The 142,591-nt window shown below is 37.4% G+C and overlaps 1 protein-coding gene across 3 annotated transcripts; it reads left to right on the forward strand.

Annotated features, from left to right (window-relative positions):
- Positions 1-24,313: 24,313 nt before the first annotated feature.
- On the forward strand, positions 24,314-118,408 carry gapvd1 (GTPase activating protein and VPS9 domains 1). 3 transcript variants are annotated; one of them, XM_039764440.1, is made up of 28 exons: positions 24,314-24,504; positions 42,214-42,435; positions 47,326-48,166; positions 50,110-50,196; positions 56,538-56,672; positions 57,196-57,385; positions 59,641-59,721; positions 65,375-65,538; positions 71,972-72,101; positions 74,011-74,136; positions 79,969-80,142; positions 87,546-87,686; positions 89,835-89,969; positions 90,500-90,619; positions 95,050-95,127; positions 96,596-96,954; positions 98,030-98,117; positions 99,529-99,561; positions 100,657-100,716; positions 100,801-100,932; positions 102,047-102,173; positions 102,448-102,560; positions 103,583-103,742; positions 104,133-104,320; positions 107,146-107,359; positions 107,716-107,788; positions 112,482-112,679; positions 116,040-118,408. In XM_039764440.1, the coding sequence occupies exons 2-28, from the start codon at positions 42,251-42,253 to the stop codon at positions 116,178-116,180; spliced, it is 4,473 nt and encodes a 1,490-aa protein (XP_039620374.1). In that variant the 5' UTR covers positions 24,314-24,504; positions 42,214-42,250; the 3' UTR covers positions 116,181-118,408. The 3 variants fall into 3 exon arrangements, with proteins under 3 accessions (XP_039620374.1, XP_039620373.1, XP_039620375.1); XM_039764439.1 differs by having other exon boundaries at positions 24,315-24,504; positions 102,044-102,173; XM_039764441.1 differs by lacking the exon at positions 99,529-99,561 and having other exon boundaries at positions 24,316-24,504; positions 102,044-102,173.
- Positions 118,409-142,591: the final 24,183 nt, after the last annotated feature.

Raw genomic sequence — 142,591 nt, forward strand, 5'->3', positions numbered from 1 at the left:
CTGCCGGCAGTGCGGCACATGAGTACGGGCGCCGTTCTCATCCCTACCACCTTTGCCATCACTTCTTCTACCTCTTCATATCTTAAATCATTCTTGAGGCAGATTGAGTGAAAAATAAGGAAAACATACTAAGTAATTGCAACACAAACACTGACTTCATCAGTTTGAACGTAAAAAGATGTCGACGGAAGTAGAGACGAAGCGGGCCGCTTGGGTGGAGAAAAGAAGATCTGCTCAGGAAGCAGCAAGCGCATCAACCTCTGAGCAAACGGATGATAAACGTACAGAGAAAGAGGATGAAAACTAGGAATACTCAAGTCTAGTGGATTCACTGCATGTTATCGTGCAGTACGCAGTTACCAGTAATTCATAATCCTGTATACATACATATTCAGGCCGGAGATAAGAAAATGGACATTCCAGCCGAGTGGGAGAACGCTGACACACAGATGTCTCCCATCCAGTAGCGAGGAGTGTCGGCGGTATAGTGAGACGCTTGTGATGTCGCGTTGGATCCTCGTCATGATAAACACTCACATAATTACGTATTCATAGAATTCAAGTCAGATATGGGTGACTACCTGAAGACCTGGCTGGTTATTAATACCTTCACAGACGCTCGGTTTTGTTAACCATACTGGCCAAGCAGACATCAGCATCTTTTCAAATAACCTGCAGTGTTCTTCACGTGTTCTCTGCCTAACCTGACTAATAGCTGTCATTTGTCACTCTCCCTGGCAGTCACTCTCTCTCTCTCTCTCTCTCTTAGCTGAATTGCATGGCTTACATTTGGCACAAATAACCTTCTTGCTACACAAACCAAACTGGACCATTCTAGCAGCGTGTGTTCTCCTAATGCTCGGGACACACCAATTGGCCACACTCAAACCTGTCTCTCTGTTATAGTAAAAAAAAAATCCAGGGACGAGATGAGATTTTTTTCAGAGCGACACCTTTATGTCCCGCCAGATGAGACTTTGTGCCAAGAGATTTAGCCACGGCCAGGGCTGGAAATAAAAGACAAAGAGTAGATGACAAAGTAGAACGTCGTAAAGAATTCAAAAACGTTGGCACACATGCAGAGCAGGTTAGAGATAATGGAAGTACGAAAATTTGAAAGTCTCAAAAAAAGGATAGTAAAGATCGCATTAGCACAAACAAATGGAAATTATTACTTTGTGAAATAACGGAACAGAGAAAAGAGATTGAATATATTGTTTGGATTTAAACTTTAAGTCGGAGACGTGTAGATCGTCTAAATCGTGTTGCCATCAGGGAAAAGTAGTGTTGCCTCCCAATGAGGAGGCCTATCCGCGAGAATTATAAGATTTGGTGAAAGTGAAATCCACACACGTGAGCGGCAGAGACACGAAGTTGCTGGTGCATAGCACAGGATGGGTGTAGTTGGCGAGCGAAGCCCCCTAGTAATGGATAAAGAAGGTCCTGAAAACATGGATGGATTTGTTCATTTAGGACAACACCGTGACGTGGCTGCGTAGATATGAGGTCTGGGTTCAGATGCTAGTGCCATTGCGCTCATTCTTCTCATGTCAATGGGGTTTGTTCCTACAACCTGGACCAGTGTGGGTGAACGTGGTGGTTCGTGAGGTTGATTGTCAGGATCGGTCACAGTATGGACATTGTGTGTGTTCTCCTAATCCTCGGTCTCTCCAAAAAAAAAAAACAAACAATTGGGGTACTGTGATTGCCCCACTAAGTTGGTCCAGTCTGTTGCACCTTCTGGTCTCCTGTCATCCTGTAATGGACAAAGAAGGTCCTAAAACCCAATGTATAGATTTGTTACTTTAGGACCACACCATGGCATGGTCATGATGGCTGCTGTCTTGCAGATCTGCGTTCACGCGTCAAATCCCAGTGTGATTACTAGGAGTGTGAAGGCTGCATGTTCTCCTCGTGTCTACAGGGTTGGACCATCGTGGTTGGATTAGCAGCATCCCATCCACATTTGTTCCTGCTTTGTCCCCAAAACAATTGGGACACATTCAGGCCTTTCTATAATATTGTAATGGCTTAAGAAGTTTCCAATATTAACATATTATTAATTTAGGGCTACACTGTGACATGGTCATTAGGCTGCTGCCTCCTTGTCTTCATGCCCCCAGAGGTGGACCATTGTGGCTGAGCCCACTGTGTGGCTGAGCAGCAGGACTGGCCATGGTGCAGACATTGCACGTTCTCCCTAACCTCGCCCAATAAACGGGGGTATATTTATTGGCTGTATGGTGACTCATTAATGGGCAGCGCCAGGAGAGAAAGAATGGTCAATTCTGCTGCCTGACCACTTGTGAGACCCCCACACTGGATTAGCAGCATCCCACCCCGTTAGGTCCCACATTTGCACCAAATACAACTGGGGCACATTCAGGCTTTTCTATAATCCTGTAATGGATAAGGAAGTTTACAGAAATGTGTGGATAGACTTGTTAATTTAGGGCAACACTGTGACGTGGCCATTAGGGCTGCTGCCTCCGAAGTATGAGGTCTGGGTGCAAATTCCATTGTGATCACTCTTAGGGTGGAGGTGGCACCTTGCCCTCATATCCACGAGGCTGGACCAGTTTGGATGTGTCAGCCATGTGGTTGATCAGCAGGGCCAGGCACTGTGGGGATGTTGCATGCCTGGGATTGGTAACGCTGAATTGGCCTGGTCTGGGACATATTCTGACCTCCTGTGATGCTGAAATGGATGAAGAAGGTTCTGAATTTGTTCATTTAGGACAATACCATAGTCTGGTCTACTTCGTATGTACGTGGTCAGGGTTAAAAATCCCAGCGTGATCCTCATCCATGTGCATATTCTCCTCATGTCCATGGCGCTGGCTGGAAAAAGTGAGGAAGACGTCGGCTTACTATGTGAAACATTTAACAACATTTTATATTTAGTAAACAGGCATCAAGTGTGTGTTTCTCTGCAGAAACTAGCTAAAGAGCACCATCTGCCTCTGTCTTGGCAGACATTTATCTGTTCTATATAGCGCCTTTCATGGTCAGTTTTATTTCAGATGGATTGCAATTTCCGTACTTGCTGCATGTGTGAAACATCAAGTCCACTACAAGCTAAATGGCCAACACCACTGTGAAGCCATGACTTGAAATTTTAGCAGCAGTTTTGGCAAATAGATGGGAAAGAACTGGGGGGGACGTGGACAGGCGGGCACCTCACAGAACACACTGACCGACCATCGGCTGGTAATGTCCCCAGAGCCATTTAATCCGCGGCACCAAGCACTGGGCTGCCCGGCCTGACTTAACAATAAAATAGGTCTTTTACAAGGTCATGTCATTCATCTAACCCACTTAATCCTGACTAGGGGCTGAACACAAGGCAGGAACAAACCCTGGACAGGATGCCCGTCTATCCCAGGACTAACACACACTCGGGGCCAATGCTGTGTTGCTGCATGTCTTTGGACTGTGGGAAGAAACCCACACAGACACGGGGAGAACATGCAAATGTGAACCCTGGTCTCCTCACTGTGAGCGCCAGCCATACCACAGTGATGCCCACCTTTTTAAAGGTGCTATGTATACAATTAGATATATAAATTCAGCATGCATATGGAAGTGAGCAGCGTTCAGTAACGGGTCCCTTGCCAAGGGAGAAAGTGGGACTAGAAAGTGAAGGACTTGTGTAACTGTGCCAGTCACCTGACGAGCAGCTGAGATCAGAAGGACCTGGCAGTAAAAACACCGTCTATATTTCATTTGGGATCCTGAGAGGCATACAGCCGGCGCTGAAAACGCTTTGGTTTTAAAATTGATGTGAGATATTGGAGACTGTGAAAGGCACTATATAGAAACGCTGACACATTTGGGAAGAAGCTGGTGTTAGTAGTTTAGCAAAAGAGCAGTAAACTGGCATTGTGAGTGGTGCCTTATACTGTATTCTACAGATTCACAGAAACCACAGTCCGGCAAATGGTGCTGACACATTTTAGAAAATACTATTGTACGAGTATATGTCACAGGCAATGAATAGAATGCAGGCAATGAATAGAATGCCGAAAATTGGATGTCAAAGTATGAAACGATTAATATGTCACGCATTTCCTAGGCATTCTATGCAATGTGTGTGTGAATTTAGCCTTGGGATTAATTATCTATCTATCTATCTATCTATCTATCTATCTATCTATCTATCTATCTATCTATCTATCTATCTATCTATCTATCTATCTATCTATCTATCTATCTATCTATCTATCTATCTATCTATCTATCTATCTATCTATCTATCTATCTATCTAGACAATACTTTGCCTAAATAGCATTTGTCATTCTATATAATGCCAAGGTATTACATGCAATGCCTAGGGAAAGTATATATAATATTAAAATAATTTGGATATTTCATACTTCCCCTAAACACGGCTGGCATTCTATACAATGCCCACATTTCATGCATTGCTGGTTACATATATACAACTATTTGCATATAATATATATTGTATATACAGAATACATGAGTATATACTTATATTTACTGTGGATTAGCAAAAGCACCTTAAGTGAGTACCCACTGTGAATAGTGCTTTAAAAATTATAGATTGGCAGAAGGCACTACATAAAAAAACAGATTGGTACGTGTGCTAATACACTTTAGAAACTAATTTAATACATGTTTAAATTCCAATACTGTGATGTTAGTTATTTAGCAAAATATTTTATGCTTTCCCTATGAAAGGCACTCTAAAAGATATAGATTGGCAGAAGGCCCTTATAAAATAAAGACTGGTAAACTGTGCCAACACATTTCCATAGCTGATGTTATATACAGTGTGTGTGTGTGAGAGATATACAGTATATCTATCCATTATCCAACCCGCTATATCTTAACTACAGGGTCACGAGGATCTGCTGGAGCCAATCCCAGCCAACACAGGGCACAAGGCAGGAAACAAACCCCGGGCAGTGTATATATATATATATATATATATATATATATATATATATATATATATATACAGTATATATATATTCAAACTGAATACTGTGTTTTACTGTGAATGGTGACATATAAAAGAATGACTGGCAGAAGGCACTACATAACCAAACACATCAATACTGTACATGTGCCAGCGCATTTTAGAAACGTGTATCATATAGATATAAAATCTAATAAGGTGAGTTTAGTTGTTCAGTAAAATGCCTTATGCTTTCCCTTTGAAAGGTGCGCCGTAATTTATAGATTGGCAGAAGACCCTCATGAAATAACTGACTTATAAACTGTGGCAGCTCATCTCACAGGCAGATATTTTATAAAGTTTTTACAGTGTTTGTGTACGTGAGTGTGTATACAGTATATAAAATATGAAACAGAGTACTATATTTTCAGTTGTTTAGAAAAAGCACTTTATCTGGCTGTTATTGAGAAAGGTGCTGTATAAAATATAGATTGGCAGAAGGCTGTTCTAAACTACAGATTGCTATATATTTAAATTCTAATACTGTGATATTAATTATTTAGCAAGACGGCTTAGGCTTCCCTTATGAATGGCACTGAATAATACAGGGGTGTGCAGCCCTGGTCCTGGTGGGCCGCAGTGGCTTCAGGTTTCCATACTAACTGTCTTCTTAATTAGTGAGCCATTTTTGCTGCTGATTAACATAACCAGCTCATCCTGAAAATAAAGATGGGTGAAGGTCTCAGTCATGTCGGTCTCCTCAGGTCACCAGAACATCTTGACGGTGGTCTTAGAAAAAAAAAAATCAACAGTCTGCTGTGGCAGAACGAGAGCAGCAATAAGTCCTGATATTCAATAACAGCTTTAATTAACAGCAAGAACTGGCTTATCATTAAGAAACTGGTTGGAATGAAATTGACTGGAGTTTGACGTTCCAGTTTAGCTGGTCATCTGTCGGCTTGTTTCACATCTCATTTAATGAAGAAACAAATCAATTCAGAGGACTGAATCCTCAACAGCAGGGCTATTGAAATGAAGGGAAAAGGAGTTAATTAGCAGTAAAAACAGACCACTGATTAAGAAAAGGGTTAGAATGAAAACCCTGCAGCCACTGTGGCCCTCCAGGACAGGATTTGGACATCCCTGGTTTTATATATATATATATATATATATATATATATATATATATATAACACACACACACACGGGGTGAGTCAAAATTATGTTAACTCATGGATTATTTTTATCTTGACCACAACTTTCCAGGTTGATGGACCATTGCCATGGCCTCCACACTCCCCTGATTTGACACCCTGTGATTTCTAGTTATGAGGTATGGTGAAAGAGCGCGTGTATAGCAGGAAAGTTCATGATATCAATGACCTGAAGGACAGAATATGGACTGTGGTATCATCTATTCTCCGTGAAATATGTGTCCGAGCTTTACTGTTGCTCGTTGGTTTTTGTGTGTTGAACATGATAGCGAACAAGTTGAGACATTCCTGTAAATCATCTTGCACATATCAAGTATGTTTTGTGAATAAATCGTTTCTGCCATTCAAATGTTAACAATTCTGAGTCACCGTGTATATATATTTATATATTTATATTTATACAGTTGTGCTTGAAAGTTTGTGAACCCTTTAGAATTTTCAATATTTCTGCATAAATACGACCTAAAACATCATCAGATTTTCACTCAAGTCCTAAAAGTAGATAAAGAAAAACTAGTTAAACAAAATGACACAAAAATATTATACTTGGTCATTTATTTATTGAGGAAAATGATTGAATATTACATATTTGTGAGCGGCAAAAGTATGTGAACCTTACGGATTAGCAGTTAGTTTGAAGGTGAAATTCGAGTCAATGGGATGCCAATCAGGTGTGAGTGGGCACCCTGTGTTATTTCAAGAACAGGATCTATCAAAGTCTGTTCTTCACAACACATGTGTGTGGAAGTGTATCATGGCACCAACAAAGGAGATTTCTGAGGACCTCACAAAAAGAGTTGTTGATGCTCATTAGGCTAGAGATGGTTTTGTAACCTTTTCCAAAGAGTTTGGACTCCACCAATCCACAGTCAGACAGATTGTGTACAAATGGAGGAAATTCAAGATCATTGTTACCCTCCCCAGGAGTGGTCGACCAACAAAGATCACTCCAAGAGCAAGGCACACGCGTAATAGTCGGTGAGGTCACAAAGGACCCCAGGGGAACTTCTAAACAACTGAAGGCCTCTCTCACATTGGCTAATGTTCATGTTCATGAGTCCACCATCAGGAGAACATTGAACAGCAATGGTGTGCACGGCAGGGTTGCAAGGAGAAAGCCACTGCTCTCCAAAAAAAACATTGCTGCCCGTCTGCAGTTTGCTAAAGATCACGTGGACAAACCAGAAGGCTACTGGAAGAATGTTTTGTGGACGGATGAGACCAAAATAGAACTTTTTGGTTTAAATGAAAAGCGTTATGTGTGGAGAAAGGAAAACACTGCATTCCAGTATAAGAACCTTATCCCATCTGTGAAACATGGTGGTGGTGGTATCATGGTTTGGGCCTGTTGTGCTGCATCTGGGCCAGGAGGATTTGCCTTCATTGATGGAACAATGAATTCTGAATTATATCAGAGAATTCTAAAGGAAAATGTCAGGACATCTGTCCATGAACTGAATCTCAAGAGAAGGAGGGTCATGCAGCAAGACAACGTCCCTAAACACACAAGTCGTTCTACCAAAGAATGGTTAAAGAAGAATAAAGTGAATGTTGTGGAATGGCCAAGTCAAAGTCCTGACCTTAATCCAATCGAAATGTTGTGAAGGACCTGAAGCGAGCAGTTCATGTGAGGAAACCCACCAACATCCCGGAGTTGAAGCTGTTCTGTATGGAGGAATGGTCTACACTTCCTCCAAGCCAGTGTGCAGGAATGATCAGAAGTTACCAGAAACTTTTAGTAAGGGGGGTCAGAGCAGATACTGAAAGCAAAGGTTCACATACTTTGCCACTCACAAATATGTAATATTCGATCATTTTCCTTAATAAATAAATGACCAAGTATAAAATTTTGTCTCATTTGTTTAACTGGTTTCTCTTTATCTACTTTTAGGACTTCTGATCTGATGATCAAAAAAAAAAATCTGATGATATTTTACATCATACACGTATTCATGCAGAAATATAGAAAATTCTAAAGGGTTCACAAACTTTCAAGCACAACAGTATATATTGTTATATTACATAGTTTACTGTGAAATAATGCAAAGAGTACGCAACATGTGTTTCGCCCTTACTTGGACTCCACTGTGTGTATGCCTGATGAGCCCAAATAAAACACGTGCTGCGCACTCTTTGTATTATTTGACAGTAAACTATGTAACATTCTATGATCTGTTTCTCGCAACTGAGAGGGCCCGTGGCGGATGTTTGCCAACTGGCAGACCAACCACATGCGTTACCTGGTAGGTAACCACCCATACAATCAGATCGAGACTCAGACTAAGGATGCTATATATATATATATATATATATATATATATATATATATATATATATATATATATACAGTATACAGTTTATAGTATATATCATGATACAATGTTTTCCGTTGTTTAACAAAAGCACCTTAATCCAACACTGGATGGCGCTATATAATATACAGACAGACAGATTCTCTGATAAAATAGATTAACAAGATGTGCCAACACATGTCCGATGCAGATATTATTTTTAAAATCAGAATACTTTGCTTTCAGTCTTTTAGCCAAAGCCCTTAATCTAACACTATGAGTGGTCATATATCATTGTACTATATAGACTGACCGAAGACCTGTATACTGTAAAACATGGATTGTTAAGATGTGCCAATGTATTTTAGATGTATTTATTTTCCATACTGTGTGTTCAGTTGTTTTAGTGTAAGGGCCTTTAAGCTAACCCTGTGAAGGGCGCTATATAACAATAAAAGCAGAATGGTGGCTCTGTGGCTAAGGGTCTGCGCTGGTGTCGGGAATGCTGCTTTTTCAAATCCCGTTACTGCCAGAGGGGATTCCACTCCGTTGGTCCATTCAATAAGGCCCTAAACCTGAAAATCCTCCAGGGGGCACTTGCTGACCCCATACTCAGACCGTCAAAGGTTATGCGAAAAGATGACATCCCCTTGGGGATTACTAAAGTGTATTCAATCAAAATCAAATAACACGAGGACTGCCACAAGGCCCTGATAAATGACACGTGCCACCACATTCTAGAAGCAGATACCTTAACTCTTCCCACTGAAATCCTGACACCCCGTTTTCAGTGGTTTCGCTTTGAGTGACACGTGCTGTGTAGACAGACATCAGAATTCTCTGATCAGCTGCAGATTAAGAAGAGGTTCCCACATATTTTTAGAAGTTGTAATGCTGTGTTTTCTGCTGTTCAACAGGAGCACCTTAAGCAAACCCTAACGTTTCTGGGCAGGGGGACTACACGGAGAAAGCAGACATGGCCACAGCGAGAGCGGACTGGGACTGGGATTGGAGTTGAATCGAGACCCCTAAAGCGTTGAGGCTGCATCCCTAACCACTGTACAGTCGTATTTGCGTTTACATTTGTTCCCTTAGCAGATGCTTTTATCCAAAGCGACTTACAAATGAGATCCAAGTAAGCATCAGCCCAGGGACTGGGCGACAGTCAACTCGGTAATAGACAAGTCGGCGAAAGACAATTCAGTGAAGAAATAGCTTGGCGAAATACAACTTGGCGACATCCTTTACCAGTTAGGTAATACTTAGGTTCAAAGAGATTTTTTTTAATTATATTTAAATGATAATGCGATTTAAAATGTTGAAAATAAATTTATATAATTGATGAACGAACTTTATTCTGCAGATGGAACAAGCTCTATCTTACATTTTCTTCTGCAACCAAAATTGCTAATCCTTTATATAACTTGTATTGATTGTAATCGTATGATAACGTTATTTAGAATACAAAAGGTGACCTGCGAGTACAGCTTAAGGAATATCTTTACTCTCAACGTATTGGGACTCTCATAAAGCAGGTGATTCTGGGGATTTTCCGGCACCCTACATTTGTCATTTAAATATACAGGGTGGGCCACAGAAAAGTAGCCCATAGTGAGACAAGATGAACGAGCAAGTGGATTGTTTAAATTCAGTTACCCACAAAGTTACAACACATGCTGAAAGTGGTCCCCGTTCACGTCTATCCACCTTTAGGCACGTCGGCTCGTCCACCGTGATGCTGCAGATTGGGTTCGGGAATTTTTTCCTTGAGTTCATCCCGGGTATGTGGATTGTTGGCATACACGTTCTGCTTTAAATTTCCCCACATGTGGACAAATCCGGCGAACGTGGTGGCCATGGACCCCTTTGCTTACAGTCCTCTGTAAACAGTTCATGAACCCGTGCCAGTGAGTCGCGTGAGGTGTTGCATGTTGTCCCATCTTGTTGGAAAAAGCAGTACATTATTTTTCTTCTGGTGTTAGTTGGTCGTAAAATTGTTCGAAGATGTCCAGGTGAACCGCAGTATTCACAGTTAATTTGAAGAAAATTGGGCCCCGCTGACACCACGCAACAAACTCCAATTTTTCTGGTCGTGAAGTGACTACGGCCTCCTCCAAAGAGAGTGGCACTGGTATTGGCGGCGGGCTACTTTTCCGTGGCCCACCCTGTACAACCACGAAAATTGTGGTTAAAGAAAAAAATAATTTTTGCTTCTTAGTGCGTTTATAACTAAAGTAAATTGCTTGATGCCCTGCGGCAGGCTAACACCCTGCCCGGGGACTTGTTCCTGCCTTGCGCCCTGTGTTGGCTGGGATTGGCTCCAGCAGACCCTGTGACCCTATGTTAGGATATAGTAGGCTAGAAGATGACTGACTGACTAAATCGCTTTACTTTAAAAAAAAAAAAAAATTATATATATTTTTGTATTTATTGTGACAATGGGGCTGTGTGCAGCTAAACAGCAGGCAGTGTGGCATAGCAGTTAAGGCATTGGATCCCACTACTGACACCTGTGTGGCCCTAAGCGAGTCACGTCACCTGCCTGTGCTCCAACTGGAAAACCAAACAATAAACGAAACCCATTGTTATGATAAATGGTGCAAGTCGCCTTGGATAAAGGCTGAGTGGGGGCTCTGAGGCTAGGGATCTGCGCTGGCAATCGAAAGGTTGCCGGTTTGAATCCCATAAAATGCCAAAAGGGACTCTGCTCTGTTGGGCGCTTGAGCGAGGCCCTTAACCTGCAATTGCTGAGCGCTTTGAGTAATGAGAAAAGCGCTATATAAATGCAAAGAATTATTATTATTATTATAAAGGTGTCAGCCAAAAAAGTACATGTGATCAAAGACTGAGTGTGTTACTATTTTAACATTTAAAACCCCAGATAAGGTTGAGGACACCCTACATTTTTTTTTTTATTTCCTGTGTGATTGTATGCTTTCTAATGGAATGTGCATTGGAAGGACATTCAGTGTGAAAGGCACTATATAAATTAAGATGGTCTGAATTTTGTTAATGTGCCGCCCACCCACCCCCTTGTCCACCATGCTTGCTGCCACCTCCCTCGACCCGCTCCTCACCCCGGCCTGCACTGGCGGAATGGAAGGGCTGTGGTAATCAGTTGCATGCGGTTTCTGTTTGATGTCATATCATTTTATGGTTCATTTGGGGGTCCGTTTAATTTCTGAGGGTCCACTCTGGGCAGCAGATTCACATGAAGGCTTTTGGTTGTACTGAGCGGAATGAGAAGAAAAGCCGGGGACCGAGACGGCCGAGATGAGTGTGAGAGAATTATAACGTGGTGATTGCTCACATCTCTTTAAATCTATACATATACAGTATATATTTATTTATTTTTGTTTGTTTGTTGGAGCCTGTGCTATTTATATCAAAAATGTTGAATAAACACGCTGATTTCAAACAAAGAGGCAATCCTGGTTTGTCTTGTCTTGAGTCGCACGTTGGGGAGGTCAGGTCAGGTTGGGGAGCCTGCACAGGTACAGCGCCTTGCTGCGGCTCTATTCAATAAGGGCGCGCACAAAAGGGCAACCTCAATTGAGTGCGGCGAATTAAGGCGTTCGTAGATAATTGAGTTCAAATGGCTCTGGAATATGTGAAGAGCAACAAAGGTGCAGATCTACTCGTAGTCGAAGGCTACACATTCAGAAAGGAGAAAACTATCAACTGGAAATGCACTGAATATAGGATTGGAAAATGTTTGTCTCGCTGTCATACCAAAAATGGATTACAGTATTCGTCAAGAGACCATCTACGCATTTATCGAAGGCCTTAAGAAAGAGCAGAGCCTTACTGAGCTGCGTCTTGAACAGCTCGTTGCAGGTCGGCCTATTCCAAAGCCAAGGAAGACCTACAGAGACACTTCGGAGCGAATTAAATCAATTGTCCTTGATTATGCTGATAGACCGCATCTCGAATATCTACGTGGCATTGCACACAATCTACAGCTTCAAGTGTAACACAACAATGAGTAAGAGCAGAAAACAACGAAATATAGAGAGCTTTAGAAATAGTTTGTTAGAAGTTCATGCATTAATTAACTGGATGTTTTAATATTCTTGCTTTCGCCTTTTTATACGTTCAATCATTGCCTTTATCTAATAAATTTTCTGTAATAATTTTGTTGCGTTTGCCTTTATTCGCTGCACCCAATTGAGATCGTCTTTATTTATGCACCCTTATTGAAGGATACCCCTTGCTGCATCCACCAGATGATGAAATACCTCAGGATCCTGGCAGGCGACCCCCCAGGCAGATACGTGGGTCCAGTGCCACCCTCCAGAAATTACCCTCTATCTGCCGCAGCCAGGGTGTCCTCTTGGCCTGGTCCAGCAACTCGGGTCCTCACCAATGAGGGTCCTGTGAGCCGGATCACCCTCGAGTGATCATGCCACATGGCCGTAGTGCCTCATTCGGGACTGAATGAACAACACAAGGTCAAACAAGTGGGACCCAAGGATTATCTGAAGAGATACACATGAAGGAGTCCAGTCTTCATCTCAGGTCATAGCAAACAGGGAGCACCAGGACTCTACTGCACCGCTACACGCCCCTTTGTGACCCCCCATGCTCTCCCAATCCGTCTACTGACTTCATAGGAAGCGGCACCAGAGATATGAATGTCACTGCCGAGGTAAGTAAACCTCTCGACAAGGTCCAACACTCTCTCCGCAGACAGACACACTGCTGATGGCCGTGCCCAAGAGGTCATTAAAGGCCCGGCTGTTGGTTTTTATCAGGACCCTCGCAAGCCCAGACACTCAGACCCCTCACTCAGTCTCTCGACAGCCCCCAATAGAGCCTCCATTGACTCTGTGAAGATCACAGCATCGACAGCAAAGTTGAGATCAGTGTTGCTTCCAAAGTAAATAATCCTCTCGACAGTGTTGGAGAGGAAATAGAAAAACCCTGAGATCAACCTGTGGAACGACACGGCAGACCCCCTCTAGGTCTTCATATCAGGTGATGAGGCCAAATGCAGACTTCAGGAGAATTCTATATAGCACCTTTCACACTTGACTATTATAAATTGCTGCAGCATTGCAAAGACCCAGGAATAAATGACGATACATGAACATGATGGCATAAAATAGGGCACATGGTGGTCTACTTTTATATGGAGTCCGTCACCAAGAGCGCAACTTAAAAAGGGGACGGCTCAAATTAGAAGTGCCAAGGAATAACACCCAAGTTTGGTAGGCTGGCCTCTCTCATCAAAGGCTGGTCCCTGCCTCGTGCTCAATGCTTACTTAAGTTTAGGGCAGATTTCAAAATCCTCCTTTTAACATATAAAGCCTTAAATGGCCGAGGTCCGGCTTACTTGTCTGAACTTATCAAGACTTACAAACCCAAGTGCACATTAAGATCTCGAGATGCCGGTCTGCTTATGATTGCAAGGGTTAATAAAATAACAGTGGGAGGTCGAGCTTTTAGTCACAGGACCCCCTAAAGTGTGGAGTGGTCTGCCTGCTACTGTAAGAGATGCCCCTTTGGTCTCAGCTTTCAAATCCCGGCTGAAGACTCACAACTTCAGTTTAGCACACCCTGACTAGAGCTGCTGATTAACTATGCAGACTACATCTCTGTTGTTAGTCATTAGCACTAAAACATAAGTAACATGAGAGTTATAACTTGTTACTAACCCTCTCCTGTTCTGTTTCTCTTCTCTGTACTCAAATGTGGCACTTGGTGCCACGTCCCACCTGCCAAGTTGTTTTGCCTGCCTAAGATAAAGTCATCTCTGATGGAGGATCGCAGGAATCGTGAGAAAGAGGGGTCTTTTCATCGGATTGGCTGGCCCAGTGCTGACTCAGCTGTGGACACACCCAACCTACCTGGAAAGGGGTCTCTCTTTGAGCTGCCTTTCCCGAGGTTTCGACTTTTTTCTTGTCTTCTTAGAGAGTCGAGGCTGGGGGGCTGTCAAGAGGCAGGGCCTGTTAAAGCCCATTGCGGCATTTCTCGTGTGATTTTGGGCTATACAAAAATAAATTGTATTGTATTGTACCCGGTTCGCTCCCTGGGTCCTCCCTGCATGGGGTTTGCATGTTCTCCCCGTGTCTGCGTGGCTTTCCTCCCACAGTCCAAAGACATGCAGGTCAGGTTCATTGACGATCCTAAATTGTCCCTAGTGTGTGCTTGGTGTGTGTGTGTGCGCCCTGCGGTGGGCTGACGCCCTGCCCGGGGATTTGTTCCTGCCCTGTGTTGGCTGGGATTGGCTCCAGCAGACCCCCATGACCCTGTAGTTAGGATATAGCGGGTTGAATAATGGATGGATGGATGTATTTTACCCCAAAGATGCAAAGATTAGGTGGATTGGCATCTCTAAAGCTCATTCTGTGGGTGGGTGTGTGTGTGTGTGCCCTGTGAGTGCCTGGTATCCCACCCAGGGTTGACTCCTGCCATTCACCGAATGCTCAGTCTAAACACAGGGTAGTTTACATTTACTCACCTAGCAGATGCTTTTATCCAAATTGACTTACATTGGATTACTGGCAATTGAAGTGGCTCCCCACTCACTGAAGTGCTTTGAGTAGTGAGAAAAGTGCTATGTAAATGTAAAGAATTATTATTAGTTTTATTATTATTATCTTTATAAGCTCCGCATCCATTCCTAATGCTGTAACCAGGACGGCAATGGAGTTAATTCAAATGTAAGAGGTGCTCAGAGCCAATCCTATCTGTTTACTCAGAATTTCCATCCATTCAGGGGAGAGGAATGAAAGCAGAAAACGATTTTTTGTTTTCATTAAAGGTTATCCTACCCGGTAGCCTACCATACATTCAAGATTTTTTCCCTACATATTAGAAATATTTTCAAAGCACAAAGAACCAAATTCTTATGCAAGGAACCCTTCAGAATGAAATGGTGTTTTGTCAAGCAATGAGGAACCACACAGCCAAATAAAGACCCATAAAATGCCAGGATTTTTTAAGAGTGTAGGCGGCGGAGCGTCCGTCGCGGGTGAAGACCTTCAACTCCGCCTGTTCCTGAAGAACAACACATGTGACGTGAGCGACATCTGCTGGACGCTATGCAGAAGTGCAGCCTCCGCCGTGACCTCCTCAAGCTCGCTGACAATTTCCATTCAAGACGCGGTGCGGTTTCCGTAGCTCAGGGTTTTTAAACTTTTTAAATTTTTTTTCGAGACCCATTCCTTGACGACAATAAGACTGGACTCAGCATAAAAACCCTACGAGATTCAAGGACGATCGTCACATCGTTCCCCTGTTTGAAGATTCGTTGCCCGATCTTAGATGAGCACAGTCGATTACATAATGAATCCCAAGGATGACCTTTTTTGCAAGCCGCAACGGTGACTCGCGACCCTATTCGACCCAACGCCTGCAAAACCCCCCAATCGTAAACCCCGCCGTAGCTAAATGTGAATTTCAGCGCCGCACTTAACGCTTATTCTTAATCCGATAAGAAAAGACGGAGGAGGACGGTGGTTGAAAAACTGTCCAAAATACCTCGTTGTTATGAATAAAGTAGTCCAAAAATGCAATTCGCGAAAGCCAATTTCTTCCCATGGGCACAGAGATTGTATAAGGACTAGGAAGGACACCCTTAAAAATCAAAGGTACCAGAGTCAGTACGAGGCAATAGGGGAAACATGTTTGGTCCCCAAAAGATCCATGAAAGTTCCAGAAGTTTTATTTACTTAGATCAGTAACTGGCTCCATGACTAGATGGTAACGGATATGTGAAATACCAACTGGTTTTGAAAGGACTTCTGTTGCAGACAATAGCACAGGCCACATCCAGATTCTCTTAACCTGATGGGGGGCTAACAAACATACAAAATGTGTTGGGGTTTTTTTATACACGTTAGGAAGTTTTTCTAGGCACAAAGATCCAACTTCACATGCAAAGAACTCTTTCCAGAAATAAATTTGTCAAGCAATGGCTCTCTAAAGAACCACACAACCCTTTAAATCAGCGTTTCTCAACCGTTAAGTATTTGCGACCCGATTTTTCATAACAGTTTTAATCGTGCCCCCTAACGTTTTTTTTGAAACCCAAATAAAATGTATTCCTATATTTTTTGTTGCCGATACACCGCTACAAGTTTTATTATACCTACTTAACTTTTATCGACATTTATCTAAGTCTATATTTATTTTTCTAGTATCAGAATGTAGTTTAAGTTAATTTGTTTTGGTTTCAATAGATGTATTTTTCATATTTTCGCTTCTTGTTTTCTTTTTTTCACATCTTTGCGCCCCCTTTTTTGTTACTTCGCGCCCCTCTAGGTGGGCACGACCCCACAGGTTGAGAACCGCCGCTCTAAAGAACCATAAAGTGCCATTAAAGAAGCAGCATTTTTAAGAGTGTCGGATGAGAGTGATGCGCCCGGTAAGATTTCTAGCAAAGAAAAACCAAAAGGAGAAAACCAGTAATGAGGTCAGGGAAAAAAAACGACCTGGAAACCCAAATAAACTGGAGAAAAAAAAAAAACATCAAATAAAGTCTTGGGTACCCAGCAAGATGACCAGTGGCAAGTTCAAAATGGCAAGCGTTGCTGTTGTCACGTGGATGAGGACACAAGCCGTGACCTCCAGGGGAGGATCTACTGTGAAACTGAAGAAAGTCAGACCGGGACCCCTAATCCGGGTGGGGCCCCACAAGCGACTTTACTTAAAATTGTTGACAAAATGTGGGTGTCTACTGCATGAGAAGCTCATCAAATCATATTAATAATATAGTGTGATTCAATTTAAATAAATGTAAAGGTTATTAAAGTATCATGTAGGCTAGCTGTATATGAAAAAATGCTCAAATTAAGGATGTTTCATTGTAAATATCCATCCATCTATTATTCAACATGCTATATCCTAATTACAGGGTCAGGGGTCCTGCTGGAGCCAATCCCAGCCAACACAGGGTGCAAGGCAGGAAACAAACCCCAGGCAGGGCACACACACACACACACTAGGGACAATTTAGGATCGCCAGTGCACCTAACTGGCATGTCTTTGGACTGTGGGAGGAAACCCACTCAGACACAGGGAGAACATGGAGGACCCAGGAAGCGAACATGGGTCTCCTAACTGTGAGGCAGCAGCGCTACCCACTGCGCCACCATGTAACCCATTGTAAATATCTGTAATATAAAACAGTTATAAATAATTAAAAATACTATTAACATGAAAAAATAAATACTCATTATTTATTTGGAATTCAATGCAAAATAATAATTAAAATAAAAATTTAAAGGTTATTAAAGTATCATGTAGGCTAGCCATACATGAAAAAAATGCTCAAGTTAAGGATGTTTCATTGTATATATCTGTAATATAAAATGATTATAAATAATTAAAAATACTATTAACATCCATTATCCAACCAATTATATCCTAAGTACAGGATCACGGGGGTCTGCTGGAGCCAATCCCAGCCAACACAGGGCACAAGGCAGGAACCAATCCTGGGCAGGGTGCCAACCCACCGCAGGACACACACAAACACACCCACCACACACTAGGGACAATTTAGGATCGCCAATCCACCTAACCTGCATGTCTTTGGATTGTGGGAGGAAACCGGAGCGCCCGGAGGAAACCCATGCAGACACGGGAAGAACATGCAAACTCCATGCAGGGAGGACCCGGGAAGCAAACCTGGGTCTCCTAACTGCGAGGCAGCAGCGATACCCACTGCACCACCATGCCGCCCCACCCATACTATTAACATGAAAAAATAAATATTTACTATTATTTATTTGTAATTCAATGCAAAATAATAATTAAAATAAAAACATAAAGGTTATTAAAGTATCATGTTTATAAATATAAATTGATATACTATTAACTCAGTCAGTCAGTCATTATCCAACCCGCTATATCCTAACTACACGGCCACGGGGTCTGCTGGAGCCAATCCCAGCCAGCACAGGGCGCAAGGCAGGAAACAAACCCCAGGCAGGGTGCCAGCTCACCGCCGGGCACACACACACACCAAGCACACACACACACATGGGACAATTTAGAATCGCCAGTCCACCTAATCTGCATGTCTTTGGACTGTGGGAGGAAACCCACGCAGACACGGGGAGAACATGCAAACTCCATGCAGGGAGGACCCGGGAAGCAAACCCAGCTACCCACTGCGCCACCGTGCCACATACTATTAACTTTTATGAAAAAATTATTCAAATTATTAATCTGTTATTTAATTGTAATTCGATGCAAAATAATAGAATAAAATTAAAAGGTTATTGAAGCATCATGTTCAAATTAAGGATGCTTTATTCTAAATATATTTAACCTAAAATAATTATAAATGATATAAAACTCTTAACATTTTTATTTAAATTATTTATCTTGGGCTAGCTGTAATTAAAGAAAACGAACCCATATTTCCTTGCTTGCGACCACTGTAAAGGACTTTTTCTTTACATGAATAATCTAATTAACATAATATGATTACAATAATTAATAATTTTTGCTATGTAGAAATACAATACAGTAAAATACAGTAAAAATGTGCTCAGCTGTGGTCCTTCCACAGCTTTCCTAATCACGTCCATGTCGTTGAGTTGACTACAGGTGGACTCCAAACAAGGTGCTGAAACATCTCAACAATGAGGAACAGAACAGGGCCCACCTGACCCAAGTTTCAAGTGTCATAGCAAAGGATCTGAATACTTCTGCCAACGTGATATTTCATTTTTTGCAAAAATTCCCTGCTTTAGCTAGGTCATTCTAGGGTATTATTTGATGAGGAAGAAAATAAATATGAATGATTTTATCACAAGGCTGCAACAGAACAAAATGTGGAGACACTGAAGGGGTCTGAAGACTTTCTGAGGGCACTACAGTATAGAGCCGGCAGTGTGGCTCCCTCTGGTGGCTAAAGCTGTAAAATGCAGGATCCCATAATCTGCCCACATTCCCGTTGTTAAGAATTCCACAAATTATAGATGTGGCTGGAAGGGACTTACTTTGAAAACAGCTGATGATTAGGGTGTGTGACTGTAAACGAGCAGCCTAATGTAATTTCCCTTTGGGCTCAGTGAAATGCCAGGGAGGCAAGAAGGGACAACTTTGGAATGGCAACCTTGTTAAAATGTAAACTTGTTGTTCAACATGAGCACTGGACTCGCCCAATGCACCATCTTGCCTGCAATTCTGTTTAGAATGTTTAAAGACAATATATTTAGCAACAGCTGAGGTTTGGAGGATGTCTAATTTGAGGACTTTAGGGTGGCATGTCTGCTGCTGCATGTTTTCCTTTAAGCATCATCTCAAAGCTCCTGGTTGATTTGCAAATAAGTATGACAAATAAACTTTATTTTATATAATGCCTTTCTGTGGTGAATGCTATCCTACAGCACTTTACAAGTATGGAGACACAGCAGATAAATACATTATGACTTCTAGGGGGTCAAGGGGATCCCCCAAATCCCAGACATAACTACTCAGACTCTTTTCTCTTCTATCCTCCAGTGTTCCCTGCGGCAAACTCTGTCTTCCTCCTCTCCGGACTCCGTCACCCTGTGTGAGGAGAGCTGACTACTTTTTTTCCTGTTTCATGACATTGCATGAACGAAGCACTTCTGAGTCAGGAGGAGCCCCCTCAAAACAGGAGCATCTATCCTGAAGAGATCTCTCAGGTGGCACCCATAGTACTCAAAAGGGCTGTCCAATGGGGCTACAGCTCCCAGGTTGCCTGATAGGTGTGCAAATGGGTTTATTTCATTAAAGGACGCTGCTACCTAGAGCACTGAGGGAGTATGTAGGAGGTCTCCCCGTATCTTTCCTCTTCATTGCCCTGCCCAGTAGAGGGGACACTAACCATCCTGGTGGACATATCCATCCTTATATAGTCACCCTCCGTTAAACAGCAAAGGTCATTCCATCCCATTCAGAAAGCCAGTCCATCCCTGTCTTCTATTACAACATATACAATATACAGGTATATAGATATGCAGTAAAAATATCTCTATATATAATCTTCATTTGGATCTTGATCTTTGTTTGTCCGTGAATGAATTAGAAGAAGAAGCACTAGATGGCAGTAGAGAGACAGCTAAAACATAGGCATTGCATTAAGAATCTCCTCCAGGCTTATACTACTGAAGACTGTAGTACGCCAGTCACACCTCAAAACACAGACATTCAAACTAAACAAATTGTTGTGCTTTAAATGAACTAAAGAGATCTTCATTTAGATCTTGATCTTTGTTTGTCCGTGAATTCCACGCATGCATAGACCACCTTCCAGTTTAGTACATTGTTATTACTCATGGATGTCAACAATGTGCCGGAATAACGAAAGGGGTGGTGGACAGTGTTACGCTGGTTAGCTCCTGAGGCCTGGTTAGAGAATGAGATTGCCGAAGATAAAAGGTACGTGCCTACGTAACCTATGAATGAAAGAAAGACACTGGGGTAAAATGAATGACAACGTGACAGCACGTTCTGGAAATTATTATTGTTACGTTGTAGCCGGCGAGTGCTGCACGTCTCACAGTTGTACCGTAGCTTGCTCACATGTCAGTGAAGTGATCCCTATTTATGCTTTAAAGAGCCTGGATACCTATGTGTCCCCCTTTTATAACAATTGCTCCGTGTATTATTGCCTTGAGAAGACATCGTGAGAGGAAATGACAGCGTCGTGAAAACGAGACGGACTGTGAAGGGACAGAAGCAGAAATGCTGCTACACCATCACATAATTACTATTCGGACAGTGATTCCGAGTAGGCCGTTCCTATCAAATCAATGTCCAAGGGTTTTCTTTTGTAATTTTGTTTCCCTTAAAAGAAATCATAATGCTGTGCAACGAAGGGCCCAGTTCATGACTGGCAGCCGCCTTTAAACAGGGAGCCCTTCACTGACAACTTTAACACGTGCAACATAGTTGGGCGCACTTGGCTAGTATATATATATAATGCATATGGAAATGAAGGTCTGTGATACGGTTTGCATATTTGTAGTTGGAGATCCACAAAGGGAGAAAATGAATCACGTATCATAAAATAGTTTTTATTCCTGAGCTTTCACCTCCTGCCAGGAGCCGTCATCAGAGGACAATGATTAGACATACAAGAATCAAAGGTAATATATAGCAAAAGTAGGTAGGTGGGGGGAGAGGGGGATAATGAGGTGGAGTTAGGCAGCAGCTGAAAGCTCAGGAATAAAAAGTACTTTATGATACGTGATTCAATCTCTTCCTTTGTGGATCTCCAACTACATATATATATATATATATATATATATATATATATATATATATATATATATATTTATTTATACAGTATATATTCAAGACATTCGTAGTCTGAGTCACAATCTGATTGTATGGGTGGTTACCTACCAGGTAACGCTTGGGATTGGTCAGCAAGTCGGCTAACATCCGCCACGGTGCCCTCTTTCAGTTGTGAGAAGCAGATCATAGAATGGTTGAAATAGTTTTACTATCAAATAATGCAAAGAGTATGCGACACATGTTTCGGCTTCTCGCAACTGAAAGAGGTCACTGTGGCGGATGTTAGCCGACTTGCTGACCAACCACAACCGTTACCTGGTAGGTAACCACCCATACAGTCAGATTGTGATTCAGACTACGAATGCCTTGAATATAATTACCCCAATCTACATACTGTCAAATAAATGAACCACATGCCATGGCGCAATGCAAGGGGCTTCACCTCCAGTGCTGATGTCCGAGGTTCGATTCCCGAGAGGGGGTGCAGTGAGTGTGTATGCCTGATGAGCCCAGAATTAGGGCAAAACACGTGTTGCATACTCTTTGCATTATTTGACAGTAAAACTATTTCAACCATATATATATATATATAATCTGCAGGGGTTCAGGGGGCAAAAGACTACCCAGCCCGCACTGGACATTGTACCTCTGGGGTACTCCATCAATATAGGGACTGCATGGTGTCTTGATCAGGTGGTGATGGTGCAGATCGCCACCACAGAAAACCAGAAAAAGAAGAGCAGATTAGTACAGATTGAGGAGCCATGATGAAAATGATAATTCAATGCACCTATAGCTTAACAGGGATACAGTAAAATGTAGCTATGAGAAAGCCATGTTACACTAATGGGGTTTTAGCGTTTTTTTTAAATGCTCCACCGTATTAGCCTGGCAAATTTCTATCGGTAAACTCGTATTCCGGATTTTAGGTGCATAACAGCAGAAGGCCGCCTCACCACTTCTTTTTAGTTTAGCTATTGGAATTATAAGCAGACACTCATCTAAAGATCTAAGGTTACGATTTAGAGTGTAAGGCGAGAGGCTTTCCAAAATACAGGATAGAGTGAGATTACTGTATTTAAGGCTTTGTGAACCATTAGCAGTATCTTAAAGTCAATTCTGAATGGCATGGGTAACCAGTGCAGTGGCATCAAAACTGGTGTGATGTGCTCAGATTTTTTTTTTTTTTCCTAGTTAAGATTCTGGCAGCCACATTCTGCACTTGTTGCAACCGACTGATGTCTTTTTTGGGTGGTCCTGAGAGGAGTACATTGCAGTAATCAAGTCGACTTAAAACAAAAGTGTGAACTCATTTTTCAGCATCTTGCAGAGTTACAAGGGATCTAACTTTTGCTATATTCCTTAAGTAAAAATTATTGTCCTGCTAATCTAATTAATATGTGATTTAAAATTTAGGTCAGAGTCAATAATTACCCCTAAATTCTTGACTTTAAAGCCTAATGGATTAGGTTTATTTCTAATATCCTCAACTACAAGTATATCCATTTTTGCCAATTACTAAGATTTCTGTTTTCTCCTTATTTAGTTTGAGAAAATGACTGCTCATCGGTTCAGAAATGCAAGTAAGACATTGGGGGTCAGTAAACCAAGAGAGCCGGGGTCATTAGGCGCTATTGGTATATACAGTTGTGTGTCGTCAGTATAGCTGTGGTAGCTCACATTATGTCTTGAGATAGATAATCTGACCTAATGGAAGCATGGAGATCGAAAAGAGCAACGGACCCAGGATAGATCCTTATGAAACAGCATATAGAATATCATGTGTCTTCGATGTATAATTACCACAACTAAGCAAGAATTTTTTACCTGTTAAGTAAGACTCAAACCAATTTAAGACACTGCCAGAGAAGCCCACCCATTGACTAAGGCGATTTCTAAGAATATTGTGATCAATGGTATCAAATGTTGCACTCACTTCTAAGACGATGAGAATAGATAAACGGCCCCTGTCCGCATTAACCTGCAAGTCACACACAGACACGTTTTCTTTTATTAATAGGGGCAGATTTACGCACTGTTTGATCCCTCGTTTTCCACATGTCACCATCAACAGGGCAGAGAATTCAAACTCGCATCCCATCAGCAGTTTTTATATAATCACATCCATTTTCTTGCTAGATTCTCGTGCAGACGTGATTACCTTTCTTTCAGATTTAAAAACACGGTCAGCCTCCGGGTGATAAGAAAACTGATTTCTTTACACACCCATTCCAGGTGAACAGGTCTTCTGACAAAGTCGCCTGCGCATTGGACAGCTTCCTTATCAAAACACGCATGCACCACGACACCACATCGGCGTCTAACTGTCGCCACTTGTCCGAACACGCCAATGACATACTTACGAAATCACTGCATTTATTTTGTGCAATCGGGTTAACCTATTCTAAGTTTTCTTTCTGTGGATTAAGGAAGTCAGAACTTTCAGATTTGCGATTCGTTTGGTGTCCTTGGCTGCATTTTATACGAGATCCCATTTGGAGCTTTGCCTGGCACATTTCTCGGAAGAGTGCGCTTAGACAACACAGCCCCAGCGGAATGAGATTGAGCGAGTGGAAACTGCTGCGGGTAACCAGAAGTCGATTCGTACCGCGTGACCATAAAAACTACATTTCCCGGCTGTCTTCGCGCTCGCCTGCGTGTGTGTCAGTGTGGTGTGTCCGCGCCCGCGCGCCACGGCTCGACTGTATTCGAGAGGTGGAGAGGCAGCGGCGAGCGACAACCCTCGTGAAACGGGGAGGGCAGTAGACTGAAGTAGACGTCACTTCGTAGCAGCACGCCGGGCGACCTGGTTCAGGCCTGTTATAGCTATCGAGCGAGGCCATTTCTGTAAGTACAGTATATTTGGGCGGGCGTACAAAAGTGCCGCGGGGGTCTGAAGATGTGGCAGGTTTTGGGGAGCCGTTCCTCTTGTGTGTATGCTGGGACAGAGGCTTTCTCTTTAGGCTGCTTGTTATGTGTCCAGGCCGCGGCACGGAGCACTTCTGGCCGTGAAGCGTTTAAACGGCTTATGTGTTTGAACAGAATAAAAAAAAGAAAAACTTTGCGGGTCGGTTGCACAGTTCTCGAGGTTTTGCATATATATAATTGTTAATTGGAAGACTCGAGCGGTTTGAAGTTCAATACGAGAAGTGACATTGACGCACAAGAAGCCACATCTGCCTGCTCTGCTGTCCTACGGGGGTGTAGCTGGTCACAATGCCAGTTAGTATCTTCATCTGTTTATTAATACAGCCATGCAGGCTCTCCGTCCCCCACCCCGGTTACTGAGGGAGCCAACTGCTACATGTGTCTTGGTGAAATTCACACCCACCAGTAATGGCTTACTCTAGTCTGGAGTGAGGAGCCGCCAGTTTCTGGGCACATACCTAAAATAACCTACCACATCCCAGACACTGTCCCGAGATCTGTACATGAGGAAAGGTTGGCAGTTTTTTTTTTTTTTAAGAAGTTGGCTGGATCCTGCCTCCAGATATATGTCAATTTTTAAAGTAGAATATAGCAAGTCTTCTTAATTTTTTTTTCTTTTTTTCTGCAAAATTAAACACAGTTGCCTTAATTGCATACTAAAACTTGTTGTTATGCTGGCCCAGGTTCACCCTATTTCCCCCTCGTGTAATTTTAAGTTGATATTTTTTCTGTGCAGGTGAGCATACTTTATAGTTACAAGAGAACTGTATGTAAATATGGAGCAGGATGAGTTCCTCTGCTTCAGAAATGTAAGCATGTTTGGACTTGGCTGTTGTACGAGAAGGTAAAATGCGTGCTCGGTCAACAACCTGGCAATGAAGTGTAAGCTTGTGGATATGCAGTCTCGTGGCTGGAGTTTTGGGCATGGTTATTGGGGGCCAGAGCTGTGATACTCGTAGGTTATTATCTTGTTGCGCATACCATGGAATTAAAAAATCTGTGTGGACTATGGATTGGATTGGTCATCACAGTACTTACTTGTAAGTTATGTTCATAATAATTACTTATGAAGGCTTTGAAATAAGTTCTTTTTGTTTGGTCTGATGATCCTGATACAATAAAAACCCCAACATATGATATACCATTTGATGCTTCTTGATGTATAGTTATGCAAGGCTTTGAGAGTTTTTGGGTTTCCTCCCATTTTTGTCCCACTAGACCTGGAAAAAAACACCTTTTTAGGCCATTTTTGGACCATATTGTGTGCAGGAAATTTCACCCTTATGATAAAGGATAAACGAATAAATGTCTTCAGCAAAAATGATCAGAAGGACTTGAAGTTGTGCGTGATGCATCAAATGTCTCCAGTTGTTCACACCCTAATGGGCTTCGAGGGGTCAAAGTTGCTCCCTTTTTACAAAACTTGGAAAAAATAATAGAGGCACATGGTGTGTTGTTTCATGCCATTTCAAGGTTCACGAACATGAACATATTTTTTATATGTGATTCTTTACCAGTGGCCCTAGCCCTCTAAAAGTAACGCCCAGAAGGTTACACATTTCAAACAGAAGTATGTGGGGAATCATTTTAGACTATTTCAGGGTCAGTGATTATAACTATTTTGTTATTTTTGTTCCCTTACTAGAGATGCAGCCCTCTGTGAAACTGTAGCAGAGGATGCAAAATGACGGATTTACTCTGCAATCTTTAACTTTAAACATCTAAACTAAACCACACATTTTAATAATTCAACTATTTGACATAACTGTTCTTATTGATTATAATGCACTTCACTTCTTGAAGTAAATTGCATTTTTTATGAACACCCTGCGTTAGATCAGCTTGTGCTTTTTTCACTGTAGTAATATTGTAAGAAACCACTCCGCAGAAGATATTATAGTACAATACAACCATTTGCATTGTACAAAAATATATAATCAAGTAAATTAACATATAATTTTATGTACACAGATAAGTATAGAGTAAAATGAACAGGAAACTGAATGAAGTGTACTGCTTGAAACCAAATACATTGGATCAAATAAAGTAAACCAGGTGCATAGACGGGCAGATTGGTACAGGTTTGGCTTAAAGCCTCTGTCTGCTGACATTTGCATATCTTAGGTGTGTGTGTGTGTTTCACCATCCTCCTGTCTTCACTTATGTATTTTTTTGAGTGTGAGTGCGAGCGTTTGTGTGCACGTGCATGAATATTTAAATAATTAGTTATCTCAAAAGGTCTGGTCCATAACAAAACAGAGCAGACAGCAAAAATTCTGGTTATATTAAGCAATTTCTATGGCAGTTATCTTTGGACATAGGTCAAATAGTTTTTGAAGGATTCTGAGATAAATACTGTACCAACCTAGAGCAGAAACAACAGACCAGGAGTCTGTAACAGAACAAATATGATGCAACTTGTTTGAAAAAGATAGGTCAGTTTTTTTCAGACGTTTGTACATGGGGTTTCACCTACACCCACACATATTCGTTGACACTAGGCTAAAAATAATCTTTTTCTGCATTTTGAACATCATAAAATCAGAATCTGAACTTTACTGCGAATTTTGGACTCCATCACCAAACATCCATTTACACAGAAGTAAAACCAGTTTGAGATTTTGATTGTTCAGTCTTTCATGTGAAGACAACCAGGCAAGGAAATGTACATGTGTATAATATAATGTAATACTTTCAAACGTGCTTAATGCAATTTGGGATTGCAGAGTTTGTAGCCTTTTCCGGAAGCACTTGGGTCAAGGCAGGAAACAACCTTGATCAGGATGTCAGTGTTAGTCTTTACTTTTATAGCACCTTTCAAAGGTTTCTGCACACGTGAAAGATCAGAATTTAATGGTATAGCCCTCAAAGAAAGCTTAAGAATGTCCTATTAAACCTCATTCAATAAAACGAACACGGGAGGGGATACTGAGATTAGGTTTATTTCAAAAAAATATATTCTGATGTAGTCAAATTGAAAAAAGCCAGAATATTCATAGGAGTACATAAAGGACAGAGTCTTTTTTATAAAGCTATAGCATTAAATGAATGAGAGAAAAGTTAGTTGTAGGTGAAATATGAATTATTCACCTAATTATAGTACCACAGAATAGAAGCCTAAAAGCTATTCACATCATTGGTTCTTTAGTAGTGTGAAGGTTGGTATGGCAGGATCTTCTGTTTCAGATATAGAATCGGTGCAAATACCATTCTTGAGATTTTGGAAACTCCACAATTTAAACAATGATTGAATATTGTACAGGCAGCTAGTGTTCTAGAGCAGCTGTGTAGCAGAACTTTTAAAACCACATTTGGACTCTTAAATCTGTAAACACTGCCAAAGAAAATTTGAAAGAAAAAATGCAAAAGTCATATCCTTCTATGCATTAAAAATGGAAGCAGAGAGTAGTGTGGTACAAGGGCTTGGCTAACCAGGGCAGGAGTAATTTGAGAGGAGTGGAGTTATCCATTATTTGCTTCGGGACCATTTTGGTACTGAGGTCCGAAAGCTGTTATCAATACTGAAGTCAGATTTTTCATAGAGATCCAACACTACAGTAAATGATGACTTCTGAAATTTCTTGTAATATGAGTTTGTCGTTATTTCCTTTTTGTACCTCCTAGGTATAAGTTTCAATGCATTTCTTAGAGTAATTAGAATTCAATTTGATCAAAATGTAGAAATCTTTTAACTAGAAATTGTAACGGCAGCTTTTCAAGTTGCTTCATTTGCAGATGTCAGTTTTGATTAAGGCAATGTTTTTCTGTCAATACTTTTGTCTGTGAAAGCAATGATTTATTAAACTAAATTACTCTATTTTAAATTTTGTTTTATTAAATTCATAATTTTTTCAGACAACTTTTTAAAAATTAGTTAATCACATTTGTCTGCATTTGAGTTGATGATAACCATAAGCATAAGTCAGCACAGTGTCTCCTGGATTTAAGTAAAATGTGGCAGTATAGTATAAGAGACCTGCATTTTATATGTGAAATATATTATAAAAAAGGATATAAATAGGACATTCAGTCTCTTGTTAATTTTAATCTTTTATTTTAGACTTAACTACCTAATTTCTTAAAATCTTGTAAGGTTTTATAAATGTATTTGAATGTTAGCTAACACCATGAAATTATCTGTTTTTTAGCATACGTTGTCACTATGAAACTCTTTAAAATAAGAATAGCAGTGTGCTTGCTTGTCAGGTAAAAATGGTAGATGTTTTCCATGTGCTACACATTCTTTGTATTGTCACATAAGATACAATCATGGCCGAAATTATCGGCACCCCTGGAATTTTCCCAGAAAATGCACCATTTCTCCCAGAAATTGCAGTTGCAATTCCGGATGTTTTGGTATACACGTTTATTTCCTTTATGTGCATTGGAACAACACAAAAAAACAGAGAAAAAAAAGCCAAATCTGACGTCATGTCGCACAGATCTCCAAAAATGGGCTGGACAAAATTATTGGCACCTTTTCAAAATTGTGAGTAAATCGTTTTGTTTCAAGCATATGATGCTCGTTTGAACTCACCTGTGGCAAGAAACAGGTGCTGGCAATATAGCAATCACACCTGAAGCCAGTTAAAATGGAGAAAAGTTGACTCAACCTTTCTGTTGTGTGGCACACTAAGCATGGAGATCAGAAAGAAGAGCAGAGACTTGTCTGAGGACTTGAGAACAAAAATTGTGCAAAAACATCAACAATCTCAAGGCTACAAGTCCATCTCCAGAGATCTTCATGTTCTTTTGTCCACTGTGCGCAACATAATCAAGAAGTTCACAACACATGGCACTGTAGCTAATCTCCCTGGACGTGGACGAAAGAGAAAAATTGATAAAAGACTGCAACGAAGGATAGCCCGAATGGTGGATAAACATCCCCAATCAACTTCAAAACATATTCAAGTTGTTCTGCAGACACAGGGTGCAACAGTGTCAGCTCAAACTATCCATCGACATCTGAACAAAATGAAACGCTATGGCAGGAGAGCCAGGAGGACCCCACTGCTGACACAGAAACATAAAAAAGCCAGACTGGAGTTTGCCAAAATGTACTTCAGGAAGCCAAAATCCTTCTGGGTGAACGTCTTGTGGACAGATGAGACCAAGGTAGAGCTTTCTGGTAAAGCTCATCATTCTACTGTTTACAGAAAGCGGAATGAGGCCTACAAAGAAAAGAACACAGTACCTACAGTCAAACATGGTGGAGGTTCTAAGATGTTTTGGAGATGTTTTGCTGCCTCTGGCACCATGTGGCTTGACTGTGTGCAAGGCATCATGAAATCTGAAGACTACCAAAAGATATTGGGGCGCAATGTAGGGCCCAGTGTCAGAAAGCTGGGTCTGCGTCAGAGGTCATGGGTGTTCCAGCAGGACAATGACCCCAAACATACCTCTAAAAGCATCTAGAAATGGTTGAAAACAGAGTGCTGGAGAGTTCTGAAGTGGCCAGCAATGAGTCCGGTTCGAAATTGAACACTTATGCAGAGATCTCAAAATTGCTGTTGGGAGAAGGCGCCCTTCAAATCTGAGAGACCTCGAGCAGTTTGCAAAAGAAGAGTGGTCGGAAATTCCAGTTGAGAGGTGTAACAAGCTTGTTGATGGTTATAGGAAGCGCTTGATTTCAGTTATTTTTTCCAAAGGGCATGCAACCAAATAATAAGTTGAGGGTGCCAGTCATTTTGTCCAGCCCAGTTTTTGAGTTTTGTGTGAAATGATGTCAGATTTGGCTTTTTTCTCTGTTTTTTGTGTTGTTCCAATGCACATAAAGAAAATAAACGTGTATACCAAAACATTTGTAATTGCAACAATTTTCTGGGAGAAATGGTGCATTTTCTGGGAAAATTCCAGGGGTGCCGATAATTTCGACCATCACTGTATTACTAAGGTTTCTGCAGGTTTCCTACAACATCCCCAAAAATGTTAGGTGATTAGGTAAGCTGTCATCACTAAATTTAGCCTATGATGTGTGTGCGATCGTGCCCTGGGATGGAGTAACTTCCTGTTTAATGTTGCGGTCTGCTTAGAGCTCAGTGTTGCCCAGTTCATCACTTACACCACACATAACAGAAATGAATAGACTGATTAGAAAATGGATGGATGGATAAGTAAACAGCAAAAAGGATACAACAGACTTGTTTTCTTTTCAGCCAGTGTAAGGTATTTCCAAAAATGTGTGCTGGTTGCTTTTAACTCGGCTCTCACCTTTATTAGGTTGTTATTAAAATGTTGAGAAGTGTGTTATAACCCATGTTTGAGTACTAATGTGAACACATCTTTATATCTTGTGGTGTGAATGTCATTTGACTTCATCTTCTTATTACATGGTTGTTCTTAGAGGTGTGTACACCTAACTGCTGTCAGATGTCTGTTTTATTCATGTCTAGGCAAGGCCAGGCCATAAAGCCGTCCTCCCAGCTGCCTTTTTTCATAATAAAATGCAAGTATTTGTTCTCCACTTGTTTTCCCTGGAGATCAATTAGTTCTTGCACCATTAGAGATTTTGTACCATTTGCATGCTGCCATACCTTGGAAACCTGCCACCCAGACAGCAGTCTGTTCCATGGAAAGTGAATCTGGGTTGAATATATTCAAATAAATAAATAAATATATATAATTTTGACAGTTTGTATTTTTTTTTTTTTAATTTTGCTTTTATTACATTTCATTTTTATAGGCCTATATCAACTAGCACTTGCTGAAGAAACATGCCAAATTGTGCTTTTATTTTGTTTTGATTACATGTCATACATTATTTCATTAATGCTGTTCTTTCTTTCCCCTATAAATGAAACCTAGGTTGTGTTCCACTTCACTTTTGTTTTGGACCATTACTATTATTTATTCAAGCACAGGCTATGTGTTAGCTTTTTAAAGATAAAACCAATAGTGATAATCTTTTTCTGAGCTGTGCTGGTATTGCCTACTGCTCAAGAAGCTAAAATCTTTCACATTCCAAAGAGCAACTAATTCTCTCTGTCACTGACTCAGAGTTGGTTCTTTAATTTTAATTAATATTGTGACCTGGCCTTCAGTTGGATTTATACTCTGGTTTTATACCGTTAATTCGGTACTGCCTTTCAGTAGCCGTATATGGAGAAAGCGAGTTACAGCTGCTTTGTGTGGCTCAATGATATTCTTGTTTCTGGTGTAATTTGCTACAGTTTTCATTTTATTTTATTTTGTATTTTAATTTACACACTTCATTCAAAAAGTCCTTTGTTGCTATTATTTTAGCTATGCAGTTCTACAGGTATTTTTAAGTGAAGTTCTTACTAAAGTCTCCCATTACAATGGAAAACCTAGATGTTTTTAAGAGGAGAAAAAAAAATAGACAATACAATAGAAATACAAAAATGAATCAAACAGGTCTGAATGCTTATAAAGTTAATGTCATTAATTACACAACAGGATATCTTTTCCATGATACTGCATATCCGCATCCCATCCTGAGGAAATTACAGCTCTCAGGACAATGTGGTGCAGTTTGAAAACCCATAGATTGTTCTTCATTTTTCTGGAAGTATAATTATAGTCTAAGATGTTAGGCTACATTATAAGATTAAAATGCACTTATTGTACCACTGTATAATTGAATTTGGATCTTGTTGTTTAATGTTTTTTCTTCCCCCAGTACTGTCCTGCAGTCTTTGCTATGGCATCTTGCTGATGCTACTGATGTAGGTTGTGAATTTTACTGGTTACATATAACAAGAAGGTTAAAAAATGAGACAGGACCTAAATAATATTTCACATTGTTCAGTACTGTTTTTTATATTCTTAAAAGTGTTTGCTTAATTTGCTTAAGACTACTGTAATTGCTTTGTTTCCTAAAGTAAAAGTACCTTAAATGAACAATAAACCCGTAAAGAGGAGCAGCTGACTTGAAACCATTTGTTCCATTAAGTATCTGAATGCAGTATTTACAAAGAGAGAGTTGGAAGTAGGGTTGAGAGATTGAAGGGTACTTATTCATTTATTTTGTAGAACACTTGATTGATTTTTCTCAGTGTAAATTGTACACAGCTCAATTTTTCATTTTATGGCAAATCTGTCGTACAAAGTCAATGTTACTGATTCCAACTTATGTGATATAGCCATATCTAAAAAAAAATATTGTGACAGTTTATATTTTGTTTGCATGTCCAACTCTGGCATATTTTAACTTATAAGGTATACATGTGCAATGGTCAAAAATCTGCCATTTCTTTAAAATGTACATACACTGTACTTAACTAGGAGGTGGTAGTGTCATAGTTGATGAATCATTCCTTTAGTGAGTGAAGAAGTGCTCATGTATCTTTTAAAGTAACTGCCATCAAAGTTTGGATCCATTATAGAAACCTCGCAGAGTAATACTTAATGAAGTTGGTTGCATTGCAGCACTTTGGTTTATTATAAGAAACGTTTTTATTGGAAGACTGAGGGATGTAGATTATAATGACCCCTAGGCTGTGGCAGCATTGTGTATTCCGCAGTCATCCCGAAACTGTCTCTTTGGCTTCCCTCCAGTAATACCACCACCTTCCTGATCTTACACAGCTCTTTCCATGTGCTGTCATCTGCTTCTTAAGCTGCATATTCATGCTTGCAGGTTATATTCATGCATAGTTATTCCTTGCTCTGCTTACCTGAGATCAGAAACATTACCTAACTATAGATGTTTTGCTACTAATTCAGTACCAGAGTTCTGAAAATGTCACATTACCACCTTTTTTGCAGTATCAAAAAAGTTGATACCCAGCACATATGCATCTGCAAGTTGAATTTTGCAAGGCACAAGAATACATGAGAAAAACATGAAATAATATATAAAAGGCAAGTGCATGTCAATGCCAATTTCACCATATTCTGGAATTACTTTAGGAACAGATTTGTATGTGCTTTGAAAATTAAATAACGTTGCCAATCAAATGAGTTATAATTGTTTAACTTTATATTTGTTATGCATTTTTAAGATGACATGAAAAGATGAAATTTATTGGTTTTAATAGTGTCCTACATTCATACATCTGTGTGTGTGTGTATATATGTATGTACTTTTCTTGAGAGAACTACTTAACAGATTTAGATCAGGTCTTTTTCTATAATTTGCATGAACATTCCGTGTTGGAGTGTACCTTGCCTCTGCTTAGCTAGCGATACCTGTTTGTTCAACAGACATTATCTACAGATTGTTAAGGAATAAAGTTTGACGTTTTTGAGAGAGAGATCAGAGCTACATGTGCTTTAATGGGTAGCTGTTGATTGCCAGAAATAGAACAACCATATGCTTTTCTCCAACCATGGGGGACGCTCTCCCGTCACAGCTGAACATGATCAGATATGGTGCCAACGTTTGACATTGGAGCGTACCTACCTTCTGCTTGGTCAGAATTACATTTTTGACAAGTTGTGCAAGTTGTATTTATTAAAAATAAATACAGTAAACATGAAATAATCAGGTCCTCAAGTAAGGCAAGGTTGTGTGCTAGAATATGCAAATTATCAATGATAGACAACAATTATTCCATGTAGTACAGATGTTGCTTATTGGCTTCCACAGTGGTCTGGCCGACAGGTGCTTCAACTTGCACATTTGCCATCATGTGTTTAGTGCTGACTTCATTTAAAAAAATTTAAAAAGGTAGCTTTGCTCTCAGAAGATTAGCTACCAGAGGTATTACTGTATTTATATTAAAGTGATCAGAATACTACACTAATCTGACAAAGGATATATTCAAAGAAGATAAATAGCCAGAGGATCAAGTATGAGGATTCTGCCTTTAGCTAATCTCGGGGGTGTTGTCTTCTACGACCTCATTAAGTCACTGCTATCTCACTTTAACACTCAAATCTAGCACACCTGATTATGAAATGGGTTTTCTCATAACTAAAGTAGAGTGTTGCTATAGAGTCTTTTTAGTTGTTTTAAGTATGTAAAGTTATATTAATGAAAAGCTATAAAAAGTGCATTTTTAGACATGCAAATTTGAAGCATAGTTTTGTATTCGATGTGTATTAATTGTTTACATATATTTTTAGCACTAAGAAAATTCTGCTTGATTTCTTTTCAGATGGCATACTTGAACTAACCACAGGGTTTCTTTTGCAGCTCAAAACAGGCTGTTCAGTAAATAGGCAAGTCAAAACTTGATTTATGTGGACATGTATATGAGTGTGCTCTCTGGTGGGCTGATGTCCATTCTAGAATATTAGAATATCTGGAATTATGGACAAAGTATTGTGATTTATACCAAATTATGAAATTAGCATATTTTTCCATCCCTACATTGGTGAAGAATTCTGTATGTATTGTAAGTACAATTACATCATAGAAATTTGTGACACCTCCTCTTGCCAATAAATTCTAAACATCCACAACCAGATTTCAGGTCTAAATTGAGAGTTTCATTTACCGTTTTTTTTTTTCTTTCTCAGAATTCAGACCATTTGTACAAAAATGAAGAACTAAGGGACATCCTTTTCATTTTTTTTAAATGTTTTTTCAGAATGAAACAGGAAACATGTTCATATTCTAGTTGTTTGAAAGTACATAAAATTTAAAGATTAGTGTTAATAAAGCTATTTAATGACTGGTGGATAAAAGTATAGTAGACTGCCATGGCCTTGCTTTATAGGCAAATACCACTTAAGTATTTTCTTATTGGTTTCATCTTGTTAGAGTTTATGAAAGTCTTCAGTGATATGTAAGGTATAAACATATGATCTTTACTGTCTGAGATGTTAATTGTTTAATAAAAACAATGTGTCTTTTATGATCCAACCGTGTCTAAATGGATTTTCAATACTGTACACCATTTTTGACGACTGTTTTTGTAATGGTGGTTTTACAGGTTGCACATAGGCAGTAATTTGTAATTTTGCCCAAGCATAGGTTGTCACCTTTGAAGAATGTCAGTATGCCTGTATTTAATCTGCAAAGTGTGCTTTGCTATAGTAGGTTTAAATTTTTCTTGAAGGCTACACAAATAGGTGTCCAGCACACTGGTGCCTCAGTATTTGGATTATAGACCAATTGCTGGTTTGGGTGCTTTCTGTATGGAGTTTGTGTGTTCTCCATTTGTGAAGTTGACTCTTAGTAACTTTTTTGACAAGTGTTGTACCTGTTGTCCCCCTTATGTGTTCTAAAAAGTTACTAAAGAAGGGCACACAGACAATAACCCAACCTGAGTGAGCCCAGAAAATGGCAGTTAAACCAGTAGGGATATAAGAGAATGAGAGAGAATGGTATCCAGATATAAAATTATTCACTGTAATTTATGTAGTATTCTTTAAAATGTTTCCCTGTCCATTAGAATAGCTTGTTTGTTATGTTTGTTGTCATCTTTTTACTGTGGTAGAATCAAAAGTAACATCAGCAGAGGCACTGAATTGTCAGTTCTTAGTAGCCAAAAAAAAATCTTATGGCTGGATATATCATCATGCAGGTCACAAAGATCTCTGCTCATAGACAGAAGTAGTAAGAAGTGTAGATGTGTGACTTTGTTGTCTGCACTTCCCTTGAGCTTAAATTTGACTCCAAAAAGGCACCTCTGAAAGGGCATTAAATGTGAATGTAAGGCTATATTGAAGGGACACCTTATGTAAACAGTAAGTCATTTTTCTGTACTTGAGATTTGTAAAGAATGAATACAAATATAATAATGTTTTTTCTTCACATCAGTTTTTGTCCAAAAAGTCATAAATGCTTTAAGTATTTTACATTTTTTTTTCCTATTCTATCTGCTTTTGTGTCACTGTTACCATTTAATTACCTTTCAGATACTGATGGATAGTATTCAGATTTGAGAACTGGTGTTTGGATATTTAATTACTTACTTAAATAACTTTCACTTTAGTTTTTGTGTTTAATGATAATCACATAAAACTATGCATTATGATCCTTGTTTATAGTATTTAACCAGTGATCCTAATATAATTTTCCAGCGTGGTGCAAAAAAATTGCAAATGGCTTGAAGTATCATGCAAGTTTCTACCATTTCTTTAAATTAACACTTTAATTTAACCCAGAAATATTTTTCCTGCTATGCTAATAATTACTCTGTATTTGAGATTAATAGACATTCCTAAACACATTTTTTTATTTCATTTAATACATTTGCAAGCCATGGGGTCCACTCCTGCTCCATCTCCTACTTTCTGCAACTCCACTTGCAGCTGCATGCGATGCTGCACTGCCATTAGAGTGATCTGCCTATGAAGTGATCCGGTGTGAAGGTTTTGAAACAGTGACTTGTACATTTTATTTTGGAGTGATTATGATGCATAGAATTTGTCGTGTACAAATCTAGCAGATTAGTTTGCAGTGTGTTTAGATTTTTACTTTCCACAAGTTCAGAAACTATTTTCTAAGAGTAAATGTGAAGTTTATTTTGTTGTAGGGCCTTTTTGTCGTGGATATTAACTAGTGAGCCACCTAATTTCTAAGTTCATTATTATTTGTCAGGTTTGCTAAGCAGAAAATGCTTTAATTTGAAAGAGATATCTGTACGTGGCATCTGTTTGGCACTGTAGTTGGATAGAACTGACAATAATGACAGTCTTTTAGTTGAACTATGGATTTTTTTTTAAATAAAATACGTGATTCTCACAAACACTAGGCTCAGGGTAACAGCCCTGAACCGAATGGCATTCCATCTCAGGACTTATTCTTGCACAAGCCTACCTGCACTCACAGTGGGCTAGTAGTAACATGGATAAGTTATTGCATGCTCTCAAACATTTAAACCTGTGTGTATTTCTTAACTGTAAGAGTGCTCTAAAGGTCTTTCACATAGAGAAGTTCATTAAGTAAATATTGTTTTCTCTCTGATTTAGCAGAATGTGAGAATGAACTGTACAACATAAAATCATCACCGTGCAGGGTTACTCATTTGATTTTAAAAATGCTGAACATAGCAATTAATGTAGAGGTTGCTATCACATGGGTGCATAGCTGTTAATGAAATAGACTAAAGTTTTTTAATCATTTAGTCATACTTGCAAAGGCAAGTCTTATTCATTTTTGTGTTGTTGGGGGGGAAAAAAGAGGTAATTTTTTTTTTTACTTGATATTACATACATAAAAGTATTCACTAAAGAAAGGAACAAATTTAGTCCATCAAACTCGTTTCATAAGGACATTATACTGTAAAATGTGGCTAAACTTTCTTTGTCTTTTCCCCATGTCAGTTCTGTTGTGACTATAATAATTTCTAAGGGAAGATACTCAGTTGTTGCTTGATATTTTCTTGTGATGCTGTTTATCACTTTAAACCAATTACATGATTGATTTCATAAGGGGTTTTGGGAGCAACACAGAGGTGTTTTCACTGCGTATCCCAGCCTGATTTTAAAATGCTTTCTTACATCTTCCAAGATAAGAACTAGTACTGTATGTTCACTGTTCTGACATGGCTAATTTGTAAAACATTAGCTATAGTTTATTCTTAAAAGTAAGCCATTTTACTCAAATTTAGTAATACACAAGGTAGATGATATTGATAATAAACAGCACAGGGGAAAGTTCCTTAAATGCTCTATTGTTTACTAAGTAGCATTTGCCGTCAAAATGAGACTAAGCTGTTAGTGTTCAAATATATTTTGAATAATCTTTTACATTTTAGTTAATGAACCCTGAAAGGTATAATTGAGTTAGTCAGTTTTAAGAATCCTCTGTGCTAATGAAAAAACCTCAAGGCCATTTTTGTTACTTGTTTAAACAGAATAGGATGTTTCATTCCTCCACCTTTTTTTTTTCTCTTTCTGCGTCACAGAGAGAATGTTGGTTTGCATTTGGTGTACCTTTTGTTGTGCATGGCTGGACTTCTGTTACAGCACACCACTTGGCCATCTCTTCTGCTTTCAAGTTTCAGTTCAGTTAAACTTGCCTGTTTTGAGCAAGCAGCATTTGTCATATTTTCCACTTAGAAAAAAATGAAATACTTTCAAGCATGACCCCAACAAGACTGCTCTGTGTTTTGTCCAATGCAGCAATTTGGCATTTTGAAATGTGATGTAAACTTCGTTCTAAGCACATGATCAGGTAAAGCTTACAAGGTATTGTTTTTTGACTGCAACTTGATAATCCTCTTTAGCAGGGTAAATTCTGATTTGAAGTTTATCTGCTTGTTTGCTGCCTTTTCCTAGATGAAAACACTTGCTTTGCTGACTGGAAAATTTTAAAGGAAGATTTTTGTGATGTTTCTAGTGACATTTGTTGTATGTTTCCAATATTGTGCAAACCATGTACCTTTATATAAAATAGTAAACTTATTTCAATTAAATTTAATTCAGTTTCTTAGCATTCTATACAAACTGTTGCCACAACACTGAAGAAAGACATATTTGTATACAAATAACCCAGTAAAGATAAGGTGTCAAGAATTAGGTTTATCACTGAGTTTTACTGGAGTCATCCTTTACTGAGAAACTGAGGAGAGCAACCAAGTGCACTCCAGAACTTAAGGACATGTACTCTGACAAACTCAGAACATTAAACTTATTTACTCTCAAGCAGAGGAGATTGTGTGAGGATGTAATCCACATCTTCATAATTCTCAAAGGCATTGACAAATTAGATCCAGCGGAATTCTTTTAGCGTAACAGGGAATCATGTACTTGAGGACCCCTGTGGAAATTAAGGAGAAGTGTATTTAGGACTGGAGCCAGGAATCTGAAACCAACTACTGAGACATGGAGTTGAAGCAAAAACCTTGACAACCTTTAAAAAGTGTCTGGGTGAGATACGGGAACAGTTTAGCTATTAACTAAACAAACAGGCTTGATGAACTGAATTGTCTACTTTCCTTAAATTTCTTATGTTCGTATATCATATTCAAGTAACTAACCAATGGAGAACTTAGATACTTTATTAATCCCCCAGGGGAAATTCACATACTCCAGCAGCAATATTAATTAAAAGAGTGATAAAAATGCAGTGCAAGTTAAAAAATGCAAGGTGGAGAGTGGTAGGCAGGTGTAACAGACAATAATCTTGTATAATGTTAATGTTTAACCCCACAGGTGGAATTGAAGAGTCGCATAGTGTGTTGGGGGGCTTGGGGGGAACGATTTCCTCTGCTAGTGGAGCAGGATGGTGACAGCAGTCTGTCGCTGAAGCTGCTCCTCTGTCTGGAGATGATCCTGTTCAGTGGATGCAGTGGATTCTCCATTATTGACAGGAGCCTGCTCAGCGCCCGTCACTCTGCCACGGATGTCAAACTGTCCAGCTCTGTGCCTACAATAGAGCCTGCCTTCCTCACCAGTATTTCCAGGCGTGAGGCGTCCCTCTTTTTGCTGCCTCCCCAGCACACCATCACGTAGAAGAGGGCAATCGACACAACCGTCTGATAGAACATCTGTAGCATCTTACTGCAGATGTTGAAGGACGCCAGCCTTCTAAGGAAGTAAAATTTGGTCAGTCCTCTCTTGCACAGAGCATCAGTATTGGCAGTCCAGTCCAGTTTATCATCCAGCTGCACTCCCAGGTACAGTATTTATAGGTCTGTACCCTCTGCACACGGCCACCTCTGATAATCACAGGGTCCGGGAGAGGCCTGGGCCTCCTAAAATCCACCACCAGCTTCTTGGTTTTGCTGGTGTTCAGGTGTAGGTGGTTTGAGTTGCACTTATGCAAATTTTCAGGATTTGGATAACCATGAGCTGCCAGAACAGCTCTAGTGTAAGGTGCTGTTTTCCGGAATAGTTTCTAGACCTTTGTTGACTCTGTGCCCTCAGTGTTTTTAAGTTTGTCAAATGATTAGTGCTAGATACTCTAATCATTAAAACTTGTCTTGCAATTTTGTGTATGTAATTTGTTTTTTTTTTTGGTATTATGTTTTTTTCTAAATGTATTAGAAATTAGATAATGCTTTTATGGTGTTGCAGCTTACACTTTCTTTTGGATAATATTAATAAAAACATTTTACTACTTCTTGGAAGATGATGGTACAAAAGCTAGCTTTTGTAATACCTCGGTCCTCTGTGAGGCAGAGAAAACAAACCACTCTGACAAGTGATTTTCTTTTTTTTTGTGGTGTGCAAGATTTTTGAAGGCTATTTATAGACATGAACTTGATATAATTTTATCAGTCTGTTTTCAGAGTTTCTGATTGCAACAGAAGTAGCAAGCCTCTTGAAGGCAGCCTTTGTCTGTATCAGCTGACACGTGGCCTTCAAGGAATCAGAGTGGCTTGCCAGGGATTTTTTCTTTTTCTGAAACAACATGCATCTTGCCTCAGCAGCTGTTCATTTAATGAAAAATTAATGCTGCTGTCTGTGTCAAGTGTAGCTGTGCTTAATGTTTGCCTGCTGATCTGATGCTCCTTTATTTGTAATTACAGTGCTTTAGACATATCAAATAAAATGAAAATCTTGTTTGTACCTTATAATATTCCTGGCAAATGCCACTCATTTTGATACATTTAAGGGTGTCACTTAAAAGTATTTATTAAATAAATCTTATTTTATTAAACTCTTCACAATAGTTTAGAGTGTGTGCACAAAAGCTGTTTTACCTTTTTAGTTGCTTAGGACATCTCACTGCGTCCATGAATTTGGCAGGAATTTTCACTTAGGCCCAGTGTGCAACGTTATTCCTTTAACATCTCTTCGTAAGTCTTCTCTTTTTTTAAAACAAACGTTTCTCTCAAAAATATCTTGTGTGTATTATTGCTGCAGTTGTATAAAACAAAATAAATATAGAGTTGAATGCGTTTATTATCCCAGAAGTAAAAGCAGCATCTTAAATTGTTTGTCCACACTATTTTTGACTGCTTAATTTTAATGTTGAGGCTGCCATGCCCGGAAATCACTTGCTTCATGAGCCATTCATATTTTTTTGCTTGTAAGTACTTTTAGGACAAATTTTCACTGTTCATCACTGAAATGTGTTACTAAATATGTATTTTTTCTTAACCTGCTTTTGGAAATAGTGCAGACTTTTGTCCATCTGATAAACTTGTGATTTTGATTAAATTGATGGAAGGGGAACATGATAGGTCACACAGTTTTCATGGCTATTTTCTGAATTTTTGTCATTTAAGTGAATTCTGAAACTATATAAGCTACATCATCTCTCAGGTGTGTGTAGGTGAAGGCTCAGTGTATTTTCTGGTAGGTTGTTTCACTGTTGAGGAATCCACTCAGGCAACACCCCTCTTTCAGCTGCTCCCAGTCCTTCCTGACATACTGTTGGCAGCAGGAATTGAACACAGGTCATTGGAATCACAGCTGCCAGTTTGCTACTCAGCAATTAGAGATTCACATTAGTCAACTACAGGGCTGGCTTGTGATGTGACCAACCCTGGAAGACAGTGTTTGCAACCTTGCTGCATGTGCTCCCTCTTACAGATTGTTATATCAGTTCGGTTAGAGTATGCAGGTTGTTTTTTGAAAATGCGGTTTTGCAGAAAAAATTATACAATAAACATTAAGCTCGACGACGAATAATTTTGATTTCGTATTAAATATTTATTTTTCTGTTTCATTTTTAAAAGGATAGGTAATTATGGTTACAGCCCTGTCTACTTCATTTATGGATTATTGTTTACAATTCTTTTTTCCTTGCCATTGCTCATTTATTTAATTGTGCACATTTTCTGTTATACCGTATGACTTTTTTTTTTTTGTCTTTTATAGCTGGCATCTGCTCAGTCCAGAGTTTTAGCTTTTGAAGATGGTGAAGTCAGACATTTACACTCTGGCCCATCACCTTAAGCAGGAGCGCCTGTATGTGAACTCTGAGAAACAGCTGCTGCAGCGTCTCAATACAGATGTTTTGAAAACTGCTGAAAAGCTTTACCGAACTGCATGGATTGCTAAGCAGCAGAGAATCAACCTTGACAGGCTTATCTTGACCAGGTGAGGTGAAAGCACGAAGTTTGAAATTGGGTATGATTGTTTTTTGATAGGTGCATTTTACTGCATGATCACATCTCCTCGAATGATTATACTGACACCCATACCACGAGCATATACCAAAGACAGGAACTATCCCGCAGTGTGAGGCCGGTTGATTGCTGGGCATACATGCCTAAACACTGTCATACTCTCACACCCTGTAATAAACATGAAAAGAGCAACTGACATCTTTGCCCTGTTTTGTTAGATCACATAATTATTGTATTGTGTAGGTTCTGACTTTGGAATTCACTGTTTATCAAAGAGTCTTCAAAACATTTAGCCAAATAAACAAACGGAACATAACTTATTTTATATAGAGCATCCTCCCTCAGCACTCTATAAGTAAGATTACTTATTACTGTTAATATACATTTTTACATTTGGAGCAGAAATTGAGGGAACTGCTCAGGGTAGCATAGTGGAATAGAGGCATGGTTTGGACCAGTAACCTTGTGGTTTGCTTATCCACTATGTGGTACTGACTAATAATGTTAATATTATTATATATCAATTAAAATGACTGCAGTATCCTTATTTTAATACTTCACCAAATTTATGTTATTGCATTTAATTTATATTTATGATTTTACTGTTGTGCTTTAAAAAATAGTTTGTCATACAAGACAAACTAATGTATGTCACCCCAAAAAATAATGGAGGTGTCAAAATTAGGAAAAAGACAGGTTACTTTACCAAGCCATAATATTAGTGAATAAAGTCATCTCAGTAGCGACAAGCACTAAAATCTTTAGTATTTATAAACTGACAGAAAACCAAGTAGAACTGAATGTTTAATCTTTTTTTATACTACAAGTATAGCCTATGTGATTTTACATAAGTTAAGATGTGTATTTCTTGTTGTTTGGGCAGTATCTATAAAATCAATGACAGAAGAGCAGTTTGCAGTGCCGCCTCACAGCTTCAGATGACAGAGTATGAATCATGAAATGCAGTTTCTAAGGGCTTCCCATTCTTCTGAGGAGTTTTCTCTGGCTTTTTATTTTTCTTTGTGCATCCCACATTTATATAGGTTAAGTCAATTAATGACTTCAAATTGTTAAATTATTGGTATGAATGTATGTCTAACTGATCTTTCCATATTGCTTTCTTTTTTATTTCTAAAGCTACTGGGATAAAACCTGGTTGTCTGAGACATTAAAATTAGATCACAAAAGTCCAATTAATGATAACTTGGTGATGGAGCACTGGTAATTTATTAATTTGACAAAAACTGTAAGCAAGTAAATGTTGAAGTAATCAAGCAATGCTTGCTCCAATGGTTGACATATTTGTGATTGCCTGGATAGAATTCTAATTTTTGTAAACTTTTTAGACTGGTAATGTTTAGTACCTCAAGTTTATAGTGTGTTGCTATTTATTAACTGTGTAATTAGTTTACAAAATGTACCATATTTTCTACCCAGTATTTTTTTTAATATTAAGACTAAAATAAAATTGTTTTTCTACCTATTTATATAGCACATTTCCTGTCCATAAAGTACTTTACTAGTTTACTATTAAACTTTTTTTAGTGAGTTATGATTTTTGCTCTGTTTACTGCTTCAAATTGGATTAAAAACTTAGTGTAAAATTATTTTTTTTAATCTTTGCATACATTTGCCCCACAACTTTTAATTATTAAGGGAAATATTTATATAAAAAAAAAAGGCTGCGGCTTACTGTGGCAGTCAGTTAATCATGAGAAGAGATGTGGGGGGAAAAAAGCTTTTTAAACCTAATACGTCCAATTCAAAGCTAAAAATGTTCCTGAAAACCGATTAACATTTTGAGATACATTTCCCAAAAAGCATTGTTTTTGCAAAAATGTTCTTTCTTTGTGTGTGAGACTGTTCATTTGACCCCTTCTATCCCCTACACATAAGGGATAGATGGCCTTTTACTCCAGGGGAGTGGTTACACGAAATTAACTTAATGAACACTGTAATCAGGCTGTGCTTTTTTATGGTAAATGTTTAATTCATCATATATTTTACATCAAGAAGTTATCAGTTTATTCCATCATTATGTCCAGTTAGGGTTGCTATGAGTCAGAATCAACTTGATGGCACTTAACAACAACAACAACAACAACATGTCCAGTTACAAAGATGAAGTGTTTACCTTGTTACTGCACTGTATCTCTATGAGCCAGACTGTGCTGATAAAGAGTGTTAACAGGTTGTAGACTAAGCTAGTGAGTGGCAACTTTTTTGCAAGTAAGTCAGACATGCAATAATTTCTCTGAATTCTGTGCACAAAACAAGTGTACTTCTACTATGGAATGCAAAAAAATTAAATAGAAGTAGTGGAAAATTGACATACTGTAGTTATATAGTTAGTCTCAAGTGCACATGTGGAAAATGTAAATTAATGCCTTTTGAATGCCTTTGCTGCAAAAGTTGGCACCTAGCACTACCACTGTTGGAAAACATATTTCACATGAGCCTGCTTTGGCTTGCAGTGGTTTCATTTGTATTACTGATTGAGACAATTTTCCACTCCTGTTCATTAGTAATGTTCTGGAAGCACTTCTTCATTATTTTAAACTAAAATAGAAGAAGCAATTGAAGCCAGAAGGGCTAAACAGACCTTTAATTATGTAGGTTTGTGTTTTGAATTTGCAGTGCATTGCTTAAGACTGATGCCCCACAGCTCCCATCTAAGTGCTCTAAGCTATGGTTGTAAGATTAGTAGAATATTATTGCTTCATTTTATTTTCACATCCCAGGTATACACATTTTCATATTATTTTAGCTGAAAGGAAGCGTACTACTAAATTGCTAGCCTTGTGTTTTGCTTCATGGTGTTCTACATTACTGCATACAGTGTGCTATGTGCACATTGGATGCTGTTTATGTGGAAATCTCCATCTACACCAGTCACTGTGAAAAGAGAACACACATCCTTCCTTTGCAAAGGTAGTGCCAAGAATCTGTAATACAAAATGAATGACTTCCAACTTCAGTTTGTTGACATAAACTTATCTTAGAGATATAGAAGGCATATTTTCTGAAATAGCGATCTTTGCTGGTTTAGAAATATATGTATTTGGTTAAGCTTTAAGGCTTCTGTTTCTTCTGGTACTCCACTGGCTTCCATTGTAAGCTGCAGGGAAAGGTTTTATTTTCTTAGTAGTTTTTATTAGGCTTCAGTTAATAACAACGTTCTGGGGCAAGTAAATATATGCTACAATTGTGAAAAACTGACTTAGAACTCATTCTTTAATGTTTAGATGTAAATAAAATTGAAAATCTAGAAAGTGACACTTTTAGCAGTATGAAGAACTGGGACAAGTCTGGATTTTAATATAACACAAGTTTAAAAAAAGAACTGCTATTAAAACAATTCTCTGTCTTTAAAAGAATATACGACCAAATCAAGATGTTATGCAACATAATGCATCTTTAAATGCCGCTGTTCAATTTCAAAATGCTTGATTATTGTGATACAGTATATATTGCTGTCTGTCAGAATATAACCTTTAAATGTCCAGGTGACAGTTTGTTCATTTAAAATGCTGGATTTGTTTTTTTTGGTTGGCATTGTCGTAGAGTGGTTAGTAAAGAAGCTTCCTCATGATTTCAGATTTCACAACCATTTATTACTGGTTTACTAACGGATTTTTCCTCATACATCTCAAATATGCACATGTTAAGTGTACTGACGATGCTTTACTGGCCGTGTGCGAGTGTGCCCAGTGAGGCACTTATAGTCCGTTCTGGGATGATCACTACCCTCTGCGAGTTGAAGCCTGGATAGGTTTTGGCCCCTACAACCCTCAACCAGTTTAAACATTTTGAGAATGTTTCATATAATTAAGTTTTACAGAGTAAAATAATTGGTTGATCTCTTAAAACTAGCTAACAGCTCATGGCCATCACATTATTTTGCCGTATTTACGTATCACTGTACTTCCCAGAGACTAGAGATACTGAGGCTTTAGCAGCTTATAGTATAAATTATAAAATGCTGAAAAGGGGAACTCCTACTAACAAAATACAGGACATGTTTGCAGATGACACTCAACACTTGATACAGGCCACCTTTAAAGTTAAAGTTGTGATATCAACATGGTGATTTCAGGCTTGCATTATTTTCTGCTATATTGTTGATGACTTCTGAATAAACAAAAGAGGGAAATTATTTAAGAAAAAGGTGTTCTTTGATTGGCATATATGTATGTGCACATAACATTTATTGCACCATTTGAGATGGTATGTTCAGCAACTGAACAAAAGTAAGCTATATCATACTATCTTTACCCCACCTCAGCTATGGCAAGTTTGCTTCTTTCTGATATGTCCGTACCTGGATTAATTTTTTCCAGGAAGCTTTGTCATCACCAGGGACAATCCTCATAGCACAAACCCGTTTTTGATTCTGTTGACGGTGATATTGCAGAAAAGTATTTTTACAATAATACCACAGCCTCTTCCAATATGCTGTAGAAATGTAAATAATAAAAGGGAAAATACATTGCAGTCAGCACTTTAAATTATGGAGGAAAAAAAGCACAAGATTACCTACCACCCATTTTCCTTTTGTGTTAAATTTCAGAGTTCATTCATTTTTTTCTGCACTTTAACTAAAGGGCCTTCTCATACCCCATGACTGAACACAGTAAGCAGAAACCTTACCAGAGTGTTTTTTTAACATGTGCTTTAAAAAAAATGAGAGAGAAACCATACTTCTTTCTAAGAAGGTCTGTTTATTTGTTTACTCCACACAAGAATATTTGCAAAAGTGTTACTATGTAAATTAAAATGTGTTTTATCCATCCGACTGTGTAAGTGATAATAAAGGCATGAAAAGACTCACTAAATGCCTACCTTTTATTTTTGCCTACAGCACTGATGCTTCCCCTGCAGAATGTTGCCAGCATGCTAAACTCTTGGAGGATACTCAGTTTGTCGATGGCTATAAAACACTTGGCTTCCAGGAGACAGTTTATGGGGAGTTCCTCCACAGGGTGAGGGAAAATCCTCGCTTGGTGGCTTCCTGTTTGGTGGCGGGTGAGAAGCTCAACCAGGAGCATATGCATAGTGTAATTCACACTGTCTTTACTTCACTGTATGGGAACTGTATCATGCAAGAAGATGAGAACTATCTCCTACAGGTACTGCGCTACCTGATTGAATTTGGGCTGAAAGAGAGTGAAGATCCACGACGGCGCTTGAGGAGTGGTACTTGTGCTTTCAGCATCCTATTTAGGCTGTTTTCTGAAGGTGTATACTCTGCAAAGCTCTTCTTAACAGCCACCTTGCATGAGCCTATAATGCAGCTGCTTGTGGAAGATGAAGATTACTTGGAGAGAGACCCCAACAAAGTGGCAGAGCGTATCTCTGGTCCTCAAATAGAGAAGCTTGGTGGGAAAGGATCTGACATTTATAAGGCCAAAGTCCAAGAGATGATTGAGTCAAATGAGGCAAAGCTTGTGGCACTTGTAAACAAGTTTATTGGCTACTTGAAACAAAACACGTATTGCTTTCCTCACAGCCTACGATGGATTGTGTCTCAAATGTACAAAACTCTGTCCTGTGTAGAAAGGTTGGATATTACAGAAGTGCGTGCAATGTGTACTGATCTCCTGCTGGTTTTCTTTATCTGTCCTGCTATTGTCAACCCAGAGCAGTATGGAATCATTTCAGATGCCCCAATTAACGAGGTGGCCAGGTTTAATCTGATGCAGGTAGGAGGAATTTAAATTCTTTAAATGTAAGTTTCTCTTTGAGAAGCTTTTCGGAATGTTCTTTCCATTCTCTATCCCTTTAAATAATTACCATGTTGTATCTTTCTGGTGTTTTAATCTTAAATTTTATTTTAAGGACACATTTCATTTTATTCAATTTTATTTTAAGATTGCACCTTTCATTATTATAAGTTTTTCTTTTATAATGTTTCCTAAATTAATTATCTCTAAGTCCAAGAATAGAAACATTGTGGTCAATAGGAGTAGTATTGTTGTGTAAAACTAAATAAATCCATATTTGGATGTAATTAATGAGGATGGGCATATTAATAAAATTAAGACCGGGTATATATGTAGGTGTGAAAGGTTTATGAATCTTATTTGAAAATAAAAATATAATGGCTTGCTGGTTAGCATTCAGTATTCAATCAGTGTTACTAACTTTTTTTTTCCTTCTCTCAATTGACTGAGTGTGGGGAGTGTCCTATTTTTAGTGAATATGTTGCTTTTTGTTATTACTGAACATATTGTTTAAACATTCATGTCCACTATGTGAACCTCTTGGTTGATGACTTCTCCAAAAACTAAAGGAGCTGGGCATTCAATCAGTGACGTAAGTTGGAGGTGCCATACCCTCTAAAAACACACAATTAGGTTACAGACAGAGTCTGCTCTTCTCAAGAAAGATCTTTTAATGTTAATATGAAATACAAGCGGACCGTAGAAGAACAATTATAGAGAAACATAAAACTGGAAAAACTGTTTTGGTTTGCAGTAAGACAAATTTTCTACAAATAGAGGAGAACGTAATACTTTTGCTACTGTCCATTGGTGTGTGTTTCCTGAACTAATCACAGCAAGAGCGTGTCATTCAATACCAAAGAAAGTGTAAAAAAAACCTTAGAATAACCAGGGGAAACAAGAGACCTACAGAAATCTTTTGAACTCGTCAGATTCCCTGATTGTGTGTCCAAAATAAGAAAAATGCTGACAAAAGTGTTGTTTTGACAGATAAAACAAAAGTTGAACTCTTTCAGTGAATCAGCAACAAAATTGGTGTTACTGAGTGGCCAAGTCAGAGTCCATGATTCAGGCTAACTGATATGCCACAGACTGACCTGAAGAAAGCTGTTGATGCAAGGATTATCTGAAATATCAGTGAACTAAAACAGTTTTATAAAGAGGAATGATCTGTATTTCTCATTATTACGTAAGCCTAAATAGCAGCTGCCGGAAATATTTGGTAGAGGTTATTTCTGCTAAAGGAAGTTCTTCAAGTTACTAGATACAAGGGGTCACAGTCTATACTGTGAATATTTAAACAATGTGTTGAGTATTAACAAGAAGTTGTCCAGTTGTTTGTTTGTTCAGTTTAAGCAGATAGTGTTTTTTGTCTATCATTATGACTTAACAATGAGTGAGATCTACAGCAATGAGTAATAAATGCAGAAATTCAAGTAATTTAAAATAATTCACAACCTTTTTTTGCAAATGTACTTCCATTAAAGGGTCAACAGAGTTTCTTATGTTTTATGTCATATTTGGTTTCTTAATGTCTGTGTTTAGTCATAAACTCTACAAACTACTCTTCCTTTTAACACTGCTGTTATTCCTGATTTAGCAAATGTGCTCAAGTATTGGAACTTGACCTTTCCTTTTGTTTTATTAAGTAAAAAGGAATTCTTTAAGATATAAGATTAAGGTCAAGGGGCAAAAATATGATTATGTAAGTGAATCTTTCAGCTGAATGGCGTTTTTAGCAATGTAAGTGGAATATTTAGAAATGAATAAAAGAATTTTTTATAACTTGGTATTTTTGTGTAATAGCTTCACCATGAAACTGTTTAAAAAGTGTGTTTTTATCACTTTGTACTTCCTTTCTCTGCCTTAAAAGTAAATGTATCAGTTAGTTATAATGCTAAATGTTATTTTTTATATTTAAGGTGGGCCAGCTGTTGCAGCAGTTAGCTATGGGCAGCACAGATGAAGGAGACCCACGCATGAAAGGAAGCCTTTCCAAGTTTGATAAAGTAAAAATGAATGTGTTGTAAATAATAATGTGTAATGATATATAATAATAATAAATAATATAACTGTCCTCTGTTTAATAAAGCACTGAGTACGTGAGCAGCTTTGAGAGCTTTCACAAAAATACTGAGGTACTCAATTGAAACAAAACAACTTTTGTTAAAAAAATTAGTAAAGGGGAGAAGTAAAATGTGTTCTTAAGACATTGAATATATTTTAAAACAACACGTAGTAATCAGCCAGCTTACTGCATCACAGTGTAAATGACCATTGTTCCCCTTTAATTTTTTATTAAATTTATTATGTACTTTTTATTTCTATAGTATAGCTACAATTCAGTGTGTGCATCAAATCCACTTTCTAATATCCCAATGATATTTCAGTTATTAAAAAAAAATTAAATATACTTAATTATTCAAAATCTCCGTTTTACCACAAATTCTCAAGTCAGATTTTAATATATTGATGTATTTTTCCCCTTTTCAAAAGATGCAGATGGCAATCCCTTTATAATTTTTCCTTTGAAATAATCTTCAACCACAGTCGCTTTTTTAAAATGTTTGTTTAAAAGCACTTTGACTGATTATATTAGACTCATCTTGATTTTTTTTTAAAATACAACTTCAAAATTTTAAACACTTTCTTTTGTACTAATAAACATTAGTGTTGCATCTTCTATTTGCTTTGGTATTTTTCCCAATTGTGATGTGGAAAACCCAAATCTAATAAGTAACTTTGCACCACTATTGTTTGCATGGCATAGCAATAAAAAGAAAAAAGAAAGAAAACTGTCTCATTCTGAATAATAAAGACTGATGAGCCTCTGTAGGACTATGGCATAGAGTCTAATATTTATCAGCATGCTTTGAACTTGAAAAGTCTAAATTGTTTTGAAGAAATATCTCCCTTTATTAAATATGAATACAGTGTACAAATGAATCTCGAAGCTTTATGGTCAGCATAAAGCTTGGTTTTACTTTCAGCTTTATTTAGAAATCTTCCTAAGAGGATCTCACATTTTATTTTTATTTTTTTTAAACAAGTCTGTAAAATAGCCAACTAACTGACAGTTTTAAATGTTATTCTAGAACAAGTGGCTTGTCATGGTTTTGCCTTTTGACACGATGCATTGGATAATTGTAACTAACATGATTGTTTTCATGGTAGATCTTTTTGGAAATAACTTGTTTAGAAAATTATTCTGAAAAGCAGCCAAGACACCAACCTGTACGTTCATTTACATTACTAATGGCCTTAGTAGATATCTGTTTGTGTTTCTTTAGCTAATCAAATAACTAAAAGCAGGTCTCAATTCTCTAACTTCTAATATCATTTCACTCAGTTTTGGTATTATCACAGATCTCTTGAAAGTTGTGGATGCCTTGGATCAGACAGTTATAAGATTACTTGGAGTAATCTAAAAATTTAACTAAATATGGTTTGTTTTAATACTCCAATATGGTTATTCTGCTTGGAAAATTATTTAAGGGGGAAGGGTCACGAGGGGGATGCCATCATTATTATCTTGATTTGCCTATTGTGCCAATCCTTTGAGTGATGCTGTAGCACTATGTATTTTGGATTTCATCCCTCTCCAGTTGTATTGATAAGTGAAATCCATCAGAGCATTTTTCATAGCGTAATTGCTGGGTTTGCTGATGACCTTCCTGGCCAAATTTTTTCCAAGAAAAGTTGCTCTATGGTCAGCATTCATTAACCTTATTTCCCAGCACCCCATGAATTTTTGTGAAGCCAGCATGGTATTACAGAGTTGTACCAGCACTTGGATGGGGCTGTCACTACCTGATCTGCGCTACCTGTCTGATTTGTGTTATGCATGCGCAGAATGTTTGTGCATGTGTACCGTAAGCCTACTCCACCTCACACTTTGCGTTGCTGTACGATCTGATTTGTGCAAGCATGAATTATATACTGCGTGTGATGTAACACATACACATGTGATGTAACTATCTGATTGGTGCTACAGCCGGATTTGCACCCTGTAAGCATTTTTTTTTTTTTTATTTTAATTTTAATCATGTACTGTTTTCATTTGAAGGCTACATTAGCTGACCATAATAGGGAATATTATGAAAATACATTGTTGTTTTACATAATTTATTGTACATTATGTCTTTACAGCTGGATTAAGCATGTTATGTTCCTCACTATATAGTGCAGATCAGGTACTGACAGAGACGGCTCACTGAGTGGCATCCTAGGTTCTGTTAGTGTTAGTTATTTGTAGTGATATGACCTCAGGGGAGATAGAGCAAGATAAGGAACATGGAGTATTGTGGACGCAAAGTGTAATTTTATTTTGGAGGCTTAGTGGATCAGCAGTGGTGCTGCCTTGTGCTGCCTCACAACTCGGGTCACATTTTTGGCCACAATCATCGGCCAAGCACAGTTGGCACATTATTGAAAATTAGTCCAGTTTCTCCTTCTCTGACTTAAAAGCGTTTTGACAAATTCAGCAAAATTCCTGACCATTTTCCATGTTTTCAGCAAACTTAAGTCCAAGCTAATTCAGTGGAGTTTCACTCATCACAATTTCCACTAGGTTAATTTATTTGAGCTTCTTAAACATCTTGTCAGTCTTTATTTCATATATAGAGCCTGTAGTAATTTTTACTAACTTTAATCTTGTTTCAGATAAACGTAACAAAGTTTACTGTTTAAAGGACAAATGTGAGAATTTTTTGCCTGCTAAAACTTCTGCTTTCATTTTAGTATTTTGAACCATTGTCTTTATTAAATTACTAAATTCTCCATTCTTTATTGTGAATAATATTAAAGCTGCTAAGCTATGTGTGCAATAAATTTTCATGCAAGTGATTTTGATACAATGTCACTAACTAACTTATGCTGATGTTATCATAAATTGAAGTCTTAGTTTCAGTGTAGAAATCAAATCGCTGCTATAAGACAGTTTTGTAAACCACAGGCTTGTGAAACAACTTATACTATCTTCTTGCTTGAATATTTGAATTTCTTGAGTCAGTAGCAGGATGTAGAAGAAAACCATGACTTGGCTTTTTAGAACTTCTGTTTAGCTTTGTCTTTCTGTGCTATTTTAAGCCTTAATCTATTTTCAAGCTATTATATATGGTTGCTTTTCTCAGTTATGGTTGGGCTTTTCAAGTTGTACCTTTTGGCCTCTCTTTTTTTTTTTTTTTTTTTTTTTGCCCCCAACTTTGGAAGTTAAACATCATGTTAATTAAATATACAGTCCTTATGAAAGCAACAAAGTGAGTGTTATCCTACTGTATCCAGAGAATAAGGGAAATGCCACCCATTGGTATACATGTGTGATTACATGGCGAGCATTTCTTGGCTTGGCCTCCTCAGAAATAACGTACTTGGCTTAGCATTAATTTGTCAGGGTGTAAATGCAGAAAAAAATGGAAAACTGACCTGTATCTCTGCAGCTACAGTTCAATATAGTAGACTTTAAATGTAAATCTATTCAATTGTGGAATGTGACCAATATTAACAAATGTAATTTATGTTGTATTTGCCCCAGCGAGCCCATCTCATTTATCAACTCAAAATAAACTGTAGTTAAGAAGATTCTGTAAAAATAGGTGTTACAGACTAGTTTATTTTATGCTGCATATACTATAATAGTAAAGGTTTCCCTCCAGTTATTTGGCAATATGCTTTCTGTAGAAAATCAATGAGGTGTAAGAAACATGTTTCCTTTTGAGTGGGTTTATACCCAACCCGCTACAACATTCCTTACTAATTCAGTTAGAGGTGCACCTGACCTAACCAAGGCTGATCCAGGCCTCTGCTCTTTGATTAAGGACTGAAAGTTTTTTTTTACAGCAAATTCAGGGCAGTGTGCTATCCATCACTCTGACATGTTTCATTTAAATCATAACGTGAGAATGGTAAAATTCAGCATTTTACAGTAAGTACAGTAAGTAAATGTTCATTTAAAAATATTTTTAAAGTCCTTTATTGTGCCTTAATTAAGTCAATGACAGTTTTTATACATCTATTTTCCCCGTTTAGTCCTATTCAGATTCTAAGCCTACAGTACACTAGCAGCATCAGCCACAAGACAGAAACATTTCCACATCACTAATATTAAACTGTTGTTCAATATAATGCTCCTTTCATTTATGTTCACAGAATTCTATAAATACAGCTATTCATTACTGCAAACTACCTTACTTTAAAACTAAGTTGCAGTGATTCCATTACTGAAATCACATCCGGCCTTTGGTTATCTTTCTTTTTTTCCTCTTTTTATAGCAATTGAAAGGACCAAAGTTTTAGTATGCTTGCTGTATTTGTACTTTTTCATTATTTTTTATTTTTTTTTCTTTGTTAAACTTAAGTGAGTAAAAGACATTACAAAATTATTATCGCAGCATTCCGTTTAATGTGCTGGGTCTGTACTTGAGCAGACAAACTTGGCATAAACTTTTATTTCTGTTATTTGTGACACAATAAAATTAGCTCTAGTTATTTCTCAACTTGTCTGGTATCATCCTCAGTTAGTCTTTGTGGGTAGATTAGGAGGTAACACACGTCATTAAGCTATAGCCACAAATTAAGTTTCCAGTTTTTTGAGAGGTATTATTTAGGGATAGTTTTACAGAATATTATTTTTTTTCAGAAAATTGTTTTGGACAATTGACAACTGTCTAAAGTTTTTGAACAGGATTCCATATTTAGGGTACCCACTTACCAAGAAATAAGGTTTTCAAGACATTCCTCTGAATCCAGCAATCTCAGAGCTTTCATAGATGAGGTTTTGGCAGGTTTTAGGTGGTTTTTGCCTTTAAACATTGGGTCTTTTAAGTTTGATCTCTCTCCCTCAGTTACTGTTTGGTCTTATCTGTTAACACTCTGTTAATTAGTTCAGTTTTATTGAGCAATATGTACTGTATGTCATGATTTTTTTTTCTTCATTTTCTTGCGATGGTCTGGGTTTCATAAATATTATGCCTGCATAGTACCAAAGCTATATTTACAGGATGCATTGTTTTAAAACTTGAAGGCCACAGTGTGATAACTGAGAGTCCATTCTAGATTTTCTATATTTTTATATAATAAGTCTTAATATGGAATTAAGACAGTTTCATGGTCCCACCATGCTGCAGATTTTTGAAATCCTAAGGATGGCAGTGTAACTGCTTTGACGGACTTTATCATCATCATTTCTTGTCAGTGCTGAGGTACTTGTTTAGGTCTTGGTTGTGCATGCTTGTTTCTGTTCAGTCAGATAATACCTTTTTAAGTATAGTTCATCCAAACTTTACAGGTTAGAACCCTTTTCCTATAGACTGCCTATATAAAATATATGGTGCAACCTTTTTATTACTATGTATTTAGTTTTATGCATTTCTCTTTCTAGGGTTTTTATTCCTCTAAATATTAATTTAGACCATAAACTTTAGTGCGTAGACTAGGGTTTCAAGCTCCACTCTTGAAGGGTGGCAGATTTTCATTACATCCACTGTCTTAATTAGTACTCAATTACTGCTACTAGTGAAACATATCTTTGCACTGCCTTATTAATAAAAAAAAGTTAGCATATACCATTAAGAGCAAAAATTGTCTTCTGATTGTAAAATTGGTCATAGCAAAAAAACTAAAGTCATTGCAACTCATTGAGTCCTGTGTTAGAGCTTGTCAGTGTACTTCTTCTGACATATTGAACATTTTTTATTTTTTCCTCCTGAGATCTTGCACATGGAGCAGCATGTTACATGTTTTAACTTTCAGCTGTTTAAAGAAATAGTAAACACTGTCTTGGTTTAATGCAAGTCCATTAGAACAACAAAGTTAGTTACTAGTTAAGAAAGACACCAGAGTGAAAATATGCAGTCAGAACTGTGTTTAAAACCCCTTCAAAGACTATAATCAGCCAAAAAAAAATCTTTAATTTCCTATAATGGCAATGTGCCCAAATGGCTGTCATTGCTTCAATTTCATAATGTATCTAGAGCATGGAGTGAGAAATGCGCAAGTACAGCATCTACAAAATATTAAATCCATTATTGGAGGATCAAAAGGTACCCATAGTATTTAAAGCTTATTGCATCAAGGAATATATTGACAAAAGAATTAGCAGAAGGATCACATTTCATTGCCTGTCTATGAACAAAATAAAGGTCACACTGGTAATGGCAACATTGTTCATGCTGAAGTACATAACAAAACTACATAGAATTGAGAAATGGGGCTGTAGAATAATGCATCATACAAAGCAATAAAATTGAATTGCTGTATGTAGTACCAGGTTTTAGCATGTTACTGAGCATTGTAATATTTAGGTACATGGAATAATGGCAACAACTAACTTATACATTTTACTGTTTTACAGGGTTGTGTGGCAGCTTTTCTGGATGTGATCATTGGTGGTCGTGCAGTAGACACTCCTCCAATGTCCTCTATGAACCTCCTTGATGGGTTGACAAGGACTGTGGTTTACATCACTCACAATCAACTCCTCACATTGGTATAAATGTACTAATTTGCTTGTTTTTGTCGGCTTTAAAATTATATGTTGGAAGGGATCTTGATTAGTTGAGACCCAGTGAGGAAGTATCTTTCTTGCTTTTTTTTTTTGCATTTTTTTCTTTTTTCGATTTATTTTGTTAGTTATGTTTATAGTTATCTTTTGAAATATAAAAATGTATCTTATGTATTGAATTGATTTAATTATTCAGTAACAGCATTACATTTTATTGCGTATGAGCCTTGTATTTTTTTTTTTTTTTTTGATCAGTTCTAGGCCATTTTCTAAACTGTTACCATAGTATTGTTTAATTCCTTCTGATTTTTTTTAATTAACGCGATTGCATTTGAGTTCACTTTTACAGTGTTAAAGTTAACCATATTATTTGATGTGCTTGTTGAAATAGGAAAAACAGTCAGTCAGGTTTGCTGTCTATTTGCGTACGTTTGCAAAAGAAAGAACAAAGCGCATGTCTAGCATGAAACATCATACTTAATTTGTGACTTTCATTGTATTCACATAGGTGGATTTTGCTAGAAATGTGATGTCTGGTGATCAGCTGCGTGATGAAGATCGAATTGCTCTAGAGAACTTGATGACAAATGTACCTCATGTCCGAGGTGGGAAAAGCAACAGCCTGGAAATGACACCGTCCAACACTCCACAACTATCTCCAGCCACCACACCTGCCAACAAGAAAAGATTGCCCATAGGTATCTTCAGAATAAACTCTGATTTTTAACAATAGATGTGGGATCTTACAGAGAAATAGATTTATTCAAGTAAATTAGAGACTTGGTGCAGAATAGAGTGGTTTTTTTTTTGTGGTAGCATAAAGGCTAAAATATAATCACTCCAAAGCTGCTATAATAATATACTAATATACTATACTAATATTCATGCTATTAGTCTTAATATCTTACGTCAGTATGGTAAAAATATATGTTGCTACAATTCAGTGAAATTCCAAAAATGACAGTTCTAAACAAATTACCCATAAAATCTTCCTTAGCTTTTAGAGCTACAGCTTGAGAAAGTTTGTCTGTTTTGTAGTATCCACAATACATCATCTTCATTTAAAATTGATTTGTAATGGTGTTGGTAATGTTACTGAAAAGTATCAAGGCCAATTTATAGCAGTGCTGCATAAATAATTGTTTAAAAGGGTAGATTTCTTTTTGGATATATTTTTCAACAATTTTCAGTTGTAGACTTCATTTACATAATGTTAGCAACTTGGGAACAGTTGCTGCTCGCTCCTGTGACTGCCAGCCATATAGTGCGACACATGCAGAAACTTAATCCAGATAGTACACGATTCACCCAAAGAAAATTAAGCAGGTTTGATTTTGTTTTATGATGGTGGGGTTGGTGCTGTTTGTGCACAAGACCTGACAATCAGTGAGCACCCACCAGGAAGTACAAATGCCTAGGCATCACATTATTAGTTGTCAGAAAAAAAGGTTGAGCACGCTATTCTTTGAAAGTACAAAAGTATGCTGGAAACTCGTCATGCAGTCGGGCCATTTGACATCCCTAGAGATTTCTACTTGTTTGAATAGACATAATCAGGTGACAGTATCAGGAACAGCGATCATGTCTTGTGACACTGACAAAACATGACCTGTCTGTTCTATAAATCAATTAAAGTTTTGCTAGATTAATGGAACAAGCACAGCTAGCCAAAAGCAAGAATAGTGTTTTTGTAGGTTTCAGAAAGGCTAATAGGCATGTGTTCATAACAGTGTTGGTTGAAGTCTTTCAGGATCAGATCTCTTATAAATGTGAAATAGCTTCTACAAAGCTTTGTCATATTGTTAGCAGTGCTGTCTTTACCTTAACAGCAAAAAAACAAAAAATTATTCCTGTTACAAGCAACTACAAAGAACAGATTGCATATTTATTGATACAAGTATATAAGTAAGGGGGTTTGTGTGTGTGTTTGTATTTGGACTCTACGTATATGTGTAGTATATACATTAGCATTCAAAACTTTTTTTTTTTTTTTATAAATCAAAGTACAATTAAATTGATTTAAAATTATAGGCAAGATATTACTAATGTTGCCAAATTGATTACTGCTGATTTCTAATTTATCATTCATATGACTTCAAAGCTCCATCTTCAGCAGCCTTTACTCTAGTGTCCTAATGTTTAAACTAATCCTAATGGAGCAAGTCAGAGATGTGAACAGTTAAAGATCAATGCGGGATTGATGTTTACAGTTTCTTAATGTACATTGGTAATGTAATCAGTTTAAACTACAAATTACAGAAGGCAAACTTGGAAAATGAAAAAAAAAAATCAAATGATCCTATACTTCCAGACAATAACATAATATAAATGAACATTTTAATACACAAGAAAATGGCATTTTTATTTTTTAAGAAAATGATAATGCTTTAAAAATAGTAATATTCTAAATGGTTACACAAATTTCAACACACTTTATCTAAGAAGATATTAATAAGGGAAAGGTTTTGTTTGAGATTGGATTTTTGTAGTTATTAAAGCAATGAGATTTATCCTTCAGCAAAACTGCTCTTACCTTAGTACTCAATCTGGGATGTAAAAAAAATATTTGTATTATAAAGTATTGTATTTGCTGAAAGGTCGATAATCTATTGTCTGTTATTAAATATATTATGTGATTTCTTTAGTAACTTTTTTTTTTTCTTCTGCCATGCTTTAAAAAGATTTAAAATATGAGGTGTACTGTTCAGAATTCATTTTAATCACTAACTAGCTCCAGCTAATCAATGTGTATCATTAGTTTGTTTTGTCTTTATTATTCTGAAGATGACTGAATTAATATGATCTTTTCTATTAATCATTGTTTTATGTACGTTAGATGCTTTTTTAGTGTAAGAAATTATGTAATTATTAACTTTAAACAGAAGTTATTTTGTACATTTTTAATATTTTTGAATGATAATGTCACCTTTTTTCAATGCCTACTGATATTCAGGACAACAGTTAGCTGCAATTACCAGCTGGGAACCTTCTGCCAACACTCTGACTGCACATATACCCTTAGTAACACCATTTGGTGGGTAATCCATGCTTTATTGTGTACATTTATAGCTTTGGCACTCGCAGTCACGCAAATGCTTGCAGTCACTGTTTGCTTTGATACTGAAATGAGATGTTGACTTTTTGGATTTAATAGCACACCACTATTCTATCATGCTTTTGTTCTGTATTAGTGGCTGCTTTAATTTTTGTTTTTTCACAGAATACCCATTCAAAAATATCCTCTGCAATCAGCAGGTCCCAGTCCTCAGTTGTAACTGTGTGTTGCCATTTGTTCCTGATCTTTCTCTGATTGCATTTGTCATAGACTGCTTTTGTAAAAATCTGATCAAAGTGTGCTGCATAGATGAATCTTTTAAGACCTACATCTGTGTGATATATATAGTATATAAACACAAGGCACCCAAACCTCTAAGGACTGGGAACAGCTTGGCTTTTTATTATTTGTGTTCAAAATAGCATCAGACAAATGCTTTCCAAAATGCTAACAGATCTGTTGTTTTTACAGTGCTTTTGAAAAGTATTTGTCAAATTTTCTTCATTAATTCTTATACTTTACCGTATGCTTTATCAGACCATCAGCCAGAAACAGCATAATGAGATGAAAGGAACTTGGATAAATAAAGTTAACTTTCATAATTAAAGTTATAATAATTAAAGTTCTGCCCATTGATGCTTCTGAAAATGCAATCTCTCTCCCACCCCAACAAAATATATATTGAAGTTATCTGTCTCTCATGCTAATGACAAATTTTGTCCCACATTTCTTTGCAGATGTGCTTCAGTTGGTTTTCTGAAGTCAAACCTATATGGACTTGCTTATGTTTCATGGCTCATTGTGTTAGTTCCTGTTCTAGCAGCTCTTCAGCTTTAGCACGGCATTATAGCCACCATGCTTAAATGTTAATCTAAGTCTCTTACTGTTAAATGTAATAGTGACTGTTCTTCAGACTTAATTGGGTACATTTTGGATGAAAACTTGAGTATTTGACGCATTTGTAAAAGGAACATTTCTCAGAACACTTGGGGATTACCTATGTGTAAATTGGCAAATGTTTACCAAACACTCATTTTTATTGACCACCAGTTGTTTCTTCCTTGCTACTGTACCATGGACCCTTTCTAGTAATTTAAGACTACCCAAACTTCCTTTGCCAATCCCTCATTGTTTTTGAAAAGATGTTCTAGAATGATGTGCTACAAGAACATGTACGCCAATATTTCTGTTAGACTGGACAGATTTACTGTAAATCAGGCCTCAATGTCGTTTGCTTTGGTGATCAAAAACATTTTCACACTTAATGGTTGCTTCTTTAATCTTACATACAGTATAATTAAATAAAAACTAAGATCCAGTACACAAAGTTGGGTTCCATTTGCAACAATGCACAGAAGCATGGGATAAGCTTCAGAATGATACAATAATGCAGAAAATTGTATGGCACAAATACTTTCTCATGCCTTTTTATTTTTTTTTGGGTGCTTTTATTAAAAAAAAAAAAAAAAAGTATTGCTGCAGATGTAAGCCAAAGTAAGGGAAATATATAAAAATATCATATCATCTAATTGTTATAAAGATTTCAGTAAACAAGCATTTTGATTACTTTACATATTATTCGGAGATTACTGCAAAATGAATAAAATATAAGGAATCTGGACAAATATGGTGTTCTGTTGAAAAGGATATGTGCCCAGCTACAGAAGGTTATTTTAACTTGTGGTGTTTGTGACTTATAGAAATAAATTAAAGGGGTGTTAATAGATAATAGAGGAAGAATGTGTTTAATATATACTACATTATGAGAAGTAATGAAAAGAAAATTGATAGCAATAGTTGCCCTAATTAAATGAAGAGCTCACTTATCAAGAAAATTGACATTAATCTAAGAAGCTGGTTATAGCAAATGCTTTCCACACCCCATAACCAGAATCTGCCACAGCCTTTTTATAGTGCAGTGACATTTTCCTGAGTTAGTAGAATGTAGGAATTGGGGCTACTTGGTGAATGAAGTTGTGGCTGCCCTTTTTCAAAGTGAATGAACTTATGAAGTAGTAGTATGATCTGGCTAAAAATTGTAGGTGACACATAATTGGATAGACTAACATATGCCTGAAATATATGTGGCAAACCCTCTTTAATGTACATTGGGTGGAGTATGAGTATGGACCATCCTCCTTGAAAAAATATAAATGTGTTGTTGTTATTAATAAAAGAATGTAAGGGTGGCATAGGACTAGAAGTGTAATATATCAAGTTTCCTGTACTCAAAACCCACATCAGGTATTGTCATCCTTGTGACTGCTTGTCTTTTCCTTTGGTTTTCCTTCCACATCTCCAAAGACTAGTAGGTTAGGTGAATTAATGACTTGACCTCCGTATGAGTGAGTGTGGATTTGTACATATGTACAGTACTCCCTGTATCAGATTATTTCATGTGTTGTGCCCACCACTGCCAGATAGGCTTTGGACACTCAAGCCCAGAATTGCATTAAATGTGTTTATAAATTACAACACAGTGTACAAGGGTTAAGTACATTCTATGCCTTGTAATTCAAGCATGAAAAGTTTAATATATGATTTGTAAGGAAATCCTATTTACAGACACCACAGAGCTATGAAGATTATCTGATTTTTAAAGTATTTTGACTGTTGTAAACTTTAACATGTTTATCTGTAAAGTCATTCAAAATTTTGTTTCTTAAATGTTTAAATTTTAAGGGTGTGGGAAAAGGTGACTGTAGTGTTAAAGATGAATCGCCCATTTTGGAGCCTTAAGTATTATTTGCATTTGTTTCTTGTACAGTAGTGCTGTGAAAATTGATGGTCCTATAAAATTTATCACCAGTAGTAAAGTTGCTATCATTAATGCTGTTGTATTTACTATGGAGTGCAAAAGAAGAACCTTTTTTTTTTTTTTTCCTCTCTTCTCTTCTAATGCTTTATTGCATGATTAGTTATCTTGAGTGTCACAGCAAACACATTGCTGGAGAAGACAGCAATGTCTGTTACACACCTGCTAATAACGGGAGAACTAGGACTAATACCAGTTAATTTTGGGGGGTGTTCAGATTAAATAGTGACTTCTGTGTTCCCCTTTTTAATACTGCTTGGCAGTAATAGAAATAAATGATTTATTATACACTATTTGTGGTAGTAGGGGTTATATCCGAAGTGAGTTTATACATAATAATCTGGATACATTCATTTGTGTATGATATAAAGGAAAAGGAGTGGTGCTTTCTCATTAAATCTAATATCGCTTTGAAATAGGGAAACATAGTGCATGCCTTGATAATAGAGACCTTTGCAAATGTATTCCAGTTTTTAAATGAGTTGAAAAACAACTCATTCTGAAATGAGAGAAACGGCAAAATATTAGGTGTAGTTTTTCAGCATTATCACTTTTCCTCTAAGTTTTTTGCCAGACAATCCACACCTTATTATCATAGCACTTGTCCACCCTCCTCAGTCTTTTTGTGGTATTTGGGCGCTTTATCCCTTTCATTATCTAAAGGTACACTTATTAAACCAAGATGAAATGTAGTAGTTTTTTCATGGGCCATTGTGGAAAGCTCTTGACCTTCATACACATCTTACAGAAGAGCCATTTCCTTTTTTTTTTTTTACGTATTGCTTTTGACTAACTAAAGCTCAGCGCTCTCTGAAAACAAGTGTACCTCCCGCCGCAACTTAGAATGGCAGTATATGCAGCTAATTAGTTACAGTAATTAGAAAGTAAACTGAAGAGCCGAGATTTGTAAAGCAGAAAAAAATTTTGGTCTAGTTTAGTCTTTAACATACAGGTTAGATGCCCTGTTACAAAGCAGAAGAACTTTTTCCATAGACCATATAAATCTTGAATATCTTGTTAACTCACTTATATTAAGTTATTTGCAATACATTGCAGATGGTATATGGCACACAGAGTGATTACCATGGCAGAAAGCCTTATGTAGCAATGAGTCCAAATCTGTGGTCCTTAAAGACAATATGTAAGTAAAAGAGATGGAGAGAAATACACTGATGTTTGTCTTCAGCTTCGTGTAAGGTACAGTAGCAGTCAAGTTATTGGCCGACATGCATCCTCAGGCAGTTGCATAGGGGATCTAGTCAAATTTCATGTGGCCTGTTCTTAAATATCAACATGTTGTTCTGTACCTTTTGGAAAATTCATTTACTGGTATGAAATTTAATCTTTCAGTATGAAAACATCCCCAAAATATACTGTAAACACAATTAAGACCTACTTGTAGCAGAAGTTTGGAGATTATTAGACTGGCTACTTCAGATCTCTGAGCTCAAATTAAATTAAGGAACAGTATGTGGGGCAATAACAAAAGAATATTATGGTGAATCCAAAGGATTCTTAAATAATTTACCACAGGACTACTACTAGGTTTTGCATTCTAAGGGAGGCCTTGCTTTATAAACAACATATATTCTTGTTGTTTTTTATTGTATCAATGTTTATTTAAATTGTTTATATTTTTTTTTACGTGAAATAACATTCTTACTGCCCAGGTAACTAGCTTTTAAAAATAATTCTTGGTTGGACTGAGATTTTTTCCGTGTAAGGATTGATAAATATATGTACGTACTGCTGCTTATTTAGCGTGGCAGAATGAGTTTGCTCCTAGGATAGGTGGTTCTTGTGTTGTTTCATAGAGACCCTGCTGAGAGTGAAAGCTATTTAATAAAGTATATTCTGTTTTATTTTAAGTAGCATATGTAACAGAATGTGCATGGTTCTCTAAGGTAGCTCAAAGACCATACAGTTTTTTTAAAATCCTAGTTTACTACTTACTAGTACGAGCGTTTATGGTGGAGTTTGCCAGTAGGCCCCCTTGAAGTATATTCATCAGTTAATACATATAGAACTTTACAAAATGATTTACTCCCTTGACCAATTATCCAGTTTTACTGAATAATGCTATTGCACTTTATGACATTTTTATTTTAAATGACTAAAATCCAATATTATTATTTTTAGTTTGATATGTTGTCTGTGTTCTATTGTGAATAAAATCTGGGTTTATGAGATTTGCACATCATTGCATTCAGTTTTTACTTACAATTTACACAGCGTCCAAACTTTCTTGGAATTGGGATTGTATTAGTAGAAGAGTAAAACTCATTTTATAAGAAGTGTCATTATCCTATCCTGCAAAATCCACTAATGATGATATATTAAGAGTAGGAAAACATTTACTTATGCACTTGAAAACCATTTTTGCATGAGCATCTACTGCTTGCTAAAGTATGTCAAAATATTTTTCCTCCAAATAGACAGTATAGTGTTGGGAAATTAATAAAAAGTTACCCCTTAGAAATAAATCACAGTTACAGTTTAGGTTAGTCAACTTGGTTGATTTTTTTTTTATGTAGCCTTTCTGACTAAACAAAGTGATATAATTTTCTACACACACACCAATATCCTTGCTCTGCTCTTACTGACTTATCTTGCATTGTTGTCATGTGGCCTGTACCGGATTTTGCTTCATGGTCACATATGGCTGACCACCGTATTGCAATATCTTGTCTAGTTTTCTCCATGTTTTAATTTAGTGGCACTTTACAACTTTACAAAATGCTGTACTGCTATTATACCATATAATTTGATGAAATTAATGTTGATAGTCTTTCTCTACTCGACCCTTTCTGTCTTTAGCAGCCTCACGGAGCAGAAGCAAATCCAACATTGCCTTGGAGCAGCAACCAGACCAAGAGGCTAGCTCTCAGGAATCAATCCAAGACCTTTTGCCAGAGGAAGTCCTTGTTATCTCTTTGGGCACAGCACCACAAATTTCTCCTGGAATGATGTCAGAAAATGAGGTACTGCTCAGTCAGACCTACATTATACTCGTCTTGAAGTATGTTTAAAGTAGTTTCCAAAAAGTAAAAATAATAGACACACCCTTTGTTTGTTGACAAAATAATTGCAAATGCTTCCATTAGAGCCGTTTATATGTGAGTTCAAAATCTTATTTCTTGGAGGTTTTACATTTTTCATTATAGAGAGGCAAACATAAACCAATAAAAGATCTTCTAAATTATCCTTCACCTTAAAGTCGTAATTATTAATTAGAAGTATTTGGGGAAATTGACTGAAGTGGCAACAGATTGTTTTTGAGTAAATATACTACATTTGTGTAAAATTTATTTTTACTATTGTACAAAGTATATTACGATATTAACATTACTAATTAGGTGCACTGTCACGTTAAATTAATTTTTATTGGTACCCGATATTGGTTACTGGCAGTTCAAGCATAACACACTTCACATGAGTTTCTCTCTGAATATTACAGAAATTTAGACTGGCAGCATAGTGGAGCACCATTTAGATTTGTGTGAAATTTGAATGTGTTATTTCTATGGCCCGATGTCCAAATGAATTTACTCTTGGTATTCCAGACTCTTCTCTTTAGCTTGGGGCTTGCATGTTGATTTAAGGTCAAGTTTATTGTTACATGTATGGAATACAGTGACATTCTTGTCTGCATGTTTGACCAGGATGCAGCTAGGGGTTTGCCTATAGGTAATTCCATTTATTCAAAGAACTATTTAAAAAATACTTGTAGTAAATTATCCGGGTAAGGATTTTATGAATATGAGGGAAAATTAAGATGATGATATGGTAAATTGTAAAATTTTAAATAAATTAAGTTTTGTTTAAAAATAGCCTTTTTTTTTTTTTTAAAACACAGCAATTTTTTATTGTACCAACAGTAGCCTATGGAATATACAGAAGAATAGGGTACTTTTTTTCTAATTAAATGAATGGTGTGATTTATTTATTTATTTTACTTAACTACAAATGTCTGCCTTTAAATAACACACAAAAGGCTACAAGTTGTAACTGCTTATTATAATGAATCGTAACATATATACAATGAGCCACTTTAAAAAGCCTAAGGTATGTGAGTGTGAATCAAGAGGCTGACGAAAAAGTAATGGGGGCATCAACAAAGTAACGCATTGGGGGTGATTTAGCTTTAAGTGTGTTCACAAATTTCTCTTATTTGACAGTTGAAATACGTTTTTGAAGTAATGCTAGGAGTTGGCCTCTTTCAGGTTTTCTTTCCCCCCAATCATTGTTTGGTTTAAAATCAAAATGTATCCAATTTATGGGATTTACTTTTGACTTCAAAATAATAATCACCTTCAGTGTCACATCTTGCATACAGTCATTAATAGGGCAGCATGTCTTTTTTTTTGTTTGTTTTTGTTTTTTTTTTTGTTTTTTTTTCTCAGTTGTGCCAAAACACTAACTACACCCAATGGGCAGAAACTGTATAGTTATTTCTCTGAATATTGTTATCCAATGAAGTTTATTTTTGGAAATTTGGAAAGCTTGTGGAGTGTGGGCACAACTTTATTGATTCATCCAGGTGGCATCAGTGATGTTTATGTGATTTTAGTGTGGTAGTGTTTGTGTATTCTTTACATTATTGTGTTCACCTTATTTGCATAAAATCTGTATACGTCATATTGGCGAGTCTGTTAATTCTCATGCAGTATACTGACTGTATACTGTATGAAGATTCCTTTGAACATTAAATGTGCTGTGCCACTTGCCATAATAAGTTATTGAATGCTTGATAAATAGAAGTAACATAGAATCTTGTCACCAGTAAAGTATTTTTTTTGTCATCTCTCCAAAGTAAATCTGGCTTGCCTAGAACAATCCCAATATAGTCTGTAAGAGCCTATGCTGTTTCTCCTTTTCAATATTTCATGTGTCCCTTAATACATAAACACACATAATCATGGGGTGTTAACTTTTTTTATACCAGATTAATCCAATTAAGAGTCAAGAGGACTTTGAGTTTATATTGAATCAAACTTTCATTAATGTGCAACTTGTGCAGTGCACCACACATGGTAATGCACAACTTAACACCTCAGATCTGTAAGACACTGAACACCTAGACAGTTTTGCAAGCGTTGATTAATTCCTTTTGTTACAGAACAAACAATTAAATCCTCAGTTCCTTAAATTAAACACAGGGAGACAATGAGTTTCGGTGCTGCAAAGGAAATGCTGAAATACACAGTTGGAAAAAAGATTATTCAGTCAATTGTAAACTATTATTTTTTAATATATACTGCTCAAAAGAATTAAAGGAACACTTTTTAATCAGAGTATAGCATAAAGTCAATGAAACTTATGGGATATTAATCTGGTCAGTTAAGTAGCAGAGGGGGTTGTTAATCAGTTTCAGCTGCTGTGGTGTTAATGAAATTAACAACAGATGCACTAGAGGGGCAACAATGAGATGACCCCCAAAACAGGAATGGTTTAACAGGTGGAGGACACTGACATTTTTCCCTCCTCATCTTTTCTGACTGTTTCCTCACTAGTTTTGCATTTGGCTACAGTCAGTGTCACTACTGGTAGCATGAGGCGATACCTGGACCCTACAGAGGTTGCACAGGTAGTCCAACTTCTCCAGGATGGCACATCAATACGTGTCATTGCCAGAAGGTTTGCTGTGTCTCCCTGCACAGTCTCAAGGGCATGGAGGAGATTCTAGGAGACAAGCAGTTACTCTAGGAGAGCTGGAGAGGGCCATAGAAGGTCCATAACCCATCAGCAGGACCAGTATCTGCTCCTTTGGGCAAGGAGGAACAGGATGAGCACTGCCAAAGCCCTACAAAATGACCTCCAGCAGGCCACTGTTGTGAATGTCTCTGACCAAACAACCAGAAAGACTTCATGAGGGTGACCCAAGGGCCCCATGTCCTCTAATGGGCCCTGAGCTCACTGCCCAGCAGCATGCAGCTCGATTGGCATTCGCCATAGAATACCAGAATTGGCAGATGCACCACTGGTGCCCTGTGCTTTTTACAGATGAGAGCAGGTTCACCCTGAGCACGTGACAGAAGTGAACGGGTCTGGAGAAGCCATGGAGAACATTATGCTGCCTGTAACATCATTCAGCATGAGCAGTTTTGTGGTGGGTTAATGATTGTCTGGGGATGCATATCCATGGAGGGTCACACAGACCGCTACAGGCTTGACAAAGGCACCTTGGCTGCCATTAGGTATCAGGATGAAATCCTTGGACCCATTGTCAGACCCTATGCTGGTACAGTGGCTCCTGTTGCACCACAATTCCTGGCCTCATGTGGTGAGAGTATGCAGGCAGTTCCTGAAGAATGAAGGAATTAATACCACTGACTGGCCACCACACTTTCCTGACCTAAATCCAATAGAACACCTCTGGGACATTGTTTTGGTCCATCCAATGCCACCAGGTTGCATCTCAGACTGTCCAGGAGCTCAGTGATGCCCTGGTCCAGATCTGGGAGGAGATCCCCCACAACACCATCTGTCATCTCATTAGAAGCATGCACCGATGTTGTCAGGCATGTATACAAGAACACAGGGGCCATACAAAGTGCTGCGGACAATTTGGAGTTGCTGCAATTAAATTTTGGCAAAATGGACTAGCCTGCCACATAATTTTTTCACTCTGATTTTTGGGGCGTCTTTGAATTCAGGGCTCTGTAGGTTGATCATTTTCATTTCCATCAAATGATGTGGCATCCTTTCGTTCTTAACACATTACCCAGTCTATATCAGTATAGATATCCAGGAGGATTTCTTTTTCCCATTGAGATCTGATGTGTTTTCAAAGTGTTCCTTTAGTTTTTTTGAGCAGTTTATTTAGATCACATTATTACTCATACCAGATGGTTAGCAATGGACAAAGGTAATACTGGAATGGTTACAACTAGATAAAAAGCACCTCCTAATGTGAGAAAATCCATTCTTTACTGACAAAGTAGTCAAAATTGCTTATAGAAATTAAATGTCAAAAGCACATGACAGATGATGGAGACAAATGGAAAAATATCCTCATTGGGCACTGAATGAACATGGGCTAAAATTAAGTGTGATTACTAGTGCTGTTGTGCGATTTTATTAAAAAAAAATAATAATAATATTGGATTTAAAGAAAAAAAAAAGTGAAATTTAAATAGAACAATATTTCATAGAATTGTTTCAACTAATGACAAAATAAATGGTAAATATCTGCAAACAAGATTTGCAGTGGATTGTTGGTAACATCTTTTGCTCATGTAGTCTTTTCCATAAATTTACTGCTAATTTCATGGTACAAAAATCAGTGGTTAGGAATTTTTGAAGATCGAACCTGCAGCTTTCAAGATTATGACCAAATGTGGTTTCTGAATAATTCCTTATTAACAATATTTATTTATATAGCACACTTTCATACAAACAATGTGCTTTACATGATGAAGAAAGCGAAAAAACACAAAATAAATAATTAAAATTAGGGAACACTAGTTACCCTAGAATAAAAGCAAGGTCCAATGGCCAGGGAGGACAGAAAAAAAACAAAAAAACTCCAGATGGCTGGAGGAAAAAAATTAAATCTGCAGGGGTTCCAGGCCATGAGACCACCCAGCCCCCTGTAGGCATTCTTCCTAACATAAATGACCTCAATCAGTCCTCATTGTATTGGCCTTTAATCCATCAGTGTAGGGACATCACGGAGTTTTGATTAGGTGGTGGCGGCGCAGATCGCCACCCAGAAGAGAAATGTTTTAAAATGAATTGAAATTTAAAAAACAATTGAAACTTGATGGCTTTTCAAGTACATTGGTTCTCTCCATCCAAAGAAAGACTGCTTATAAATTTTTATAAAAAACCTAAGCTTTATTTCCCTCACGCATTTTTCTGCCTTTTTCAAAGTGTTTGTGATTAGTTAATTTGTAGTTAAATTTATCTTACAGTGTATAAAATATGTTTTGTTTAAGGAGGAAGCATAAGAGTAAAATATTTTATCACAATTTCCCCCTTCTGGTGGTGTGTTTTTCCTTGTCTTCTTAGAGGACTGAGGGCTTTCAAATGACAGGGCCTGTTAAAGACCATTGTGACACTTCTTGTATGATTTTGGGCTATACAAAAATAAATTGTATTGTGTGCCTACAAAAACACTTGCACATCTATGAAATGCACTATCCTCTCCTGTTCTACCACAATGACCTCACTGCACACTGGCTATTGCCTGTGATGTATCAAACAAAATTTGTCATGTGTGAGAGGTGGTATTATTATTCTTATTATTGTAGTAGTGTGTTTTTTATGACGGGCTTTTTCTTTAACTAGGAAAGTCACCCTGACATTCACATCCCTTTTACAAGTTAGCATTGGACATGAAAGCTGCAAAAATAGCTGGTGTACCGTGCAAATTAGTACAAACATTGGATGTAAATGGAATACATCATTCAGAAACAATAAAATCAATGCAAACTTAAAACAGCATAACAAACTTCATCATTTCAAGCATATATTTTCATATTCTAATGAGTCAAAATTTAAGATAATATGTTTCAACAAAATTCAAGGTGTTTTCAAGAGTTCTATGAAGAGAGAAGCTTTTGGCTAAATTCTTTTATTGTTCTGTATTTGTTACGTTAAGTAAAATTAACATTTATGATCTTAACCTGTTCTGTCAACAATTTAGGTTGTATAGGTAACATAGATACTGTATGTATGCTGGTAATGCCCTGTCTTGACACTTGAGGTTTAAAGGTTTCTTTATTTAGTCATGTTTACACAAGAAAACATGAAATTTGCCTTCTCAGTTGCATCTAATAATGGACAGAATGAGATAAAACAGACAAATAGAAACAAGACAGGTTAAGGAAAGGCAGTTAGGTAATACATAATTACACACAAAAAAAATATATGATACTGTTTCTTTACTGTCAAGAATATATAATCTACAATTTGAATATATAGTGAAATGTAAAGACTCCACAGGTAACTACAATTCTTAAAACAGCTTGCTTAAGAGGGTCCTGAGCGTGCAAGGACTTCTGTTTAATAATTCAATAGCATTGTAATCCAGTAAATTCCAAATATGTCTACAACAAGATTTCTTCTAAAAAGAAATTAGAAACTAGCTTCATTTCTAAAAGAAACCCAGTATCATTTTAAGCTTCTTAACATTTTCTAAAATGTATAGTTTTGTCAAGAATTAATTTTATGTCAGGATTTTCGAGAATTGGTGTGTCAGGCAGTGCCGCACAAACAAAACTGAAGCTATTACATGTTGTATTGTGTCAACTTTTATTTGTTGCACTTATCTTGTAATTTTCAGATTGACTTTACTTTTTGATTTAACGTTGTAGAAATGTTCAATTGAGTGTGGCCGTGCCTGCTGCCCATGAGGTATCATAATTACATAGTATTTAGGTGTTCACCTGATTCCTTTCTTCACACCAGGTGTTAAACATGCACATGGGTGATGGAGCACAAGGCGAGGTTCCAGTGGATGACACCAAACTTCATGGCAAACCAGACAAGACACTGCGTTTCTCATTGTGCAGTGACAACCTAGAAGGAATATCTGAAGGTTAGTTCCTCAGTGCAAGAGAAAATATGAATGAACGCCAGCAGTTGATATCATTCTCTTTTATCAGATTTGTCCAAGGTTCTGCTTTGTTTATTACTGTTAAACAACTGATTCCACAGATTTTGAATTCTTTATTAAAAACTGTTTTATAATATGTGGAATTTTACTGTTAAACCTTTCCATGATGGATAATATTTTTGCAGGTACAGCAAAATTCTTATTTGAATGTCTGACCCACATGCAATATTTTGACACTATTTGATGCCATGATAAACCAAAAAAATATTTGTCGTCTCAGAAAGGTGGATATATCTTTCACTTTCCTCCATGATCTGGCCTCCAGTGTATTCTTTTCTAAATCTATAGTGTCTAATCACCTTGTGACTGGCTTTGCTATTTACACAAGAGATTATTTTCACACACTAGTCCATTTTTAGATTTGATTACATTTTGGATCACATTTTAGACTTTGCCTGCTTAAATTAAAGTATTCCCCCATGTGTCTCTTCCTTTTAACTGTTACTTTTTAGTCCTGCATAAATTTTCTACCTATACTTTATTTATTAAGGTATTCCCTTCCTTTATATGTTAATTCTTATAGTGTTCAAGACGTGTGCTTTGGAGGTTCATTATATTGTTTAATAAATCCTCTTTACTAGCACTCTGCAAAAAAAAGGTTGTTTTCTGTGTTTTTATCGGTAAAAAAAAATCTTTAAGAGTAGAAATTTTATATTTCTTCTCCGAGCACACCAATAGAAATGCATCAAAATTGCTTGCCTCTATAACACATACTTTAATAAAGAAATTGTAATGTGTAATTGTAAACTCTCCTAAAAGCAATCTGTCAGATTAGTTTTGAAATTATGAAATGATTACATACAAATGTAGTCATTTAAAATGTGCAACTAATACACTTGTTTGTAGTTCACTGGCTGCACCAGACCGCACCTTTTCCAGTATTTTCAGAAGTTTGATTGCAGTAGCTTGTAAAACCTCTAGGTGGAATACTTAAGCTGCTAACAGAAAAGGCTTAGGTTCAAATTCGGTTAAGGCTCAGTGACAGTTTTCTCCAATTATTGCATTTAAGCTGTATGCTGTTTTGACTTTTATTGATTGAAAACTGTGATGTTATTAGTAACTTGTGAATGCGATATACATTTTTCAGGCTTGCAGTTTAGAAGAAGATAATTTTATATACATTTTATTTAATTGTGCCTTTCAAGACACTAAAACGCATTACAACACCATAAAATAGATAATTGTATGCTGTAATAATACTGGAGATACTGTAAATCCTATATTAAAACATTTACCTTAGCATTACATTCTTGTTATAAATTCTATGCATGAAAGGCTTTAACTTTGTGTCTTACAGTACAAAACCTAAGAAATGGTTCAGCTTGTGCTGATATAAAGTTGTTATGCTGTACTTCTTAAAAAGTTAATATATACTGTATGCTTTACCCTTTACTGTCACAACTTATCAAAAATAATCATAGCAAGTAGCCATGAGTTATAAAATTCCATATTAAGTAGTTTTAAACACGTATTGTAATGAAAAAATTGCAGCAACTGATACATTATAAGCACCTTTTGGTGTTATTAGGTAGTTTAGTACAGCTTTTGCATTTGTTCTTATAGAACAGGGTTTCACAGTGTATTTTAAATGTTTACATCATTATGTAATAGTAATTAATCATTTCATTTTTATTTTATTTTGCATGTAGGCATTTGATAACTAAACTAATAAGATGAATTCATAGCCCAAATAGTTTATTTTTGAGGCTAATAGCATTATAACCGGACACATTAATTAGTTCAAGGTGCCGGGCCAGTGTGGTTACCAAAGCTTACATTTGGAAATACAACAAGGGCATTAATCTAACTTGACGTTTATTTTTTTTTAAAGGCCCTTCAAACCGATCAAATTCTGTATCTTCATTGGATCTTGAAGGAGAGTCTGTTTCAGAATTAGGAGCGGGTCCTTCAGGAAGCAATGGTGTGGAAGCATTACAGCTTCTGGAACATGAGCAAGGTAGGTGAAGTCCGCCATGTTACATCTGTAGGATACTTCTCATGTTATTTAGAAAGTAGAAGAAGAAAGTTAATTCATGAATGTGTTAGACATTTTGGTTTCTTATTTTATTACTCTCCAATGGCATATTACCCACTTTTCATATAAAATAGTGTTGATTTGGGAATGACTATTTAAGACATTTTTGTCTGTGCCTATGCCATGCTTTTTAGTCCTCATTCACTTTCAGTCCTGTTGTTATAAAATTTATTGCCAGACTAATTAACAAACCCATTTATTATCAACCTATTAAAATTATTTTGTTAAGGCAGTAAGAATGTATCCTGTATATACTGTATTTTAACAAGGAAGAATAAAATGGCACTAGACCACGGATGAGAAAAAATAGGGATCTTTTTGCAAAAGTTTTTTGTCAATGTGCATAAAAATACAAGCATGTAAAAAGCAGGATAAATCTTACCATTCCCTTTGATTCTGACAAGCTCACTGTCAATCTTCTTTTACTTACTTTTGGGCTTCCCCACCATCAGTAACCCACCCCACATTCACTCATGTTGTTAAGCTTTGCCTTCTGCTGATGTTGTCAAGTTGCTTATTTTGTAGAAAGAGCTCAACAGTCCTTTTAATATGACCTTTTCAGCATTCTTGTAAGTTCAAATGAGTAATAACAATCTTAAGACATCTGGCTTATGTACACTCTTGTTTTAGTTATTGAAATGTTAACCTTTGTCAGTGAGTTGAATTGAAGTTAACCTAGAAATTGGTCTTCTGGCATGATGATGATAATAATAATAATTCATTTTATTTATAAGGCACTTTACATGTGTAGTAAACCTCAAAGTGCTACATGAAAAATGTTTAAGCAGAGACACAAGAAGATAAAAACAAAGATAAAACAATAAATAGAATCAATTTTGTTAATGTGCTTTCCTAAATAGAAAAGTATTCAACTGTTTTTTAAAACCGCCCACAATCTGCTGTGTTCTTAGGTTCTCTGGTAGGGCATTCCAGAGCCGTGGAGCAGCAAGTGCAAAGGCTTGGTCACCCATTTTACAAAGTTTGGTCATGGGGGGCAAAGACGATAGGTATTTGCAAAACAAAGGTTTCTTGTAGTGGATTGTAATATACTGTAAGAAGTTTCTAAAGGTATTGTGGAGCATTTCCATGAATACACTGGTGAGTGAGCAAACAAAGTTTATATTCAATATGGAGGTGAATAGGGAGCCAATGAAGTGACAGAAGGATTGGTGAAATATGTTCATATTCCGCACCCTCATTAGGATCCTTGCAGCACTATTTTGGATTTGTTGGAGCTTTTGAAGGCTCTTGCTGGGGATCACAATGAGGAGTGCATTACAGTAGTCCAGCCTGGAGGAGACAAAGGCATGAACCATCTTTTCAGCATCACAAAGGAAAAGGCAGGGATGGAGTTTGGCTATGTTTCAAAGATGAAGGAATGCAATTTTACAGAGGTCGTGGACGTGTATCAACTGACAAATGGGAGTCTAATTTAACTCCCAAATTAGTAACAGAAGGGGAGAAAGTAATGGTATGGCCAGAAAAGGAAATACAATTTATGGAGGAACAAAGTTGATGGGGGTTACCTATTAAAAGAGCTTCAGCTTTGGTGCTGTTCAGCTTAAGAAAGTTCTTGGACATCCAAACCTCAGTGTCATCCAAGCAGGAAAAGAGAGTTGATGGAGGTGTAAAAGAAGTCGAATCTCACATAGAGCTGCATGCCTGCGGATGATGTGACCCAGATGTAGCATATAATATATATATATATATAGTGGTGTGAAAAACTATTTGCCCCCTTCCTGATTTCTTATTCTTTTGCATGTTTGTCACATAAAATGTTTCTGATCATCAAACACATTTAACCATTAGTCAAATATAACACAAGTAAACACAAAATGCAGTTTTTAAATGATGGTTTTTATTATTTAGGAAGAAAAAAAATCCAAACCTACATGGCCCTGTGTGAAAAAGTAATTGCCCCCTGAACCTAACTGGTTGGGCCACCCTTAGCAGCAATAACTGCAATCAAGCGTTTGTGATAACTTGCAATGAGTCTTTTACAGTGCTCTGGAGGAATTTTGGCCCACTCATCTTTGCAGAATTGTTGTAATTCAGCTTTATTTGAGGGTTTTCTAGCATGAACCGCCTTTTTAAGGTCATGCCATAGCATCTCAATTGGATTCAGGTCAGGACTTTGACTAGGCCACTCAAGTCTTCATTTTGTTTTTCTTCAGCCATTCAGAGGTGGATTTGCTGGTGTGTTTTGGGTCATTGTCCTGTTGCAGCACCCAAGATTGCTTCAGCTTAAGTTGACGAACAGATGGCCAGACATCCTCCTTCAGGATTTTTTGGTAGACAGTAGAATTCATGGTTCCATCTATCACAATAAGCCTTCCAGGTTCTGAAGCAGCAAAACAACCCCAGACCATCATACTACCACCACCATATTTTACTGTTGGTATGATGTTCTTTTTCTGAAATGCTGTGTTCCTTTTACGCCAGATGTAACGGAACATTTGCCTTCCAAAAAGTTCAACTTTTGTCTCATCAGTCCACAAGGTATTTTCCCAAAAGTCTTGGCAATGAGATGTTTCTTAGCAAAATTGAGACGAGCCCTAATGTTCTTTTTGCTTAACATTGGTTTGCGTCTTGGAAATCTGCCATGCAGGCCGTTTTTGCCCAGTCTCTTTCTTATGGTGAAGTCGTGAACACTGACCTTAATTGAGGCAAGTGAGGCCTGCATTTCTTTAGACGTTGTCCTGGGGTCTTTTGTGACCTCTCGGATGAGTCGTCTCTGCGCTCTTGGGGTAATTTTGGTCGGCCGGCCACTCCTGGGAAGGTTCACCACTGTTCCATGTTTTTGCCATTTGTGGATAATGGCTCTCACTGTGGTTCGCTGGAGTCCCAAAGCTTTAGAAATGGCTTTATAACCTTTACCAGACTCATAGATCTCAATTACTTCTGTTCTCATTTGTTCCTGAATTTCTTTGGATCTTGGCATGATGTCTAGCTTTTGAGGTGCTTTTGGTCTACTTCTCTGTGTCAGGCAGCTCCTATTTAAGTGATTTCTTGATTGAAACAGGTGTGGCAGTCATCAGGCCTGGGGTGGCTATGGAAATTGAACTCAGGTGTGATACACCACAGTTAGGTTATTTTTAACAAGGGGCAATTACTTTTTCACACAGGGCCATGTAGGTTTGGATTTTTCTTCTCCCTAAATAATAAAAACCATCATTTAAAAACTGCATTTTGTGTTTTACTTGTGTTATATTTGACTAATGGTTAAATGTGTTTGATGACCAGAAACATTTTGTGTGACAAACATATATATATATATATATATATATATATATATATATATATATATATATATATATATATATATATATATATATATATATATATATATATATATATATATATATATATATATATATAAATATACACACACACACAATATAAAAAAGGGTCGGCCCAAGGACTGATCCTTGTGGGACCCCCACAGGTGACAGTGTGGATACGAGATTTAGCATCCCCCAGGGCCACATAGTCAGCCCTATCTGTAAGATAAGACTCGAACCACACCAAAGGAATGCCAGAAAGTCCAATTATATAGTGAATATGATGGAGGAGAGCATTATGATCTACAATATCAAATGCAGCTGTGAGATCCAGAAGGATGAGGAGTGATGGAGAGCCCTGGTCAGCGGCCATCCGGAGGTCATTGGTGACTGACCAGGGCTGTCTCTGTAATGTGAGAAGATTGGAAACCAGATTGAAATGCTTTACGTTCCAACAAACTGTTTAACAGGACAAAAGTTTTGGATATGTAGTAACCTTGCAGGGACGAATGGGTGGAATTCCATCCATCCATTTTCCAACCTGTTGAATCTGAACACAGGGTCACGGGGGTCTGCTGGAGCCAATCCCAGCCAACACAGGGCGCAAGGCAGGAACCAATTCCGGACAGGGTGCCAACCCACCGCAGGACACACACACCCACACACCAAGCACACACTAGGGCCAATTTAGAATCGCCAATCCACCTAACCTGCATGCCTTTGGACTGTGGGAGGAAACCAGAGTACCCGGAGGAAACCCACGCAGACACGGGGAGAACATGCAAACTCCACGCAGGGAGGACCTGGGAAGCGAACCCAGGTCAACTGTGAGGCAGCAGTGCTACCACTGGGCCACCGTGCCCTCTGTGTGGAATTTCATTAAGCAAATCTAAGAGACCGATTGTAAACTATTTTAATCATTTTATCACTCTCTTAGCTGCTAAAGGATGAATGGAAAGAAGTTTTTTTATTTAAAAATCTTTTTTTTTTTTTGTTTTGCATATGTACCTATTTACAGTCCATTATTATGGCAACATAGATTTACAAACTTCCACTGCTAACATTCCAAGATGGTCAACAGTATTTTGTGTATTTCGCACTTGGGTTTCCAAAATGTTACTGTGATTTAAGATGTACTAAGACTTGACCATAAGTGGACTCGCCACGTTATACGCCTATAGAAAATGTAACATCCGAGAAAATCTTGCCTGTATTTCTTAAGAGTTGGAAAACACTCTCTCCATCTTGTAGTTCTTACTTATTTGATTTTCTAGCTGATATAGTAAATATAAAATTGTTCTAAACGGGTTTCCATGCTACAATAAACAATAATAGTAAGATAGCGGCCATAGGTTAAATAGGACCTGCTGGTTACTTAATGAAATCTATCTGGAAATTAGGTGTTTAGGTTAAAAAAAAAAAATGTTACGCATGTTTCATTTTATAAAAATAAAAGGTCTAGGATGGAAGTAACATTTACAAATATGCCAAACATTTGTATTTGTTGCAATTAGTAATTTTAGATTTTATTTAGGATTAGTGCTTATTTGACTTATTTAATTATTTCTGTGTTCACGTACACACGCACATTCTCTCAGTGGCTACTTGTTTAGGTAGACCAATCTTATAGTAGTTAGTACATCGTTTACCCTCAGAAACATCCTGAATTTTTAGAGGTATCGATTTAACTAGATGCTCGAAATATTCCATAGGGATGTCATTACACTTAATCAGTTATCATTTAACTCTCAGCCTCAACTCTAACAATCAGGCCACGCAATCTTCATGTGCAAAAACTTATCTTGAAAAATGTAACCTAAAATGTAAATTATTGTAAGAAAAAAAAAATATCAAAGTATGATGCATTTACTGTAAATAAAGGCTATACGTGACCAAACAATGCATATACTATACATAAGAATGCACATCCTATACATAACCGTAACAAATTTCATTTTTTTACCTTCATTGACAAATAAAATGGGTAAAATTCTCATTCAGAAATGATGAGCTAAGACAAAATATATTAAAAGGTTGAATAAATTGTGTAATATGAACACAAATGGTTGTTAATCAGCAGGATATTTTGGTGCCGAAGCAACTATGTTTTTTTGAAGAGCACTTTGGAAACCGCACTCGTCTGCTTTTTCTACTGCTTCATTTATTTATCTTGGCTGCGATAATCTTAGTTTTGAACTTACAAGGCAAGTTTGAAAGCACAGGGGGGAAAAAAAACACCGCAAATCAGTTAGTTGAATGAAAAAGTTACTTGAAGCATGGGCATAGCTAGTTGCTTGCTGAAAGCAGATTTGTCAATTAAAGATCTCACAAAGGTCATTTAGTTTTAATTGTTTTGGGTGGGAATCAACTAGTTATTCAATATTTGAGTTGTGGGTTGTTGGTTGCATTAAAAAACAAATAACTTTATTAGATTCTTGGCTAGAGTAAAATAGTGTGTTTGTGTTTTCTTTAGCCACCACACAAGACAATCTGGATGACAAGCTGCGAAAATTTGAAATAAGGGACATGATGGGTCTGACAGACGACAGAGATATTTCTGAGACTGTAAGTGAAACATGGAGTACAGATGTTTTGGGCAGCGACTTTGACCCCAACATCGACGAAGATAGACTACAGGAAATTGCAGGTACTGTATGACCTTAGATTATCATTTTAGAAGATGATTTTTGTTTAGTTCTGAACACATGCTGTTCAGTGGCTTGAGGCTAATTCATGTTAGAAACTACTACTGTTGATTGTTAAATAATATAAAGAGAACACCTCAAAGATGAGTTATTGGTTGTGCATTTTTTAATTATGTTTTGTACCCTTAAGTATGTGTCACAGCAAGTGTCTGTGTTCAGTTTTTATATACATATATAGAGATTCCATGTTCATATTTCAAATGGATTAGGTTTTTTTTCCCAGTCTATTTTTCAACATCATCCAATATTTTAAATTAATAAAAATTGTCTATCTCTCATTGTGATTACTTTTACTGCTTACCATAAATCTCCATGGAGGGAAATTTCAGGAAATTTTATGCTTTTTAATTATTAAATTTGGTCTCAAAATGTCTCAGTACACACATCCTGCTTATAGAGGACTCAAAGCATTACTGTACTTACATTAATTCTGTTCCTCTGAGAGTGGCAGTCAGGCAGGTGATAGAATGGTCCTTATGGATGACACTGCAATTATGACCCGCTGGCATGGCTACTTAGAGCAGCTGTTTAAAGCTGATCCTCTGGCTAGGACACTGGACATCTCTGCTTCCACAGCTCTTGAGGCTGATCCTCCAATTAGCTGGGAACTATGCAGTCTCACTGAGATTGCACAGGTGGTGAACCAGCTGAGGATAGGGAAGGCTTACAGGGATCTGTGGTAACCAGGGTGAACTTCTCTAGGCTGGAGGCAAGGCTATCCCCATGGCATTGCAAGCAATCGTTGCTTCCATTTGGGAGACGTGTCATCCCAACTTATGGAAAACCAAACTCTTCATCCCTGTTGGGAAAAGGAAGGGTGATCGCGTGGATTGCGGCAACTACAGTAGGATAACACTGCTGTCAGTGCTGAGTAAGTTTCTTGCTAGGGTCATCCTCAATAGGATCCGTGATCACTTGCTCACATACCAGCAACAGGAGCAGTCTTGTTTTATGCCCAAGAATTCTACCATCATTTGCATCCTGGCACTGAGGGTTCTCATAGAGCACAAATGCGAATACTGACAATATCTTTACAGCCTTTGTCAATTTTCGTAAAGCATTCGACTCAGTTCATCAACCTGCCCTGTGGGACAACATGAGAATTCACAAGATCCCCCTGAAGTTTCTGGCCTGTATACTGTTTCTGTGAGTGACATGCAGAGTGGAGGCAGAACCTCTGTGTTTTTCCCAGTTGATTCTGGGGTCCGTTAGGGGTGTGTTCTGCTCCTATTCTGTTTGGGTCCAGTGGCTGTGGGGCATCTGTTGGTAAAGAAAGATTCACTGATCTTGACTTTGCCAATGATGATGTGATCTTCATGGAGTCAATGGAGGCTCTGATCGGGGTTCTCAAGAGACTGAGTGAGGAGTCGGAGTGTCTGGGCTTGTGCATGTCCTGGATAAAAATCAAGATCCAGGCCTTTAATGACATCTTGGCCACAGCCATCAGCAGTGTGTCTGTCTGCGGAGAGAATATCAACCTCCTCAAGAAGTTTACTTACCTCAACAGCGACCTTCATATCTCTAGTGACTTCCTATGAAGTCAGCAGATGGATTGGGAGAGCATAGGTTTGGGGGTTTGGGATCATGAGGTTGCCGGAAAGGGGTGTGTGGTGCTCCTGATATCTGTGCAAAAAGATGAAGGTCCAAGTATTTATTGTCCTGGTGCTTCCAGTTTTGCTATAAGGTTATGAGACATGGACGTTGTCCAATGACCTGAGACAAAGACTGGACTCCTTTGGTACCATATCTCCTAGGAGAATCCTTGGGTACCGAGCTGTTTTGTCATGTGGTGGGTGCAGCAACTCGTATCAGTGCATGCTCCCTGACCTGACCTGGTCTCTGTATACTTTAGTAGTTAAAATTATACCTTGATTAAGTTTCTGCTTTGGCCAAATTAGTTCACAGTTGTTGAAAATGTACAGTACAATACAATATATTTTTTATAGCCCAAAATCAAACAAGAAGTGCCGCAATGGGCTTTAAAAGGCACTGCCTTTTGACAGCCCACTAGCCTTGATTCTCTAAAAAGACGAGGAAAAACTCCTGAAAAAGAACCCTAGTAGGGAAAAAACTGAAGAAACCTTTGGAAAGGCAGGATTGCAGGAAAATATAAATTCTTTATACTCTGAGGTACAGCATCAGTTGTTGCACACGGTTCTTTCACATATTAAAAGTATCATTATCTAAAATTACTTGAAGATAGAGATTCAATAATGAACTTGTAAAATTTTGCACAACAGCTGCCATCTAGTGGCTGCCTTGTTTAACTACATTTGCTGCTTCATTGAAGATATCCTCCTGTTGTTTGGTTTTGCTATTTATGCTGTGTGTGCTTGTGGTATTTAATCAATTAGGCATCCTAAATATTGAAATGAGTTGTATACAATATTACTGTTTCTCTTGCAATGAGTGACAAAGTAAACAACATTTTAACTCCCAGCTGAGTCACAGCTGGTATAAATGAGCTTTTAAGTCTGTGTTGCTTTGTTTTGACATTTCCTGTTTGCATTTGGTGAATCACCAATCACATTATGATTTTAAAATCTCCTCTGCAAATTACAGTGCCATATAATTCATGTTGTTGAGACTTGCAGACAAGTGAATGAGAAGGCTTGCTAATAATTATGTGTAAACTGACGATATAACCCCATCTCCAGAATCGGCTCAACTACAATGTCTTGCTATTGTGTGTAGGTCCTTTTCAGCTCCCTACCCCCAAGTAATGTATGTTGCATTTTAATTTAATATGTGCTTTTAGGAAACCTAATTTAAATTGATTTTCAATATAGAGAGTTTTCCAAATGTTTTATTTATTTTGCATAGTAGTAACAAGTTTTACACAACTGGCAAATTTTAAAGCTGCTTTTAGAACCGTTTTCTCATCCAGTGAATTGGTAGTCTTCATAATCTAACCTTTCCACTTTTCACCTCATTTTTTTTATTCCTTCAAAAATGTGGTTCATGCAGAAGCTGGCAAATTGTGTATAGTTTTTTTCCTCACTTTTGTGTCCATGAAAGTGAAATTAGAAGTTTAACACAAAGAGAGGGAAGCAAGGCTGATAGGTCATGTTGAATATGGCATAGAATTACAATTTAGAGTGGGTTTTTTTTTTTTTTTTGTGTGTTTTTTTTTTGGACCCACATTTCTTACTGAAAATTAAATCATTTTAATATGCTGCTGGAGATTTACAACTTTCAAAGTGTATAAACTATTTCATTGCTTTCAGTGCCTTTTAAATCCTATCAGGATTTAGTGTTTTTCAGTAGTACTCATATTTATTATATATTTTGTTATTTGAGATGAAGCAGTGGAACGCGGTACATACTGATGTAAACCAAACACTGTCACTTTCCCTTGTGTTTTACAGAAAAACAGAAATCATTTTACTGGTAAGAGATTATAGGAGTTGTGCGATAAGACTTTTTTAGTTCTGTAATTTTAATCCTGTTCCATTCAGTCAATAGGCACTGTTACTGTGTACTGAGTGTGCTTAAAGGTTAAGCTTGGTATTTTTCAAGTGCAACTCATACATTAAAAAAAAAAATAATTGGTTTGCTCTATATGCTCTATTGATTACTCTGCCCATTTTCATTTTCCAGTAGGTGTTTTTTTGATCATGCATGAGTGAGCAAGACATATCACGGAATAGGTAGCTTGGCTATTCCAAAAAATTTCAAAGCTTTTGTTAATACAATGCAGTGGGTTCAGTTCAGATGTATTGTTCTGTACGACGTACTATGTTCTTTGCACTACATTCCCACGCTCTGCGTTCATCTGGCTCCATAGGCTATATAAAATAACATAGAATATAATAGGTTTTGGGGAGTTGGTATTGAGTTGTCATAACTCCACCCATGAAGGCCACTGCAAACAGACAAACAAGCTAGAAATGTATCATTGCCTCTGGAAAACAGTACCAAGAATCTGTGATAAATGCAGAAGGCATGTTTAAATGAAGACCTTTTACTGCTTCAAAATGTATATATCTGGTGAGTAAAAAAGCTGTTTGTCACCAATGGACTTGTATACTCTAAAGCCCCATTATAAACTGCAAGAACAAAATATCTGTCATATATATATAATGCACAAAACCAGAACAATTTCAAGTGAAAAAATATCTACCATGATTATGAAGGAAATACTTTCTCCCAGTTAGGCCACTTACTAAATCTGTCTTCTCTGAGTTTCACCTAACTTCGTCCATTTCATCTCATTTTCCATGCAGCTCTCTGTGAGATTGCTGCCTCAGTTTGTACAGTGTCACTCTTCTGTTCTCAGCACTCATTTTCATGCACTGCAAGCCCCATATCTCTGTGCTGAAGCAGAAAAAGAACTTTGTGTCTAAGAGTACCCCGCTTGCTACAACATTATTACCAGCAAATATCAAAATATTTTAAATACGTGATGGACAATTTTCATTTTTCTATAACGTCATCAAATTTCAATCAAATCTGTCAAAGTTTTTTGAGATTATTAGGTGTTTAGTTTTTCTTATGGGGGGGGGTTCCCCATATACAGTATTGATATATTGAAAATACTTTTCTTACCTAACTGTACAATCCTGCCAAATTTCAGCTTTTTAATTGAACAGGAAATAGTGTTTCTGTTGAGTGAGTGGATGGCTCAGCTTTGCATTTTATATATTAACCATGGATTCTGACTTCACTCAATTTGTGGTAGTTGGTACCACTATCCCGATTCCTAAAGATATAGTCAAATACTGAGCTTTTTTTCTTGTATGGTAAATTAGTGTAGCAGGTATTCTGTACCATGCCAACCTTACTTAAAAAAGCAAATCTGTACAACAGATGTAATATACATTTATTGGGGCAAAGGAACATTGGAATAAGCAAGTTCAGAAAATGATCAGATTAGTATTTTATGGTAGATCCCTGTCATTGTAATGTGCTATGCAAAATAAATTGAATTGTTTAGCAAACGCAGACATGACAACTGTTTTCAGTTATCAATAATTTTGATGGTTTAGTAGCAATTAAAATAATGCAAGCAATTGCACTTAATGTGCAATAAAATTCACAGTTTGTGTGTAATATTTAACATGTTCATGTTTAGAATTTGTTCCCTGTTCTGAATAAATATAGTCATTTTCCTAATTTGAAGACGTTACAGCTGCCCAGAGCTGAAGATATCAACTACCCTTGAGTCTTGTTCATGGGTAATTATGATAATGTAAAACTGGCAGATGAACTGGCACAACATGAACATTTTTCTGGGTGCTTTGCCATTTTTAGCAGATACAGTTAGAAAGGTGATCTATGCCCCTGTCTTTACGGTCAGTCTTGAATACAGAGGAATGATGTACAGGCAGTGTTCAGGATATAAGGCAAATTATTTGTTACATTGTAAACCAATACCGGACTTTTTTTTTTTTTGGCTCTGACAGATTTTGGTGCCTGTAACTTGTTCTTGCCCATTACTTTTAAATTCTTGCCATTGTTCAACAAAGAAAAAAGCCACCCCATGCACAATGTTAATCATGTTTGAGCGGCACGTTTCTCCTCTCATTATATTAAACCCTGACATTCACTTAGTCCCTGCAGCGTTATTGACCTTGGTTCTTTCTCATTTGCATCCAACATTTTTCATTCTTTGGAATATGGCATTTGGGGACTTTTCCATCATTAAGTGAATTTACAGTGATTTCCTTATGTGTTTTCTCTGAGGGATTCAGTTATGAGATGCACATTAAATCCCCATTAATACCTCATTATCCTACTGATAAGATTACCATGATAATGAGGCAGAAATTCTAATTGTTTCACTTCTTGTTGGGCCTTTCATTTAATCATACACCTGAAAGAAAGCATGCATGTGCCTTGTAAGCAAACAGATAAACAAACAAACATAAAATAACTTAGTATTTTATATTACTGTATTTTAGATTTAACTTTGTTTCCACACTTTATTTTCATCTTTGTGGAGTCTCATTGTATGTTACGTTTGAAAAAAAATGTGAAGTACAAAGCTTTTTTACAACATAATTTAGTTTCACCCTCATTTATATCTTAGTGTAATAGCCTCATCATAGCACTGACTGGGTGGAGTTCAGATAAAATACTAAAACATCAATGTTCTATATATAAGGTATAGAATCTCTCCTTATTTTTTTCTCTTATTTACACTTTTGTGAGAGCCTTACAATTGAAAAATCGATACTTGATAAGCACTAATGAGGCATTGAATACTTTTTAACTAAAAGTTATACTGGGTAGCAATTCAGCCTTGATCAGATTTTAATTCCATGCTACATTGCAGATTCCAAAACCCTGAAGTCACTATAATATAATATTAAGCAAAGCCATTTTTTCCTTGTGTCAGATACTAAAACAAATAACATAACTTAGCACAGCTTCACTCACACTTTGCTTGGTGAGGGCCATGATCTTAGATTTGAAGGTGCCAATTCTCTTTTTGACAGCAACATATATATCAAGTAAGCACTCCAGAGGTTGCAGTCTGATCAGGCCAAGAAGACAACATCATCAAAACGGCAACTGTGTAAAGTCTTGGGTCTTCAAACTGTATATTTTTCAAACGTCAGCTGTACTCTGACATCCTGTCTATGAAAATTAGTAGCAAGACAGAATTTATTCTTGGCAGAGTCCAGCACTCTCTTTAAACTATCTCAAGTAAATACAAGTACTAGTGTGGCAATACATTTTCATTTTATAGAAATTTTACTTTTTTTTTTTAAATTAAACATTTTTCTTAACAGTTGCGGAATGGTATGTTTTAAATTTGTTTTTGCTCACTTTGTAATGGAGGTTGGGCCTATTACTGTGTTAATTCATCATCTCCTTTAGCATCACATTTCTGAGAGCATTTCTAAATCAAAACCTCTCAGATTATCAATAGACGCTTTTGAATTCTAGCTACATGAAAATAAAATATTGAGTACATGTCATGTTTATGTTGAGTTTAAAAAGAAACAAAAGAAAATGCATAAAGTGGTGTTTGAAACTTGTTGCAGTACAAATATCCTCCCCAACACAGTCTCAAATTTTACTTTAGCTATATTGATATAGTCACAGAAAATCATAACCAATTAAATCCTAGTGTATAACTTACTGTATAGCAAGCTACAGTATTTACATTGTCTTCATTATAATTATTACTATATTGTAGCATTACTGTAAGGAAGCCAGAGGTTTATTCTAATAGTACAATTATACTTATTGACTGAAATGTTATGCATTATGTAAAGAATACTTGAATATTCATTTTTAGTTTCTAACTTAAATTGATCCTTGGTACAAGATCTGCCTACTTTATTGTCTGTTGGGTTATTTTTAGTAATGGTTTCTCCTGCTGTGATGTACGCAGGTGCTGCTGCTGAAAACATGTTGGGCAGTCTGTTATGCTTGCCAGGCCCTGGTTCAGTGCTTCTTGATGCATGCACGGGATCCACTATATCAGAGACCACCAGTGAAGCCTGGAGTGTGGAAGTCTTGCCCAGTGATTCTGGTAAGTGCATACTGCAAAAATCATAGGTATGATTATTATCGATTGCTTAATTAAACTAAAGTGCCAGTAGACAACATTTGTAAATTGAAGGTGTAAATGTAATGTTGTAAAACTGAAGTAAAGATCACCCCATGATGACAGAGTCTTGCTCCTGCAGGAGAAAAAAACACACATTTCTAAGTTAAAATAATTATAACCAAAACTTAACTGTTTTAGATCTGTGCATTATTTCAAGGACTGACTTTAAAACCAGTACATACTGTACTTGCAATCTGCACTGCAAACCATGAAAGAGACCTAACTGCTTCAGTGGTATCCAGGACCACCTTCCCCTTTCTTACTTAGAGTATCTGCTTTTTAAAGGATTCTTTTTAAGTCCTCTTTCATACATGCTGTACCACTTGGCACAAAAGCAAGACCGCACGAACTGCATATGAAAGTTTATTTCCACTTTTCCAGCTGTATATGAGATCCTTCATGATAGCATAGTAAGCCTCATGACCTTGTGCAAGTGTTTGGTTACAGCTGGATAAACTATTATTTGTTTTAATTTCAGTGCAAACACCTATTAATTCCTGTATATTATTGGTGCTTTATAAACCTTACATAGCAAAAATGTGCATTAAAGCATATAAGATGTAGGTTTTTAGATTTAACTTTGAAATAAAATTTTGAGGGGGAGACAAGCTAAAGTTAGAAAATGGAACCAACTTTAACAAAACTGATAATATAATTTCTCAATGTAGTCTCCTGCCTGGAAATGCCTGGATTCCAGCAGAATAAAATGTTTTGTCTTGCTATACATATTTTACTATGTAGCTCCAGACACAATGACATCATGTTAAGTCTAGAATCTTGAGTTAGGGGAAGATGCTAACAGAGCTACTTGTTTCCTATTTTGTTTTCAGGTATTCCAATGTGTTTGGAGTGTAAATGTTAAGACCTCCAGCTTTATCTGCTAAGTGCATACAGCTGATGTTCATCTAGTCAATGCACTGGCTTCCCATCCACCTGCATAAGCCAGGTGTAAACAGCCTGATGGGCTTTTAAGGCTTTTACTTTGATGCTTCTTGTTAATGTTTGCATCATAACTCTCAGGCAAATAAGACTCATTCAAGGCAGGTTAATTGAAATTCATTCCCATTTTCAAGTTTAAATTGAACAACAGTTTAATTATGTACACACAGCAACAATCCATTATCTAAATCACTGTTTTATGAGCAAGATCTGCAGTTTTGTGTGTGTGTGGGTTTGTTTTTTTTTTTCCTCCTTCATGGCATTGAGATATTAATGGATGCATTTTAAATGAACATGCTTTGTCAGTTTGTGCTTATAGCAGTCTGTCAGACTGAATTTACTGAGACATGAAGTATTTTTGTGGTGAATTTTTAGGTGTTAAATCAGACATAATATAGATATATTAATTAAACATTAGTCACCAGACTGACGTGATTAGTTGCACTCTGTAGATATATTGCAAGCTTGTTAACAGATGTGATTGGTTCAATGGTTTTGATGTACATGGAGTGCTGCGAGATTAACGAATATCCCCCATGAATCCCAAATATGTTTTTTTTCTCATCTTTCTGTTACCACTCCAGGGTTTTGTAAACTCTTAACACTAAAAATAACCACAAGGTTCCTTTATAATTATTGTTGTTTTTATTTGTTTCATTTCTTGGTTGAGATTTTTGATGTCTCCATTACATAAGCTTGCTCTTTAATATTTACCTCTGAGCTCAGTATTTAAATGTATTTAAACTCATACATACTTAGAGCTAAAGCTTTTCACTTGCAGAAATTAAAGTGTAAAAGATTTTATTTAAAAACAGCTTAAAAAATGTTTATTGTGAATCATGAAATGTGAAACAATAATTGTGACAATCAAGGAACTATTAACTAGTTTTTAAAAGTCAAAATTTGTGTTGCTTGCAATTTTTCTGATATTTTTAAGTAAGGTATGGTAAATATTAAATGTTTATCTTTATTTGCTGTTTTTGAATTACTTCAAATTAAGCAAAGCCAGAATATATTTAATTGGGCAAAGCTTTATTCATTTTGCTTCTTTTGGCCTCTATAATTGGAAACTTACATTTTTAATATGGAACAAAAAGAAAAGAAAAAAAAAATGTTCTCTATGGCTTGCAGAAGCTCCAGATGTGAAACAGGAGGAACGCCTGCAAGAACTTGAAAGTTGCTCCGGATTGGGTAGTACTTCAGATGACACGGATGTGCGCGAAGTTAGTTCTCGGCCTAGCACACCTGGTCTCAGTGTTGTTTCAGGTAATAATATATATATATTGATATCCATCCACCCACTTTCCTGACTCGCTTGCCCTGGACAAGGTTGCATTGCAGCTGGAGCTCATCCCTGCAAGCACAGGGCACAAACCAGGAACAATCCATGAACATGGCACCAGCCATTCACAGGGTTGTATATATTATGTTGATGATAAGTAACTGTTTGTAACTCTGACCACAGCAATATGGAAATGTTGCATTAGAATTTTGCACACATCTGAAGCTATCTTTGTGGTCAAAATAAATTGGATCATCCACCTTGTCTTGTTTCAATTAGTTTAAAACTGAATTACTAGTCTGGCAATAATCTTAAAGCTACAACAGTATTGGGTTTTAGTGTTTAACCAATTGGACAGCACTTACTGTGCCAGACTAGTTATAAACATTTCTTGTATTTACTGTTTCAATCACATTGTTTAGATTTTTCAAAATACAATAGTGCTTGTTCCTATTTCTTTAATGAAAAATTATAAAGGTGAAACATTTAAAATTAAATGTACCCTTTTGCACAGGGATAAGTGCTACATCAGAGGACATTCCCAATAAAATTGAAGATCTGAGGTCAGAGTGCAGTTCTGATTTTGGAGGAAAGGATTCTGTAACGAGTCCTGAAGCAGATGATTCTGGACATGGTAAGACATTTCATTTGGCAGAAAAAGGACATTGTTAGAGTAATTTTTAAGTTAACATTGTTCCAGGGGGCATTAGCAATAGAAAATTCCTGTGTATAGGTTTCTTTTCATTTTCTTTTTGTTAAAATTTGCCAAAACATCAACAGGTCAGTGGTGCTTGTGCTTCAGACCAAAGACCATTTTGCTAAAATCAAAGATACAGTGGAACATTTACAACTAACAGTCAATCCACACTAAAATTTGTTTATTTTACTGAAAGTATTTACTTGAATACTGCAATTCTAAACCACCTTTTCTTACTTTATATTTCAAAACCACAAACTTCAGCCGGTCATCCATAATAACCCCTTGGCCAACAGGCAGCTTTATGTCACTGATGCAGCAGAAGTGGTGCACATCAATGGCTACATGGAGTTAAAGGGTTGCAAAGGTCAGTGGTGGGCTCCTCAAGCAGATCTCATAGGACCAATTTGACACCTTTGTCATGAAACTAAGCCCCCTGTTCCACTAGAAAATGCTCCGCCTAAGAATTGCTTCAGGTCCGAAATGGACTGGCAACACTCAAAACGATATTTAACATCTGAGATTAGCACAAATAAATTGGATAATATGAACAAAAATTAAAGAAATTGAACTTTGTGAGAAAAAAATAAATAAATTTGAAAGCAAGTTTACAAAACCACAGGAATAAGTTCTTTTCCTAGTCTGCAGCTTTAGTGCACTTTCAAACAAAGATGTTTTATAACTGAAGAGTTTTGCTCTGACATATTTAAACAAACCATGTATGCTTTTTAAATAACTATATGGCTAATTGTAATTAAAATAAAGAATTATAATTGCTACTCATAATAGGAAGTGTTTTTTATTGTCTTTGCTATGTTAATAAAATTATTTAAAAACATATATAGTAGTTCTGCATCACCCTAGAGCGAAATGTCCTTTTTAGAATAAAGGCAGTGCAAAGGACTGCAAGTGTGTGGAAAAAGTTGTGGCAAGATACAAGACAACGGACAAAAAAATTGAATCTGAAGGAGTGTTTTCTCATGAAGACTGAAGTGAAGGGCAGAAATTGTCAGTGTTGCTGATTTATTAAGAAATTGTTATTGTACTTTATTATTATACTTAATTGTAATATAGTGGTTAATATGTATAGTTGTGCTTGAACGTTGGTGAATCCTTTAGAATTTTCTATATTTCTGCATAAATATTATCTAAAACATAATCAGATTTTTACTCAAGTCCTCAAAGTAGATAAAGAGAAACCAGTTAAACAAATGAGATAAAAATATTATACTTGGTCAATTAATTATTAAGAAAAATGATCGAATATTACATATTTGTGAGTGGCAAAAGTATGTGAACCTATGTTTACAGTATCTGGTGTTGCCCCCCTTTGAAGCAATCACTGCAACTAAACATTTCCGGTAACTTCTGATCATTTCTATACACCGGCTTGGAGGAATTTTAGCCCATTCCTCCGTACAGAATAGCTTCAACTCTGGGATGTTGGTGGGTTTCCTCACATTAACTACTCCCTTCAGGTCCTTCCACAACATTTTGATTGGATTAAGGTCAGGACTTTGACTTTGCCATTCCAAAACATTAGCTTTATTCTTCTTTAACCATTCTTTGGTAAAACGACTTGTGTGCTTAGGGTTATTGTCTTGCTGCATGACCCACCTTCTCTTAAGATTCAGTTCATGGGCAGATGATGTAATTCAGAATTCATTGTTCCATCAATGAAGGCAAGCCGTCCTGGCCCAGATGCAGCAAAACAGGCCCAAACCGTGATACTACCACCACCATGTTTCACAGATGGGATGAGGTTCTTATGCTGGAATGAAGTGTTTTCCTTTCTCCAAACCTAACGCTTTTCATTTAAACCAAAAAGTTCTATTTTGGTCTCATCCGCCCACAAAACATTCTTCTAATAGCCTTCTGGTTTGTCCATGTGATCTTTAGCAAACTGCAGATGAGCAGCAATGTTTTTTTTGGAGAGCAGTGGCTTTCTCCTTGCAACCTTGCCATGCACACCATTGTTGTTCAGTGTTCTCCTGATGGTGGACTCATGGACATGAACATTAGCCAATGTGAGAGAGGCCTTCAGTTGCTTAGAAGTTACCCTGGGGTCCTTTGTGACCTCACCGTCTATGACACGCCTTGCTCTTGGAGTGATCTTTGTTGGTCGACCACTCCTGGGGAGGGTAACAATGGTCTTGAATTTCCTCCATTTGTACACAATCTTCAGAGATGGTTTTGTAACCTTTTCCAGCCTGATGAGCATCAACAACTCTTTTGCTGGGGTCCTCAGAAATCTCCTTTGTTCGTGCCATGATAACCTTCCACAAACAATATATTGTGAAGAGCAGACTTTGATAGATCCCTGTTTTTTAAATAAAACAGGGTGCCCACTCGAATTTGATTGTTATCCCATTGTTTGAAAACACCTGACTTTAATTTCACCTTCAAACTAACTGCTAATCCTAGAGGTTCACATACTTTTGCCACACAAATATGTAATATTCGATCATTTTCCTTAATAAATAAATGACCAAGTATAATATTTTTGTCTCGTTTGTTTAACTGGTTTCTTTTTATCTACTTTTAGGACTTGAGTGAAAATCTGATAATGTTTTAGGTCATATTCATGTAGAAATATAAAAAATTCTAAAGGGTTCACAAACTTTCAAGCACAACTGTAAAGCTGGTAACAAGCTAGGGTATTATTGTATCTTGCATTATTCACATTTAATTGTTTATTATTGTATTTTGCTTTATACTTCAATAAGTAAGGTTAAAACCTTTTTATATTTATTGAGCTCCTGTTTCTTACACTTTTTTTCCTAGTTTCATCTTCAGAATGGGGGTGTCAGCCTAAGGTTTCATTAAAGTGTTAATCAGGGTTAGGGATGTCAGCTTCAGGACAGCAAGGGTTCAGGCCTACAACTTACTAAAACTTTAAATTTAAATGTTTTAAAGCCATATGACCAGTTAGTAGTACCAGAGGCTTGAAACTGCTTGGTGAACCTTAAGGACCCTAAGATTACCATTGAATATTCTTCACTAATCCTTTAACCTGGAAAAGTGAGAGATGGATAGCTGGAGTATCCTTCTGACCCAACTCTAGATAACCTTTGCAGTGATCAATAAAGGCTTGGAGTAAAGAGGTATTTTCATTCCAAGAATGCTCTTAATTAACAAACAATTACTGATGCTAGTGGATCAGACTTCTTCTGCCTTAATTTTAATCGACGTTCTTTTAGATTCGGAACCCTTGTTTCTTTTTTCATTAACCGGAAGCAGACCATAATAAGATGCAAAGTGAACCAACATATGACCAGCTAACGTGATTCCAGTTGTGTCTAGAATATGTCTAGAATACAGTATTTTTTTTCAGCAAAACACATGCAAACAGCAAAGTGAAGGTCTGGGAAATATTGCGCTATTGTGGTCTATGAAACATTTGGAAGGTGCTCTTAGAAACAGTTTTGGTAATGTTTAATGAGTATAAATTAAAAAAATTGGTTGGAGCAAAAATAATTGCTTCAACCTCTGTTACGGCCACACCCTGTATATCCTGTGAGTTCTGGATGTTGATGGTTAAAGTTGCAGCCAGGTTGAGAACTTTAAGTTTGATGAGAAGAGAGGCGATCAGGATCTTCCAAGGGTTTTTAAAGGAAGCCATAGACGTCTTGCCTTTGGTTTCTTGGTAGCCTTAAGCCCCACCTTTTGGTTAATCATTGGTGTAAAGCTTTGTCCATCAATTTTACTTATCCTTGAGTTGTAGTCATTTGTTCGTACTTGTGTGTCAAGGTGGCACCTCTGATAGATGTTATTGCGATGGTATGTGTTCTAGAATTGATCCTCTGATCAGATAAGACACAGAGTCTGTATTCCAGTAAGGGGCCCCAACCTGTAAAATGAGACTTAACTGGCATTAAGATTGCCCAGTCTTGGCTTTTAAGCATTCTACCGATAGTGAAAATGGATAAAGTCAGTCTGTCTTACTATGTATATACATAATATAAATGCACACCTTTGATGGTGTACCCTGTGAAAGGGTCAAGTAACGTAAAGGTTGGTTGATTGATGGAAGGTACCATGGTACAGTTGGTAGCACTACTGACTTGACAGTTTAGCTTACTGAGCTTGAATCTTGCACCCTTTTGCTGTTTGTGTGATGTGGGGATGGGGTTTTAACCAAATACTCCTGTTTTCCCTCCTATTTCCCTAAGATATGTTATATTAAATACCAATTTTATTTTGGCCCCACTTACCTACAGTGGTCTGGTGCCCTATTAAAGGTTAGTTCCTGCTGTTTGTCCCAATGCTACCAGGAGGATCTGACTGTCTGCAACCTTAAATTAGATAAATCAGACTCTAGAATGTTGTTAATGATTGACTTGCTGTATTTTGCTCTTCTATTGTAGGCTCTCACCACTTGACATCTCCTCCTTCACAAGCTGACTCTTTGCTTGCTATGTTTGACCCCCTTTCTACATGTGAAGGTAAAAGAAAACCTATCAGACCAGCCTTCATTCAGAATTCATCTGTACCTTAACCACTAATTGTTTGAACAAACCTTTTCTTTTTGTAAGCGTACAATTCATTATAATGTAAGAACTGAATAATATTGAACACATTTTACAATGCTGTGTGTTCAAATAATATTTTAAATCTGAAATATTTTAATGCTAGATATTGGCTAGCAGCACTGATACAAACATGAGGCCTCATCTCACAGTAACTATTGCAGAGCTAAATTAATTTTGAATTGTTCTTCTGTGACTTTTTAGTTTTAATTAATACAAGTCTGGAAGCATTTGTGTGACTTAGTCTAGGCAATTCCAGATACTGAATAACTTGTATGTACTTGAATGTACTCAGTAATAAATTGTTAGTTTTCATTGTAATAATATAAAAATAAACATTTCAGAATGATGTGCAAAGCAACAATCGTTTACAGTAACTGAACAAAACTAGTTCCCATACTTGCCAGTCGTATAAATATTGACTAGAGTGCAGTGTTTTATATGCCATGGTAATGCATTAGAGATAGAAATTGGAAAGGCGGTCTTCCCACAAATGGGTTATTGTAGCTTTTATCAGAAAAAAATGAATGAGCTTGATGGGCTGAATAGTTCAGGTACCTACTTCAATTTTTTGTGTGTCTAAGTAGCTGGGCTGATCCAAACACATCAGTAGTGAGCTGCACCCTATACAGATATGACTAAATTAAAAGAAATTTACAAAATAGTAGTATGAGAAAGCCCACCAAGTCTGTGTCATTGAAGCGGGATGAGACTAATATACAACTATCCCTCAGGTATAATTAGAATGATTGTTCCTCACACCCTGAATTTACCTTTTGAAAGAAAAAAAGCAAAACTTATGTTAAGCTTGGCATTATGTTACATTTTAGTCAAGATAATGAAACTATTTATTTATTTATTTACTTTTTTTTTCCCCAAACCCAGTGTAGTATTCCTGTAGTTGAGCATTCTTGTTTGGCAACAAATTCACTAACTTTATTCAAAAATTGGCACTTAATATATAATTAACATTTTAATATGCCATATAATAAAGAAAATGGTTGCTCTTTTTATCTGTGAATTAAAAAACATAAAATAATAAAATGAAAAATGAACAAGAAAACGCTGTAAAACAAAAAAAAAGAAGAAGAATACTTGCTACAGATAGAACTTGCATGCCAGCTGACTGGCCTTTTTCATCAAATAAATGGACTAGCTTACAGGGGAAGTTGTATATGTCTTTATATCCCTGTGTTAGTTTATTTAATGGCACTTTCATCTATGTATATTTATTGCATTACACAACTAGAGGAAAGTTAATCTGAAAAACTTCCGTGTCTCATAAAAGTAGAGAGAGATTCTTTAGTCATGTGGTACCTGTACATTGTATATCTTGGTTTCATAGTTTACTGAAATGGTGGTCCTTCTCTTTTGCATATTACAGGGTCATTAGCACCTGCAGTTGTACGCCCCAAGGTTCATTATGCCCGACCTCCTCACCCTCCTCCAGATCCCCCAATTCCTGAACTGTTTCCTGTAATCCAAGAGGCTAGATTGCCCATGTTTGGCCCACATGGTGTGCTGCCAGTTGACTTGGAGCAGAACAAACAACGTCATTCCTATCCAGACAGACTAGTGAGGAGCAAGAGTTCAGACATAGTGCCTGCTTCCCGAAGGCCCACCAGTGACCCCAGCTGGAACCGGCGTGCTCCCAATGAAGAGAGAGACGCTACAGTAGGAACTTCTGCTGCATTTGTTACAGGGCCATCCTCTTCCCCTAGTAAAGATTCACTAAAAGGAGAGGTAAGGTTTTGCAGTATACTGTACATGAAAATAAAAAAAACTGCATGTGATTTTTTTTTTATAGGTATAGAAACATCAGATTTGTAGCACTTTTAGCACTTAAAAAGAATTTGCCAGCATATTTACTTCGATTCTCTATAACATACAAAATCAAATGAAATATTTGTCACTTGCAATTGTACAAAGTACCATACGTAGTGAAGTGCTTGAGGTTGAAGTTGCTGAGCTCCAAGGCTATGTATTACAAGAATATAAAAAGACAATAAATACTCAACTGTAAAAAAAACAATCAATAGATATCATTATATACAATGACAGCATTATATTAATAATATAAAAATGTGTATTGAGTAAATAGAAATAGGGCATTAATGTAGCTCTCGGCACTGTCCTCATTTTGGATGCATACATAATTCAGATATGAAATAAGCTAAAGCAGTAAAATTTTCAGAATGGTTTAATTTTGTGACACTTTACTATGAAACCATCAAAAATAGGTACAAGCAAGTATGACTGATTTTAGAGGGTGAACAATTGGTGACATGTTCCATTCCCATTCTACAAACCTATAGTTGTGCTAAGTTATCTTCATCATTAAGCTATTGTAGAATTATGAATGAATATATTTTTAATGCTTATGATGTGATATTTTTATTTTTTTAGATTAAAAAAATGTTTTGAAACCTGAATATGAAACTGTTTCTAAAGACTCCTCGTATGTAATGCACAGCAATTTTTCTCCTTTTGTGTTTTTGTTTCCATTAGCCATGTTTTCATTTCCTCACACATGGTTTAAAAGTTTTTCTCCTTAGTTCCCTTGATGCTTCCATAATTTTAATACATCTTTCTGCTCATCTTTCTTTCTGTTGTTTTGTTGTTAATGTGTTTCTGTGGGTTTTACCCAAGTTAAGGTCACAGCTTCTACCATGTTTGTCAACATTGACAATCTGAGAAATCTACTGCTTCCTAAAAAACTATTTGTGTATTGTATATTACTTTGAGTGGGAATGGTTTCATGTCTACCTATGATTCTTTTTAATAGTAATTTTATGTGATGATAATTTTATTTGTACAGGCAGAAGAGAGGAAAGACAGTGATGATGAAAAATCAGACAGGAATAAACCTTGGTGGAAAAAGCGCTTTGTCTCTGCCATTCCAAAAGGTAAGAAGGAATTTTGTTATAAATTAATAAGTCCCTTGATAAATTTCTCCATGAGTGTTAAGTAATATACATTTCAAAACTGATAATCTTGCACACAATATAATTCAAATTATGGCTGTCTCTTTTGCCAGTAGTTTATTTTTAGGTATTTTACATTAAAAGCATGGGTTCATTTGAATATATTCTAATGGGTGTTAAAAGTTCCTGTGTCCATAAATACAGTGTAATCTTGGGTACAGTGTTTGGAAGTATCAAATATATCAATAAAGTGCTGTTTTGATAATCGGTCTTTTAAAAATTGTTAGTTTGCAGATACACAACCAAACATCTAGAGTATTAGAAAATTTTTAGCATTCATCATTGATTACGCTCCCAAGTTAGGATTTTCTTTGAATGGTTAACCCTACCTTTTTCTATATTTCTGTTGGCTTTATTTTTATAATTCTTTTTTTTTTTTTTAATCTGCTCTCGGGTCCTAATCTGGGATCCTGAGTTGATTTGTCATGTGGTGGGTGCGGCAATGTGCTGTATCAGCGCGTGCTCCTTACCTCTCTCCCTCTCACATTTCAGAACGCACAGAAAGGGAGAAATCATTTACATTATCATGCACAATAAAGCTATTTGTTGAAGAACCTCGAAGCAAAATACTTTGCGATTATAAATAAATGTGAATGTGTAAACCCCAAAGACTTTATTAGTATTTGGTCAGCAATGTTAAGCAACCATTTGAGATTTATAGCAATATATTCATAATGTCACTCTAGTCTTCTTCTATATAAATTGGAAACTGTTTGTCCCTGCAGATTTGTTTAACAGAAAAATTGAAGTCTGTCAATCATTGTATTGCAACAATAAGTGTTTTTTGTTTATGAAGAGCCTTTCATTTGATACTTTCAGAGATTTTACACACATTCTTCACACTGTAGTGCTTGAACTATTAAAACAAAATAATAATAAAAAAATAAATCTGTTGTTTGGGAAGATGAAATATAACCAGTAATGTAATTTTGTGAATATATGGTGGTGATCTGAATCCCAGAATTTTGCACTTTGCTATCTGGAGCAGCAGAAGTTCTGACTGGAGACATTTCAGAGTAATTTTAAATATTTCTTCTTTAATACACATTTGAATATATTCAAAATTCACATCTGAATATGAAAGCGCTTTTTAGAAAGTTTAGTTTTTCTTATGTAGTGTAAAAAATTGTTTCTGCATGAATGTGCATGCAAGTAAAAAGCCTCAGGTAAGTAGCACAGACTTTCTTAATTCATACAGGCTTTTCATTTACTACATCATGCTTTACTTTTGAAGTAAAGCAGCAAACAGCTTTTTCTATACTTTGACATAGAGCAACCCTTTACATGATTTCTGAAAGGCCACCTTCTTTCTCTTATTGTATTCCTTATGCAGTGCTATATTGGACTACAGAAAGTGAAGTTACAGGTAAAAGTGTCATAATGGATATTGCTCTGTAGCTGCCCTTGCAATTTCTTAGCTTTAGTACTGCGGCTCACAGCATAGTGGGCAACTTTGTAGACACATGCACTTTTCCTCTTGGTCACTTGTGATGAGATGTTATCCTATTGTGGTAGGATGGGCCATTTGTAATAGTTGTCTGAATTGCAAAGAATGAGATTGTTCATTTGGTAGAATGGAATGGAATGTCTGTGATGAATTTTTCAGACAACTATTTGTGCATTCTCCATTTCTTTGAGCATTTCTGAATGGCCAATTTAAATGATATAATTAACTCTGTCTGCTTGCACACTTATGTTGGCTGTGTTGTATGAATTGTAAAAAGTTGCCTTTATCACCAGCGTCATCTAATGCTTTTTCTCTTAGTCTTGTATCTTGGTCACTCATGTCAGTCTGTGTAAATTGTTTAAAAAAAAAAAAACAAATATACACAACATCTACCCCTACCCACATAATCCCTTTATCCACCCATTGTGCAGAATTCATGAAATTCATTTTACATTTCATCCACTCTGTATGGCTTATTAAAGGGCATGGTAAATGTCTATTCCATCTCTCCACCACTGGGGATGGTGCAATCTAGATGTAATAATTTATAACTGGACACATTCACTGAGTTTGGTTTACTTCATGTCTACCTAAATGTAGCCAAATGTAAAATGAACAGAAAAATATATAGTCAAACACTTTTTTTTTTTGGCATTTGCATGAAAAATACATTTGCACCAGTCTTATTTGGGTAACATTTGGTCTGTAAAGTCAAATTTATCTGGAATGTTGGAGGTTAATAACCCAAAGCCAAAATATGACAATAACTGTAGATTATATTTACTGCTAGATAATTGGTTTAACCAGGGTCCCAGTCATTTGCACTTTCTGTTATCTATTTTAAACTACTACATGTTGTAATTCATAGAAAGATATTGATATTCTTTAAATTATGTAAAATAGTTTAGATATATTTGCATTTTTACTTCTGTGTTAAACATGCTGTATATATCAACATTTTTCTATTTATATCGTTATCTGCAAGTTACTCACTAGCTATGTCTTTTTCTGTAGCACCTATTACATTCAGGAAAAAGGACAAACAAGACAAAGACAGGGAAGATCAATGTCCTGGTAGGTTTCCAGTGTAGTGTGAAAATTTCATTAACTTTTGTATTTTTGACTCTCTGCATTTAATATATGATACTACTTCTGTAGATGAGTCTTCATCCCGTTTGAATGCCCAAGCCCAGGCTGCTGCTGCTGAGGATATTCTAGACAAATACAGGAATGCCATCAAGAGGGCAAGCCCCAGTGAAGTAACAACTTCAGCAACTTATGAAGGACCTGGTGAATATTTTGAAACATCCTCTTCTGTCCATCTCTGTCTCCCTCTCCCTGTGTGTGTGTCTGTGTCTCTATGTATAGTATATGTGCAATATTTAAAGAAAATGTATCGTTGTGGGTTGACCTTCACTGTTATCATGTGAATGCACTTTTCACCTTTTAGTTTGGTTTCCTTTGTCCTGTATATGACCAAATGAGATTGATTGGAGTTTGTTTTTGTTTCATAAAAATTTCTAGTTTTAGAAATGCTGCTCCAGTACATCCTGATAATCACTACAAATGAGAGGAATAGAATTTGATATGTATTAATGCTTGGTTGTGGTAACCAGTCCATCTGGTGTTTTAATTTATCTTGCATAGATCTCAACCCAAAAGAACTTAACCAAAAAAAAATCATGTATGATATATTTTAGTGTTGTGCTTTCATAAAGAGTACAAAGTAAACAAGTATTTTAGAATAAGTTTAATTAAAAAAATCAAGATGTTTAGCAAGTAATACAGTGCTAGCACTGGTTAACACAGTAGCAACATTTCAGTTCAAGTGTTAATATTGTCAGAAAAAACCTTTTCAATATCCAGGTTGGAGTTCTACAAAGTATACTTTAACACGGTGAGTTGGGGTGGTAGGGTTTCAAGACCTTATTTGGCTTGGATTGTCAAATGATGCTCAGTCTTCAGTGTGTGAGACAGATCTAAGAAAAGACAAATTCTGTAGGCATCTGGCACTTAAAGAATGGGTGAAATAAAGTGAAGAATACTTGGAGTAACATGGTCTACAGAGAAAAATCACAAAGACTGGTGGTGCTTGAAACTAGAACTATGCAGAGACAGCAATGGCAGTCTTAGTGTGCAGTCCATCTTATGATTTTTTATTTTTGGTCAGATGCGAGTGCCCCTAGGTGACATATGTATATATTTGTTTTTCTTTCTGTGTTCATTTTGCAGGTGTAAATTGCACAGTCTAAAACTAAATGCCCTATCACCTTAGGTACTACATGCAGGATAAATTCAGTACACTAGAAGATTTTTTTTCCCCCCAGATGAGCAATATTGCATAGACCCGGCTTCTCTCCTTTAATGTAAATGAAAAATATATTTTTGCATTTGAACCTAGAAGCAATTGCTGAAGGAGAAAGCATCCATGACTCACCTAGAGAAGAAATTATACAAAACATCTCTGCAGATGACTTACCAGATTCTGCAAGCCAGACAGCACAGCCATTAGATTCGAAGTTCTCCTTCAGGTTTGTTACCTTATATCCTGCGTTTATCCATTATCAAAATGGACTTATCTTTTTATGTGCTCTATTTTAAATTCTTCATTTATTTTTAAACAAAGGACACTCGATAATTGTGTAATGCATGAGGTTGGTTTTAATTATGACATTGAAAAGCAGATGTGAATTGCAGGTTTGGAAAACTGAAAGACTGTGGGCACTTTATTGATTGATTTTTAGTGCAGCAAGTCCTGAGTTTCAAAAGACATTTGTGAATTAAGTTCAGCTTTTTTTTATACAGTGATGCCAAGAAGAAACTAAGGATGTCACTTTGCTCTGCTGATTCAGTCGTCTTTCCTATAATGACTCACACAACAACAAGAAATGGTCTACCTGACCATACAGATACTGAAGGTAAAAAATATTTACACATGTTAGATGACCAGCTGGAAAACTAAAACTTGCTTAAGATGCATATTTTAGGCTTCTGTACTTACTTAATATACAGGTTTTCTTTTTTTTTTAAATAGATTTTCAAACACTTCTACTTATATCAATTTCATTAGCTGAAATACCCCCATCTTGTTCATCTGTTAAACATGGAGAAAGCAGTAATTTAATTAAAAAATGTGTAAATATTTTCCTATCAAATGAAATTCTACGAAAAATAAAAATTTTGAAATCCTGTGAAGTTTTCTGAGACCAATTTAGAAAGGTGCTAAGTCAACACTGATTTCTTAATCCTATATAACGTCTTTTATATATGATAAAATAATATAGAAACAAGTCATAATTGGGTAAAATGTGACATATTTAATATTAGATTTATTTGCATTACTGTATAATGAGATACTCTTAAATATATTGTTTGATTCTAGATAATTTTAAGAAATAAAAAAATACATCTGCTAATTTTCTCTTTATTAGTTATGGCCTGAGTATCTAGTGTTGCCTGAATACATTTAAAAGTTTTGTTTTCCTAGTCATACTGCAGTATGTCTTATGTTTTTGTGAGCTTGTGAAAAATACTGTGAAGAACATGGTTACATTTGCAAAATAGACAGAAACTGATCTGCAAAAAGGCACAGACTGATTGATATATTAAGCACAGAAATATATACTAAATACTAATTAGAATTAAAAACATTAGCATAAAAACTATAATTATGCTATGCAAAAGTTAATAATTAAAAGAACAAAGCTAAAAGCACCACTCAACGCAGATGCTGAAACCCAGAAGTTACTCAACTAGTCGAGAACTGAAAACAAACCTTTAAGTACCCATAGCAGGTGTTACAAGTATTGATCTAATTAACAAAACAAGAGGGCAGCACTTGACATTTAAACAAAGACTTGAATAAACTGGCATGCTTAGAAACATTAGGAGAACCTTTGTTTTAAAATGAAGGGTTTTTGAACCATTTTCCATCTTTCAGATAATGAGATTGTCTGTTTCCTGAAAGTCCAGCTTGCAGAAGCTATAAACCTTCAGGACAAAAACCTCATGGCTCAGATCCAGGAGACAATGCGCTGTGTCAGTCGGTTTGATAGTCGAACTTGTCGGAAACTGCTGGCTGCCATTGCAGAAGATTACAGGTATATTAATAAGCACTATATTCAAATATTGATTTAGAAAGAATGTTTGTTTCTTATGCTGCACATCAAATATGTGCTGTTTTGTTTTTTTGCAAAGTTTATTGCAGTTTTCTTAAAAAGTTGGCTCTTTTACTTTTATTTGTAGTGCTTATAAGCATGGAAGGAGCTGTATAGAATGCATGGTTAATACATCAGAAAAACATAAAATAAGTATTAATATCATCAAGGTTTTGCATTGCAGATGCCAAAACTGGTTCTGATTTTTCTTATAAGTTACAAAGTTGCAGACCACAATTTTTTATTTTTTGTTGCTCAACAGCAGACAGATAAAAACACACACACTTACACAGCCCCCCTTTGCTTTGGGTCATTTTCCTAATTCTGTTGCAGAAAGCGGGCACCCTATATTGCTTACTTGACTCGATGTCGCCAGGGACTCCAGACCTCACAGGCTCATTTGGAAAGACTCCTGCAGAGAGTACTGCGGGATAAGGAGGTGGCCAACCGATACTTCACCACAGTCTGTGTCAGACTACTAATGAAGAGTATGGAGAAACAAATGGCAAGCTTTATTGAAGGTAGTTATTACTTACAAAAGATTGATTATACCTTTCCTAGTTTTAATCATTAGGTTTTTGTTTATACATATTGCAGTATTCATGTATTGTAAAGTAGTAAAGAGACATGCTCCTTATTATTTGACTGAAATATACTGTAGATTGAATGGATTTTAGCAAGTCAAACCCTTGAAGCATGACCTACCAGTTCTATCTAAAATACATTTTAATCCAGCATGACAAAAGGGATTAGCTCTATAAACTGTTCTATTTTAAAAAATGATCATATTAACATATCATCGGTTTTAAATGTTTTGTAGTTCTATTATTGCATAACTTATGCTGTCATAATTTCTTTACTTATTCCTAAATGTTAGGCAAATGAATTTCCCATTAAGGAATAATACATAGATTTTACCTGTGTGAATACAATTTACTGAAAATGTTGCACAAACTTAACTGAAGAAATAGATGGTATCAAGTACAAAAAAAATAAAAATGCTTACTTACAGTAAATAGGATAGAATTTGTTTGCGGAGGTGTCCTTTACTATTAAACCACTTAATTATCATCATCATTTTCTTTACATTTTTCCTGATGAGGGGCGCAGTGGAAATACCATGAGATGGGCTGAAGAGTTGACTCTTGTTCTCCCCACCCCCACAGTTCAGTATAATGTCCACAAAACTGTGTCATCTCTTGATAATCTCCACCCTCGTTTGTGAATAGCTGCTCTTCCCTTATTTAAAGAGGAAACCACTCTTTTTCAGGAGAGGGAAATTATCTCATATTTGCAATTGAAATGTTCCAGTGCATAACAGAGCTCATAGTCTGATGAGCCTAAGAGGACATCATTAGGAAACTGCAGAATTGTAACTGTTCAATGCACAAACCATACTCTTCAACCTTGGTTGCAACTTCAGATTCTCTCTATTAAACACAATTTGCCATTTGTAACCCTTACAGGAGCACATCTCCAGACAGCATCATTCCAAGCATTATTGAGGCACACAAGTCCCCTTAAAGTCAAATTTAGAACTGTGTACCCAGCTACATTATCTTATCTGGAGCTTTGAAATCAAGGAGTCAAATGATGTTCATGACTCTTTCCTTGAAAAAAGTTGAAGGATGATGATCATGGTGTAAAATGAAAAGCTAGAGGGATGTGGTTACCTAGATAATGGATTGAGTTCCCCAGAAAGTATCATTTTTGAAATTTTGTGGAGATATTTTCAATATTGAAATCTCACTATTTAATTATAATTAAAAACAAACTTAAATAATAACAAGTGAAGTGACGGTTTTTGTTATACATTTTAATGTTGGATATATTTTTGTCTGGATTACACTGTGTGTGTTCAGCTGCCTTTCTGTTCACTGCAGGTGAATGCCATGCATGTTTGCAGTGACAGACTCATCTTATGCATAACAGTGTTATTTAAGTCTTAAAAATGCATGTTGTTTTGCATAGTCATAATCCTATAATGCATCCAGTCATATAGCCTATATTTACTAAAATATAAAAGTTTATAAGTAAATAAGTACAATTTTGATGTATTATTGAATGACCACCCCAGAAAGTATTAAAAAGGCAGAATTTAAAATTCTGTGTTGAAAGTAATTGAAAATGGCTGGTTTAAAAACTAATGAGTAGATAGATGAACAGAAACACATGGTGATGTCTGCTGAACCGTCACTAGATTTTTCAAATTGTTTGCACCCCCATTCAAAAGCAAATTTTTGTTCCCTCAAATGTAAAGCTAGAAAAAGCATAGATTCTAATTACTTTTGAGGATATTTAAGACAATTCATATAAATAATCAGTTATTTAAAAAAATAATTTTTTGTTTCAATTAAATGATTTTAGTCCGTTAACTAATACAATTTGGTAGGCTTTTTTTGTTTTTTGTCTCTTTAGCTTATATTGTATTTCCTGGAATCAGTTAGCATTTCTTGATATTCTTTTTTTTTTTCACTCTCAATCCGCCTTTAATTTGTTATGAGAATGCTTTAAAAAAAAAAAAAAAAAAATCTTAAAGGTAATGAGAGTTTGTTAATGAGAAAACATTGGTTACTTGAAAGCAGGGAGTATGGGTTTTTGTTTTCCTTGTTTGATAATTACTTGCATGAAAAAGTGAAAAATGTACTTGATTTTGTTTCTTCTCTGGTAGCTTGCTTTATATCACCCAGAGGGGAAATATGATAGTTGTAAACCTGTTCAGTTTTCTGTGCTGCCCAACCCAATTACTGCTCTAGGAATATCTAGCCAGTTGGGCCTCCCATTTATGCAATAATATCACTCATATTCATTCTAGGGTTTGGCGATTGCATATGCTGTTGTCCAGAGGAAGGGAGTAAATGTTAATAAATGTGGTTTTTGTTCTGCTATAGTTATGATGATCTTGCCTGCTGATCAGTTTTACTTGTAAAGAAACATCTTGAAATTATTTTTTGCCTCAGTTTATTTGCAAAATATGTTTATACTCTAAAGTCATCCTCTCATTGAGAGTAATTTATAGAATAATTTGCTTTGGTTTAAGTGGTTTTCATCTGTCTACAAATTCAGCCATACAGCGATCCAATTTACCTTTGATAACCTACACAAAGGAACTTTGACAGGAGACTATTAATGTTGGGGAGCTTTTGACCATTCTGTAAAGAGGGAGCCACCAAGCTTTTAACTACACGGCTGAGTTTCTCAGATTACTAATTGATTAAAAATATGCCATAAATAAAAAAATATATATTATTTGCATGTAATAAGTATGATTGCATTAAAGTATTAACTAAGAATAAGTAAATTATTAAAACACAAAACATGCTAACTATATCTAATTTTAAAACAGCCTTCCAAAGGTTCACAGCTGCTGATGACAAAACTGCTTCAGTGGAAGATTTCTTGCGTTATTTGTATGGAGCCATGGCTCAAGACACTATTTGGCAAAATGCTAGTGAAGATCAACTGCAGGATGCACAAATGGCTATTGAGAGGAGTGTTATGAATCAAATATTCAAACTTGCCTTTTACCCAAACCAAGATGGCGATAGTTTACGAGATCAGTGAGTACTTAGTGGTGTCTTTCCCAACTCTTTCATTTGTTTGTTTTTTCACATTTCCAGTAATTCTGCAAGAATCCCTTAATTTTGATAAAGATTCTAATAAGTAGTCCATATAAGCTATGCCTTTTTCATGTATATTGGATTATATTACATTGTTGATTCCTGCCATGTTTAAGTGAGGTGTTTTCTAAATTCTCCTTGAATAACTTTCTTTTCTGCTGGGCATTCTGTTTGCTCATAAAGTCATTGATTTCACAGCCAAAGATTTTTTATTATATTGCAGTTCAATTGTGTGCAAAATATTTGGTTATGACATTGTTGAATTTATTCCTTTGGTATTTGTTTTTTTCTTCTAGAGTTTTGCAGGAACACATTCAGCGCCTGTCTAAAGTTGTGACTGCTAATCATAAGGCTCTACAGATCCCAGAGGTAATTTTTGGAATTTTATTATTTTATAGTTATGAAGCCATTACTACTGTAGGGTTTTCAGCTTTGAATGTGAAAGAAAGCTTTAAACAAAAGTCCTTCCTGCCCCACCATGGGGTCACTGCACCCCCATCCCTCCTCTTCCTTTCCCCCTATAAGCAAACCTCCTAATTCCATCTTGTAATTTTGTTTTATTTTCACCCACCTCCACTTTTTGAGTACTTTGCTAATAGTTGTAGTGAGAATATAATTATTAAAAGCATGCCATTTACAAATATTTGACTAAAATGTAAGCTAAATCAACAAAGTTTTTGTAGCACTTACTGATTTTCACAGCTTTTAAAGTTCTATTTGTTCAATTACAAAATAATTGCTAAATATTCCTCCTTATAACTTCCTATCTACTCCTTACTGGTTGTTTACCTACTTGATGTTACCTTACTTATGTTACACACAATATTTAACTGTTTTTGAGTAGCATTTTTAAAACTAAAATAAACAAAAAAATTACTAGTTAAATATCACAAAACACATTTTAAACAATACGGTTGCCAGAGATGATTATGCCTTTTTAAATTGTCCTGGATGTTTAACTGCTTACCCATCATTGTTTCTCAGTAAGATACATTATGTGGCTGTTACATTTCTGACAATAGTAGTAGTGTGGTCTTCTTAGATTGGGAAACTGACAGATTGCGGGGACAAATCCCACTGCTGTTTCACTCTGACTTTGTTCAGGTTACGCAACTTGCTGTGTAAATTGTTTTCTTGTGTAATACACTGCTTGTTGGAGTATGGCATTATAAAAAAGTTCACATTTATATACAAAAAAAAAGGGGGAGAAATATCATTGAGCTTGTGTTTTTTTGTTTTTTTTTATATATAAAAACATCAGTATTGATGATATTGATCTGAAACTGGGAAACCAATTCATATTTCAACTTGCCAAACAGAGCTCATCTGAAGTGGCTTATAAAAGTTGGTGAAATTCCTTGAGCGCCTTGGTCCAACTCCTGACTTTAGTTCCATAGCAAATATGGCAGTGACTTAAGATATGTGTGCACCATCACTCTCCAAGAAGCTTGTGACAGCTGAAGCCATTTTACAAGGAAGGTCAGGCAAATATTACGCCTACAAAATGGGAGAAAACTGGTTTACAAGATACCACAAGGAGATGTCGGGCTGTAACTGCATTAAAAAAAGCTGAAAATACTTGGTAAAAATGAAACGTCTAAAGACTCATAGGGATTTATATATTTCAAAAAATTAATTTTTTCAATTTTGCATTTACTTTTATATATAAAAAAAAAGTGATAGTAGCCCAAAATCTGTGGTATGTTTTGTTAACCATACCATACTTTCTCTTGTAATACAGAAATTGTGGTAGTAGTCTGGGGTTCATTTCATTAGTCACAACTTTAATCGTCAAGGAGGACTATGTTAAATTCTTCTGATATTTAAGAAAAATCAGGAAGAAATCAGTAAGTTGACAGTACCTATGACAATGAAACAGGGGATCAAAGACTTGCTATGCATATCCTCTAACAAACAAAATAGTGAAATATATATACAAGCATTGATCAAAATCCATGAAGAGCAAATAAACATTTTTTTTAAATTGCATAGCAATCAAACACAGTAAAAATGAGTGATATCTTCCCATTCAATTTAATTTGATATTCATTTTAAGATTTACATCACCTTTATGTACTGATCCACATCAATTACATGGATCAGTAAATTTTAAAATACAGGTTGTCCTTCTCGGGCAAAAGGAGAGTGGTGCAGAATTGTTTTACGCCTGCTGCATTCATTTAGTTGTAACTGTATTATAATGTCGGTGAAAAAAAAAATTCTTCATTCTAGATTCTGCTTCTTGCAAAAAGGACATTCATAAGATTAAGTCTTAGAGCATTTGCATTAATCCCATGTAGAAAATATTGTCACTGGTAGCATGTAGACTTTTTAAAATTTGCAACAGAATTAGGAAACATAAGTTGTGAGGAATACTATTCAAATGGATGCAATGGTCATTTAATTTAAAATTGAAAAAATATTGCATATACTTCTACAATTGTGGTGTTGCGACAATAAAAGCAGAAATAAATTCAAACGATAGTGGATTGTTTTTTTTTTCCCAAGTTTAAGAGTACAAGCAGCCTGAAGACATTAGGACATGCAATGCTGTGGTAAAGTGAACACTGTTCCTAAACTCTGGATGAAGAATAAAAACACATATATGCAAAGATTTTTTTTTTCTTTCTTTTTTTGTTTACAGGTACTGAAACCTTGGAAATTAAGATCAGTATTTCAGTGTAAGCAGTAATATCTTGATTCGCATTTAGATGTAATTTCTCTACTCATCCTTCTGAGTAAATTAAACATTTAAAGCAATCAAAGTAAATCATCATTGTAAGATGGAAACCTGTAATGCGCCTGCGATTCACAAGCACCTCTGCATCCTTCTCAGGACTTTATGAACTGCAGATGGATTGAGTTTATTAAGGCAGTGGGACTCATTTTTCTAGTTGTATGCACAAATTCATTAAATGTAAGACAGATTTATAGTTGCGGTCTTTATAGATAGTTAATGAACAAACTAGGTGCACTTCTCCATTGCATAGTTTTTCCTTTATATATAAACCAAGCCCTGGAAATTCATTTGTCATGTTTTGTGGACATTTGTTTTATTGAGAAGTGTACAATTTACTTCTTAAATTGTATATTGTGTTCGATTATTGTATTTAACGTTAATTCTAAAGATATTCCAAATGGACATCTTTTTTTAAAAGTTGACTGCTGCTTTATCTTTCAATGCTGGTGGTGAATGCATATAATAATGTTATGAATGAAATCTAACAACAGGATTTTTCAATTGACACCCTACTCCTGCATTCAGTGACGATTACCTCAACACAATTCTCTTAAGCAATTGGGTATGCTGGTTTTATCTATTGAAAACCAACATGAAAGCGGATAAAATGTGCAGGTGACTCCAGCTACAAAGTGATCTGAGGAGCTCTGAGGCAGCAGTGCTAAACAAGAAATGCTGGCTAATGAGAAAGGTGCTGGAACTGAAAGGCGGAACTGTAGTGGCTGAAGCTGCAGTACTCAATCTTAGTGTGCCCCTGAGCCAGACACTGAATTTGATAGTTCTCCAATATGATTAATAAAAAGTACAAGTACTGTGGTTGCTAATATTTTCCTATTCTGTAGAGTATTTAGCATTAGCACACATTGCAAGCAAAAAAATAGTGCAGCGTTGAGTCGCAGAAAGTGAAAATGACTTTATGTGGTCATCTTGGACCTGCTGTTGAAAATCCTTTTTTATGTAACAGTTCATAAGCAGTGTATGGATACTTTTTTTTTTTTTTTGGTAGGTTTGTATATTGAGGAGATAGTCCTAGGTATTTGTGATTATGCAGAAAGCAACTAAATGTCAATGGAGTACTGATTTCGCAAACACCATATGCTACAAAACATGACACAATTTTTTAGTATTTCTAGTTTTTTCAAAGCTTCCCCAGCAGCATCATTCTTCTCCTGATCCCATTTTGGATCACTATAAAACACGAGATCTCTGACTTATCGCTGCTTTGTGCTAGAACTAAATTTCCATTTGGGACTAATAGAGTGCTGCCTATCTAACTGTTACACATCCATCATACCAAGAAAAACTGTTTTTTTTTCTATCACTGAAGACCGTGAAGAATAACTAACATTTCTGAATTTCATTTTGATATTACAACAGCTTTAAAATCACAATTTTAAAGAGCTTTTTCAATATCCACTTATTTAGTCTACATACAAATTGGTTCTTGTGTAGCTGCTGACTTTTTACATACAATGCCTAAAACAGTAAGGTTGAATAAAAAATATTAATGTAGCCTCTGTTACATTATTGCTGTGACTTTATCGGTGGTGGTAAGAGAAAATGAGTTTAGTTTGTCCTTGTATGTTATTCATTAGCCAGCTTGCAGCACCCATCTGGCATCCTGCACTGCAAAGTATTGTGCTCAGTATATTACTAAGTGACTGCTTCCTCTGCCCCCTTATTTTTTTAAGACCTCTAGAGAAAAGAATCACAATAGGAGGTTGTGTTTAAATAATCAAAAACTGAATTTCTTTTCTCCCCCATATATATATATATGTATATGTATGTATGTATGTATGTATATGTATGTATGTATGTATGTATGTATGTATGTATGTATGTATGTATGTATATATATATATATATATATATATATATGTGTGTGTGTGTTGTATATATGTATGTGTAAATGTATGTTTTTAAAGCAACAGTGCATGAGTGCTTTAACAGATGCACTACCTGCTAAAAAGTTAAAACGTTAATAATACAAATATTTTAATGATGTACATAAAGCTTAAATCTAAATTTAGCACCCTGTAGATTTACCCTACATTCAAATATTTACTACATTTAAATATATGTTTTTAAATCTTAATTTTTGGCTAGCTTGGTAAGCCTACTTGTTATCAAAGAAAATGTAATTGCTTCTTCTTTTTTTTTTCTTTCATCAAATGATCTGAGTAGTCTTTGTTGAATTGATAATATTTGCTTCATTTCTGCATTTTACACTGCTCTTCTGCACCACCTGCTGTCTAAAGGCTAACTGGTGCTATGCATGTGTTTCTGTCCGACACTGATTTGGTCTTTGTTTCTTGACTGCAGGTGTATTTAAAAGAAGCCCCTTGGCCATCTGCACAGGCAGAAATTCGAACGATGCGTGCTTACAAGACACCACGGGATAAGCTGCAATGTATCCTTCGGATGTGTTCAACTATCATGAATCTTCTGAGCCTAGCCAATGAGGACTCTGTACCTGGAGCAGACGATTTTGTTCCTGTGTTGGTGTTTGTCTTAATTAAGGTGGGTGAAGTAGAAGTCAAAAGGAGTAGGCAAACTTGGCTTATATGAGCTGTTTGACCCATGTTAGTTACTGGTATGTGCTTACATTTTATATGTTAGTAATGTCACCTTACATTTTTAGACTTTTTAGTGCATTCCAGAGTTAATGATAACTGAACTATACTCTTTAAGACAATAGACAATAAGAAACAAGTCTGTGTTACAATTTCTCATGGATGGTAGTATTTCACTAATGTTGGACTTGCATATTAAAATAAAAGCATGACTATGTCGAATCCAAACATAATGGATATCTCTTCATATTATTTATTTTAAATATACTCCTAATTTCACTATTGAGTCACAGGTGAAAATTATAAAATTTCATTAAAAATGTAACATCCTCACTTCCCAAGTAAAACAATTAAAGGAGTAGTCCAAAATTATTTTTATATGTTACCCCGTGTTGTTGGTAATTATAACTGATTAGCATTTTTATTCTGTTTTCATGCAGAATGGGAGTTTCTGATAGAATAAGCATCTATTATGACTAGGGCTGCAACTAATGATTATTTTGGTAGTCGACTAATCATTCAATTTTTTTTCGATTAGTTACGATTATTTCATGCCTGACTATTTTGATGCCTGTGACATGTGTTTGCACATCCTGTTCTGGGCTCCAGTGCATGTCTTGCCTCATCTGCTCACATCTGTCCACCTGTGAATGTCACCCTGATGTCTATGCATTAACACGATTAAAATTAATAATAATCAAATTAAAATAATAACCAGAGAAACATATGAATTTGAAATTAATCAGATGTTTTTGTTAGCGTGACCATTACAATAAAAAAGAAATACATTAATCAATACAAACTAAAGTGCACATAGTCTTTAAACAGTCTAAAAGTTTAAATAAAGCTTCAATTTAAATAGAATAAAACAATGTACAGTTTATAAAAGATTTGGTTCATATATTCCTGATTGCAGTGCAGGAACATGAGCATTTCAACATGCTCTTGTGTGAGGCTGACTCTCTTCTTTGAGACAATGTTCCCAGCTGCTGAGAAGAGACGCTCAGAGGAAATAGATGTAGCAGAAATACATAAGAATGATTTTGCAGACAGAGAAAGATGATTTTAATCCTCACACTCTGAAAGAAAAGTGTTGTAGTTTATAACCTCATGTACTCTATTATGTCAAAATAAAAAAATAACGGACTAAAATATATAACAAGGTAATTACTGCCAGCACACCGGAGCAGAGTATATTCGGATAAAAAGTACATTTGTTGAACGCCACAACCAGCTAGAGTCGGTTTCCAGTGCAATTTGGAAGCACGCCGAAGTCGAGTATATGTGTCTACATATATTCGGCAGCATACAATCATTGAACTCTGCAACCGGCTAAAGTTGTTTCTCAGTGCAATTTGCCAGCATGTCGAGGTGATCAGTCAGTGCCGTATATTCGTTGAGCAGCCAACTCACGACCACTGCCAGCCACGGCAGAACTGCTGCAGCACTGTCTCAGGGATTCAGCCGCTGCACTAGACGAGCATGCAATCATCAGTGTTTACCAATGTATTTAGTAATAGGTTGTTGCAGTAGTTTTTTTTTTAAATAGTTTTTACAGTTCATTTGCAGTGTGTAAAATGATTAGTGTTGCAGTAATTGTGATGCTCTTTGCATGAAAAAAAAGTGTTCCGTTAAAATTTTACATTTTCTTTGTGAATTGTGTTGTTTACTTAAAAAGTGCAGTTAAAATGTATTTGGTGTCTAGGGGTCCATTAACCTCCAAATATGTTTCAGTTTAAGGGTTAACTATCATTGTCGAAACCTTGACATACACATTATAGTACAAACATTAACGTTAACGCGTGACACTAACTTTACTCGCTAAAACTTACCTCTCAAGAGACGGTGGCATCACGGCTCCAGGTTGCTTGCGTTGGTAGGAATGTGTGCGTCTTGACAAACAATAAAGAACGATACTGCCCCCAGACGTTCATGTAGTGCATTGCAGTTACAAAAAACAATGTGGTTCTTTGTGACTGGAACCTCTATTGAAGGTTCTGTTTATGACACGTCAACGTCATCAATGATGTTGACTAATCATTGTAGCCCTAATTATGACCAATACCGGACAACAGCAAACAACATCTAAAAGTCAATGAAAAATCCCAGGTTACATGTGTTTCATAATCCATATGTGAAATCATCCAGTTGTATGCTGTCAACCACCTCAACACGTGTTTTTTTTTTTTTTTTTACTAAAATATTGTTAAATAAACCACAGTCATGAATAAAAATTGAATAAGTTTATATGTGCTTGAGTATTTGAACTGAAGAATTGCCTCCGTACTTCATTCATTATTTAGGAGTCCAGTCACATTGTAGTTTTTGGCTAACATTGTGCTACATGCGATACCCACAAAAGTGTGCACCGAGAAACATGTTAAAGAAAAGTGAATGAAAACATCATCAGGAAGAGAATGTCGTTCATACTTGTGCATATCCAAGATTCTACAACAAGCAGAATGTCAGTTTACCCTTTTGGTTTCACAGTGGCTAAATAATGCAGAGATACTCCAGTTGTGGCTCACCACTTAGACTGCCTCCTGTCATTATATTTATATTCTATAATTCAAAAGCTTGTTCACATGTTAGCGCATTTCTTTTTCCTTTATGTGAGTGTCTTCCATAAATAATTTATTTACAACAATTTAGTAAAATACAGTTCTTTTAAGATGATGTGAGCATACTACTGAATGATTACACGTGGATTATGTGATGTGAGTAACATGACATTTTTTCGTGTACTTTATGATGTTACTTGATGTTGTCTGCCATTGGTCACCATAGAGCTCATTATATCAGAAATGCTATCTCCATAATGCATGAAAACATGAAATGAAGTATTTTTGTGGCCATCTTTACAAACTACATGGGGCAAGTAACATATTAAAAAAATACATTTTTTTTTTGGAATTGAGTTTTTCCTTTAAGTAGGGAAATTTAATTCTAATTTGTAATGACAAAGAACCTTTTGGAGACTGCACTACATAACTCTAATTTTGTTTAAGATAAGTAAAGCAGATTGGATAACTGACCTGTGCTTGGTATATATGAGTTGGTAGAATCGGATATGCTTGTGGCACTAGTTTCTCCCCATATATCACCACTATGTCTTCAGCCTCACTTTGTTTTCAGTGTTTATTTAAGCTGCAGTGTTTGAATTGTATTGTTAGTATTTTGTTGCTGCCCTTGTTGCAGATGCACGTTCAGCTCTAATATTTATGGCAGTGTGTCTGACTCTTAGTGTAAGTGATCCTCTGCATTATCGTTTCCACTAACAGTTTCTCTCTTTGGCTCATCCCTTCAGGCTAACCCTCCCTGCCTGCTGTCCACCATCCAGTACATCAATAATTTTTATGCCAGCCGGATGAGCGGAGAGGAATCTTATTGGTGGATGCAGTTCACAGCAGCCGTTGAATTCATTAAAACCATTGACGATCGCAAGTGATGCAGAATGCCAGCTGCATTAGCAGACTGTTAAGGGAGAAAAACATGAGTTGTACTCACCAAATGCTTCCCAGGCAGAAGAATTACTTTTTTATTTTTCTTTGTATATTTGTACATAAAGTAGAGGCATTTAAAGAAAATCATATAAGACTTGATTGGTGGTTGTTTCTGTTTCATATTTTTTTTATTTCTGTCCTGTGTTGCTAACAGGTTAGCACTGAAAAAAGGGACCATGCTTCTGCTAATAATTTTCTTTAATTTTGGAGGAGCAGTGTCATTTACTCTTGTACTGTGACCTGTCCCTTTTAAGTGAGCTTAAGTGCAAGCTCTGGAGTCACAAGGACTGGAATGAAGTTGAGCTGGGTTATCAGGCACGTGCTTCCCTTAAACTTGAGTAACTGACTCAAAGTAGTATTTTGGGGAAAAAAGAGAAGATTATATCTGAATGGGCAGCTTATGGGCAAGTTATGCGTCTTTGCTCTGCGTTACTGTACTGAATGGTGCAATTTCTGGTGGGGTTGTGGGGGCTGGTGAGGGTGGGGTTTGGAGCCACAGGGAATCTTGTTTAGGGGGCTCTGCCTGTAACCAGTGCCTTTGGGGAGACTGCATCATACCCTCCCCATGTCCAAGTGGATCATGTTGACCTGTGGATTACTTCTTTGGGGTCTCCTTTCCCTTTCTTTGAGATGTCAGCCCCCTCTGCTTTAGGGAGAATCACAATCAGGATTCTGATCCAGATCTGTTTTAGATGTTAATATATTTTTTGTAGGTGAAAGAATGAAATGTTATATCTTTATTTAAAAATGTTTTGCTCATTATGCAGATGCTACCTCACCTTACTGAAAAAATGTAAAGGTTAAGTAGAAAGCCATTTTTATCACATGTAAGAAAACACTGATACATCTGAAGGTGAGGACAGCCATAGTAGGAGGTGACAGTGGAGCATGTCGGGTAGTTAAGACAGGAAAGGAGTTCTGAGGTTGCCGGTGACACCCACTGGCATTTCACATGGAGGTTTGGCTGTGCACTAGTGGTCTTTATAAATTCATGATGCCAAAAACAGCTATTCTTTCCCTGTCTATTAAAGATATACTCTTAAGGCACACCCTTGCTGATTTATTAGGCTTTTATTTTGTGATTCCTATGAATGTTTCACCCTCTGTAAGCAGTTCAGGCAGATATTTTTCCAAATTTTGCTTATTAGTATAAAGAGTTTTCAGTTTGTTTCTGTTGTTGAAGTTAGACACAAATTAGAAAGAGAAAGCTGGCTTTGTTTCAGAGGACCTCTTCATTATACTTTTTGTCTCCTTGCTCCCATTTGTATCATTTTATTGCCCATACTTTTGTTTTTATTATCACTTTTACAAAAAGTGCAACATTTTGTTAGAAATAGAAGCAGAAGCTGTCAGGAGTTTACTCAGTCCCAAATATTACGTTATAATAAGCTGATGTTCTTTCATTAGAATCCCTTTTTTATTCCCAGGATGCCAGTTTTATAGTCTTATCACTGCTGAGAAGTTACTGAGTTGTTTTATTTTTTATTTTTTTCTTCAAAAAGTAGTTGAAAATTATTCATCACAGGATGTATAGTCCAAATCGAATTGCCTGTGCTAAGCAGTTTATTTGCAATAGAAAGTTCAGAACTCACAAAATTCAGGTCGAGGTGAGCCTCTTAAGGTCCTACAAATATGTGATGTCACCGGTCACTTCCAGACCCCCGAGCGATGAATGGGTCATTGTAATGCTGGCAAGGCTGCCAAGTTGGAGTATTCATCGTTCACCATGGTTTTATTAAAAAAAATGTGCATATGAGATGCAGTTTCTAATTTTTGTCTAATTAGTGACCTAGGTTCCTTAGTTGTCTAGCAAATAAGGGAGTGGATGATAGTGACTCCTGAATTTTTAAATATTTGAAGGGGATAAAACTAATAGAAGAACACAACTTCAAAAAATGTTTTTTTTTTATTTTTGGGTTGGGAGGGAGGGGTTAATAATAATAACAAAATTGCACATTAAAATATTTTCCTGATTATGATTACAAAACTCACCAGCCGAGACTGCTGTGAGAAAGGCTGTGGGCCCCTCTGTACTAAAAACTAACAATTGGTAGACGTGTATTCAATACTTAAGCTTGCACAATCCTGCCAATATGGGAATGATATTGTCATTAATGTGATTAATGTATTATAGCCTTCTAAAGATCAGAATAAAAAGAGGTTTATCTAAGAACATCGTGTGTGCTTTGTGTGGAATATAATTTACCTTTAGTATTCTTTATTCTTTTTTGGGAAATGGTGGAATTTAGTCTGTTGCAGCCTTTTCCGTAACAATATGAAATTACAAAGGCATCTCTGACAATTTCACACTTGTAAAATATCCGCAGAGCAAAATCTCTGACTTGACTGTGCATTGGACCCTCACACGTACTTTACGACACTCATTAGCCTAAAAATGAGTATGTTGGCACTGGGGGAGAAGGGTTGACAGGAGGACGTGCCAGCTTAGTAATTAGGAGTTACAGAGGGCACAAATAAGGCACTTTTAATTCACAGTCTGTTGATTTCACACATTTCCTAGAAGGAACCCTTGGTCTTATGTTATGCTTCAAAGGAATAAGGTTTGTTGATCCAGTGTATTTCTAAATCTTTATCTGTATTTATGTATGCTTTTGTTTGCTTTTTTATTAACTATTTTATTTGAAATGTTCACATTAATGTCATTAAAATGTTTATAAATATCTTTAGCTAATTGGCCTAAAATTAAATACATTGGCCACAGCTGCTTAATATCCCATCTTTTACAATGGTCTGCAAAAAAAATTATTCCTGTCAAATGTTTTAAGTGTTCTTGGTAGATCTGAGAGTCCTGTGTCCAAATCTGGCAAGGGAATTGCTCTGTCGCATCCAGTTTTTAAGAGATGGACATATAAAATGAAAACGCACTGTTTTAGAGACAAAAACGTAATATATATATTAAGATTATTTTGAATTGAAAATGTTACATATATAACTTTTAAATATAAGTATTATAATAAGTAGTCACTTGGTAGTTTATTTTCTCTTATAATCCTCTGAAAAGTATTGCGGTGTCCACTAAAATGGACTGACACCCCTTTCCACTGTGACATCTCTCCATTTTGGAGATGTCCTGGTGGACCGTCTCCCAATGTTCATCAGAGGCTGCTGCTGTGTTTTCAGGGAAACAAGTCCGAAAGAGAGTGTAGGAAAATGATTTTTTAAGACCAGTTTCAACCAAGTGCTTTGTTGGAAGAAAGGAGCTCCTCATCTGGGATCCGAAGAAAAATGTGTCTCTCACTTTTTTTTCTTCCTCCTTCAATAAATAACAGCTGTGTATTCTTTGACTGTTTGCCCTTGTTATCTGGTCAAGACAATAGATGGATCAACCTGACAATGCATTTGTCTGTAAAAAAACGATTCAAACAGCAACTTTCTCTCTTCTGAACAAAAAAGGACATCTTTTTAACGTTCTATATATACATTTTGGGCTATTTGGAAAGAATAAGAAAAGAAAAAAATGCATAGCCAATGCTGATTTTTGGGTTGTTTCTACCTCATCGAACATTATGAATGAGGAACACTGCCATGTTTCAGCTCAAAATGTACTTTAAATAATATTCTGAGCTTGAAACATACTTATGCCATAAAGCAAAGGTAAACCATTTTTTAAAAACATCAGTATTTTTGAAAACTTTTTTTCTCTGAATCCGATATCTCATTAACAGAATTCCAATTTCAAAAATGGATTTGGAATACACAATTCTGTAAAGTATACAATTTTTATTATTTATCTGTTTTGCTTGGGAGGATTTTGGTGTAGACCAGCATAATTTAGGGCCTAGGACTCCCAACTACCAACACAGCACCCAGCAAACTGTCGTCTTTAGTCAAGTCAAGTAGATGCTTAATGTGTGGTCAGTACAATGAAGTGCTTACTTGCCTATCTTCTCAGAACAGCTGTCTAAAGTAAATTACAATAAAAAAACAACTGAAAAGATAAATACAATTTATGTGTAGCATATATTTGTATAGCTAGAGATAAATATGTACAGCATATAAGATAAATATGCACACAATATGTACTTCCAGATATTGGGGGTTTTTCCACATCTTATTGTTGCATGTCATTGATATCCTAGTGGATTAAATTTGAACAAACCCCCACTTTTTTTTTTATATATATATAAAGACTTTTGAAGAGAAAAAAGACTCATAATGTCAAAGGTATCAGCTAAGTGATCTTAATTAATTAGAAATATAAAACACAGAATCGTTGATCAAATAAGCATTCACCCTCTTTAGGTCAGTATTTAGTGGATGGCAGCCATGACAGCCTGTGTCTGTGTGCTCAGGTCTCTTTCATTATCAGCTTTGTCTTTATATATCTATACTAATAAAAGGCAAAGCACTCACTGACTCATCACTAATTCTCCAACTTCCCGTGTAGGTAGAAGGCTGAAATTTGGCAGGCTCATTCCTTACAGCTTCCTTACAAAAGTTGGGCAGGTTTCATTTCGAAATTCTACGCATAATGGTCATAACTAGAAGCTATTTTTCCCCATTTACTGTAATGGAGTTGAGCTCGAAAGCCGTGGGGGGTGGAGTTTTGTGTGACATCATCACGCCTCTCACGTAATCACGCATTACATAGAAAACCAGGAAGAGCTACAAAAAGCGCTGAAGAAAACATGCATTATATAATTAAGAAGGCAGCGAAACAATTAGAAGCTAGCGAGTTACATATAAAACCATATTTAGCGGCTCACGTGAACTGACACAGTGCGCAGACAAAAACCAACAGTTTCAAAGATTGCTGAACAAAAACCGAATTACACTGCTACGCTCAAATAGACAAACCACACGCCATGGCGCAATAGTAGAGCCTTCGCCTCTAGTGCCGACGTCCGAGGTTCGATTCCCGAGAGGGGATGTACTAAGTATGTACACGTGTTTCTCGATTCATTTTACCTTCGCATCCCCTTGGTTTGAGACGTATGAAAAAATATGCGGTTAACGCAGAAACACAGATCACCAATTGAAGCTTTATGAATAATGGATACTTTATTCGCGATCAATGATTGTTTTGGTAAAGCCATACTCAGTGTATTCATTAGATGAACGGTAAAAAAGTAAGAGCGAGGGGAGGGTAACTTATTGAGGCACACAGGCAAAACCACAATAGCACGCAGGCTCGATGTACTGTAGTGCACGTCAACTCGATCTGAATTATGTGATCACATTCGAAAAAATATTTCTTTTCAAGTTCTATTTAGTCCATATGTGTCAAACTCAAGGCCCATGGGCCACATCCGGCCCGGTGTGTAATTATATCCGGCCCGCAGATCATTTTATATACTGTATTATTGTTATTAATGGGATATGAAGCGCTGGCAACACAATAAACTACAGATCCCATAATGCAGCGCTTCAGCTCCCTTGACGAACACTTACCGCGTTAATCAAGTCTAGCTTATGATGCAAGTTATTGCAAAGCTAGCCCACACGATGCCGAAGAGAAAAGGTGATTCTGAACATAGAGCCTTTAAAAACCGATGGGAGGCTGAGTATATGTTTACTGACATTGCCGGTAAACCCGTGTGTCTCATTTGTGGAGCTAATGTGGCTGTAATTACAGAATTTAATCTAAGACGGCACTATGAGACAAAACATCAAGATAACCTGAAAGACCTGAATGCAATGCACAAGATACAGAAAGCAGAAGAGTTAAAGAAGAATCTGACACTTCAGCAGACGTTTTTACCCGTACAAAATCACAAAGTGATTTCAAGTGAAGCTACATTTATGGGAGACACAAATGCACCAGTGCAACTTGCCCCACTTTCCCTGTTGCCAAGTAATGTTGAACCAAGTCGGCACAACGGTGTTCCCAAATACGCACTTTGCTGATAAACTGAGCGCACTCCGCTTTGGTGACTTTGAAGAACAAAAAAAGAATTTTGAGTTGTTTCGCCACCCATTTGCCATCGATGTGGAAACTGCACCTGTGCAGATTCAGATGGAGGTGATTGAGCTGCAGTGTAATGGCACACTGAAGGCAAAGTACGATACTGCACGGGCCGCACAGTTTATTCACTCCATTCCCGCACAAATGCTCCAGCTCCGTCTACATGCGGCTCGAACCTTGTGCATGTTTGCAGTCATGAAGACTAACAAAACAGCACACAGGAGTCGCCTCACTGATGAGCACCTGCAGTCCATCCTGAGAATCTCCACAACACAGAACCTCACAGCAAACAGAAATAAACTTATTGCCAAAAAAAGATGCCAGGCGCCCAGCTCTGATAAAATGACATAATAGCAAAGACAACTGAATGAGTTGATTTGTTATTGCTGAAAAGAACAAATTTTATTTATATTTCCAGGTTTTGTTATGCACCATGTTCATATTTGAATTTGTATAATTTTGACAGGATATATTTTTATGGAGAGCAAAATCTTTTGGGATATTTAAAATTTAAGTTTATTTTTATATAAAATTACATAAGAGTAAAGAAATTTGAATGTTTGTTCTTTTAACGTTTACTTTATTTCTAACTTGTATAATTTAGACAGGATATATTTTTATGGAGAGCAAAATATTATAAGTTATTTAAGGTTTGAGTTGATTTATTCCGGAATAATAATCTGTCGACTAAATAAAAATTCCTTCTATTTAAAATTTAAATAGAACTTGAACAGAAACGATAGTTCATAATATCCATGCAGACTTGCACGTAAGAGCGGGAGTCATCCGTTTTAACAAGCAGCATTGCACTGATATGAAATAGCCTGCCCATTTAATTATTTAGGAATGGATAAATAAATTAAGATTTTGTACAAATAATGTTTTTCATTTTTCTTCCTTCATGGATTCTGCCACCCCCAGCAACAGTTGCTCGCACCCCAAAGACTGTATATATGTGTGTGTGTGTGTATATATATATATATATATATATATATATATATATATATATATATATATATATATATATATATATATATATATATATATATATATATATATATGTATGTATGTATGTGTGTATATGTAGATATGTATATATATGTGGATGTGTGTGTGTGTGTGTATATATATATATATATATATATATATATATATATGACAGAAACTCTAATAACAGTGACAAAACAATTACATTGACAATCATGTTACGTTATTTTCAAAATGTTTCCTTTTCTTTTTCATTACTTCTTTAACACACTACTTCTCCGTCTATGTTTAGGTATTTTGCTATATATATATATATATATATATATATATATATATATATATATATATATATATATATATATATATATATATATATATATATATATATATATCTCCATTCTTCTTTGCTCTGTCAAGGTCATGGTGATTGCGAGTGAACAGCCTTTGTGAAGTCCAGCCACAAATTCTCCATCGGATTGAGATCTGGACGACTCTGACTCCAGGCCACTCCTGGACTTTCACATTATGTATTGATTACTACATACAGGACTGTGTCCACAGTGTAGCCTTCCCCTTTGATCAGTTTGCCTGGGTATGCGTTGGATTTTAAACTTTACAAGCCTTCTGATAAAATTGTCAAACAAGCTCACTATTTACAGGTGCTTGGACATCTTTTATAATAAAAGGGATTAAACACTACCATATTTCTGAAGGTTAGGGCTCTATTGCAGGACGTTTTGGCTAACATTAGTTAAATTATAAAAGAATCTGTAATGTTTAAAAGTGTTTGAATGCATTCTTGATTATTTATTTTACTTATTTTTAATGAAAGTCCTGGTAACTTTCTTTTAAGCAATATTTAAAGCATTTGTTTCATCCATGATCGCGTAGTGAGAAGCAGACCTGCCTGAGACGTTGAAAGGTGTGAGGCAAGTTGAGGTTGCATCTTACAGATGGTGTGAAGAACAGAGGTAACAGGATAAGCTTCTGGAGCACTACGCACTATGCCAGGTAAGCAGACATGTCCTTACATTAACTGATCTGAATGTGTGATATTCACACTGTTTTGAAGTTTCATACGTATTCAGCCCTGTTCGGTTAAAGTGAAGGTTGTGGTAAGCCACAGTCTGTTATGGCCACATTGGACTGAAGGCAAAAACCTGGACAGAACGGCAGTCTACCAAATGGTTGTAATGAGAAATTAACTGTTATTAGGTACGGGGTTGTGTTGCAGAGCCAGGCATGTCATATACTGTACACATCCTGACACAACCACAAATGAATTTGCTTAAAAATGGATGGGAAGAAGAAGATGGCTCACTGAATGTCACTTTTCTAAACCGATCCAAGGCCTCATGGAGGCGGCGATCAAAGTTGGGACGGTGATTGTACTGCAAAGACCAATGGTACTCTTGATAATCTGGTCCAACAGACAACAAGCTTCTGTTTACAATAAACTGTCCACAACCAAAATGCCTCCTAAGCAGTCCCCCAGTGAAATGAACAAATGTGTCTGCCATCTGTGCAAAGAGCGCATTGCATGTGTTTAAATTTAACATATCCTGTGGCAAGGGAGGGCAGGACAGTGGCGCAGTGGTAGCACTGCTGCCTTGCAGTTAGGAGACCCAGGTTCGCTTCCCGGGTCCTCCCTTTGTGGAGTTTGCATGTTCTCCCCGTGTCTGCGTGGGTTTCCTCCGGGCGCTCCGGTTTCCTCCCACAGTCCAAAGACATGCAGGTTAGGTGGATTGGCGATTCTAAATTGGCCCTAGTGTGTGCCTGGTGTGTTTGTGTGTGTCCTGCGGTGGGTTGGCACCCTGCCCAGGATTGGTTCCTGCCTTGTGCCCTGTGTTGGCTGGGATTGGCTCCAGCAGACCCCCGTGACCCTGTATTCGGATTCAGCGGGTTAGAAAATGGATGGATGTGGCAAGGGAAAACCCTTTCGGTAAAATCAGGTTATACATTGGCATTTGAAGACATCAACAGATTAGCAGTAAAAGTGAATTGACATGTTATCACTTGTTCACCATTATGAAAATAGTGTTGGATGTGAGGTTAAAAGAATTGACGGCGACATACGTGAAAATAAGAACTATTTAAAGTAAACGGCGTGTCACACTCTGTCAAAAGGATTGCCGTTCAGAGGGTTGATAATGTAGAGCTACAGGAGATTGCGATTTTAGTACTCAAAGCACACAAATCAATACATGTGCTTAACGATACTAACGGTATAGCTGCACAGCCTCCACCTTCTGACTGCACTTGTCAGTTTCTTAAAGTATGGTTTCCCAAGTTGTCTGATTTTTGGGTTGTGCACAGTCGTGATTAACAATTGGATTGAATAGGAAAGGGACGCCTACGGTTTGCAGTGTCTCTTGATGCATCAACATTCTCAGTTCTCCAAGGGGAACAACCCACGTCCCCTGTAGGATGACTTTTGGCAGTGATTCTGGGTCTTGTGGACACAAAGATGGTAAAATCGGGTTGTGAGAAACAAAAGTTTAAGAAACACTGATTTAAATGAATAACTAAATGAAGTTAACATTACTATCCAATTAATAATGCAAATATGCCATATCGGAGTATAGCCACTGCGCTTTAAGTTGGTTTATATGCTTAAGATCTGTTTTTTGTTCTTATGCCATATAGTGATGTAATAGTTAAAATGGCAAAAGATACTGTAGCAACTAAATGCTTCTTATATGCCAGGGGCCAAGTAGCTGCAATGGTCTGTCTGTCTGTCTCCTCTGTTGACACGCTCATTACAACCAGCAAATAAATGACCTTGTGCTCCAAGGTTCTGAATGTATAACAGCAATTTTAGCTTCCTATTTTCTCAGTGCCAAGTCTTCTGTTCAGTTTCTTTTGCTCTCTCCACCCAGGCAGTTTAAAGTGCACGAACAGGAGGAACTGGGGGGCGGATGTCATGATGGATTTCTCCATATTCACTGCAAACTTTTTAATGGGATGTTCTCTTGTTTGAGAATCATGGCAATCCCCATGAGTGTAAAGTGCAGGAATTACAACGTACAGAAGGTGACCAAGCAGAAGCCTTGCCTTACAGTTGGCATGGCATCACTGCTTTGCACCTCGGTCCACAGCTTTCACTGAAGCTTTGCTGCTATTTAAATTCTACCAATCCGCTGCCAGTTTACCTTGAAAACGGGGGCTGATGCCAGAAAACCTGGTTTTTAACAGAAATGTAAGGTTGCAGTTGTGAACGTTGACAATGTGATGATAAAAGAACACCACCTAATTTCCTACATTCCAGTATACAGTTTGTTATCTTGTTTCTGTGTCAGTAACGCTTCACCACCATAGTGGTGCTTGGGTTTCAGTGGCCGTAGCAGCATTTTGGTTTATAAGGAGCATGAAGTCCAGGACCACGACCTCTCAGTCCACCTCATCTCTCTATCTGAGTCAAGTGTATGACATGCAGAATAAACCAAGCGTCGCAGCCAAAAGCTGCTGGTTGTCTTGTTAATTAGCTGCTGATTACAGCTGTGAGCAGCCATTCTCTTAAAAACCTGAGAACAAACTGTGTGACTGCTGTATCAGCCTTAACCACCCGGGACTTGACAGGTTCAAGAGAAACCATTAAAAAAAAAAAAAAGTAGTAGAAGGTGTGACGCTCTGCTCCTGCTGTCACCAGTGCTGACACAAATGGGCTTTTTAATAATAAGGACTGGCACAGTTAGGGCACAAAAGGAATCCCCCACATATCGATATAATGGGCATTTTTCTTTTGTCTTGATTTTTGTTATTCAGTTTTGCAGTGGATTCAGAAAGCAGTGCTGCGATCCTGAGGTTGCTGAACTGGACACCCTCCAGCTCTTGGCAGTGGTTAGAAATTCTGTCCATAAAAATTAGGAGCAGGATCAGTGGCAACCTTCCTGCCCACAATGCCAGCCAAGCACTCGCTCTATTTGAACAGGTACCAAATAGCCCTCTACCTCATATTCAAGACACCCCGAAGGTTGCAGTTTTATGCCTTTGTCAAGTCCATAAAATACATGAGCCCTCCAAAGTCCTTGTGAGGGTGAAGAGCTGGTCCAGTGTTCTGCTATACCGGGATGATATCCGCATTGTTCCCCCGAATGGGTGGCTCAACCGGCAGCTGGACCCTCCTTTCCAGAACTGTGGCATAGGCCTTCCCAGGGAGGCTGAGGAGTCTGATCCCCCTAAAGATGGAACACACCCTCCAGTCTCCTTTCTTAAAGATTGGGACAACCTCCACCCTGGTTAGCCAATCCAGCGGCATTAACCCATCCACCACGCAATGTTGAAGAGACATGTCAGCTAGGACATCCCAACAACATCCAGAGCCTTCAGAAACTCTGGGTGAATGTCATCTACCCCTCGGGACCATGTCATTGAAGAGTTTTGTTTTTTTTAATTCTTCAATGACATCCACTCCAGTGACGAGAGTGATTATACAAAAGTTGCTATACAAAATAAACATTGTTCTATAAAAGATGATAACGCTCATCCACAAATGAGGACGTGGATGCTTCACCGCTCCTCTATAGCTCAGCCATTTGGGCCACGCAGCAGGCTCTGACTGTCCGATGAGAAGTCAGTAAGAGTTAGAGCAGCCCTTGCTGTGTCTCCATCCTACACGGCCATTTCCAGTCCATCATTCCAATGCCATTTTTCCAGACTTATGAGAAGAGAGAAAAAAAAAAAAACGAATCCCGTAAATATTTGCTATTCAAGCATTTATCAAAATCTGAGGATAGCACTTTACCTCCTGCCAACTGGCATTATTTTTTTTTTACTAGCATAATTCAGTTTTAAGCATCAGCATTTCTAAGCACTTCCCAGCACAAACCCCTTTGTCATTTAATGAAGTGTGCAAATGATTACATAATTAGGAGATTTAAGCAGACGCACCGAGAACCATGGGAGGAAGCCCATTTAAAAGCCATCTCGGGATGACGAGCTGAGCAAGATGGATGTTGACAAATGTAATTGCAGTAAAACAACGTGAACTCCAAAAGACGAGCGTGGATCTGGAGATGGGCAGTGGGGCCCCTTGATGGCAAAGGACCTGGGGGTCAGATTTTATAAAACTTGTGTACACACCAAAAAAGAGACCTGAAATATACGTAGGCAACTTTCTATACCAAAGTTGGGATTTGTAAAAGAAAATTTGTTAGAGTGAACATGTGTATATTTATGCCAACTCCTATCCATACAAAACTTTTGGGAGAAACTGGGAAATGGCGACACCCTTGATGAAGTAGGGAAATGCAGCTAAACCAGCTGTGTATAATAATACTGCAAGCTGTTATTAGAATGTGTGTTGACGTGGCAAACGAATCGCACCTCAGAAGTTATGAATATGCTGTGTAGACTGTATTTTAGTTCCCTAAATACTGAAGAACTTGTTTGTTTTTTCATCAGTTTATATCAGCTGCCTGATGTCACTTCTCAGGATTAGAAACCAAAGTGCTGTTAAAAACCCTGTGGTGATTCACTTGTTGCATACACTGAGCTGTAAATCTCCTGCTCTTAATGGTTTGACACAATATGGCTTGTTTAGTGCTGCATGAAGACAATGCAGATGGTCAGATACGAAGGGATCTAGCTTTGATTTAACAGTGGAATTCTTTTTCCCCCATTCATGTTAACTGGCTTGGACTTTCCAGAGCCATTGTCTAGGAGCTGTGTGCTGAGTTGGCCCCTGTCGTTAGAAAGATAGGCTGACCGAAATCAGGCTATGCCTGTTCACATGCAGCTGTTAACCACGGTTGGCTTTCTGACGACGGGCACCTGCCAGAGGGAACAGATGGATAGGTCAGGAGTATCTCGGCTCCGTCACCCCCTCTGTGTTCAAAGCCACAAACTGCTGATGAGGCGCTACATTCCGTTTCCATTTGGTTTGGTTGTACAGGCGAACACAAAAAAGCTGACAAACAGCAGTGTCCGGTTGTTTTCCAGGCGTAATCGGGGTGTGATTGACAAAACTTGGAGCAATAAGGGCGCCTAGCAAGAATGATGCTACTTTTGTTAACTGTGAGCAGTGACATTCTGTTAAAGCACAGATCAACCATCGGGATGTTATGGGCCTGTGATGGCAAGGGACCTTTTCGCCAAAACACTCCCACTTTGGTCAATGAAACAATCAAAACTCTGTGTGCCTAAATGACTAAGGGGAAACCTGATCGCTAAAACAGTGGTGTCTCTGCCTGCCTAACACAAAAGTGGGAAGGAAGTGCAGGGTGTCCGCATCTCTCATCCTATTCCCTGTGGAACACGAGGCCATAGCAATCTGCTTCCATCTTGTTCTGTCATTGGCAACATGCTGTGTTTTACCCTATGAGAGGTATAATTCTTTCAGTTCAGCTTCTGCAGTCCTCCTCCAGGTCGTTTTCGGCCTTCCTTTTCCCAGGTGGTGTCCAACTCATAGCTACTTTCAGGATGCGGTTCTGGTCCAACTGAAGGACATGCCCAAGGCATTTCATTCTACAATGCTTGATTTCCATCACCACACTATGTGAGTTGGCCTTCTTATATAACTCATCATTTGAGATCTTCTCTGGCAAATTCTACAGAGGTTGTTATTTTGGAATACCTCAATTTTCTTCATGTCACACTTGATTACACACCGTACAGAACAGATTTGACGTTCCTGTTGTATAGACAAGTGTCCACATGCTTTATTTTTAAAAATTATTAATATAAGGTGCTAAGACACCATAAACAAACATTGTGGCTTGGGGGCAATCTGTGATTTGTTTTGAGGCAAACTATTGTTGGTATAGTGCTGTATATGGTGACTGGTTTGTTGGTAAAGCAACTGGCTGAACCCTGGGTGTTTCATGTGGACTCTGTTCTTCATTTAAAAATCAATTATGTCATTGTATATGACAGGTAATAGCGGCTACCCTCTGAGAGGCTGGTGCCACATGCCTTTTCCTGAGTGCCATGCAAAGTGCACCATAGGACTCTTCTCTTCAAATACAGGTGTCTTGATGCATCAGGTGGCAGGCTGTTCTACCAGCCAATGATGGCCTGCAGCCTTCTGCTTACATATGTATGAGGTTCATTAGCATAGTCCATATATGGTTGTTTCAGGGTGGCAACAGGCCAGGGTTTAAAGTGTGTTCACTTACACACATTTACAAGATGTCTGATATATAAAGGTAAATTGTGTGCCAATGAGGGTACGGCAGGTTTCATAAATCAGATTTTTTTTTCTGGCATATGCATATTTTCACGCCCAAATCCACAGAAAGTTTTATAAATGAGACCCCTGAACTGTAAATCACAGGGCTGTAGGTTTACTCCACACCACGTGCCAAATATGAGCCCCGGAGCAAGCCATTAAACCTGCCAGCGCTCAGAGATTGTTCTAGAGTTGTAACGAGCCTCGAGATGGTGGTCACCAAATAAAGGCGCTATATAAAATGCAGATGAGTGTGTGGACTAATCGTTTATTGGGTTTATCTACTCCTGCCCTTGAAAATTTACACACACACATACACAGAGATCCTAGCCAGTCTTGAGTGGTGCCAATTGCCAGTCACTCCGCAATATTTCACATAGTTTTATTTGCATAGAGACTCCCTATGACCAGGTCTGACGCACATGGCGCATGTCCTCGTGACACCCATAAAAGCACAACTCTTATGGTCACATGCCACTTAACAACCAAACAATGTCTTACTGTTACCGCAGTTGTTCTAATTACTGAGGAGTGACTTCTGTGGAGAAGAAGGCAGCAATCTTCTCCACTCTTGGTACCCTTTAATTATTTCAATCACTCTAGATACAAGACAAAGTATAAAAAATATAAAAGCTACATGGTGTTTATTAAGAGATATAAATACCAAATAAAAGAAAATACAAAAAAAAAAATGAAACAGACAGCAAAGTCTGGATATAAACAGTCTTTGAAAAGCTTACTGAAAATCGCAAGTGCCAACGGGTGGATGTTGACCTGGATGGCTTTTGGTTTAGCACTCGGTGTTATTCATAGCTTACGTTTTCTGATGTAGCTTTCTCTGTCCTCGTCATCTTTGGTCCCTCAGCCAAGCCATATTTATGGTAAAATGAAAACATGGGGATTCGAGACTTGTGACATCTTGTCCTGATGACGAATGACTCTGAACAAAGTGTTTGATCTTTTAAGTTCTTCTGTTCTCCTCCCTTTCTCAAGCGGTCAACTAATTCTGTAATTCCAAGTCCTGCAGTGTCCATCTGTTCCCAGGTTATCAATAAGTTAATAATAACTAGCCGACACTCGCTATAGCATACAGCGGTGTAAGAATAGGAACGGAAAATGGTGAGAAAGGAATTCAGTATGCAAAGGATTAGGAAACAACCGTCACAGTATAACGAAAATAGCAAGGAGCGAAACTGCCAATGGTCGAGAGAGTGCCTTCCTGCAGCACGCTACGGAAAACATAGACATACAGTATATAGATAGACGCCGCATTCACTGTGTTGCCCAATCGTCGCGATACGTCAGCACGTCCGCCCTATCACGAGTGGCAAAAGTGCCATTTAAACTAATGCAGGTAGACGTGGAAACCGAGTTTTCTGATGAAAAAACAATAACGTTTAAAACAGTATCGTTTACATACATCAGATTTTGTCCAATCTTTTACATGCAATTATTTATATCCATATATACACTAATAATGGCAATGATTAAATAATTATTATTATTATTATTACTAAATAATTCCTCCCATATAAGTGACATTTCTCGGACTGTCTTCTTCCATCTCCGAAACATTTCTAGACTTCGTCCTGTTCTTACGCAACACAGTACTGAAGTATTGGTTAATGCCTGACTCACCTTTACGTATAGATTACTGTAATGTCATCCCACAAAAAACATATCCATTGCTTACAACCTATTCAAAATAGCGTCTGGGAAACCCGATCGAATCAGGCTACAAATTCTATGTTTGTGAAATCCATACTTTCTCTGCAAGTCCTTGAAATGATTTTGCTATCATGGCACTGATTTCTTCTTAAAATAGACCTTTTCGGCTGATTGTAACGAAGAGCTTCCTGTTTAAACGGGGCTGCGAGACGTGAACTCAGCTCTTCGCGCACCTCATTTGATTTTTTCCGCAAACAAATTTTCAAAACAAACTGTATTTTACGACTCTAATCAGAGTCGGAGTAATAATTCTGTTGGCGTGGTCATTTTAGATCGGAGATAGGCTAAAATTTAAACAATAACCGTTGTTAATACCCAGCCGTCATTACTTAGTTTGCCAATAGATGTCAGAAGGACGGATGCCGAAACCGAACTGCCCAGAGTTAGATTTCGATGTACCAAGCAAATGGCGATACATTCTAAATTACTTACAGTTCCGGAGCTGTCGAAGGGTTTAAGTCAGTCGACGATGTTAGTCCTGGAAAGTACGCCCCACCAAAGCAACGTTCCAAAAACCAACCGAACTCACTGTTATCTGCTCGAACCAACACCTTAATCGACTTACTTTACTCAGCCGTCCAGTGGCGTCACTGAAGCATTCGAACATTCTTAGCCAATCATGCGATACTGCGTCCGCGTTTGCCACGTTATGTTCTAACTACAGAGGCAGAGTCCCATTGCACGGTTCTAACTTGTATTGAGTCGAGGTATTGACGCGAACACCAAACATACGGATAGTATCAAATTATATACTGTATAAGGATAATACATAATAATAATTTATTTGTAGGCACCTTTCTAAACACTCGAGGACACTGAACAATAGACAAAACACAGATTATAAACAATAAGTAAAAAGTTAAAATCGGACAGAGCAATTATAATCAAAGAGAAAAAGCCGTCTTAAACAAATGAGTTTTAAGTTTAGATTTGAAAAGTGAAAATGATTCAATATTTCTAATTTCAGGTGGTAGTGAGTTCCAAAGCTGGGGAGCAGAGCAACTGAATGGTGGTAAGATGGATGAAGGGGACAGTCAAGTGGATGGAGGAAGAGGATCTGAGGGTGCGGGAGGGAATGGCAACATGGAGGAGGTCAGACAGATATGGAGGGGTGAGGCTGTGGAGAGCCTTAAAAGTTAGTAGGAGAATTTTGAATTGAATTCGGAACTGAACTGGAAGCCAATGAAGCTGCTGAAAAACGGGAGTGATATGGTGAATAGAGGGGGGTTCTAGTAATGATGCGGGTGGGCAGCTGAAGCTTATAAAGAGATTTGCGAGAAAGACCAAAGAAAAGGGAATTGCAATAATCCAGACGAGAAGTGATGAGGCTATGAACGAGGATAGCAGTGGTGTGAACAGTGAGAGACGGGGGGGCGAATACGATTAATGTTACGCAGGTTGAAATATGGAGTCTGGGAGATGTTACTGATGTGGGACTGAAAGGATAAAGTACTGTCAAGGATGACACCCAGACTCTTAACTTGTGGGGAAGGGGAGACAGAGGAATTATCAATAACAAAGGAAAAACGATCAGTTCTGGATAATGTTGATTTTGTACCAATGAGGAGAACCTCAGTTTTGTTACTATTTAATTTAAGTAAGTTTGAAGACAATCAGGATTTGATTTCTGCTATGCAATCATTAAGGGAGGAGGGTGGAAAGGAAGCAGTAGGTTTGCTAGTGAGGTAGAGCTGAGTGTCATCAGCATACACAGTGGAAGCTAATGTTATATTTACTAAAGATATTGCCAAGGGGAAGGACGTAAATAGTGAAAAGTAGGGGCCCCAGGACAGACTGGTTAAAACAGGTTCTTTGGCCTTATAAACTAATTGGAAAAGAAAGTGACTGGAACAATTGCATAAATTACCGCTACAATACAGGAAGAATGTACAAGAAAGGATGCTTGCAGTGCCTATAAATTCAGTTCATTCTGGTTTGCTTGAACAAAATAAATAATACAAATGGTCTGCAGTTCAAAAATTGTAGATTTTTCCACTCCAGGCCATGAGCTCAGTCTTGGTTTAGACGATATTCAGTCCAAGTTGCTGTACAAAGGTACTCGGGTGGTCATTCTCTTGCTTCTGCCAAGGGGTATGTGATTGCGATGTTGTGTTGCATTTGAACTGGGATGTCAGAATTTCCGAGAGGAATGCCACCCTCCAGTTGGATTTCCTACTCGGAGCCGGTCTGTCAAGTCCGAGTTTGTCTGAATCCAGATGATGACGTCAATCCAAAATGGCAACATACACTACACACTTTAGTGCCCGCTGTAGTATTATACTGTTGGTTAGCACTTCGGTCTATTTGGGTCTCATTAACTCTTTCATGGCTGATGCCAACTTTTCTCAAAAGGAGGGTTTGACGATGGTAATCAACTGTAAACTGTGCCAAAACAAACCGTTATGTTTTAGTTGTACTCTCGCTGCTAGAAGGAAAGTTAGCTTCGTTGGTTTGACCGAGATTTCCTGCACTTGTGTGAGTAGTAAGGCGCAAAAATGGCACTGACATAATAGCGAGAGATGAAAGCGAATGCGTAAAGCAAAATACTCTGTGGATGAAGTTTTGCCCATTATCTCTGAACTGGACTATGACTTGCCAGACTCCAGTTTTGATACAAGTGATCAAAAACGAATGTGAGGTTCCAGCTTCAGCTGATTAGTACCCAGCTACGGCAATGTTCACCAGAAGGACTGCCACTTAACAAGGGTAAGAGGTAGAAACCAGATTGCAATGCACTACGATGGTGACTGCTGCTGCCCCAGCCATGCGAAGACAGCCTATGTTTTATGGAAAGATTATTCAGCCCTCAAAGAGTTAAGAGGAAATGTAACTGAAGTATTTAAAATGATGAAGGGAATTAGTCTGGTGGATCAAGACGGTGACTTTAAAATGAGTTCATCAAGAACACAGGGGCACAGTTGGAAATCTATTAAGTTTAAATTCGGCCCAAATCATAGGAGGTTTTACTTCACACAGAGAACCACAGACACATGGGATGAGTGACCGAGTAGTGTGTTAAACCGGAGGACTTTAGGGACCTTCAAAACTGGACTTGATATTATTTTGGAGGAATTAACTGGATAGGACTGGTGAAATTCGTTGGGCTGAATGGCCTTTTGTCGTCCACATTGTTCTAATGTCACTTATCACTGGGGCCGAAATTCAGAAGACAGCTCCATTCCACCAGTTCGCCTTTGGAGTTTCTTGAGTGATTAGAAGAAGAAACATCTGCAACTTTTAAACTCCTAGTGACCCTCAGCCCCGCCAAGTCAAACAGCATTTCTGTGTCACGATGGAAAAAGAAAAAAAAAAAAAAAACACAAAGCCATAAATAAAGTTAGCATTTGATGAACGGATTGAACAGGAATTTCCTGAACTCGCAACCGGCAGAAGCATAATCATCAATTATGCAGAAGCAAAATCATGTTACGTGAAAATAGAAGCACATCCAACAAAGAGACCAGAGACAGAGCACCGCTTTAACGCTGGGCTGCGCTAAGCCAAGCCAGACCCCCTGAGTCTGACAGGGTGCTATATACTTGAACGGATTACTTTTTAATAGTGCTATTCATTTGAGCAGGACAAGCTAGACTTAACTCCTACCTTTGTATGGTGGGTGCTACCCTGAGGGGCATGTTGAGGCGTCACTAGAACTGGACACATTTTAGGGAAAATTTCAGCAACCAAGGGGGCACTCGAGTACAATCTGGAGTGCCACAGCAAAGGGTCTGAAATTGAGTTTAGATTGACGGGCAAAAAATTGACAATTGTCAGCGCAACAAAGTGTGCAGAAAAAGAACGGGTCTGAGGACTTTCTTAATCCACTGTGCGCACACATTGTATTGGCATAACTGCCTCTGGAAATGTAACAAATCTCCTAAACTGTTACGACAGACGGAAGGATGGACAGATAGAACTTTATTTGTCCCCAGGGTGAGATTTGGCTTCGTACAGAGGCTCTATAAATAAATAAGTAGGAAGATAAATATGTAAATAAACACACACACACACACCACAGTGACTACAAAGCAAGAAAATGAAAAAGAACGAAAAGTTCTGACTTGGGTGGCGCGGTGGGTAGCGAGCGCTGCTGCCTCGCAGTTAGGAGACTTGGGTTCTCTTCCCGGGTCCTCCCTGCGTGGAGTTTGCATGTTCTTCCCGTGTCTGCGTGGGTTTCCTCCCACAGTCCAAAAGACATGCAGGTTAGGTGGATTGGCGATCCTAAATAGTGTGTGCTTGGTGTGTGTGTGTTTGCGCCTTGCCCAGGATTTGTTCCTGCTTTGCACCCTGTGCTGGTTGGGATTGGCTCCAGCAGACGCAGGATTCAGTGGGTTGGGAAAATGGTAATAGTAAGTTCTGACTTGACTGTCACAGCCCCAGTGAGGCACTATACAGGCGTACAGCTGTTGGCATGAAGGAGCCCCAGTCGTGTTTCTCAACACGATTCTGCTCAATGATTTGTTGTCCGAACATCCTCAGTGTTACAGAGTCTGTCACCAAGAGGATGTGCAGCATTGTTCATAATGGCACTCAGCCTAGTCTTTATTCTTTCCTACTCCGCGCCCTCAAGGATGTCCAAAATGTGTCCCATAACTGAGCCTGTTTTATGCATTGGGTGGTCCTCTCTTGAAGTGATGTTACCAGCCCAGCACACCACACTGGCCATCTCAGAGGAGTAGAAGATATCAAGGATGGCACTACGCACAATAAGGAACGCCATCTACTAAGGAAGAAGAGTCTGCTCTGCCCTTTCTTTTCGAGTTCCTCAGTGTTCTGAGATGACGGTGACCTTTAGAACTGGTACTGAATGCTTTAATCTTCCACCAATCCACAGCATGGTGGTTCTTCCATAACTGTTAACCCCATTTGGTTTTGGAGATTTTTACATTGGATTTTATATCCTACTAGCCATTCCCCATGGCTCCGCCCACATAATAGAGAAACAGGACAAACTTTAAAAATCAATAAACAAAAAGGTATCGAGGCGAGGTACACTCCAAAACGCGGAGGTAGAAGGACTCCCCACTCCTGACGTCATGCTCCCCTTCCCCTCAGCCCACAGCCTCTGTCTCTTGGATTAGTGCAAATATATCGCTTCTGCAAGTAAACTCTGATACTTAGTGCAATGAGAGGAGTCACAAAATCAACCGGAATGTTCAAGCAAATTCTAGAAAAAAAAAACAATCTAAATCCGTTAAGTAGTTCTCTCGTTCGCTAGCTAAGCGGATATTAGATATGCCCCGAGGCTGGTTAGAAAGTAAGAAGGGCCCCACCCCCGTCCTCTCGGCCCACTGCATCTCCCTCGGATTCTCATAAATAAATCAGTATGACAAGTGAACTCTGATACTTAGCACGATGAGAGAAAAATCAACTGGAATGTTCAAGCAAATTATAGAAAAAAACCCCAATCTAAATCTGTGAAGTAGTTCTCTCATTTGCTAGCTAAGCGAAGGTATGGATCGCCCCTCCCCTTGGCTGGTGCATGAGCCCCGCCCCCTCCTCTTGGCCACCGTGTGAGTGAGCCCCGCCCCCTTCTTCTTGGCCAGCGTGTGAGTGAGCCCGCCCCTTCTTCTTGGCCAGCGTGTGAGTGAGCCCCCCTCCTCTTGGCCACCGTGTGAGTGAGCCCCCCCTCCTCTTGGCCACCGTGTGAGTGAGCCCCGCCCCCTTCTTCTTGGCCAGCGTGCGAGTGAGCCCCCCCCTTCTTCTTGGCCAGCGTGTGAGTGAGCCCGCCCTCCCCTTGGCTGGTGCATGAGCCCCGCCCCCTCCTCTTGGCCACCGTGTGAGTGAGCCCCGCCCCGTCCCCTTAGCCGACTGCGTGTATCTCAGATTTGCACAAATAAACTGGCACCACAAGCGAACTCTGATATTTACGAAATGAGAGAAGTCGCAAAATCAAACGGACGTTAGTTTTTATATATAAAGAGAAAGTGTAAATGTAAAGCATTTCTCTTTTGCACTTGCCACCAGTCTTATTTTATTTGTTCCAAATATGCACACCCACAATGCTCAGTTACGTATTTCCTTTTAGCACAAAGTGGCAGAGGCCTTTTCAAACCACCTTTTCATATTCTTAAAACTGTAGCTCAGATGTGATGTCACCCTCATTAGTTAGTCTGATATGTTCTCTTAGTCACAGTCCGTTTCTGTATGTGACGTGAGGAAGACTTTTAAACAAGTTGATGTCCATAAGGTGTCTGGTCTGTAATGGAACTTCAGGGTGTGTTTTAATAAAGGGGTTTCCTCTGTTGCAGACACCATTGGAATTTGGTGTGTATTTAAGGGAGAAGCCAACTGAGCACCTGTAAGGTGTTTGTTTCTCACACTACACACTCTCCTGTACTTCTCTTTTGCAATTGTCCATCGAGGTCTTCCTCTTCTTTCTCTGGCCTGTTTAGGTGCAGTTCATCCTCTTCTCTCAAGACGGTAACAGACACCTTTGTGTGAAGTCCTTCAGTTTCTTCGCAATCTGTCACATGAGACGACCAATATTTTTGAGAAGGCTGTTTGATTTTTTTGAATCCAGAGCTGAATTTCAGGAATGCCAGGACCTTGCAATCCAAGTGATATATAACAGGTGTGACCAATTGACATTTAAAATAACTAATTAAGAATAAGCTAAGGGAGATGACCAGTAGAACACTGAAAGAATGGCTGCTGAAAATTTGGACTTTGCAGTCTGATGTAAATAATAAATTAAAAATGGACATTTCAAGCAGTTAAAGCCTAGTCATGTTTTATATGTATGCACAGTCATATGAAAACATCTGGGAACCCCTCTTAATTCTTTGAATTTTTGTTTCTCATTGGCTGAGCTTTCAAAGCAGCAACTTCCTTTTAATATACGACACAGTAGGATTTCAGCAGTGACATTAAGTTTATTGGATTAACTGAAAATATGCATCATAACAAAATTAGACATGTGCATAAATGTGGGCACCCCAACAGAGATATGACATCAATACTTAGCTGAGCCTCCTTTTCCCCTTTGAGCCTCCAGACGCTGTCCTCCTGTAGCCTGTGATGAGTGTCTGGATTCTGGATGGAGGTGTTTCTGACCAATTCTTCATACAACATCTCTCCAGTTCAGTTCAATTTGATGGACAGACTGCTTCAAATCATCCCATAGATTTTCGATGATATTCAAGTCAGTGGACTGTGATGGCCATTCCAGAACATTGTGCTACTCCCTCTGCATGAATGCCTTTGTAGATTTTGAACTGTGTTTTGGCTCATTGTTGGAATATCCAACCCCTCCATAACTTCAACTTTGTGACTGATGCTTGAACATTACCCTGAAGAATTTGTTGATATTGGGTTGAATTCATCTTACCCTCCACTTTAGATAGAGAGATAGATAGATACTTTATTAATCCCAAGGGGACAATCACAAATTTAACAAGGGCCCCTGTCCCTGAACTGGCCACACAGCCCCACAGCATGATGGACCCTCCACCAAATTTGACAGGAGGTAGCAGGTGTTTCTCTTGGAATGCGGTGTTCTTCTTCCGCCATGCAAAGTGCTTTTGGTTATGACCAGATAACTCCATTTGTGTATCATCAGTCCAAAGCACTTTGTTCCAAAATGAATCGAAAACAAGTGACTCTGTTTGTGGCGTGAGTGCAGAAAGGGCTTCTTTCTCATCACCCTGCCATACAGATGTTCTGAATTGTAGAACGATGTTCAGATACACCATCAGCAGCGAGATGTTCTGGCAGGTCTTTGGAGGTGATCTGTGGTTGTCTGTCACCATTCTCACAATCCTGCTCATGTGCCGCTCCTGTAATTTTCTTGGCCTGCCAGACCTGCCGAGTTGGTTTAACAGCAACTGTGCCTGTGGCCTTCCATTTCCTGATTCCATTCCTTACAGTTGAAACTGACAGTTTGAACCTCTGAGATGGCTTTTTGTAGCCTTCCCCTAAACCAGGAGACTCAACAATCTTTGTTTTCAGATCTTTGGAGAGTTGCTTTGAGGATCCCATGCTGTCTGTCACTCTTCAGAGGAGAGTCAAAGGGAAGGAAGCACAACTTGTGACTGACCACCTTAAATACCTTTGACCACTCATGATTGGACACTCCTGTCTATGAAGTTCAAGGCTTCATGAGCTCATCCAACCAAGTAATCAGCATTGAGCAGTGACAGGCATTCAAATCAGCACAGTGACAAGGGGACCCACATTTGTGCACAACCAGTTTTTCACATTTGATTTCATTTCATAAACTAAATACTGCGTCACTAAAGATCTTTGTTCAGAAAACACCGCAGTGCTCAGATGTTCCTAGGAAATGAAAGACACACCACTGTTATCTTTATTGTTGAAAGGAGAGTCGATTATTATGCAGGCTGAGAGGGGTCCCAGACTTTTTCATATGACTGCAGCCCTAGGCTCATATAATATTCCCCATAATAGTGTTTACTGGTTGCTTAAAAAAAAAAATATATATATATATATATATATATATATATATATATATATATATATATATATATATTAATTCAGCGTTTCTCAACCTTTAAGTATTTGCGACCCGAGTTTTCATAACAGTTGTCATCGCGCCGCCCTAATGTTTGTTTGAAAGGAGCCCACTAATACCAATTTGTTCATTTTTAATTAATGATATATCATAGATGCATATTTTATTATACCTACATTTATCAACATTTATCTAACTCTATATTTACTTTTCTAGTATCAGAATGTAGTTTAAGTTAATTTGTTTTGGTTTCAATAGATGTATTTTTCATATTTTTGATTCGTTTTCTTTTTTTCACATCTTCACGCCCCTCTTTTTGTTACTTCGTGCCCCCCTAGGGGGGCCTGCCCCACAGTTTGAGAACCGCTGCATTAATTATTATTTAGTTATGGCAGTGTTTCTGTAATGTGATTGAGTGGGCGAGAGGACAGGCGGGGCTCGTACTCAGATAAGAGAAAGAGTTTGGGTTTTATGAGGTTTTCGGAGCCTTTGGAGCTCCGGGTGGGGTACACGCGAGAACCTGTTGGAGCTGAAAAAGGAAGGAAGAAGCGGTCATCAAAAAAAAAAAGAAAAAAGTGTTGTTGAGTTGAGCGACACGGGCGAATGAGCTGAGTTAGCCTGCGAAGAGGCACCAGATACTTTGGATAGCGCTCCAGGTGACCAAAGGAAAGCCTGGCAGCTCCCCAGGCATCAAGGAAAAACAGCAAGTTTCATCCCATTTGGAAGGACTAACTCCATGTTGCTTGCGGCGTTTAGCTGTAAGCCTGCCTGCCTGCCTGCCTCCCTCCATCATTTGTCCACAGCGTGGAAGTGCTGTGTTTGGACAATGGACACTGCTATTCACTCCGCTTATTTGTGAGTACAGTCACCTTTTATGTTGGCTCGTTAGAGTGAACGGGCCTTAACGTTTTTGGCCATCACGTACCCGAGCTTCGACCAGGCCTGCAACGAGGGGGGTTTGAGTTAATATTATTTTTATTTTGGTGGTCTCTGGCTTGTGTGTGTGTGTCTGTGGGCCCCTAAAGTTGTTAAAGTGAGGTTTTAGTAATTAAGTTTGCTCATATTATAGATTTGGCTATTGTGTGTTTCTTTTAGATAGATAGATAGATAGATAGATAGATAGATAGATAGATAGATAGATAGATAGATAGATAGATAGATAGATAGATAGATACTTTATTAATCCCAAGGGGAAATTCACAAAAAAACGGACATTTTTCACCAGCACAGCCAGTTCGTCGATCTTATTTTGTAGTGAGTTTACATTTCCCAGGATCACAGAAGGCACCGACGGTTTATAACGCCATTTTCTCGATTTAATCTTATTTTTATCTTTGCGCTCGGCTGCCCCGATATCGTCTTCTTACCTCGTCAGGTAAATAAGGAACCACACCGGCATGAGCATTTCTTCTCAGTGCTTTAAGCTGACTACTTGAATAGGCGATTCTCGGAGTGTAACAATCCATGTCAAATAGTAAAATAGTAAAAATGTGTAAAAAGTGTCCAGGGAGCAATTCCACATAAAAGAAAGTGGTAGAAGTGATCAGTGAGATAGAGAAAAATAGAGATAAAAAGGTAAAATAGAAATAAAAAGATAAAGATAAAGTTGTATACGGAGCTGCTGGAAAGGCTGCCACTTGGATGCGGCGCCGGAAATTTTAACAGTGGGATGTTTTACGTGCTGGTAAAAGTACATTTGTAAGGTTTAAGTACACGGCCTGAACCTTTAGGTATTTGTTGTGAAGCGTAAATAGACTGCAATTTGTGTGAGTGTTGTGATGTGAAATTTTGCATATAACTTGATAAATGTTTTGTATGTCTTTATTTGTAATTTAGGCAAAGCAATGTAATTTAGTGTTTAGTGTAGAGGCATTCATGTTTGCCCCCCCCCAAGTTTACGACTAAATCTCTTTGTAATTTTACGACAGGATTTGGGGGGATGTGCCTTAAACCAGTTTGATGAGTATTTCTCTGCTAAAGTCTTTCAACACCCGCAAGAAAGCCCAGTTATGTTAACATTTGGTTTGGGGTTGCAGGTGTTAGGATGTTCAATTTCCCCCATTGGTCTGAGGTA

This window comes from Polypterus senegalus, chromosome 9 (assembly GCF_016835505.1).
Source record: "Polypterus senegalus isolate Bchr_013 chromosome 9, ASM1683550v1, whole genome shotgun sequence".
Classification (NCBI taxonomy): domain Eukaryota; kingdom Metazoa; phylum Chordata; class Cladistia; order Polypteriformes; family Polypteridae; genus Polypterus; species Polypterus senegalus.

What these genes read in the sequence shown, in the direction of transcription:
- gapvd1 (XM_039764439.1), top strand. Translation starts at nt 42,251, where the DNA reads ATGGTGAAGTCAGACATTTACACTCTGGCCCATCACCTTAAGCAGGAG. An exon ending in GACAGGCTTATCTTGACCAG is followed by an intron (nt 42,436 to 47,325) that starts GTGAGGTGAAAG and finishes TTTTGCCTACAG; the next exon opens with CACTGATGCTTCCCCTGCAG. An exon ending in CAAGAAAAGATTGCCCATAG is followed by an intron (nt 57,386 to 59,640) that starts GTATCTTCAGAA and finishes ACTGATATTCAG; the next exon opens with GACAACAGTTAGCTGCAATT.